Source organism: Emys orbicularis, chromosome 11, assembly GCF_028017835.1.
Source record: "Emys orbicularis isolate rEmyOrb1 chromosome 11, rEmyOrb1.hap1, whole genome shotgun sequence".
Taxonomy (NCBI): Eukaryota; Metazoa; Chordata; order Testudines; family Emydidae; genus Emys; species Emys orbicularis.
Window position 1 is genome coordinate 41,959,474 of NC_088693.1, and position 144,179 is coordinate 42,103,652.

Consider the following 144,179-nt stretch of genomic DNA (forward strand, 5'->3'; position numbering starts at 1 on the left):
CTTCATGGAAGGTGATCTTGTAGCCTGCAACAACATCGATGGTGTGATGGCAGCCCTCAACATCGTTCACGATCCAGATGAGTGGAGACTGTTTATTGATTCATCGAAGACGAGTCTTAAAGCTGTTTTACTGCATAATGGCAATGTTTTGCCATCAATTCCAGTTGGTCATGCAGTCCATATGAAGGAAACCTATGACAACATGAAACAACTTTTGAGGTGCATAAACTATGACCAACATCAGTGGCAGCTTTGTGGCGATTTGAAGGTTGTTGCTCTCTTGCTTGGTCTGCAGACTGGATACACAAAGTACTGCTGTTTTCTCTGCGAATGGGATAGTCGTGCAAGAGATTCCCACTACATCAAGAAAGATTGGCCACTCCGACAGTCATTGGAGCCTGGGAGGAAAAGTGTTCAGCATCCACCACTTGTTGAATCAAGGAAGATTTTGTTACCACCCTTACACATCAAGCTGGGTCTGATGAAGAACTTTGTCAAGGCCATTGACAAAACACAAGCAGCTTTCAAGTACCTCCGTGGAAAATTTCCAAGGTTAAGTGAAGCTAAGATAAAGGAAGGTGTCTTTGTTGGTCCTCAGATTCGTGAACTTCTTCGAGATGATGCATTTGACCATGCACTGCATGGCAAGGAAAAGACGGCATGGAAAGCCTTCCAGTTAGTGGCAAATTTTATCGGAAACAACAAGGCAAACAACTACAGGTTGTTGGTGGAAAACCTCCTCAAGGCATACAAAAGCCTTGGTTGCAACATGTCACTAAAGATACATTTTTTGCACTCTCATCTAGATTTTTTTCCACCGAACTGCGGAGCAGTGAGCGACGAGCACGGCAAGCGATTTCACCAGGACATTGCAACAATGGAGAAACGCTATCAGGGCAAATGGAGCCCATCAGTGCTTGCAGACTATTGCTGGACAGTGACAAGAGATGCTCCATTTAATGAATACAAGAGACAAGCCAAGAAGCGCTGAGTAGACACTGAATAGGACTAAACTATGTACAGAATAGTTTTTTGCCTTTTGTTTCATAATAAATTTTATTTATATAACCCTTTTGCTGATTTTTAAAGTGTTACATAAACAGGACAGGTGAAATATTATCATGTAAAGCAACCATAAACACATGAAAAGACCTAGGTTTACAATTTACGATTAAAACTCTACTATCTACACAATATACATAGACATAAAATGTAAAAACTTAAATATCTTAGAAACAGTAGCCAATCAGTTGTTTTAATTGTCATATTTGAATTCAGCACATCAAAATACATAATAAATAGCACATTTTATCTCTGAAGCAGACGACTTCTCAAAAATTGTAGACCAGTGTAATCTGTCCTTGTCCAGCCTCATTTTAAATAACCCTTCTGGGCACTTTAAACACGGCTCGATCTCTCATGTCATTTATCGGTAGGCACACTTGTGATGCTCATGACCCATAGAATGTGAGCATTTCACAAGATAAAAGGTGCATCACTTGATCCCTTTTATTTCTTAATCACTCAAGAGATTTTATCCACCACATTGTTCATGACCAGTGTGACGGTTTATGCCCCTAGGATCAAGGCAGCGTGGCCTAGTGGCCAGAGTCTATAGAGCCACCCTTAGGTGTAGGGCAGCATGACCTAGCGGCCAGAGTCTATAGAGCCGCCCTTAGGTGTAGGGCAGCGTGGTCTAGAGGCCAGAGTCGATAGCGTTGCCCTTAGGTGCAGGACAGTGTGGCCTAACAGCCAGAGTCTATAGGGCTGGGGCGCCCACCAAGGAGTGTGGCGGCCCTGATACGGGGGGCCCAGGCCCTCCCTGCTCCATCAGGCCCCAACCCAGGGCGTAGCAACTTGCCACTGACTCAGCAGGAGGGTCCTACCGAAACAAGCTGAAGTTTCCCGGGTGGGAGGTACCACTCCATCACCCTCCCTGGGTCACTTCCTACCAGAGTCCGCGTTGGGGTCTCCTATGAGACTTCGGATTCTCCGTGGTCAGCCGGGCCGGTTGTCTCCTGTGGCTCCTCCAGTCACCGGAGTTCAAGCGGGCCCAGGGAAGCTCTGATTCCCGGCGCCGTCAGAGACTGTGGCTGGCCCTCTGCAGGAGCTTCCCAGACAGGTCCTTCCCCTGCGGCCTCCAGCCCAGAATGAACTGTGCTTCCTCCCTTTATACTGCTAGACCATCTGGAGCATGCCCAGTCCCGCCGGGGAGGCGGGACTTCTGCTATCAATAATATGGGCTTAACCCTGTTTGGGCTAGTGCGGGGTAAGCAGATCCAGTCACAAACAGCAAGAACACGAGTACAAGTATGAATCATATTTGCAAATATCTTCATGCTAGAAGAGCTCTCATGGCCAATTAGAATCATTTTCTTTTATTCGCACAAGAGAGCTGATGAGCCATTGTGAAAAGTACACAAATTCATAAAAAAATCAAGGGAAATTTGCAATCTTTGAAATAGACAGAATATAAAAGCGTATTACTTTCAAAGTACAATCATTGCTTCCTTTAAATGAAGCTTAGGTCATCCAATCAGAGAACTGAAACCATACCAGGGGCACTGGGTGACTGGTAACATGCAGTAAATAGTAGATCATGAATAGCAAATATGTATACTGATCAGTTCATGAAAGTTTACGCTAACTTTTTGTTGAACAGTAGAACAATCAGCTAACAAATTCCTAAAACTCACCAACTGTTGGGAGGTAATTAACACACAAAAGTAATGAATTAATCAGATCTATTATTTTCAACAAATAATTCAGGCAGATCTCTATTTTTCAGCCAACAAACATTGTGACAGACTTTCAATCCTCTTTCACTGTGGCCATAGCATAGTAACTGAGAGCTCTCTTCCAGTAGTCAACAACCTACATGTTCTCTTTGACCTGAGTGCAGCCTCTCTGCTGGCGGCCCCTCCCCATCTGGAAAAGCCATCCTGTATCCCTTCCACTTAATACACTCCACAGTCTATCAAATCTCCCACCTTCCCCAGGAAGGCCTGGGGAAATGGACAGGCCCTTGCAGCATTCAAACTAGGCAACTGTGACTTGAGCATCTCAGATCATCATGACTGCCATTGTATGGGCATAAGGAGAGAGGTATTTTCTAGGGTAACCAACATCCAAATAATTAAGGTTTTAAAGGCCAAAAGCAACACAATAAATTGCAATGGGAAACAAAGAGGAAGCCAAGCAAATCATGGAGCAGAAGGTTAACACTGCTTAACACGCAGGCAGCCATGTTCTGCTCCAGCTGAACTTTCCAAGTGGTCTTCAGGTGCAGCTCCCATCAAGCACATTATAGTAATTACATTACATTACAATGTGGTGACAAAGACACGGAGGGAGGAAGGTACATGTCAGAGCACTACCCTACTTGGCAAGTGAAAATGGGGACAAAGGGGGGAGGGATAGCTCAGTGGTTTGAGCATTGGCCTGCTAAACCCAGGATTGTGAGTTCAATCCTTGAGGGGGCCACTTGGGGATCTGGGGCAAAATCAGTACTTGGTCCTGCTAGTGAAGGCAGGGGGCTGGACTCAATGACCTTTCAAGGTCGCTTCCAGCTCTAGGAGATAGGATATCTCCATTAATTTAATTTAATTTAAATTTAAATTTAATTTATTTAAATTAAAAAAAAATTAATTTAAATTTTTAATTTAAAGCTTGGTCACCACTCCTATCTATCCCTATCCCTAGAAGCTACATATCTTTCTTAACCTTCAACACACTTGAGATAAATGAAGGGGGAGGGTAGCTCCCTTTTATGGACACCCAGCCAGCCAGTAACTATAAAATCCCTCTTAGTAGCTGTTCTCTAATTGTTCTACCTGTAAAGTGTTAAAAAGTCTCACTGCTATGCATAGGTAAAAGGAAGTGAATGGGCACTTGGCCGAAAGAGCCAGTGGGAAGGTTAGAACTTTTTAAAATTAAAAAACAACTCCCCTTTTGTTTGTCTGTCTGTTGTTGTTCTCCCAGGGAGAGGTGGACAAGGCAGAGCTATGCTGTAAGAAGATGGGCCAGGTATGAAAAAATCATCAGTATCATACCTAGAAACTACTCATGTAAAACCTCAGATATGTAAGAAGATCAGGAAATGTCTAGGAAGACAGGATTAGGTTTATCCCTTTTATTTCTTTATGGCTTGTGGATTCCTCTCTGCTAACCCCAGGTGCTTTTGTTTTGCTTGTAACCAATAGCTTGACCTCAAGAAAGCTATTCTGTGTGCTTAATCCTTGTAGTTCCTCTTTTAAAATCTAGCAATAGCCTGAGTTCCCAGGTGTAGTTGCTTTCTCTTTTTTTTTATTAATAAAATTTACCTTTTTAAAGAACAGAATTGGATTTTTGTGTCTTCAGAGGTTTGTGCACATGTTGTTTAATTAGCTGGTAGCAACAGCTGATTTCCTCTCACCCCTCCCCCCCTGCTTTCTCAGCTCTTCCCCGGGGTGTGTGTGTGTGTCTGTGTGTGTGTGTGTGTGAGAGAGAGAGAGAGAGAGGGGGGGGGGGGCTTGAGGGTACCCACAGGAAGGAATTCCCAAATGCGTCTTCCTGGGCTCTCAAAGGGGTTCTGCACTTGGGTGGTGGCAGCATCTACCAATATAAGGTCAGAGAAAAGCTGTAAACTTGGGAGTTTAATACAAGCCTGGAGTGGCCAGTATTAATTTTTAGAATCCTTGCGGGCCCCCATCTTCTGCACTCGAAGTGCCAGAGTGGGGAATTAGCCTTGACAACATTAGATGCCCTTGCCACCATAGTCTGCTGTCCCAGTTCCCTGTACCCCATCTAAGCAATCATTAGATAATACAATCTTAAAAGTGGAGAGAGGGAACATTATAACTAAATCTCCCTAAACATACACACCTTCCAGATGGCATTGGAAAGGATCTAGCAGACTTGGTGGATTTCCCCCTAAACCGATATAGCTGTTTATTTCTAATTTTTGCATGCTGTGTAGCACACAATGAACTACACACTGGCATACATAGCCCCAGACTGAATGTGTGATATACTGATAGTGCATTAGAAGAAATGCACTAATGAGATTACTGCATATTTGAATGTGTAAATCCACAATTAAACATCTCTCTACAAGGGAAAGTTATACTGGAATAAGCTAAGGTGTGAATTTCAACTGGTATAACTGTGTGTATGGACACTTTTATTCCAGTTTAAGAGGCCCTTTTTCAGTTTAGTTTGTGTTGCTTTTGAAGTCGTTTAAGCTAAACCAATAAAAGCCACTTTTTATTCCGGAATAAGATCATCAACACAGGGAATTATACCAGTATAACTGTATTGGTTTAATTATACCAGTATAACTGGTAAAACTTTCCCCTGTCAACAAACCCTTAGTCTTCTTCTCCTTTTTGCATCATTTAAAACAAGCCCAACCTTTTTTGTACTCTAATATAATGTATGTGAGAGAGAGATAATGCATTTCACTCACAGTACAATCAACAGGGTTCTTTAAATAGTCAGAAAGAAACAACATGAAAGGTGAATGCAAAAAAAGTGCATAAATAAAAGTTGTTTGAGATTTACATGAACAAATTCAAAGTTCTGTGTCTCACAACAACTATATTGCAGCCACACTGCACATATTTTGTTCATTTATCTACATTTTCACTCACATCCCTGCATTAACAATTGCCAGCAATGAAGAAGAACTTTACTTGTTTTCCATTCCTCAAAGGAATCATTTGTATTTATTACCATCTATTGGGCTGATTCTTAATTTTATTGTGATTTTTTTATTCCCCATTTTGTGCTTTTTAAAGGGGTGAAGTCAATGGAGATATGACAAGTTACACCAGCTAAGGATCTGCAGGAGTCTTCAACTGGTGCAAGATATTATTAAAAACTAGACACAACAGAATGAACTGAGGACAGAGTAGAAGTCCTCACGTTACATTTCTTCACTCTTGTTAGTCTAAATGGCACTGGTCCATCCAAAAAACTCATGATAGAGGAACTTGACCTTTTCTATGTACTATCAAGTCTATTTATTTTGTAATTTACATTGTTATTTAAAAAAAGAACAGCAGCATCACATCTAGTACATAAAATACATACATGAAATAAAACAAGAAGAGAAGGGAAAAATCAACTTGTAGATGACTAAGAAGTGCTTTTTTGTTATTGTTAACTTCAGTATTTGTTTTGGTTATTTGTAATTAATTATACAGTCAGATTATGACTGTGATGGAACTACCTGTATAACTTCTCACCAATGTAAGTAAAAGGTTCATAATGTAGCTCTATTTTCTACACAGTGTAAAAGTTGTTTGATTTTATTAATGTTTATGAATAACTGTGACACTTGTCTAGTACTGTTTGTCTAGTACATCTGCCATCTCTTTCTCTACTAGGTAAATTACACTGATATAATTTAATATATACAATAATATTAGCATATAAACATCAAATTGCTATTTGGTCCCTATATCCTGCATTGGCAAAGGAGTGGACTTCAGCCCGAAACCTGCAACTGCACCAAGTAAGACCCCTGCGCCCACACTGAGGCCCCCTGAAGTCAGTGGGACTCTGCATAGGCACAGGGGTCCACCACAAGGCCTCAGCGGCAATATCAGGACCTACTGTTTGTTCCATTTTCAACTGTTTTGGTTTACAATCTTGGGCATCCTAAAAGATTGAAACAGGAAATATAAATTCAAATGACAACACTGTAGCTAAATAGAATACCAGCTAGACTTCAGCTGAAGAGAACTGTTCAGTACACATGCTGCATTTGGTCTTCAGGGGGTACAATATACTACAATAATTATAATCAGAAAGAGTGGAGAATCAAGTCTGATACTTATAAGACTTTGCACTAACCTCAGAGTCATAAATCGAAACAAATTATTTACACAAGGAGTAAAAAAAACCATTAGAAACACACTTCACATAAATGGTAATTATGTAAAATTACTTACTGGAAAGCACTTCTGAATTAAGAGGCATCCATGAGTTGTTTATGAGAGCAATGAAATTGGTTCCAATTAATATTATGTTAATATTAATCATATTAATTTTTGATTCCTTTGTATTGCTGGTTTTAGCATAATTAGGTAAATGGACTTTGTGCCGCCCAATACCTTTTTAAATTGCAAAATAAGTAACATGCACAATAAAGCTTAATAATCTTATTTAAGAGAAACCACATGTTCAACAGTTAAAATTGTAGTCTTTACATTTTGTTTTCCAACACATTGTCTAATGTTATAAAAAGACTCAAAGCCAACACTCGTAACCTCTAGATACTGTGTTCTTTCTTGAATTTGTATTATTAAATATAATTATAGAAACACATCTAATTGTTATGGGCAATTAAGCACTATACAGAGCTATTCCCAGAAGAACAGGGGTTGTCTCATTAGCTAATTTATCATTTTGCTGTACAATTCCTCTTGCCATTAGAGCACTTTTTAAAGCAGCATAACTTTTATTTATATTACCATTCAAATATACTTTCAGTGCAATGTCCATGGCATTGAGCTATCTCAGTAGCTAGTCTTGTGCACAGCACAGTAGTAATAGCTGTTGGGCTATAAAGAACTAACTGGGGGGAGGGTATTTTTCTTTTGCAAAACCATCAATTTTATAGTAATAATAAGGTGATGTGTAACTAGAGGGCTCATGCCTGAGAATATCTGTAGCCTAATACTGCAGTGCCCAATAACTGTAGCTAGCTATTACTTTACAAGCCTGAAATTAACAGAAGGAGCACACGCCCATAGGCTCTGCCTTGGGAAACAATGGGAGAGACCAGCCTTATCTTGCTAGCCATCATCCCTGTATAAGGAACGTCAGACAGCCCAGAATTATTGTATAGCCACAGACATACCCCCACCCACTCTGCTTTCTCCTGGGAGCAGGATGAGCCAGTCGGAGCCCTACGTGTAAAGACGGGTTTTACTTACCAAACAAGGTTAGGGCCATTGTAAAGGTGCGGCAAGTCGCAGGATCACGTCAAGGCTGGTCAGACAGCACGGAATGGGCATTGGCCCAGCAGCTCTCCCACCAGCTGGGCGCAGAGGGGCAGGCAGAAAACCCTGCAATAAAAGTTAGACACAGTGTTGTCAGAAGCCCAGCAGGGAAAGCCACTTGCGGCTGCGATGCGCACAGGGGACAGTGGGGAGTTACAACCCAAGGGGGGCTGCTGAGCTAGTTCTCCCTGGCTCAGAAGCCAGGAGTGCGGCGCAGAGAAAGGGGCAGCGAGCAGCAGCAGCAGCTGTTGCCTCAGTGATGAATGCATGGCTATGATAGACAGTGCCAGCCCGTACTCACTCTCCGCCCTCCCACCCACTCACACTGCAGCCTTCAGGCTCCGGGAGCCATCTTGCTTCACCACATGACCGGCTTCTCCTTCTCCTGCCTCCCAGACCAGTCTGCGGATGACTGCGTGAGTTCCCATAGCAACAGGGAATTCATGTGCCACCCCATCCCCAGCCTCCAAGCAGGCCCTGCTAGCCTGAGCTCAGGGACAGAGGGCACACAGCACCGACCCAGTTGCGGCTGGGCTGGGGAGGGGGGCAGGCAGGCACTGATTGATTTGGGGGGCAGGAAACAAACCTGGAAAATCTCCCCTCTCCCAGACTCTGCCCTTTGGCTCTGAGCATGCAGCAGCTGCAGGCAGGGAATACATCTCTCGCCTCCCCCAGCTGTGCATCGCACAGCTCCCTGTGGCTCCAAAGCTTGTCTCTCTCGCCAACAGAAGTTGGTCCAATAAAAGGGGTTACCTCACCCACCTTTTCTCTCTCAGCTTTGCAGTGTCAAACAGAGCTAGGGCGACTAAACTGCCAGTGTGAAAACGGGACAACTGAGGCACCAGCAGGGACAGGGAGCAGCAGAGGATGGTTACGGTGTTAGGCAGGTGTGCACAGGGTGTGAGCAGCTGCGAGAGAAGAGGAAGACTCAGGCTAGGGGCCTGGGAAGAGCAGGGTGGCGACAAGTCCCAGGTCTGGTTCAGGGTGGTTTTTAAGGTGCATATATACTCAGCCAGCCTGTTTCAGTTTTACTGGCTCAAGTGGACAGAGGCTGCAGGTTTCTAGAAACACTGGGAGAAAACACCTGTTTGGGTAATATTGAAAGGCACACTAGATGAGGTCTCAAAACCTGGGATATTCCTAGCTCTCTGGGATATTGCAGCCCTGATATAATGCAATTTACCTCAGCCCCTTTCGCTCCACAAAATTTTTGCAACAAAATCTGTGAGGAAGGAAAACAATTCGATAATAGCCATATTCCATTTTAACTTGGTTTTATTTTAATTTTAAGAATAAAGGAGAAAAAAATGCCATGTGGAATGACAGTGAGTTTGCCTCCCATGAAGTATTGGCACAAAAGTGATCAAGTGTAAATAAAGTGACCTAGGGTCCAGCTAGGGAGACTGGTAAGAGAATACAGGGTGTAGGACTATGGGGGTTTGCAGAGAACATGCTGCTCTGGTCATTTTGGATTGCTGTTCTGGTAATCCATCCTGAATATCAACCCAATTGTTTATAATTATAATAGGTTACACCTTTGCAAAAGCACTGAAGGCAATGGGGGCTGCAGAGGCACCACTGAAGACAATGAAATTGCACAGGTGTCACTGTGTACCTAATGTAGCCTGCAAGACCTTTATTTGTAGCAATATGTAAGATGAAAAGAACCCAAGCTTGACTCTCAGAGTTTCCAGGAGAAACCCTTCACTTTTACCTATGAATTGAGCACATTTGATACAGATGTCACTGAAACTATAAATAGAGGCCCACAATGCCACTTTTCAGCCTAGAACTGCACTTTAAGTGTTGTAAAGCTCAAAGAAGGCGTATAGGCAATGTGATGGTCTGACGGGTTCAGTCACAGAGACTCCCCTTGATACTGTCACTCGATGAGCTGGGATACCACTGAGAACAACCCTCCTGCCAGAACAAGCACCCCTCCACTCCTGTCTTGCTGAGTTAGACACTCCAGTCAGCTCCAGCACAGACCCAGAGGTTGGGCCACGCCTCTCTGCAGTTCACTGAAACAGATTCATTCAGCCCAGGGGCTTCTCGGTTAACAGGGACTTTTCCAGCGCCCAGTGTTTAGTCTTTCTGGGAGCCTGAACCCCAAATAAATCCGTTTTACTCTGTATTAAGCTTATACAGGGTAAATTCATAAATTGTCCACCCTCTGTAACACTGATAGAGAGATATATATAGCTGTTTGCTCCCCCAGGTATTAATCACTTACTCTGGATTTATTGATAAACAGAAGTGATTTTATTAAGTATAAAAAGTAGGATTGAAGTGGTTTCAAGTAATAACAGACAGAACAAAGTAAGTCACCAAGCACAATAAAGCAAACACACAGAAGTCTAAGCCTAATACATTAAGAAACTGATTACAGGTAATATCTCACCCTCAGAGATTTTCCAAATAAGCTTCTTTCACAGACTAGACTCCTTCCTAGTCAGGGCCCAATCCTTTCCCCGGTACAATCCTTGTTAGTTCCAGCAGACATCTCAGGTGGTAAGCAGGGGTTTTCTCATTACTGGCAGCCTCCTTTGTCCTGCTCCATCCCCTTTTATAGCTTTGGCACAAGGCAGGAATCTTTTGTCTCCCTGCGTCCCCACCCTTCCTTCTAAATGGAAAAGTACCAGATTTAAGATGGATTTCATCGTCAGGTGACATGGTCTAGTCTCCATTCCCCATGGGCTGGCCCACACGTATGCAGGAAAGCTTTCAAGTAAATAAGGCCATTTACAACTGGTTGTTTCTGGAGCACCCTTAATGGCCTCCACTTCATATGTTTACATCAGTGATACAAGTTTATATCTTATTCTCCTAACTCCAGATATAGAAGTAATACATGCAAACAAATATGATGAACACACTTAGTAGATTACAAGCGTTCTAATGACATTATATAAGGGGTATTTAGCGTAAAGCATATTCCAGTTATGTCATATTCATAAGCATATTTCCATAAAGCATATGGACTGCATCATCACAGATTTTTTTTTTCCTGTTTATCAACTAGAGCTGTCCAGAGAACAATTCTGTTTTGAAAAAACTTTCAAAATTTGGGTTTGTTACAAAAACAGAACTGTGGCTGAAGGATTTTTTGGGGGTCAAGGGCTCTCTGCGGTGGAACAGGAAAGAAAGAAAGATTGCAAAGTGTGGTGGCTAGGGCACTATCTTGTGATGTGTATCCCTGTTCTGCCTGATTCAGAGCAGAGTTTTTTCATTCCAAATCACTATAAATTAAATGGAGCAGGGACTTGAATCTGTGTCTACAACTAATCCCACTGCAATGAATGGAGCCAACTTTTGTGCATAAAGACTGTTCACATGGCCAAAGGTTGCAGGATTAGGCCCAATAGGTGTATAAAAGTAGTGCAATCTTTCAGCAAAGCAGTTACAAACTTAGGACCGCAGCATTCACTTCCTCCATCAAAATTTGAATTTTTTTACCCAGTGAATTCACTTGCTTGCACATAACAGTTCATATTATTTAGCTAACTTCTGCTCCTTAAAATATCCCACACACATGCAACTTTGCAGTCATTTTTCAAACCAGTGCCCCTACTCCAACACGCTAATGAGTAGAGCTGTGCAGAGGACGGAAGTTCCATTTTATGAAAGATTTTGAGATTTCAAAATCTGGTTTTGTTCAGAATAGGAACAAAAACTGAAATTTTTGAAGGAAAATTGAAAAAAAATATTTGTTGCGGATCAAAACATTTTGTTTAGACAAAAATGAAACACTTCAATTTTGACTTATTTTGTATTATATTATACAATACAAATTTTTAAAAATTGAAATGAAAAGTCCTTTCAAAACAAAAAAGTCAAAACATTTTATTCCAAAACTATTGAAATGGGATGTTTTGACATTATCGGAACTTTTTCTTCCCTATTTTTTTCTGAAATGAAAATCTAGTAAAACGGACCCAATTTTGCAAAGCATTTTTATATCAATGGAATATGGTTCCATCATAGCTTCTCTGACCAGCTCTGCTAGTGAGAAATGATACTTTCTTTGGAGAAGAAAAAAGGGATAGCGAAATAGAAAACTAAGATTTGTGAAAACAATGTAGAACACAAAACTGCCTTTTCCACTCTGCTTAAAGAATGCGTAAATTTTCTCCCCTCTCCCCTCCCCCCCCCCCTTTTTTTTTTTTAAGGTGTTGGATCTTTAAACTGTTTTTCTTATATTTCCTGGAATTAAATAGCCAGCTTTTACTCCAATTTCCTTGAATTAAATAACCAACTTTTACTTTTCTGCTATATGAAAGTGTTTCCTGTTATTTAATGAACTTCTTGTTTACACCAGCAATATGCTTCCTATTCAGAGAAAGTAACACTTTTGTTATAAGTATTATCAATGCTAGAATTGTTAGGATCAGTGAGATTAATCTGATCACTTCTTTTCACTCAGTCTGATGTTATCTCTACTGCTATTACTATTACAGCTTAAGTCTAAGGAAGTGTATCAGTCATTTCACAATTACTTATTATGGTGATGTCTTTGCCAACAAGTATTCTAAGACTGACCTGAGTTTTCAAATCAATATGACATGCTTAAACAATAACTCAGATGACTTATTGGTGCAGACCATTATTCTGGCTCCTATCCTAGCAGCCTGCAGAAAACAAAGAAACCACAACAGCCCCTGGAAAAATTTGCTCAGTGTAGGGCTAACATTCACAGCCTGGTGCTGCCCATCTCCCCTGCTTCCCCTGGCAGAGTGACTTGCTGAGGATGCAAGGGGGAGTGGCCATAGTCGTGCCAGCCTTAAGTCAGTGCTTTGCCCAGAGGCTGCTCTAATTTACCCAAAGGGCACAGCAGCCCCTGGAGCAGGCAAAAGGTGTGAAGGTGATGTAAATCTATCTCAACCCCCTGTCCTCTTGGGGGAGGTGCAGCTCAGAAAGACTAACCCAAAGTTAACAAAACAAGCATTGTTCCTTCCCCCACACCCAGTGGTTTGAATGAAACTGAAATTAACATGGCTCTTTGTTTAACAATAACATTATCTTAAAATTACATAACACCTTATCATGCCAACACATCTTAGTACACCAACAATAACAATGATTTAAGCACAACTCGGTGAAGTATACTCCCAGCTAACTCCTAAAAAGTACTGAGCAACCGCAATTCCCACTGGACACAGTGGGAACCTAAGATCCTCAGCAGCAATCGGGATCAGGCCCTTTTGGGCGCAGACCAGGTTGTAAATTTGCTTTTTACAACAGAGAACACTAAACCTGGGGCCCAATCTAAGGCAGTGGGAATTTTGATTTAAATTGATTCAAATTTGGACCCCCATCCCCTTTTTAAAGTTTTACAAAATGATTTGCTTTATTATACATTTATTTCTTATAAAAAAACAAAACCGGGTGCTAAATATTTATAATCTTGAGAATTTTATTCCACTGGTAACAATTTGAAGAAAAGGAACATTGAGTCTAAAACATACCTTGAAATATTTGATTGTGACTAATATTTAACACTTTATTTGCTACTGAGAGCAACTAGTAGGGGTTAATAATTAATATACTCTGTGTGTGGGGGGGGTCAATCTGCTTTGGAAGGGGAATGGATTAGCAGTAGTTCTCAAACTTTTTTTTTCCCCGCAGACCACTTGAAAATTACTGAGGGTCTCGGCGGACCACTTAGTGACCTTTCCAAATGTTGTTTGTACCGTTAGCTAACTATTGCAAAGCGCTTTGGATAAAAGCACTCTATACAAAAAATCCTTAATAATAATTAACTTTTTTTGTTCTACAAACAAAAGCACACAACTCATATTTTAATGTCAGTAGTCTTACCTTTCTAATGTGATGGATGTGCCCTCTCTCCCCCATCACGGCAGCCCCCGAGCTGGGGCTGGGAAGGAGGGGGGGTCTTTCCCCCTCTCACCCACCACAGCAGCCCCCAAGCTGAGACTGGGAAGCAGGGCTGTCTCTCCCCGGCAGCCGCAGCCTTGGAGCTGGGGAAAGTCGCCTCTTTCTCTGGCTGCCACAGCCCTGCACGTCCCAAATTCCCCCTCCCCCTCTTCTCACCCCACTGCCCCCTCCCAACTACCCCCTATTCCCCCCAAGGCCACCACCTCACCTTACATGTGCATCTTCTCCAGGGTCTAGGCACCTAATTAGTGGAGCCACGCCTGCACAAGTAAATAACACCATTGAAACCAATAGGTTGGCAAAATCAGACACTTACCTTCCAGTTACTGTAAATCTCATTTGTTTCTGATACACTGCAGATAATTCACACAGCTTCTTTGTCTTCCTCTTATCCCATCAACTGCAGTCAGATTGTCATACAACCATCTGCTATCTTCGTCTATCTGAGGCAACCCAATCCAATTTTGGCTCAATCTATAGTTGCTTCCTTGACTATGCTGCTCGGGATCTCTTTCCTACCACCCTCTCCTGCTATTCTGTCTTACCAGGTCCCCTTCATTCATTCATTCATGTGTCCAAACCAGTGAAGTCGTGTTTCCTGGATTTTGTCTGCCATATCCCGGACGTTGACTTCCATCCAGGAATCTGTCTTTGTGCAGCTCCTCTTAGGGCGCAAAGTCATCTCATCACAAACACCTGTAGGCATTGAATGTCTCTATCACCCATGCTTCTACACCATACAGCATTGAGGGGTGCACCGGCATTCTACACATTAGTGCTTTTAGTCTGAGTGGCATATAATTGTCATAAACAACCCCTGAGATGTTAAGCCACACTCTTCCAGCACTCACCAGTTTGGACTGTATCTCTCTGTGACAAAGTTCCTCCTCTGCCTTGGTGGGTCCTGCACTTTCTGGCAGATTTGCTCACCTCAGAGGTTCACGACAGCCCTCAGTTTGGCTGCTTTTGCTAGAGGCTCAAACCTGCCATTCACTCAGCTAACCTCATCACTGGCCAGCATGGGGGAAATGGAGAACAAGCTCCGCGGTCTCTGTTGTCCCACCTAGTGGGTCAGAGGCAGGCCAGATCCCTTCCTAAATTAGATCTTCGCCTCTAGTGTGTCTCACAGACCAGGTCAACTCCTCCTGTGTCAGATAGGGAGAAACGGGGCCCGCCCTCTACACCAGGTTCCAGCCCAGGGCCCTGTGGATTGCAACTGTCTACAACATCTCCTGTATCAGCTGCGTGACAGCTACAACTCCCTGGGCTACTTCCCCATGGCCTCCCTCCAGCACCTTCTTTATCGATACCGCAGGCCCTTCCTCTTGAAGCCTGATAACACTTGTACTCCTCAGTCCTCCAGCAGCATGCCTTCTCACTCCCTGCTCCTTGCGTGCCCAGGGCCGGTGCTACCATTAAGGCAAACTAGGCGGTTGCCTAGGGCGCCAAGATTTGGGGGCACCAAAAAGCAGTGCCCCCAATTTGTTTTTTACAGTGTTCCTGGGCTGGGCTGCCGGTGGCACGCTGACACGTGCGGCTCAGACTCCCTCTCCCAGCGCAGCGGCCGCTCCACTTCTCCCACCTCCCAGGCTTGCGGCGACAATCAGCTGGGAGGGGAGGAGAATTAGAATGGGGGCAGCGTGCTCAGGGAGGAGGTGGAGCAGAGGTGAGCTGGGGTGGGGAGCTGCCACATGGCTCCCCGGGGGAGGGGGAGAACTGCCGCGGGGGGAGGCGCCTCAGGGCGGGGGGGGAGTGCCTCAGGGCGGAAGGGGTGTGTGTGTGTGTGCGCGCGTGTGTGCAAAAGGTGGAAGTTTCGCCTAGGGCGCAAAACTTCCTTGCACCAGCCCTGAGCGCGCCCCACACTAACTGATGGGAGGTCTTTTTAAAACCAGGTATCCTGATTAGCCTGCCTGCCATAATTGATTCTAGTAAGTTCTTAATTGGCTCCAGGTGTCTTAATTAGCTTGCCTGTCTTAATTGGTTCTAGCAGGTTCCTGATTGCTCTAGGGCAGCCCCTCTTCTGGTCACTCAGGGAACAGAAAACTATTCATCCAGTGGCCAGTATATTTGCCTTCTACCAGACTCCTTCACTCAACTGGTCTGGGTCTGTCACACTCACATTCAAGCTCACCATTTTCTGTAACCCAACTGCTAAGGTACTTGAACTGGTTAGCCTGGTTTAGTACTACTCCATTAACATTTATGTCCAATTTCCCTGTGGCACCTCTACTGGTCCACAGGACCTCAGTCTTAATCATGCTCATTTTACATAAGAAAATAAGAATGGCCATACTGGGTCAGACCAATGGGCCATCTGGCTCAGTATCCTGTCTTCCAACAGTGGCCAATGGCAGATGCTTCAGAGGGAACAAACAGAACAGGGCAATTATTGCATGATCCATTCCCTGTCGTCCAGTCCCAGCATCTGGCAGTCAGAGGCTTAGGTACACCCAGAGCATGGGGTTGCATCCCTGACCATCTTGGCTAATAAGTTAATTGAGGATAGGTCAATCAATGGCTATCTAATTTTTTTCATCCCATGCCACCTTAGCTGGGCATACCACTGGTTTACTATTTCTTCTAAGTCTTCTTTTGAGGATGCCTTTATTGTGATGTCATTTGCATATAGCCGCTTCTCACCTTTTGCTATTGGGATCTTCCTGCTAACATAGTCCATCAATATGACAAACAGCAGGGGACTTAAAGCTGACCGCAATGCAGTCTGACTTTCACTTCAAAGGGGCTTGTTATTCCAAAACATTCAGATCACTGTATTCACCAGAGTTATTAAATCCTCAGACACTCCATGTATTGTCAGCACTGGTGTGAACATCCTTTTGTCCAATACCTTACAATACTCCTTCCCTTTGCATCTAGTTTACGTAATGCTATAAATCCTTTTGCCAGCCAGCTATGGGTCATTTTCAAGCTCAGTATACAAACTCTCTTTGGCCTTCTTCACTGCCCACTTGGCAGCTTGCTTTGCTTCTCTGTATTTGTTTTTGTTTACGCTCAATGGATTCATCTCTTTTTATTTACGCACCATTTTCTTGTTTTCATTCACTACTTGCACTTTGTCAGTCCACCTCCCTTTCCTTTGGTTTTCTCTTTCTGCATCATTCACAAACCTAGCTTGTAAATGTAATATTGTTTGAAGAAAACAAACAGATAAATTAAAGCTGTCCAGTATTAATGGAAAATAGTATAAATAAGGACATTGTGAAATGTTACCTGATGAATAGGTTTGGCATCTTACCATAGATACAGCTCCTATATGACAAGATCTCTTAACAGCTGGAAAACAGCTCTGTAGATACCTTGTCATGTGTAGAATTTAATTTAGCTTCCAATGTGTAATCTCTGAGAGTCTACTGCAGCAGGGAGGGGGAACAAACAACAACAAAGGCTGCATCATCAAATATGTTCAGGGTTCACGTTATCTGTAATGGAACATTCATTTGCTGGAAAACAATTTGGCAGTTTTCATACCACTTGTTCAGTGCATTATCTTTGAGATTATATAGCACAATTGAATTTATTTAAAAATCATAAATAAAAGTTAGATGATTATGCCAATCATGCTTTCTATTTAAATAAATGTTTACATAAATTATATTTTAGTGATTTCAGTGTAACATCAGGCCCATTGTCCTACAGATTTATGAATGTACGTAACATTTTGACCAATCTTTCAATGACTGGGACAGCAGACCTCCTGCCAGAATCAGTGTTCGATTTGTATGGATTTTGTACTCATCGCAATAATCATCAATTACATGCAGTAGCATCATAAGTTTACAAGGCACTTTACAAACAGAGTGGCAGAGATGTTCCCCACCTCAGAGAGCATGCTTGGACCTGGACTGTAAGCAGAATTTTCATGACAAACATTGCCAGTGTTTTACCGAGATCTGTGCCAATTTGTAGTTTTCTACAGTAATCAAATCTATTTTAGCTACCAGGCTTTCCAACTGGTTTTTGCAAGGGGTGGACTAGCAAACTATGACTGGGCAGAACAAAGTTTGACTAAAATAACAGCTTAATGAAGAGAGTAAATTTTCAATTAATGCAATATATGCATAATATATTGTCCCCATTCCTCATGTTCTAAGTCATAACTATCAGTCTCACTGAAAGCACATACAACATAACATCTGATCAATATGAATTGCAAAATTTCACATGATGAGCTGAAGCAGTTCAAGATGCAATCAGTGGCATGTGGGTCTACCAGCCCAGATTTTGGGCTGTATCATAGAAAATAAAAAAAAATATGTTTATGGATCAGCACAACAGATTCACTTAAGTCACCAACCCATATACTATCCTTTAGGGCTAGATTTTTGCACTTTTAACTACCCTTGGTGGAATTCTCTTCCTGAAGTAAACAAAGTCAGACTCAATCTTCACTTTTAAACCTAAATTAAAGCTGTTTACTTAATGTTTGTAACTTTTTGCTGTATTTGTTTGTTTTAATTTTATTAACCACTATTGCTTTTGAATTGCACCATGTCAAGTTAACCAATTGGGGGGGGGGAAAAAGCTCCCTTTTGGTTACACTTTTGAAGAAAGTTCTTCCTTCCTTAGTAGTTTGTCATTTATGCTTACTAGGAAACTTATATTGTCTCCTATCCATGGTGGGATTCCATGGAGTCCATTGAGAATTGAATCATGAATTTCTATTACAGAGGAAAGGCAATATTATGACCCCCAATTCGGGGGAATAATATATGAACTCAGTGGAGACTCCCATGGATTGAAGGAGACACATGGGCCTGAATTTCTTCCATAGCCCCCTTTTTTGTCCCCACACAAAAGAGTTAAAACCACCTCAGAATGTTCCAAAACCACTTTCGGCCATCTTTCAACTGTCCCATCACAAATATGGAGAATGTATCTGGAGATCTACACTTTTGAGGACGGCAGAACAATGACCAACTGAAACTGGAGTACCCATAATAATTCCCTCATTGTGTGCATGCAACTGCTGTTGCCATGTGTGGAAGCTACATCCATGGATTCAAGGCAGGATGTAGCCCTTTGCATGGAGGCTGCTATCTCATCACACAGATTCAGAGGTCAGCTATGATGACAGAAAGGAGACTTAAGGGGGAGAACAAGGAGACAGGAAGTACGCTCGCTTATACAGTCTTTGCTTAACAACATATTTAAGCAGTTTTATTTGGGTCTCCTCTTTAAATGTAAGGGCCTGATCCTAGAAACCCTTACTTATACCAATAAAGCTTATTGGAGATGGTTAAAATGTTTCAAACTCAACGCAGTGCACAAAGGAGAGCGGGGAAAGGGGATGTTTGAAAAATGGCCTCCCCCACAAAATGAATTGTTCCACATTTTTTGACTTTTTAATCAACATTTTTTATTGCAAACATTCTCAAAATGGTTATCAGAAATTTTCATTTACTGGAAACTGGGCTTTCTGGTGTACAAAAACTTACTGATAAAAATTTTAGGGGGAAAATGTGGAAATGGGCTCATCTAGAACCCTGTGAAATGGAAACTTCACAAATTTTCACAATTTTTTTTTCTAGTTTTCACCCAACTCTAATCCTTATACATGGGAAGCCCCATCCATTCGATAGGAGTGCTCATGAGAACGAAAACAATTACCCTAAAAGTTTATAAAATGGCCCGTAAGATTTCAGAAATAATATGTTAGACCTAGTTACTTGACACACATGGTTTAATCTGAGATCCTATAATTTACTGAAACAAGTTCCCTTCAATCACGCCAGTTACAAAGGAAAAGTATTGTTCTTTTCCCTGCTTCTCTTGCTCCCGTTGTTTAAGGATGGAAGCTGGAAAAGGATAACCACCCGACAGAATGAAACTGGGTGCTAGACTTAAAAATTCTCAAGCCATTCACTTTCATTATAATCATTAACATGCAGCTAGATAGTCATAGGAGACCTAAGAATCAAGTGAGAAAAGTATCAACTGGAAAGCAGTCACCACCATGACATGGTGGCAGCCCTACAGAGTGCTATAGGCTTGATCCTGCAAAGTGATAATCACCCTCAATAATCACTGATATCAATCTGAGTTGAGGGTGCTCAGCTCCTCATTGGTTTGAGTCCTGAATCAGCAACATTTTCTAAGTGTTACTTTCTCACAGAAACGGGTTCCAGGCTTTACCCAATGCAAGCGACATCAAAATGGGCTCTTCACAGCAAATGATAGGAGGATATGCAATATAGTATGATTAAGGAGTATGTTACTAGATTAATTATAGCTGCAGAACAGGGGTTTTATTTGTGACTGGGCTGTGCACTTAACAACATGGACTACCACGAGCATGTCAGACCTGTCGTCGGCTCACTAAACTGGTTTCCCATAGAATACGGAGTCAAGTTCAAGGTCTGGATGTCCTGATCTTCAAAGCACTCCATGACCTGGGCCCCACATACCTAAAAAGATCTCCTAAAACTCCAGGATGAGGACTGTAGTCGACAGCTGTGCTCCTCAGGCACAATGGAACATACATTGTAAGTAGCCAAGTGTGCACATGCCTGAGCAATATACAGATGTTGGCAGTTGTATGCCAACATAACTTGCATCTACCAATGCTTGTAGTGTAGACATGACCTAAGTGGGTCTAAAAACAGATGTCATTAAATTGATGGAAGCTGGGTTTTGTGTCTAGACAAGACTTTAGAAAGTGATCATTTTTCCATGTGTTGCAATTCATGTCTGTAAATTATCTTATTAACAAACCATTTAAATAAGTTTCCTTTGTCTTTAATTAGTGCCTTTCATAGGAACGTTTCTCAGTAAAAGAAAACATGAGTTGCTGTAAAATGTGGTAGAATATCTGAAATATATACAACTTCATGAAACTTAGTACAGAGAAATGTTCTAAATATTTTTCATTTACCACTAGATGGCATTTTTTCCATGGAAATCAATGGTAGAAATCCTTGGTTTGGATTTACATGTAATAATAGGGAGCAGGAAATAATGGGAAATGAAAATACTTAGCTGATTCAGTTAGTAATTTAGTCTTGATTTTCTTTTGCAGGTAAGAGGCCATTAATGAAAGCACAATTGAACTAGCAAATTTATGAGGTCTTCCATTCCATTCCATTCCATTCTGTTTCTCTTTGGATTGTGAGCTCTCTCATGGGAAAGCATATTCATTTTTCAGAGTAGCAGCCATGTTAGTCTGTATCCGCAAAAAGAACAGGAGTACTTGTGGCACCTTAGAGACTAACAAATTTATTTGAGCATAAGCTTTCGTGGGCTACAGCCCACTTCATCGGATGCATAGAATGGAACATACGGCAAGAAAATATTTATATATACAGAGAACATGAAAAGGTGGAAGTAGCCATACCAACCGTAAGAGGCCAATCAATTGAGATGAGCTATCATCAGCAGGAGAAAAAAAACGTTTGAAGTGATAACCCCGATATATGTGGACAAAGTTGGCAACGGGCTTTGTTGCAAGGATAGGTTCCTGGGTTAGTGTTTATGTTGTATGGTGTACAGTTGCTGGTGAGTATTTGCTTCAGGTTGGGGGACTGTCTGTAAGCGAGGACTGGTCTGTCTCCCAAGATCTGTGAGAGTGAGGGATCATCTTTCAGGATAGATTGTAGATCTTTGATGATGACTTCTGGGTACTCTTCTGGCTCTGTCAATCTCAAAAACAGATTGACAGAGCCAGAAGAGTACCCAGAAGTCACCTACTACAGGACAGGCCCAACAAAGAAAATAACAGAACGCCACTAGCCGTCACCTTCAGCCCCCAACTAAAACCTCTCCAGCACATCATCAAAGATCTACAACCTATCCTGAAAGATGATCCCTCACTCTTATTTCCACCTTTTCATGTTCTCTGTATGTATAAATATCGTCTTGCTGTATGTTCCATTCTATGCATCCGATGAAGTGGGCTGTAGCCCACGAAAGCTTATGCTCAAATAAATTTGTTAGTCACAAGTACTCCTCATCTTCATTTTATGTCATGTACAGTGCTGAGCACATTGTCAGTGCTTAATAATGCACTGCTGGGGGGAAGCTCCTTATTTTTAAATGAAAGACAATTCTAAGCCCTTTTCTGGCTACTGAATAAACCCAGAATATTTGGCAAACATACACTGCTCCAGAGATTATGTTACATTTCCTGATGTTACCTTAATGTCAGTTAAACATTCAATGCAAAGAGCAGCATAGAAGAGGCATTTCTATCCAGCAGCAAAGGAGTTAAATGTTCTGCTTGTAATTTATTATACCTTATATTGGAGCATTTTAAATTGTAACTCTCACTGATTTGTGAAATGGTGACACGAAAATTATTCACATGCAGAGCCAGATTTTGAACAGAAGTGGAGCTGGAGGGTGCCCACGGTGATAAGGCATTCGTGGTGGCACCTTCAGTTACACTTATTGGCTTGAAAAGGCCCCACTCATATACTTAAAACAAAGTGATGCCTGAGAGGGGTAAGAAGGGTCACATGCCCCTCCCCAGATGCCTGGGGGGGCACTTTCAGCAGGGAACCGCAGCGGCAAAAGGAGCAGAACGTGGGGCCGGACAGCCCCACGCTGGCAGCTCCTCCGACACGGCTCTACCGCCCCCAGCCCTTCCATGCACCTGCGTCTCTGGGGTCTGTACAGCCCTGACAGAGGATGGGGCTGGGGACAGTAGAGCCGCACGGGAAGAGCGGCCAGCGTGTGGCCGCCCGGCGGCCCCACGTTCTGTTCCTTTCGCCACTGCAGTTCCCAGGAGAATCCTGAGGTTCAGAACTCTCAGGACTCTCCTAGGAACCGCAGCAGTGAAAGAAGCAGAACGTGGGGCCACTGCTCCCAGGAGTTAGCACCCCACACCGGCAGCTCCTCCGGCGCAGCTGTACTGGTACCGCCCCCAGCTCTGTCCTCCGGCGGGGCTGTACAGACCCCCACCCCAGACAGGAGACGCAGCTGTGTGGAAGGGCTGGGGGCGGTACAGCCGCACCTCCCTTTGTGTCCCTCCCATGAGTCGCCCTCCCCGCCCCACTAGCTCCACACCACTGCATGCAACTCCCAAATCTTTACATGGTGCTGTAAGTTCTAATAGATCCCCACGTTGGGGGCAGGGAGTATTACAGGTCTCCTTTGCACACCTCAAAATCATGTGCATTTCAACCACCTTGCCAGCAGGAAGCTTGCCCTTGCCTGGAAACTCCAAATGGCCAGTAACCGATGCTTCAGTGCCTCTTAATATAATCAAATATTAATCAAAACAAGAATTTCCCCAACTCTGAGGGGAACTGGGAGAAGGAGGAGTGAACTATAAGGAGAAGGAGAATTACATGCAGGTAGTTTTAGTCACTGAAGAGTCACTAAAAGCCTCCAGGGATATGTCTGCACACAATTTTATAGCAATGTGGATAAATTAAATTGTTAAATAAGAACCAGCCACAGCAAAATTCACCAAGTAATCAGAGCATCAATACACCATCCAAGGAAACAGTAACAAGAAAGTGTGTAATAAGCAATCACTTACTACAGACAAGTGTCCATTAACACATTTGCTACCACTGCCCTTTGTAAATAGGATTGCATGGCAGGAGAGACGGGGCTTCCACACTATTGCTCAGATGTGCACTAGCATGTTTGCAAGGAGGATCAGGGCCTGTGCTACTTGTTCCCCAAAATACTACAAACTACGGGCTTGTCTACGTTGGAAAGCTTTGCTAATACAAGTTTTTCTTCTATAATTACACAGGTACAACTATACTGAAACAGTGCATCCACACCACTTTGTTTAAGCTACTTAAGTCATCGTGTCCACATGTGCTTTTTTGAAATAGCCACACAGCATTCTGGGCAGATGGCCCATGGTGCAATGTTCCACTGATAGACTCAATGCATTCTGGGATTTTTCTTGCAGCACATTTGAGATACCTACTGGAATTCCAGAACTTGATGACAAACTCCCATGATTCCTTTCCTGGTATCCCATAATTTGTCTGGTTTTAGGAGGCCAGCACCATTTTCAAACTGCTGTCACGTAGCATGGAGGAAGCACGGCTGAGCACTGATATCCTGAAAGTCGTTAATACAAACAGGGTGCTCTAGATGTACTGGGAATAATGAAAATGGGTGGCTTTGGATGAGCAGATAGCCAAACACCAGCATACCACTGAGCAGATACTGCAAAAGGACGAAGAAACTAGCTAGTGACCCTTAACAGAGACACTCATGCAGACATAAAGCAATGCATAAAAACGTCCATACTGGGTCAGACCAAAGGTCCATCTAGCCCAGTATTCTGTCTTCCAATAAGTGGCCACTGCCAGGTGCCCCAGAGGGAATGAACAGAGCAGGTAATCATCACGTGATCCACCTTTTGTTGCCCATTCCCACCTTCTGGTAAACAGGCTAAGGACACCATCAATACCTATCCTGGCTAGTAGCCATTGATGAACCTATCCTCCATGAACTTATCTAGTTCTTTTTTGAACCCTGTTATGGTCTAGGCCTTCACAACATCCTCTAGCAAGGAGTTCCACACATTGACAGTGTGTTCTGTGGAAAAAATACTTCCTTTTGTTTGTTTTAAACCTGCTGCCTATTAATTTCATTTAGTTCTTGTGTTATGAGGAGGAGTAAATAACACTTCCTTATTTACTTTCTCTACACCAGTCATGATTTTATAGACCTCTATCATATCCCCCCTTTGTCGCCTCTTTTCCAAGCTGAAAAGTCCCAGTCTTATTAATCTCCCCTCATATGGAAGCCATTCCATTCTAATCATTTTTGTTGCCCTTTTCTGAACCTTTTCCAATTCCAATACATCTTTTTTGAGATGAGGTGACCACATCTGCATGCAGTGTTCAAGATGTGGGCGTTCCATGGCTTTATATAGAGGTAATATGGTATTTTCTGTCTTATATCTATCCCTTTCTTAATGATTCCCAACATTGTTAGCTTTTTTGATTGCCTCTGCACATTGAGTGGATGTTTTCAGATAACTATCCGCAATGACTCCAAGATCTCTTTCCTGAGTGGTAACAGCTAATTTAGACCCCATCATTTTTTATGTATAGTTGGGATTGTATTTTTCACTGTGCATTACATTGCATTTATCAACATTGAATTTCAACTGCTATTTTGTTGCCCAGTTACATAGTTTTGTGAGATCCTTTTGTAGCTCTTCGCAGTCTGCCTGGGACTTAACTATCTTGAGTAGTTTTGTATCATCTGCAAATTTTGCCACCTCACTGTTTACCCCTTTTTCCAGATCATTTATGAATATATTGAATAGGACTGGTCCCAGTACAGATCCCTGGGGGACACCACTATTTACCTCTCCCCATTCTGAAAACGGACAGTTTATTCCTACACTTTGTTTCCAATCTTTTAACCAGTTACCAATCCATGAGAGGACCTTCCCTCTTATCCCCTGACAGCTTACTTTGTTTAAGAGCCTTTGATGAGGGACCTTGTCAAAGGCTTTCTGAAAATCTAAGTACACTATATCCACTGGATCCCCCTTGTCCACATGCTTTTTGACCCCCGCCCCCCCCAAGAATTCTAGTAGATTGGTGAGGCATGATTTCCCTTTCCAAATCCATGTTGACTTTTCCCCAATGCAGTATAGTATAGCAGCAGGAAGACTGCCTGAAGCGTTACAGTTAGTAAAACTAGTGAAAAATCTTGTCTCACATTATGGTTTAAGATTTTTTTTTTCCTTTTCAGTTTAGCTTAACCCTGTACCCAATTGACATGATGATTGCCCTGTTGTGTTCATTCTCTTTGAAGCATCTAACATTGGCCACTGTCAGAAGACAGGATACTTGGCTAGATGGACCATTGGTCTGACCCATGATGGTTGTTCTTATGTTCTTTACTCAGAGCCAAATTACAGCAGCAGGTAAAGATAACAGTGTATCTTGCTGCTGCTCAGGGCAGAAACAAGGAAGGGGGTCACAATTTATAGCAACTTGCTGCAAAAAATGGCTGGCCAGTCAGCTAGAAGGGGGAAGCAATGGGAAAGCATCCACTGCATAAAACATGTTTCCCTCTCAGTGCACTGTAATCTATGCTGCAGTATGCAGGATAGGACAAAACTACATGGGTGCAGCCAGGGTGACACCACAGCAATAGAACTAGCAGCTGTGATGATTGGCCTGGGGGAATGGTAACAGTTTTGCAGACCCATGGATGCTTCTTGCTTACTGTTTATGCTGTATCCAAGCACTTTACAGAAGAAATTAAAAAAACAAGGTCCCTGTCTAATGGCCAGAGATCTAAAATGTTTGGATTCATTGTTAGGAATATTATAAGGAAATATTTTATATACTCACACATACGTGACAGTCATAGAAGTTGTAAATCTGCCTGTTTAAAATTCATTACATGCGCAACAAAATGATCAACAGAATTAACAAATGTTTCTATCATACAATGACAGATATACAGCATCTGTTCTTAATTTACCCGGATTATCTAGGTTTTCAGCAAAAATCATTAGTCCTTTAATACAATTCTGCTGAAAGGCTTTCTTTGTCTGAATGCAGAAGACAAAGCTATTACAAGAAAATTAAAATATTAGTCTCTTTTCTTATGAAATCATAAACATGTAGAATATAAAGTTTATATTTCATAAATATAAGATTTATACTGGTATTTTACAGAGTAGGAAATGTAGAAGAACTAAAGCCCGGTCTACACTACAGAGTTAGGTCAATGCAAGGCAGTTTATGTCCACCTAACTCCATAAGTGTCTACACTAAAATGTTGTTCCCGCCAATGTAACTTGCTCGCTACGCCGACTTAATAACTCTACCTCTGCAAGAGGTGTAGCATTTAGGTCAATGTAGTTAGGGCAACATACGTCCACTTTAGTGGCCTCCAATAGGTGTCCCACAATGCCCCATCATGACTGCTCTGGTCACTGTTTTGAACTCCACTGCCTGGCAGCCAGGTACATAGGTACATGCCCCTCCCCTTTTAAAGCTCTGTGAATTTTTGAAATTTCATTTCCTGTTTGCTCAGTGTGGAGAGCTCACCTAGCAACTCTCGAGCAAGTCTAGCAACTGCCCACGCCAGCTCCACGATGCAGACATGCTCCTGCCTGAAGTACACAGAAGGTGGTGGATCTCCTGGGTCTGAGAGGAGAAGAGGCTATGCAGGCATAACTCCAATCCAGCTATAGAAACACTGACATCTATGAGCAGGTCGCTCGTGGCATGGAAGAGAAGGGCTACAAGAGGGACACGCAGCAGTGCCACTTGAAAGTCAAGGAGCTGCGGCAAGCACACCAGAAGGCAACAGAAGCTAACAGTCACTCTGGTATGGAGCCGCAGACATGTTGCTCTTATAAAGAGCTGCATGCCATCCTTGGCGGAGACACCATGACCACCACCAACAGTCGCATGGATGCTTTGGGGGAGCTGGAGTCACAGGCCCCCCAAGTGAACAACGAGGAGGTGGTGTTGAATGAGGAAGAGGAGGAGGAGGAGTATGCGGGACAGGCAACTGGGGGATCCAGTGGCGAAGCGAGCCAGGATCTGTTCTGGACTCCAGAGCAGTTGAACCAGTTCCTACTCTCCAGCATGGGCAAGCCTGATGCAGGGGAAGGAACCTCTGGTAGGTGTGCAGGTTACTTTGATATTGCAGGGCACATCTGTTCATTTACTCTTTTTTAATCATTTCGTCTTTTTAATCGTGACGAGGTAGTAAAATAACCAAGCGAGGTAGAGTCGCTATCTGCGTCTCATTCCCATGTACAGTTAGGCAAAGGGGGCCCTGCAGAACAGTTTGTTTATGTGCACCAGTATGTCCCATGAATCCTCCATAGAGATCTCAAGAAAAGTTTCATGAAGGTCGTCTACAATCTTCTCCTGAAGGTTTCTGGGGAAGACTGCCTTAGGACACTTTCCCACATCACTGAGCAATTACTTCAGCAAGCACTATTGCAGCATACAAGCTAGCAGCATATGGACCCGGTCTGCAGCCGTATGAATGTAAGAGCTGGTACCTTTCAGCCTGTTATCCTCAGAAGTGAGATATCACCTAAAATCACCACTGCCTGTGGAAAATGGTGCCAGTATTTAGTTCAATGGCTCTATCCACATGTACTTATGCCCATGAGCTATCTCCCTCCCCCCCCCCCCCGTTATTGTCCCAACTTACCACCTCCCCCCGGGTCATATTCACCTGCTGTGCTCACTCAAGGAATCCCAAGGAGAAGTGAGAATGTACTGCTTGCAACTTGTGTGGATCAAGGAGAGTGAGTTCAGTATACCAAGTTTCCATTTATCCTGTGAAGACACTCACAATACTACCTCTGTTCATTGTATCTTTTGCAGCTGAAAATGTGGCCTTGAGGGTCTCTCCATCCACACCAGCAGAGCAGCTCAGCCAAATGAGGAGTAGAAGGAAGAAAATGGGGAATGACATGTTCCAAGAGACCCTGCAAGCTTCTGGCTCTTCGGATACTAAACACAGGGCTTGGAGGATCACCATCTCGGATGGAATGGACAGATCGGAGAGGAGAAAAGCTCAGGACAAGGAGCGAAACAGGCAGCAGGACATGCTAGTGCTTCTCAAGAGGCAAACAAATGCTGGAGACTCTTGTTGACCTTCAGGTTCAACAGACCCATGCTCAACTCCCTCTGCTGCCCATAGAGAACTGTTCCTCTCTACGCTCCCCCTCCCATTCCACGTGGTGTCCAGGACTGCTGCACTATCCCTACCAATTTACCCTGGAGAACAGTACAGATAATCACAGCTGCACATACAGTAATCATGTCTCTCACAGATCAGTGTATGTGTTGGTGAAATGAAAATGACTGTTCTTTCCCTTTCAAGTTTCTTTTCCTTGTATTTGTAACATTTCATTCAGTTATAAATATGTCTGTTTGCATGGGTTTGGAATAGAAGTCTAGTTAGGGAAACTTATTTCTTTATTAGTTCACAGCATATGCTGGCTGGGTCTCATCATTCAGAGATAATAGCAATAGGTGCTTGTGCAATTTTATGTTAACACACACACACACACCATTCATTACAAGGTTCACATCAGGGTTCAAAAAACCCCACACCAAACCAAAAAAAGGCCAGGCAGAGCACAGGATGGCAATACACATTATTGTGGCTATTAAAATGGTCTTTCAAAGCCTCCCTGAGCCATTTAGCTCCCTACTGAGCTCTTCTTATAGCCTTGGTATCTATCTGCTCAAAATCAGCAGACAGCTATTCCACCTCTGCCCTCCACCCCAGAAGAAACTTTCTCCCAGTTGTTTCACAGATATTATGAAGCACATAGCAGACAGCTATAACCATTGGAATATTTTTTTCACTTAAGTCTAATCTCATGAGTAGACCGCAGCAGTGGCTTTTCAAATGGCCAAAGGCACATTCAACTGTCATTCTGCACCGGCTCAGCCTGTAATTGAAATGCTCCTTGCTGCTGTTGAGGTGCCCAGTGTACGGCTTCATGAGCCATAGGAGTAAGGGGTAGGCTGGGTCTCTCGGGATCACTATTGGCATTTTAACATCCCCAATGATGATCCTCTGGTCTGGAAGAAAGTCCCTGCTTACAGCTTTCTGAACAGGCCTGTGTTCTTAACCATGCATGACGTGTGCATCTTTTTGTTGGTAAAATGTCTCCAGTGACCCACCAGCACTTGCAATACCATAGAAAAGCAGCCCTTTCTTTTGATGTACTCTGTGGCAAGGTGGACTAGTGCCAAAACGGGGATATGTGTGCCACCTATCACCCCCCCTGCAGTTTAGTAACCCCATTGCTGCAAAACTATCCGCTATGTCCCGCACATTGCCCAGAGTCACAGTCCTTCGTAGCAGAACGTGATTAATGGCCCTGCACACTTCCATCAGAGCAACCCCCACAGTGAATTTCCCAGCTCTAAATTGATTCCCAATCGACAGTAGCAATCTGGCATTGCAAGCTTCCACACGGTGATCACCACTGGCAGTGCAGCTCTCATGTTGGTGTCGCTGCACCGGAAGGCTGGGGCGAGCTCCGCATACACTTCCAGGAATGTGGCCTTCCATATCTGAAAGTTCTGCTCGCCATCCCAAGGCTGCATAATAATGTGATTCCACCAGTCAGTGCTTGTTTCTCTGGCCCAGAACCAGTTCTCCACCATTTGCAGCTTCTCTGTGAAAGCCAACAACCATGAATTGTTTCTTTCTATGTCCAACAGCAAGGTAGCCTCCAAGGAATCATCATGTTCCCCGCGGCTCCTCTGGCGGTTCTGCAAATACTGCAGGATCAGGTGCGTTGTACTTGCAGCGCTCGTCACAATAGTGCATGGATCCTGCACAGCTCTGCTTCTCACAGAGATGGCGGATGCATGGGTTTGCAGGGCTTTTGAAAAGAGGCACAAAGCATTATAGGATGCAGATAAAATTATGGGATGGAGAAAACTGCATCATGGAATGTTTAAACCATGCTCCCAGTCACCCCTGCATGACTCATTTGTCCCTATGAGGCACTGCAAGCCCTTCCCAAAACACCCTGCACTAGATGGTGATGAGTTGCACTGTGGGATAGCCACCCACGGGGCACTGCTCTCTCCATCAATACAAGCGCTGGTAGTGAGGACGCACGCCGCGGACACAAGCAGTGTAGTGTGGACATGGAAAAGCGATTTAATTACTGAGGGAGCGGTATGTTGCATAACTTAGATTGACTTAATTTTGTAGTGTTGACTTGCCCTAACATGCATTTAAAATTCCTTAAGCATATCCTTCACAATACAAAATATGTATCCATGGCTATTTTATAACACTTACCTGAAGTGTGATCAAACAATTTTATAACTTTTGATTATAAATACTATATACACTGAAGAAATTTATTATTATTGTCCCTAGGATACATTTGACTGTCTAATATGGTATCAGTAATAACTACATCTACCTTAAGTCTTTTTCTGCTGTTTAAATTTCCTCTCTCTCTCTCTCTCTATATATATATTATTTAGCTGTAATTTTTCATTTTATTTTAAATATCATGGAAGCCAAAAATAAGCTGCTTTTTGAAACAATTCAATTTTCAATTGATCAGACCAGTTTATCTAGGGTAGTATTTTGTCTCCAGCAGTGACCTAATACTAGTAATTCAGAAAGAGTCAGACAGAAATGTCTCTTATACTCCTAGCCAATATAGCTGCTGGAAACAGGTGGAAGAATTCCTTCCTTGACTATTGACAGACCAGTTTATTCTGTAAAATTTAAGATTTAAATGCTGTCATTCAAATTTGTTCAACAAGATTTAGGGCTCCATTTCCTGACAACGTACGTGCATATAAGGGAAAATTTACCTGCAATTCTGCTCCCCTGAAGATCTCTTTCTGACAGGATTCCCCCTCTTGGAGCTCATCTTCCAGGGTGAGACTGACAGAACTCCCAAAGCTGTAAAAACATTGACCCTAAAGGACAACAGTGGCCAGGCTGAACGTCACCCACATTTTTAGGTCACCACTTGCCACCCCCTACAGATTATAAATACCATTGCGCCTCTCCCCCTGCAGCCACTTTCCTCCTGTTCGCAATTGGTGAAGGCATTCAGGGAATCATGACTTTCTTTCATTGCTTCATGCTTTTCTGTATCCTTTATATTTATTACCCCATTTTCAGTCAGCCTGTATGTTGTCTAAATTACTGGCACTTTGTTTAGGCATGCTATAACAATGACTGCTCTTCATACTCATTTCACTGCATTTTTCCGATTAAATCTTCATTCTGAGATAAAAATTAACTATGTCGCTTTATTGAGTAACTGAAGAATGTATAGACCTCTCCTTCCCCTCCCCCACCCCCTCCCCCAAAAAAGTTAACAGAAAAGAATTATGTGCAGGTACAGCAAATAAAATATGGAATGCCATTACAAAAATGGCAAAAGATGATGGGGAGATGTTTTACAGCAAATGAAATAAATTAAAAACTATCAAGTCGTTAATATATAAACTGTAATTCTATTAAGTGATCGACCTATACCAGCCGTACACTTGGGAGATTAAAAAGCCTCCCTTAAAGGCAGTCATGCTTTATTTTTTATAACTTGGAGGCAGGGCCCTGTGTGGTGCTCACAAGCCAAATTCAGTTGCAAGGGCTCCTGATTTCTGCATCACTGCTAAATTTCATGCCACACCGAAAATTCTGTAATAGTGTGATGTATTTGCAAAGTCATTCCAGAACATATTTTAATTAAATCTAAAAATGCAGTATGTAATCCATATGTGACAAGTTTGTTCTAGGGAGATATAAAACTTATACTTCCATAAACTTTTTGGTTTGCATTGTGATGCGGAGTATCTTGCAGCATATATAGGCTTCAAAAAGCTGACACGTCAAATCAGACTCCAGGTATACAGGCTGCAGAAAAAGCTCCATTTGACTGCTCATTGCTGTAACTAACCAGAGACAGTTATTTCAGTGAAGTGAAGACAGCCTCTGACTGGCAATTTTTTGGGGGCAAATAGTAAATTTGCCAATAAATTGGGTAGAAACTATTCACAAACTCAGATCAAATTCAGCAAACAGCTTAACAGATTTATAGACTCCAAGGCTAGAAGGGACCATTGTGATCATCTAGTCCCCTGCGTAATACAGCCCAAAGAATTTCCCCAATGTAATTCCGACAGTATATCTTTTAGAATATATCCCATCTTGATTCAAAAATGCTAGTGATAGTGAATTCACCATGACCCTTGGTAAACTGTTCCAATGGTTAATTATTCTCAGTTAAAAATTTACACCTTATTTCCAGTCTGAATTTTTCTAGCTTCAACTTCCAGCCATTGGATTGTGTTATACCTTTCTCTGCTAGATTTAAGAGACCATTATTAAATATTGGTTCCCCATGTAAGTACTTATAGACTGTACTCAAGTACTTCATCTTCTCTCTGTTAAACTGAATAGATTGAACTCTCTGATTCTATCACTGTAAGGCAGGTTTTCTAATCCTTTAATCATTCTTGTGGCTCTTCTCTGAACCCTCTCCAATTGATCCACACACTTCTGGAATTGTGGACACAAAACTGGACACAGTATTTCAGCAGCAGTTGCACCAGTGCAAAATACAGAGATAAAATTACCTCTCCACTCCTAGAGATTAACATTTATGCATCCAGGGACCGCATTAGCTCCTTTGGCCACAGCATTGCACTGGAAGGGAATGTTCAGCTCATTATTGATTACAACCCCCAAATCTTTTTCAGACTAACTGCTTCTCAGGATAGTCTCCTATCCTGTAAGTATGGCCTATGTTCTTTGTTCCTAGAAGTATAATTTATAGTTAGCCATATATCCAGCGATCCAGATCTCTCTGTGTATCAGTGACCTGTCCTCTTCATTATTTACCACTCCTAAATGCAAACTTTATCAATGACGACTTTATGTTTTCTTTCAGACCATTGATAATGTTAAATAGCATAGAACCACAAACTGATCCCTGTGGGACCTCACTGGAAACAACCATTTGATAATTCTCCATTTACAATTACATTTCAAAACCTATCAGTTAGCCAACTTTTAATCTATTTAACGTGTGCCATGTTAATTTTATATTATTCTCATCAATGCCTTACAGAAATCTAAGTATATTACATCAACACTATTCCCTTATCAGCCAAACTTGTAATCTCATTAAAAAAAATATATCAAGTTAGTTTGACACAAACCCATGTTTATTGGCATTAATTATATTACCCTTCTTTAATTCTTTATCAATCAAGTCTTGTATCAGCTGCTCCATCATCTTGCATGGGATTGATGTCAGGCTGACAGGCCTATAATTACCAGGGTTCATCCTGCTCACCCTTTTTAAATATTGGCACATGAACTTTCTTCCTGTCTTCTAGAGCTTCCTTGGGGTACCAAGACTTACTGAAAATCAACAGCTGAAAAAGAAACGGAAAATAATTTTTAAAATATCTAAACTCTTTCAGCCATTTTAACACTAAATGTTAAAACTGTGTTTGAACCATTTTGAAATGAAACTTATTTTAAAATCCATTTTGTAAAGAAATTTAGCTAATTATGAAACGATTTTTGGGTTGAATGTAATGTTTTCAAGTTTTTTGTTCCTGCAAGAAAAAACAAATAAATCCAGTTTCAGTTCAAACCAAACTGTTTTGTTCCCTCCCCACAGTTTGGCCCCAGAACCAAAAAAAAAAAAAAATCAATTATTTACTTATGTCTGACCCTACACTCAATATCTGAACAATGGTGGTGACGTGATTTGTCACATAAAAGTGATGGTATTGTTTCTCTTTCCTGAGGTGGTGAACGTAATTCATATAATCAGGAAGGGAGTTTGATGAAGCAAAAGGGTATCTGAATGTCTCCAGGAGAAAAGCAAGAATAGAAAAATGTTACATTTCTCTTTCTTTATCATGAAGGCCTCGTTTGAAGCAATTTTCCTATATTAAACTTCTGTAAGAATGAATGACTACGTGAAGAATTTCAATTGAATTTTCTCATCACATTTAAACAAAATAATTGCGTGTGCAAATGTAGCTGCAAAGGATGCATGCAGTCAGGTTCCTGTCTGTCTTGTTTTACTGCCTCTGTATCAGAGCTCTGTGGAGAGATTTTGGGAATCATATCTCTATACTTTAAGGGGTGACCCATACAGAATGCACCACTTTCAGGGTGAGCATGTAAACTTGTAATATGCTTTCCACAAACATTTATGAGAATAAAAGTTAACCAACCCAAATGTTCTGAAAAAGCAAACAAAAGGGGAACATTTTATTTTTAAATTTGATTGAATGCTCATAATTTTTGTAGTATTTGCCCACCTCTATTTTCTACATAGATACTGTGTTTATTAAGGGATTATAAGAGTTAGTTGTAGATTTATTTTACTTTTGTAACTTTACAGATTATTAGCTGAGACACACACAAAAAGAAAAATAAAAAAACATTAAACTCTGCTCTGCAACTCACTGCCAACAGAAATCAGGTTGAATCACATCAGTGACCTACGTGCCATCTTGGACTCCTTTTTGATGCCCATCTTCTGCTCCTGGAACTAATGATGTAAGAATAATTCCTCTAAACAAAGTGGTTTGAATCCAAGGGTAGAGGAATGGAATTTGACTCCTTCTCTAGAAGACAGGGATATTCTTCTACATTTATCTAATGTTACATTGACATTCTGGTAATGAGTTCCACATAAATGCTAACAACCACTGGAGAAAAAAACCCGTACAGAAAGAAGTCTGAGTACACCACTACCTTTTTAGAACAGTTGTAATTTCATTAAAATAGGAACATAATTTAAAGATTATTCTCTGATGATTTACTCATGCAAACTGCACATAAAGAAAACAGTACAGTTTGTGAAACATGTTCAAATGTAAAGACTCGAAATGATAAGTACAGAAGTAGTGCGACATATGTCTCAAAACGGAATTCATGGTTGTACAACTAATAACTGTTTTCTCTATTTGATGAACACAGACATGTTTATTATGGTTCTTTTCCCAACCCCATTCGTTAAATGCTTACATGTCTCCTCACACTTATGTAGACTTATTTTACAGGCACAACAGTTTTATTTAAAAAATTCACTTGCATAAATAAGATAAAAAATGCCTAGTGTTTAGGAGAGAGAATGAAAATGTAACCAATGAGGTTTTACCTAGTTCACCAAAATTACAATGAAAAGTAGTAACTGTATAGCTTTCCTGCATAATTCACATTTTGTGCCTTTGAGATAAATTCCTTTCTCACAAGACTTATGGTATATTTTACCATTGTGGAATTTTTCAGTAACTAACTTTTCCCCCCATGAAACTGGTAAAAGTATTTAAACATATGGGTTTATCAACTCAAAAATTACTTCCTTGTTTTTAAAATACAAAATATTTAGAATTCCTATTATTTTCACACTTACAGCACTGAAATGATATACACACAATTCAGATATGTCTTTGTCCAGCTTTGATTATAGTATGGTTGTATATTATACAAATTATGTTCTTCCTCTGTATTACCAATTACATTTCATAGATTTAAAAATGAATCTCATAAGGAATTTGATAGCACTGAGATTTAAAACAGTGTAGCATGGAGAAGGAAGAGAAAATGAACTACACAACCCATTATAAATGCATTAAATCTTTGTTATATACATAATGGAATCCTGTCTGACTGCCAAAATTTGCTACTCTTTAGCTATTGTACAAAGTTTTCTGACCTGAAAGCACACATCAATTTTTTTCCCCAACATAATCTATTGTAAAATATTGTACTGTATTTTGAACATGAGTACAGAATCCAAATAGGTAATGGCACATTTAAAAAACTCAATATCCTACAGATGATTGGATAATGAGAAAAAGTGTACCTACAATCATTTCATCAGAAACAAACGTACATCATGGAATGTTAGTTATCCAAGTTCGCACAGTAAATAACATTTTTAAACTGCAATCTATCAGCCAGCATCACATTGAAGGCATCTTTAAACATTCAAGCAAAGATTGCTGGCATAAACTACTGAACCATTCTCACACACACATACGCGCACATACACACCACATTATAATTACATTGTTTCCAAGATATGGTAGATACTGATTTTTCCACAAGAAAGGTATCAAAATTTTGCTACTAAAAGATGACAGTGCTTACACAAGAATTAAGTACAAGTTAGCTTGCAAATACAAGACAATGACAAAGAAGAAGGAAAAAAGTGTTGTTTAACAAAGGTTTTTTAGGCTTTTCTGGCATCCATACTTGTGTATGAGTAAACTCCTTAGTCTGTGATTCAAAAATCCACAAAGTATCAAGCTAGCTATGAAAATTATTCCATATTTGATAACCCTGTATTGTACGATATCTTTTTACTGTTTTGTACTAGCCTACCCACAAAGGGTATTTGCAGACCATTGTTTTGACAGCAGAAATAAAGCTCCCCTTTTAAAATTAAAGTGTTGAAAAAATTGGCATCAGTTTTTAAAGAAAATCTAGTTAGTAATGACCCTCATCTAGTTTAGGTATGTGCATAAAAGTACTGTATGTCCCTACACCATACTGGCCCTGTTAAACAATTTAAAAAACAACCAACCAACCAAAACAGTTAATAAGCCAAACAAAATGCTACACATGATATAAAGCAAACATTTTCTCCCAATGTTCTCTCTCTCATAATGTGCAAAACAATAAAAAGGCAAAAAGACTAAAAGCAAATGTACTGTTACTGTCTTTTTCTCTTGCCTAGTGCTTTATGACCTTGCTAACAATTACAAAGTCAATAGGGACTATGCAGAACTTTGGTATAAAATGTCACATAATATTACTATCACAGTCTTAGGGATGCACATTAATAATTCACCCCAATGTTGATTGAAATAATACCAAATTAAAAGTGAAATAAACCACATTGTACTTTACACACACTTTACACATTGAGCACAGAAAATAACTAGTAAATCAACTTTAAAAAAAAAATCCATCTTCTGCAAGGAGACTAGAAACTGCTGTTCAGTCTCCTCTTCATCTGCCCATCTGACAATCTTTAAAGCCAAATTTAAATTTGAATTTTAAAAATGAATAATTTTAAGCTACATATCTTTTTAGATGGAGACTGGTCTTGATTTCCCTTTAAAGTCACAAATGTATATCTAAGAAACTGTTGCAATGCAAGTTTTTAATCAACTTCCTGAAGGCTGTGACTGGGAAGGTGGAGCCATAACAATCTGTGAAAGCACTGGCTCTGTACTCTGGTCCGCCATCTGGGTGAGAACTGACGTGGCTACGGCTTCTGCCTTGGAGGTTGAACTTACTCCATTGGAAGTGCTGACAGAACTATGCTGAATAGCTTCTGTATGTGGACTATTTGGCACTGAAATGTCTTCAGAACTGTCATCTTTATCTGCAGCTAAAGAAAAAAAATTCACTTGCTGTTTTTTTCTAAAATATGCATAAAAAATTTTCAGATAACAATAAGAGTCCTATAAATAACCACAATTAATAGCACATATAAAAAGACATTTGTCAAACATTTATTTTTAGTATAATTGCTTTATATATAAAGATGAACAGGTAACTTGTTTGTATTTTTCTATAAACAAAAACCAGGATAGAATGTTAGAATATTTATGGACACAGGTACATTTTCAAATGATTATTCCCATCTATTTAAAACCACAGTTAATTTTGGTTGATTTTCCATCTAGTGCAGCGACTGATGACTACAACACCTGAGTCTAATGATGCACGCACATGAGAATAACAATAGTCTATAGTCTAAATGCCACCAGCTGTTCTATAGTTATGTAAATTAGATTCAGATTTTTTAAAAACCACAAGATACTGCATTTGACTAGTAATTCAGCAAGAGATCATTCTCAGTTTGATAATTAATAATGTTTATGAAAATCACTCTCTGTAATACAGTAAATTACTATTGCTCAGTTGGACAATAAAGTTTTCAATATGCAAAATCTTCATTCTTTCAACAGGGTGAAATTCAATTAGTTTTGTTTAGCACTTAAATATCTGCCAATAAGAGTTAATTAATGCATGACATAAAAGTCTTTAAAAATCAGAAGACATCCAAGAACTTCTTCTGTTTGACTTGCTCTGAATCAATGAAGTACTCAAATGAATTACCCATAATTTTTTATGATCACAAAACCCAAGTATTGAAAAAACAAAACTTCTTGCTGTGCAAATTTAGTGTGTGTGTGGTTTTTTTTTTTTTTTTTTTTTTTTTTTTTTTTTTAATACAGAGGCACGATTTAACAGGAATTATTCTTTCAATAAATGCATCAGTTATATTTTACAACACAGACCTTTCATTTAAAGCAGAGAAAGTTCATATATATAAGGCATTTTAGGAGAAAAGGAAGCCAATATGAGAAGTGAAATCCACTTAATAGATTATCTGATAAACATATATATTTAGATGAGAACATTGTTTAGACATGAAACTTTTATTTTTACAGGTGATAATTGGTAAATTAATTAGTATTTTAATTAAATCTCTTCTTCTCTATTTTTGATTAGTCAGATAGTTGAACAGACATTATCAAGTGATAATAAATTGTGGAAGTCAAATTTTTACCTGTAAGTGGTATCTTTCAGATAAAATAATCTCCGTTCACAACTGGTTTTTGCTCATATAAAAATGGAAGGTGTGAATGATAAATTTAACTGCAAGATTTTTTGGTACCATCCTAAGCTTCCTAGAATGTTGCTTGAGTCTCCCATGGCAACTCCCAAAGCATTTACTTTTGCACTTAACTAAAATGGAGATAGTTACCTGGCTAGAAGTTAAGGAGGAAAAGAGCTCCATTCTAAAATGGTGCAATCAAAATAAAGATTTTTACTGAATAGGGTATGCATAGAAAAACTGAATCCAAAACTAAAAAGGATGACAAAGACACAAACAAAGTGTCCAAGGAAGGATACACCAAAGTTTATAATAATAACTAAGAATGAACACTGAGCACGGACAACAAAAATACCTTGAAGGTAAATTATTGTGGGCTGAGGTTTTTTCAGTGCAGGAATACCAGTTTCAAGAATGAAAATTCACTGATGAGCAAGTCAATTCCACAACATAATGAGATCTTTATTGCAGTCCTTTATCCATACTAAGAAGGGATTATTTTCAGAGACAGAAAGTAACCCTTTACATAGTATTGTTTGAATAGAAGCAAAGTCATACAAACATGCAAGTAAGCAGCCTTGCAAATGTATTCCAAAGAAATGTTAACTAGTATAACAGCATAAGAATGGCCATACTGGGCTCACCAATGGTCTATCTAGCCCAGTAGCTTGTCTCTGACATCAGCCAGTGCCAAATGCTTCAGAGGGAATGAACCGAACAGGGCAATTTTGAGTGACCCATCTCTGTCATCCAGTCCCAGCTTCTGGGAGGTGGAGGTTTAGGGACACTCAGAGAATGGGCCTGGCTTATAGCCATTGATGGACCAATCCTCAATGAATTTAGCTAATTTTTAACCTGGTTATACTTTTGGCCTTCACAACATCGCCTGGTAATGAGTTTCAGAGATTGACTGTACATTGTGTGCAGAAGTACTTCCTTTTGTTTGTTTTAAACCTGTTGCCTATATGACCCATAGTTCTTGTGTTATGTGCATAGCTAAATAATACTTCCCTATTCACTTTCTCCATATCACTCATGATTTTTTAGACCTCTGTCATATCCCCCGGTAGTCGTCTCTTTTCTAGGATGAGCAGCCCTAGTCTTCTTAATTTTTTCTTGCATGGAAGCTGTACCATACCCCTAATAATTTTTGTTGTCCTTCTCTGCATCTTTTCAAATTCTAATACATCTTTTTGAGATGGGCTGAATGGAACTGCATGCAGTAATTCAAGGTGTGGGCATACCATGGATTTTTAAAGTGGCATTATAATATTTTCTGTTTTATCATCACTTTCTTAATGGTTCCTAACATTGTTAGTTTTGGGGGTTTTTTGTTTGTTTTTATTGCCACTGTACAGATGTTTTCAGGAAACTATCCACGATGACTCCTAGATAGCTTTCTTGAGTAATTAAAGCTTGTGTAGACCCCATCAATTTGAATGTACAGTTGCGATTATTTTTTCCAAAGTGCATTACTTTGAATTTAATCTGCCATTTTCTCGCCCAGTCACCCAGTTTAGTGAGATCCTTCTAACTCTTCATAGTCAGCTTTGGAGTTGTATTATTATTTGTATTATTTGCAAATTTTGCCACCTCATGTTCACCCCTTTTTCCAGATCATTTATGAAAATGTTGAACAGCACAGGTCCCAGTACAGATCCAGGGGGGACACCACTATTAACCTTTCTCCATCGAGAAAGCTGACTGTTCATTTCTAACCCTTTCCCCCTATCTTTTAACCAGTTACTGACCCATGATAGGGCCTACCCGGGACCCCACCCCCTATCCAATCCCCCCTGTTCCCCATCCCCTGCCCCACCCCCGAACCTCTGCCCCATCCAACCGCCTCCTGATCCCTGTCCCCTGACTACCCCCCAGGACCCCTTTCCCCATATCCAAGGCCCCGGCCCCCTTAGCATGCTGCTCAGAGCAGCATGTCTGGAGCCGCGCCTCCCAGCTGGAGCCACACACACTGCCACGCTGCCCTGCATGAGCGTGCAGCCCTGCCGCCCAGAGCGCTGCCTGTGCGGCGGTGTGGCTGCGGGGGAGGGGGGACAGCAGGGGCGGGTCTGGGGGCTAGCTGCCCGGCCAGGAGCTCAGGGGCCGGGGAGGACGTAGTTTGCCCACCTCTGCACTAGTCAGTCATCCAAATGGGAAAAAATTGCAAACACTTTCTTCCAAAGGTATGGTATGACTAGAGCTGGTTGAAGTTTATTGACCAAAACTGGAGATTTGGGTCAATCAAAACATTTAGGGAATGTGTGAATTTTGCTATATTGTTTTAGTTGAAAAATTCCATTAAAAAAAACCAAACAAACACAACCCTGAAAAAAATAAAGCAACATTTTCATATTTTCTAAATGAAAATTGTGATTTTTCTATTTGAAATGACTTTGTTTTAGATTTCCTTCAATTTTATTTTAAAAAGATAAAGCTAAAAAGTGAAATGAAATGTTTGGGTCAAATGAAACATTTCACTCTTTCCAATTTTTTCCCTCCCAAATTTTTCATTTGCTGATTTTTTTTTTCTGAAAATGCCAGCAAACCGAAAAAGTCAGTTATTCATACAGTTGTGACAGCTTGTATAAGGTTGGTGCAAATGCACAGAACGGACAGATACTTCAGACAATACTGAAGATGAAGTCTCCAGAGATAAAACCAGTTACTGCTGGTGCATGGGGACTATGGGAATGTTTAGGTCAACATCTAGGCAAGTCTACAGTAGCCAGAAAATTCTCTAGAGTGGTGGCTAAATCACTGAAGGGGTTGACTTATCCTGAACAATTTGTAGGCAATGGATTGACATAATTATTATAATGGCTAGACCCCAATTGTTTCTTTACAATTAACTAGAGCAGGAATCAAATTTTTTTGATTCAATCGTAAATGGATTATAGCCCCTATTTTTATTAAGCTTTACTCAAATGCAATCATCTAGTGTTCGGGAAGCTTCCTGAATCTTTGCAAACAAACAGAAGTAATATCCTCACACCTACAACTCTCCAACTACCCTCTGCCCCTTCACGACTATTCATCCTCCCTCATTTCTCCCCATCCTCCACACTAAGAGGAGACTATATAGGCTTATATAAGAGAGACTATATAGGCTTTGCAGCAGCGTATTCCTGAAACTGCGTCTCAGATGGGACTATGGGTAGAAAACGTAGGGTTTAGGTTTCTCTTGTAGATTACACATACAATTTTAAAATTTTGTTTAAGTCCTTAAGGGCTTGTTCAAGAAATTTCCCAAACAATTGACCAGTAGCATATCTGCTTGGGAAGGACATAAATTTATACTTGGCTGACAACTTTTGCACTGCACCAAAGTTTCCTCCAAACAGCCTCATGAAATGTAATCACTTCTCTTTTTGTCTTTTCTGGTTTCTCAATCACCACCACCTCTCGGAAGCAGGTGAAAGGTACTTAAAGTAACTGAAAATGCTAGCAAGAAAGAGGGACCTTAGTACTTGTGCTTTTCACTCTATGTGAAGCAGAAGTTGTTCAAAAGATCTTTTAAAGATACCTAAATAAGTGTCAAAAAATTCTGCAATGCCATTGTTTGCTTGTGCCTGTTGAAGTGCGTTTTAAGTGAAACTCCATTAAATTGTGTATCGAATTGTTAAAGCCATGTCCGCAGGGTATAAATTAACTGTGTCTCAGCAGCACATGATACCTTGCACTGCAGGAGCATTCTAATTCTGCCTCTTTGTCTCTTCTATACCACACATGATAAGAAACTATTTAACACTTTTTAAAAAGTAACATGGTCATGCTGCTGATGTAGATAGGGCATAACTTTTTAAATTTGTTTTTTAAAGATTTGAAGTTATTTTCTATTCACGCCACAACCACAAACATTAACTAAAACCATTTTAATTGATTCTGGCTATGATTCATCATATAGTCTTGCACAAGTCACTTTATCTATGTGTGTGTTGCACCAATATCTGTAAAATTAAGATATTATTTAATTCAGAGCTATTGTGAAGTGCTTTGGACATAACACTTATACACAGTGAGACAAGAGTTCAATGTTTATGCGCATTCTTTATCCACTTACATACCTAGCTCATCCCCATGCCATATTACTCATTACACTAATCCTGTAGATCATTATTTTGTGTGGCACTGTGCCAAAGGCTTTACAAAAATATTAAGTGAACTATGTCTGCACATTCCCTTCTGAACATCTTTTGATACTTCTTTTAAAATGTAGTTCCTTTTTTCAAATGATAGATATTTTAGCAACTTTACATTCTCTGTTCTGGTCAGTAGTGAGTTAGTTTTACTTTGACTTTTATAATGAAGACAAACCTAAGAACTTCAAGATCTGCAGCGATTTATAAATAATATAGCATTTTTTCAACAATATTACTAAACATTTAGTTTTTAGTATTTTAATGAAAAAAATCCTTAATTTGTAATTATCTGCCAGTCTATTTAAAAAATGCATACATTTAATAATTGTTCATGCAAATCTAGAGAAACACATGTATCTTCAAGCTATCAAAATTCAAGAAACCTAGCTTGTTTAGGAAAACCATGCATGCATAATGGTATCCCCTAGCAGCTTCTATATGAAATTATGTTGTTCTGTCAGATGGGAGCCATAATGGCCTCATCCCTGCAGCAATCATTGTTAATATAAATCCCGAACATATTTCTATATGGTTCCAATTTACTCCAAGATGCTATTTTCCATCCTGTCAAAATGACTGGAGATCAAAGGACTAAGATTTATAAGCTCAAAACTGACAAAATCAGTGTTCTAAATATATATGGCAACAGAGAGTTGCTAAAATCTCCTGAATCTTTTAAATTAAAAAATATTGCCCATTCTGATGAAACTGCTTACAATGACTACAAGTAAAGATGGTGGCCATTAAGTTTTATCGCAAGCACCTGAGGAACTGTTTGCATGCAATACAAAATGTTCCTTTATTCTCCCGAATTACTGACACTGGCAAATTAAAATGAAGTGGCTACATATGGCAGAAACAATCTTCACATTTACAAATATCCTGAAATATCACTAAATCATAAAAACGAAAGCTGTGGGTTATATATTATGAATGTTGCCTAATGCATTCCCAGCTCAGTTATTTGTTACGAATTTGTGTACAATGGACAAAATTGGCCATTTATTCTACAGCAGCAGCTGGTTCTAGCTCTGTGCATCATATCCAAAAAAAGAAGTTAGAAGTAAGAAATGGACAATTAACCTTTAAAATGCCTAAAAAGTGAAAAATTAAGTGAACAAATTTCATTTCCTTAAAATTTAACAGTTTTACTGATTTCAGTTTAACTTGAGAATTATAAGTCCTTCACTATTAGAATCCTATTTTAAAAATTCAAACATTTTAAATTCTTAAAATAACTGTTTGTCATAAGTCAAAACAATCTCAGGGACAGCATACAGTAAGAGCCAGGAACCTGCATCTGATTATTTTAATGGGTTGACTGATCCTGGATGTGCTAGTAAATAAGGACAGCTGTTACCCTCCCCTCCATGGAAATCTCATTATGAAATGGAAGAAACAAGGACCTTTCATCTTATTTAAGATAATGCATTACAGAGATTGTTCACCATATACTGTCAATACTTTAATTGTATATACTAGAAGCAGGTATTGCAGCTTACAGTCCTTTAGTAGTAATTATGGGTATACACTTAGTTTGGGTTGGTTTTTCTATAATGTCTTTAAACTTCAGATAATCTACAACATTTTTTAAACTGAAAGCATTTAGAAAAATAGCTTCAAACTATCATACATTCATTCCTGTCTTGCAATAAGCTTGCAGAATTTTATATATTTATTGTTAAATATTATAACTGCACTTCTCATTTTTAATGGTTGCTCAGTTCACTTTGGCTGTATTTCACTGATGCAGCCTAAGGCTATAGGTAATGGAACATTACTCACTCTGATAGCCAGATTTCTTCTGCATGGCAGTTACAGGGCAATCTTTATGAGCCAGAAGAAGCTGTTTCAGCTGTGCCACTTCATTTCTCAGCAGGGTGACTTCATTCTAAAGGAGAAGAAAGTTATGCACTTTACCAGGCTCAGACTAAATGCATTTTAGAGGTAAGTATTAACAGTCTTAAATTTTACAAGATCTTTGGATGTTCATTTAGGGGTAAACAAAACACAGTACACATTTCCATGACTTTAGAACACTTTAATATTAAACTATAGATATAACTTGTAAAAAGATTTTTTTAATATAATAAATGCCAATACATTTATTGTATTACATTTTGTAGTTGGTAGACTGCAGGTTCTACACATAGTCCAATTCACACGATCAGACTGTTGTAAGTCTCTTCTGGATGATTTTGTAGGTTATCTTTCAAGCAAGTAAACCTAATTTTAACCACCCACATTATAACATACGTTATAACCCCAAATACGCTCAGTGAGTGTGGAATGGATTTTTTTATAAACACATTTAGACTCTATAAAAGAGAACCTCCCTACAAAATGTAACAGGAATGATAATAAGACAGTGATCTATCAATTTTCAGATTTTATTTTTCATAGCCATTAACAGGAAACAATCAGTATGCAAGAATCAAGTAATGGGAATGAGAACAAAACCACTGTAGGAGAGAAGAATTAATAATGATACACTTAGATGCAGTGTAACCCAGTACAGCACTAGACTGGGACTCAGAATAACTGGATTCTATTCCTGGCACTGTTACTAGCCTGCTGGGTGACCTTGGGCAAGTCATTTCACCTCTTCATGCCTACATTTCCCTATCTGTAAAAAAGGGATAATGACACTGGCCCTTCTTTGTAAAGCACCTTGAACTCTACTGATGAAGAGCCTGATAAGAGCTGGTATTATTATATTAGACAAGAATCAAAATTAAGAACAGCATGATATTTTAGATGTAACCATTTTTATTTAAAAATAGTTACAAACTGTCTTAAGCAACATTAAGTTGTCTACAAAACATTAAGTTACCTGTCAATATTTACTGCTCCCATATCTTTTCAAAATGTATCTTCAATGCAAGTTTTGATGGGTTAATTTTTGCATCAAACAAAAATCCTTCATACAAATATGCATATTAAAGGGGAGTATGTTCTCACAGTAGCTTACGAAACTTGACATTGATAAACTGAACAATTTTGTGCTATGCGTTACTATATTCAGTAAAAGAGGGGAATAAAGGAAAGAACAGAAAAAATTAGGTCTGAAAGAGGTCCTTGAAAATAAAACTATGTCAAATATGGTATATATTAGCTTGAAGGTTAGAAATAAAACACTATGGGTTTGAAAAAATTGAAAAGAACAAAAGCTAAAGAAATAAAATTTATTTGAGAACAGACTTTGATAGTTTACTTTACCTTGCACTAAACAAATGTAATACTAAAAATGAACATTATTATTAAAAACGTGATTTTATTTCAAAAGATAATGTTTTCCTTTAAAACCCCCAAGCTCCTACATTCTCATACTTGCAATCCTCCTCTTAGCAACTTAACAGATATTTCTTTTCTATTTGGTCCCCAAACCTTGCTTGAACAGATACACTGAAAGTAAACATAGCTAGGCAGAGAATGATCATTCTGTTTCACAGAGGATTTCAAGATTTCTAAATTGTGTTTTGTTCCGATTTGTGAAAATCCCCCCAAATTTCCAATATGTAGGGAAATGGAATTACTATTTTCTGCCCAGATCTATAAGTCCTGACTCCTAGGCAGTCTACATGGCAGGTTGCCCTGGAACCCGGGGCCCTGGAAGCCCCGGTGCTCAGACTCAGGTTCTCCGCCAGCCAGCCAGGCTGCTTAGCAAGCGAGTTGGTAGGAATAAGGCAAGTTTTGTTCAGAGTTCCATCAGAAACCTACCTAGTTTTCAGTGGAATTTCATCAAAATCGACATTGTCCTGTGGAATGCTCCAATTTCAATACAGGTTGTCAGAAATTCAGACAAAAAATGTTCATGACATTTTTCTTGACTAGCTCTAGTAAATAGGTTTTTGTCTACTGAATTGGCACAAAAGATACCTGAATAGTTCTGAGAATAGGGTACACCTCTACCCCAATATAACGCTGTCCTTGGGAGCCAAAAAATCTTACCGCGTTATAGGTGAAACCGCGTTATATCGAACTTGCTTTGATCCGCCAGAGTGCGCAGCCCCGCCCCCCTGGAGCGCTGCTTTACCGCGTTATATCCAAATTAGTGTTATATCGGGTCGCGTTATATCGAGGTAGAGGTGTATGTGAATTTAATGTTGCTGCAGAAGGAGCAGAGAGAGCTCTAGACTGTAAACTTACTTTCACTCCTCAGGGTACATCCTATGTAAATAGTAGGGTTTGTTTGTTTTTAAACTTATCTTTATATCTTAATAGTTTGGTCTCCTTTTAGGAGAGGGACATTTTGACTCCAGAGAATATTCTCAACAAGATGTAGCAATTTTAAAGGGGTGTTGACTTTTCAGCCTACATTAGATTGAGTCCTTTTGCTTTTTCCTGTCCGTGTGTCTAATTTTTGTGAAAATTAAATCTGAACAATTCCATACATTAATGGCAGACAGAAGATGAGGTAGGTAATTATCAGCATAACTCCAGAATGTTTTTAAAAGATAATGGTTGAAAAAGTATTTTATAGCCCAATCCCACATAGTTTTTAAACATTTTTATTTTTTCTAATAAAAATATGGAAAGTAACTCAAATTCTTTATACTTAAGCAGACTTGAAAGTGAAAGATGAAATATCAGATTCTTACATATAAAATGTAAAAAGCTGTGGAGGTATCTAACTCAAACTAGCATCATCATTAACAAGTGAGATGACGCAAAACAGCACCAGCTAACAATGGCATATACTATATATTTATCAGTGTTTAGTGCTAACAGATACCACGCATTTGAAGTTAGTCTTACATGATTTTGATGAAAGTATGAAATTAATCATTCTTAAGTGTACCATAGTGTATACGTAAGTACTTACACTGTATACAGCATGAGGAATAATGACACACAAAAGTTCAAGTACGGGTAGTCATCTGGATACTAATATTAGAAACCAGTTTTGGAAGGTAATGAAATCAGAATTGAGTGTAATAAGGCTAGACCCAACCTCTATATTCCCTGGCATATTTTTGCTCTGTACATGACAGTTTGAGATTTCTTCCCCTAAGTGTTCATATATAGTATTCTTTACAGAAAACAGGAAAATGGAAGGAAAACAAAGGAGGAAAACTTAAACTGATGTAATAAAAAATGAAAATTTAGATTCATGGCTCTGGGCTAGTGAGCTGTCACATTACTAATGTATTCAGATACCATGACAAGTACTTGGTTAGATGAAAATAAATATGAAATACATCTTGAGCAAAGTAATAGTGAGGAAATACAAATTTTCTAAATTCAGAGATTTCAAAATATACTATCAGAAAGAAAATTTGTGGAGAAAAACATGAGTCTCTATTAGATTCCTCATAGCTTGTTTCAACATATCTGTATTCCCCCAGCCAAAAAATACTCTCTTTCTGCCTCCAATCCTCATGAGATTCTGTGTGAGAACTTCTCTGGCCTGTTGTGTGTTGGAGCCAAAGGTAACAGGTCCAGACTACATGTATTTGTATATAATCTATGGAATGGATTAAGCATTTTTGTTGCACAAGGGATTGGGGGGGGTTGTGTGGATAGGAAGCACCTGTGATGTGTCTGTCTAAGTCACCATAAAGAGGGAGCCATTCAGAAGAGATTACATTATAGGGAAAGTGGATGGATTATCCTAAAGGAAACCCTATACAAAAAATGGGCAAGTGAGCGCAGCAAGCTCTTCACAGGCGCCCCCCCCCCGCAGGAGCAGCAGCATCTGCAGGACCGTGGGCCGCCTCCCACCCCCAAGGAGCAGCAGCCTCCTCTGGAGCACAAACCCCCAACACCTAAGGCTTAGTTAGGAGTATTTTTAGTAAAAGTTATTGACAGATCACTGGCAGTGACTTTTTAGTTATTGCCAGTGACCTGTCCGAGACTTTTACTAAAAATACCCGTGACTAAATCATAGCCTTACCTATAGTAAAAAAGACAACAGGGTATGTTTTATTGTTACAGGAATACAGTATTCTTCAATATTTCTGTAAGGCACAGAGGCAATACTTAAAATTATATATAATGTTTGAGATCTTTTACCAAGGAAACATATTGGCTGAGAAAGCAGTCCAGAAAAGCAAATAGAATACAGGTTTTAAAAGATTGTACGTGTGGGTCAACTGATGTAGAAGAGCTTGTAGTAAAGAGGAGACTTTGCCCGTCTAACTGAAAATACTGAATGTTATTGAGGTGATGCAATTAATAGACATTTGCACTACATATATAATAAAATAGAATAGTATCATTTAAAACCAAGAAAATGAAGGGTAACAATGGGAATTATACATAACCATTTAACTTAAGAAGCAGATAGAATACTGGACTGTACCAAGAAAGGTTAAAGCAGATCTTATTTGAATAGAAATGTGTTTATCGGAAGCGAACAGAGACCATGCAGTAAAATATATATCATGTAGAAATTACGTCAGAAAGAATATCCTCATCTTCCTATTTCTATATGTATTGTTTAGTGTCTTCATTCTAAAAACCCTGTTAAATTTACATAACACACACTGTATGATACTTAAATTTAGGACATCTACTTATTAACGTTGGTGAAAGACAATTGTTTTTGTTCAATAGCTCAACCACAACTTTCAGTCTTTATGAAATCAGTCGATTTTTAGAAATACTGTAGCTTAATGATGTCAACAGTAAAATTCAGCTGAGCAGGGCATTTAGGTATTAAACAAAATATGAACTATTAAACCCTAGCATGCAGTCTGTAAAACTATGCTAAGGCAAAGCTCCAAACTTATTACATTTACTATTAAATAGAACATAAGTAATCATGGGTCATTACTGCCCACTATGCTGATCAGCTGTGCCAGGCTGTCAAGTGAAGAACTATTATGGAAATGCAGGATTGATTAATGTTTTCACATAAAGTACAGTTTAATTATTTCTTTGACATTCAATTTTCTTTACAAGTCATTCTGTTCTTCACAGTTAACGGTTTTGGTATTGGCAGACGGAAAGAAATTTCTTTCCTCTGAATTCACTATTACTGGGTTAACTCTTGACAATCTGGAAGCCAAAAGCTTCCTTGTATTTTTTTTTTTTTTTAAATGAAGAAAATCTCTTTGTGTAGCTATGGGTTTAATAATGCTAACAGATAAAAGTTAGAGAACTCATGGACATGCTGACTGCAAAATAGCTCGATTGAATCAGGCATTGTCCCTAGACTGCTGAGTGATGGTGTAATGATCAAAGAACGTAAGCACTAACAACCAAGTTGCTGCTTTGCAAATGTCCTGAATAGGGAACTGTGCTAGGAATGCTGCTGATGACGCTTGCACTCTCATGGAGTAGGCAGTCAGGATAGCTAGTGGCAGAATACCCGCCTGCTTGTAACACGTGCGAATACACGAAGTGATCCATGACCAAACGTGCCTCCTTGAAGTCGCTGGCACAAACAATCCCAGGGACGTAAGGGTCGCCCTGGAGTCCTTCAGTCCATGAAGCTTCACACCACTCTGCCCCGAAAAGAGTGAAGCTTCCTTGAAGGGGAGATCCTGGAGGGTTTGCTGAACTCCTACGCATGGCCACTACAGAAGCCATGGACCTGGCCGCTGAAACTGCTGCATCCAGGGCAGCTTGCACGGAAACCATCGCTATGGATTTCTCCTTATCCATGAGCGAGAACTCGAGCCTCACCTCTTGTGATACCAAGTCTTTGAACTTCAACATGGAGTCCCATATGTTCAACAAGTCATATCAGCTGAGCAGCACCTGCTGGTTAGCAATCTTGAGCTGCAGACACCTGGTAGAGTAGACCTTTCTACTGAATAAGTCCAGCTTTTCTGAGTCCTTTGCTTTAGGTACCACACCTTGCAGACCCCGCCTTTCCCTTTCATTGGCAGCAGAAAACACTTGGGATTCCGGGGAGGGGTGGGGAGGGATGAATATACAGAAACTCATAATCCTGGGCAGGAACAAAGTATTTCCTCTTGGCTCTCTTTGAGGTGTGGGGAAGGGAAGTGGGGATTTGCCAGAAGGTTTTCATAGGGTCTATGATGGCCTCATTGAGAGGCAGGGCTACTTTTGATGGGCTCGTCATGGCCAGAATGTCGCCCAGACTATGGGAGGACTCTCTTACTTCCACCTGCATGCCCAAATTTTGGGACACCCTCTTCAGCAACTCCTGGTGGGCCTTATACTCATCTATGGGAGGTAACACACCTGCTCCTGACACAGCCCCATCAGCGCCTGAGGGTGCTTCTCTTCCCTTTCTGTGCCGACTGGATCCCATGGAGTTGGTTCCTTGAACTTGGTAGCAGGCTGGGTACTGGAGTCTGTTGCCTGATGGGGAGGCGGAGCCCTTCTCTTAGGGGCCACCGAACAGGAGTGCCTCGAGTGGGGCCCTGAGATTGGTAGAAACCCCCACAGGCTCCAAAAGGGCCATTGTGTCAGGATAGGCGCTTCAGTGACCACTAGGCCAAGCACTTAATGGCACTCCTGTGCCCCAATCCAGGGAAGGGTAGGGATGACTGGAGGAGTGGCGGGGTCGACTCCTTGGATGAGAGGAGTATGACCCAACCTCCAACTCCAAAGACGAGGAGTCTCCATCTGGTGAGCACAGAGGAGCAGTTCCCACCAGTGACAGAGATCGGTGCTGAGGCAGGGAAGGCTGCGTTGGGGTCAGGATAGTCGGTTTTAACTTGGACGGTACCACGGGGGCCGGTACCGGATGGTAACTGGGGCCACATGCTCTCTCCTGCCTACCGGCACCAATACCACCAATGCCTGTAGTGCCAGTGACACCAGTACTGACAGCAATAGCAGATCCCTGGCAGCAGCAAACACCTCCAGCGTGGACAGCGCCACAATAGCGCTGGTACCACACAGTCCCTTGGGTGCTGATGGTTCATCCAGAACCAGATGCAATGGTGCTGACTGCTGCAATGCTGAGGCAGAGGAGTGGCTTGACTCCGTTCTGCTCCGCTCCCCATGCCTGGCTTTCTTTGTTGTTGGGGAACGTCTCCTCACAGCCGGCTGCTTTTTATGCCTCTTCTTTGGCACCAAGGATGGCAAACAGTGCTGGGACTCTCACAAGGTTGGAGGAGCACTCCTCACGGACGCCGAGGTGCTCTGAGCTGAGTCCAACTGGCTTGGCTGGGAAGAAGGTCTCAGCGTTGCCTCCATAAGTAGGAACTTGAACCTGGCCTCCTAGTCCTTCTTCATATGGCATTTAACGTCCCTGCAAAACTGACAGCAATCCCTGATGTGAGCTTCACCCCAACACTTCAAGCAACTGGAGTGCAGCTTGCTCAGGGGCAAAGCTTTGTTCCAGGAAGCACAGGGCTCGAAGCCCGGTGACCGAGACATGCCTTGGCACTGAGCACAGACAAAACTCTGCTAACGGAAAGAGAAAAACAAACTATTTATTTATAACTATTAATTATACACAACTATCAGAAAAATAAAGACCTCCGAGAAAGCTTGCCGTAGCAAAGAAAACAGTTTCAGAGACCATTACAGGTGGTAAGAAGGAATTGAGGGGTCAACTGGGCCCTTTATACTGACGCTATGACTGTGCAGCACCAGAAAGCACCTGAGCCTCCCAGACAGGTACCACTGAGGGAAAAATTTCCAGTGACTGATCGAGGCACGCACATACCTACAGTGGAATGGACATGTGCAAGCGCTCGAAGAAGAAACTGAATTTTGGCCAGTAATTATAGCATACATTCTAATTTCTTCAGTAATCTTCAAAAAGTTTCATTTAGTATGTCTGATAATTGGTGGGATATGCACAACTTATTTGCACAACTCCTTTCAACGTTAATACAATCACGGTTGCAGCCAATAGATGGCACCGAAGAAGCTTATGTATTTTTAAAATCTATCAATATTACCATTTATAAGCCCACACCCATCTATTTTTAGGTTAATTAACTTTGGTGCTGTACATGTTCCTCGCATCATTGTATTATAATACTCTGAAGTCAGAACTGTTACTCCACTACTATTAGAAAAACGTTTACTGAGCAGTGATAGAGTTTGGGGAGACACTATGTATTGTATTTGAAAGTAATTCCACCAATACTGAGGTATAATGCATCTTTTCTTGAATTTGGGTGACAGCTTTGTGTCCTTTACCCAGATTTAAGTCTCACTTGCATAATGGGACAGGATCCTTGGACATGCTGAAGAGACCTGCAGACGAGGAGCTAAGGTGTTCAACATGTTGCAGCACTATGCTCAACATGCCTGCCCACTCCTCAGGACAAAGAATAAAGAATGGATGTTTGAAAATTTATTCTTTCCTGCTCTTTGTTATTCTTCCTCTCATTTTGCATTCAACTGTTTTTAGGACAAAATGGAAGGACAGTATGGCATAAGTAATTTATGTCATATACACCTTACTATATATTGCTTCTAAGTTTCATTTAAAAATGGGGATGTCAAGAGATTTAGAACCAGATCCTCTGTTGATGTAAGTCATGGAAGCTCCACTGACTTCAGTCAACCCACACTGATTTATACCAGCGAGGATCTGACAACCCAAAGTTTTTTGTATATTCATATTTTGGTTCCTAAATATTAATGTTATTGTGTTTCTTTGCTTTATTCTCTATCCTATTATATTTCTGATAATCTTCAATAAAAATTAAAGATAGCTTTTTTTTTTTTTTAATTTACCGTAGTATCTTACAAGGAGACATTGTCTGTTGTGTTAATTCTTATATACGTCTAGGTGGGTGTTGTTTTTGTTTGTTTGTTTGTTTAAATTCCTATTAAAAAGAGGCCTAGCTGGCTCAAGTTGACTGATACAGACTTTAGGCCCAGACTGGTAGCAAAATACCAATACCACCAGTTGCCTGCTTTATTGTCTAAATGAAATGAATTGGACATTTCAGTTCACTGGACTTGGGTGGGGGTCAACATCACAACTTGGCATTAATTGGCACATTCTTGGCAGTCTCAGCAAAGGCACCAAAGGCTGACTAGGAATAGATACTGGACAACCCTCATATACTATATGGTCCCACAAAAATAGGGTTGAGGCACACTGGTAGGGCAGTGTGGTGAAATTTGCACTGCCACTGCCTGTGCGGTACCTGTTCTGTGGACAAATAGAGGCCTTCAGTTTCCAGTGCTGTCAATCTGGCACCTTTCACGAGCACTACATTCACTTTAAAGAAAAAAAACTACGGTTAAAAAATACAAAGGAAATTAAAACAAAAATTTGAATTTAAGTAACTCAGGCAGTGACACAAATTGATATAAACAAGGCATTTCTAAATTAAGGCTAACATTTTGCCAATGAGACTTGACTTCAACATCGACTTGCTCTTGTTGGTTTGTGTCACAACCCTAAATTACTTAAAATGGAACAAAGGCCAAGTAGGTGAGATCCCAGATTTCACATATCTTTGAAGCTGCATAGTCTCATTCTCATTATGCCTATGATACGGGCATTTTAATACTGATTATGTCTGTTCTGAATTCAACTGGATTTTAGAAAGCTATTCATATTATAGCTCCCATACCAAGTTTGTGCTCCATGACCCCAGGATTGCTAACTGAAAATTCAGGTAACTCTTTACTTCTTGCTTGTAATCAAAAAAAGAAAATACCTGTAATTGACCATTTAATGAGCTCAAGTCTTCTGCTTTCTTCTCCAATGACTGCACCCACACTTTTCTTTTTTGTCGACATCTTGAAGCAGCAGCACGGTTTCGCTCTAGAAACTTTCTTCTTTTCTCATCAGGGTCTTCATTTGCTGCTCTTCTTCGACGACCTCCTGTATTTTGGGTTTGTGGTGTGGGCTGAGCTGGGGAAGCCTGAAGGAAACAGGAACATCATAGTTCAGTGTAATGCAACATGTAACTCAAATGTAAGGGTTTGACTTACATGTATAAATGTACACACATTTATATAGGAAAACATCAATGATATTTCTGTTCTAATATTTAAAATATAATTTTTGACTAAAGGAAACATTAAACAAACATCTTAATTCTATGAATGCTGTCTAGTGGTTTTCGTTGTGGTTTTGCTCACTAGTGAACTACATTTAATATTCTGTCGGTATTTTAATCATGATCCACTGGTTTCCAGATTTGTAATCTTGCTGCAAAAATTCACTCCATTCTGATACTTGGCATACAAGTAAACCTGAAAGAAATAACTTTTTAGAATTTTTTTCAAACATTCTTTTACCCATTTTAAAGTTACAGGAAGACAAAATATTTACAGGTTTTAACTTTTAAAAAACGCTTTAACTAAAAATGACTTTATAAAATGCAATTTATCAGGCAATAACTTCATATAGTTTCTGTTTCTGGTGTTTTCCAAACACCTATCATCCTAAAACTTAGCTATACTTTGGTTGTTGTTATGTAATATTTGCCCAATATATAACAACTGCTCGTCACAAGGATCTGGACAAAGCATTGGTATTTACTAATCCCTAGAAGAGTAATTTCTTACCTGTTACTTCTGGCTTTTCCAAGTACCTCTATGCCAGCCCAGACATGGATAGGATCAAAGTAGTTAGAAATGAAAATATCCTATTAGATCATACAGTCCACCCTCTACATGGGCAGAATATAGTCCTCAATAAAAGGACTGTTGCGTTACAGCTATACAACCTTGGATCTTCAAGTCTTATCAGCTGATAAAGAGGATAAAACTGTACCTTGAATTAACTCTCCTCATAAAGGGACCTGGCTGACTCTGCATGCTTAATACTTGTTATACAATAAGTAATAAAATAAAATAAATAATAAACTATTAAATAAAAACAGAAATCAAAGTACCAATCCTAACTTCCACAGCTCATAATATGAAATCTAGACTGGTATAAAGGGACTTTGAGAAGTTAAATTAACAGTTAAGAATTGACCATTTGCAAATATTTCTTACTGATTAGATACTGAGAACTTTCACACTAGTTCTCATTAACCAGATTATACACAGAGTATGTATACCTAGAAGAAAAATTGGGACCGACTTTAAATAAACAAATAAATAAATCTACCTTCTCAGGGCAGCATCTGCAGAGATTGTCACATCAAGATTAACAACATAAAAAGTACAGAAGAACACTGAGGTGACGACATTACACAGTCTCAATCCAAGAATAGACACTGCTCTTGTGGATGGACTCAGTAAGAAGAGCCTCTATATCCTCGGCAGCATACACTTGCTTAACCTAGCCTCAAAACCAGGAGACAAGATTTTTTAAAAGGGACGCCTGATGTTCGGTGTTTGAATGGCCTGATTTTCAAATATGCTGAGCACCCAGCTCCTCCCATTGCCTTTAATGGATGCTCAGCACTTTTGAAAATCAGACTACATCTTTAGGTACCTAAATATCATAGAATCATAGAATATCAGGGTTGGAAGGGACCTCAGGAGGTCATCTAGTCCAACCCCCTGCTCAAAGCAGGACCAATCCCCAACTAAATCATCCCAGCCAGGGCTTTGTCAAGCCTGACCTTAAAAACCTCTAAAGAAGGAGATTCCACCACCTCCCTAGGTAACCCATTCCAGTGCTTCACCACCCTCCTAGTGAAAAAGTTTTTCCTAATATCCAACCTAAACCTCCCCCACTGCAACTTGAAACCATTACTCCTTGTTCTGTCATCTGCTACCACTGAGAACAGTATAGATCCATCCTCTTTGGAATCCCCTTTCAGGTAGCTGAAAGCAGCTATCAAATCCCCCCCTCATTCTTCTCTTCTGGAGACTAAACAATCCCAGTTCCCTCAGCCTTTCCTCATAAGTCATGTGCTCCAGCCCCCTAATCATTTTTGTTGCCCTCCACTGGACTCTTTCCAATTTTTCCACATCCTTCTTGTAGTGTGGGGCCCAAAACTGGACACAGTACTCCAGATGAGGCCTCACCAATGTTGAATAGAGGGGAATGATCATGTCCCTCGATCTGCTGACAATGCCCCTACTTATACAGCCCAAAATGCCGTTAGCCTTCTTGGCAACAAGGGCACACTGTTGACTCATATCCAGCTTTGGGCACCCTGCTTGATACTATGAACATATACATCCATTTTTGAAGTCTTGGCCAAACTTTAAACGCTGTTTTGCCTTTTTTGGTACTTCACAAAAGAACAAACAGGGGATCTGCTTTTCTAATTTTCAAAGTTCTCTTCAGATATGAAATGCAAAGCTTGTTATATAGTATGTATGAAAGTATGTTCCTTACTCAGTTTCACCAGGCCTGACAGAACAAGGGGAGAACAACTTCCTGACCAAACACACAGACAAATTATTTTAAACTGTCTCCTTTTGCACCAAACAATTGTGACCAAAAATTGTAACATTCAGATCTTACTGCTTGATTGCATTGACAGTATTTACACCTCCTATTAAGGAGCCTGCTACTGGTTATAGGTACAAAGAAAGAGAAGGTTAAGAATCCTTTAAAATTTTGACCCTTCGTTACTATCTTGTTCTGATGAAAAAACTGGTAAGGCTAGAGGGAGCTTCATCCTCAATTTTCTGGACAAGCAGATGGCCATTATTAATACAACATTATGGTCAGAAATCTTCCTAAAGCACTCCACAGAAGCTCTTTTCAAATCCCTGAGAAGATTTTCATGATAAAGTTGAAATCCCATGCAACTACGACAAAGTCTTTGCTTTTGTTTTTCAGCTGCCCTAAAAACTGAACATCACCTCACCTCACCTCTAAAAGGAAAACCCCAGAGGAATTGCCTTGATTCTTAAGGCCCTACCAATTGCTTTATAAATCCTGAAGGGAGTCGATCTTCAGGTCTTTATTTTGAACATCCTTAAAAAGACTAGCATGTGATGTTACTGTTCAAGAGATTCACTACCATGTGAGAGGGTTCCAGCCTGGTACTACAGATCCAACGTAGTATCCCCAGGTAACAGAGAAGAGACACGCTATACATCTTTTCTATGAAGGTCTAACTCTAAAAACTAGAGCTTGTCAATACAGGAGCAATGATATTTGAGGATAGGTATTTCATACCAGCTTTTTCACTGGCAGAAATTCTACAGCTGGGAAAACAGACAGGAGAGAGATTCAGGTCATCTGATTTTGAGGACACTGGCTAGGGGAAAGAAAGAACTCCTTAACAGACACAGTGACCAATTGCTGACAACCTCGGTCTATAAAATGTCATTTTCCTAGTGTACATTAACCTACAAAAGGAAGTTACCATCTGAAATACACTCAATATAGCGATGCTTCCTTCATGTTTGTCTCTTTCTCCCCCACAAAAGGAGTGTGTGGTTCTGTTTTCACTGTGCTACTTAGTAAGCCTGGATTTTCTTGAGAAAGAGCTTTCCAGACAGGCTTCTCTGACCAGATGAAATTAGGTCAACAGCACACCTCTGAGGTAAAAACTGTAGCTTCTGAACCCTTCTCCTAGAATCAAGAGGACCAGACCTCTCCCCAACTCCCAATTGCACACCTATTCCCCTTCTCCAACCTGGCTCATTGTTCCCACCCATTTTCATCCTATTCCTAGTCATCATCTAGAATAGCTCTCCCAACATCACCATTTTCACAACACCCAAGAGAGCACAGTAAACTAACTAAATTATGCAGCTGAGTCCCTCATTTTTATACCAGTCAATAACGGCTCTTTCAAGCAAATGGTACCTTAAGCAGGAACCTGAAATGATTGGGAAAATATTTTAAAAGGTGCTTATGATCTTTAATATTAAACTAATACAATACCATGGTAACACTTGTTTTGTTGATATTTTCCAGATGTATCTTAACTTGCTGCACAATTTTTAGTTTACCCCAGAATTCAATGCCAGTATGCTACAGAAATCAGGAGGCCTTAGCTTTCTTACCAAGTAGGTAAGACAACCTCCATTTTTTCCAATATTGGTTCATAACACACCTCAATCTTATTCTCAATATATAAAATAAATGAATGCGGATCAGAGATTTTTGCGTAACAGTAAAAAGAGTTAGAAGTACATCTTGGCTTTGTTGTCATACCGGTGTTTCTGTAGTTGATGTAGCAGGCTGTTGTAATGACTGTGGTCGGGCTTCCTCTGACTGAGTCCTAATCAATCCACTAGCATGCCCCTTGGCAGTATCTCCATTTGTGACCTGAGGATGCTGCTGGGTCAAGGCAGCTTTCAATCTCTGAAAGTAGAGTAAGAAAATATTCTGTCACATTTTTCATAATGGAAGATACTGTGATAACTTACATTAAATAATAGCTATTTATATAGCAGTAGCACCCATATACTGCTAGCTACTTTCCAAACATACACAATGAGCTCACACTTTAAGATAAGAAACACACAAAGGGTGCAGGAGGATGAAACATCAAAAAAAAATTGTTTTAACAGTCTAATTGGCCTTCTACTAGTTGAAAATTGCTTGAAATCATCACTGTAGAAGTGAGTATTGAAGAGGATGATGATGAAGTTAAAAGGGTAACTGTGTTATGAACAAGTTTAGGAAGGGAATTCCTTCTACACAGCATAGCATGGAAGAAAATGCACAGAACAGTGTCGGAGAAGTGAACTAATACCATTGATGGAGTGGAGTGGACAGTGTACTGTACAATGCGATAGAGAGACAAGAGTGGATAAATACACAGACAGTAAACCCAGACACAGGAAATTTCTTTCAAAACCGAAGTAAAAAACTTCTGGTGGGTTTATAGTTTGTTTTAAATCATATTCTTTGTTCTAAGATGATATCTTGATAATGCATTAAATAATTGACATCTTTTAACTCAGATGTGGAAATTAACTAATGTTTACATAGTGCACGGCTAAATATTTTCAACAATGGTTTACAAAAGCTTTTATGAGCTGATTTATTAAGCAACACAATTACAAAAAACAGTAATTACAAACTGTATCTGTATACAATATATTTCAAGAGCCACATTATATATTAACCATGTGCTATATTCTAAAGCAGATCTTATTGACTGTACTAGTCTATTTGATAATTAAGTTTACAACCGCTTGAAAATAAAAGTTATGCTTTCACTATAAATGTGAATTAGAATTACAGCAAATTTTCAACAAAAGGTAATGTATTCTGTTTACAAGAAGCTTATATGCCTGTGGTATAATGACATAAGAACGGCCATACCGGGTCAGACCAAAGGTCCATCTAGCCCAGTATCCTGTCTTCTGACAGTGGTCAATACCAGGTGCCCGCAAGGGAATGAACATAACAGGTAGTCAGTCATCAAGTGATCCATTCCCTGTTGCTCATTCCCAGCTTCTAGAAAATAGATGCTAGGGACACCATCCCTGCCCATGCTGGCTAATAGCCATTGATGGACGTAACTTCCATGAATTTATCTAGTTCTTTTTTGAACCATGTTATAGTCTTGGCCTTCACAACCTCCTCTGGCAAAGAGTTCCACAGGTTGTGTGAAAAAATACTTCCTTTTATTTGTTTTAAACCTGCTGCCTATTAATTTCATTTGGTGACCCCTAGTTCTTGTGTTATGAGGAGGAGTAAATAACACTTCCTTATTTACTTTCTTCACACCAGTCATGATTTTATAGACCTCAATCATATCCCCCCTTAGTCGTCTCTTTTCCAAGCTGAAAAGTCCCAGTCTTATTAATCTCTCCTCATATGGAAGCCGTTCCATACCCCTAATCATTTTTGTTGCCCTTTTCTGAACCTTTTCCAATTCCAATACATCTTTTTTTGAGATAGGGCGACCACATCTGCGCGTACCATGGATTTATATAGAGGCAATAGGATATTTTCTGTCTTATTATCTATCTCTTTCTTAATAAAAGACAGACTTAGGTATCCTCAATGGCTATATTAATAGGTTTGTTTTTATTTTCAAATTTTGCACTCTCACAGTAAGAGTTTATTCAGTGTTATTAAACAAATTTCCCTGCAAGATAAACTGTGTATGAGGATGCATCTTTCCAGTGAGCAGTACTGTACTTAAAACCATCAACTTCATTAAAAACTACATTAGTATACTTCTACAACAAATTAAAGATTTTTAATTACATGACAGTCTAAAATACATAAAAATGCACAAGTCTCTCGAATAATCTTTATTATTGCAGATTGCTACCTTCTGCACAAACATAAAAGAAAAAACATCAATATTTATTATCCTCTTTTGAATGCCACCAGGCTTACAGTGTAAATTCACCTCTCTTGTGTACCATAGACAAAAGTGCACAAGAAAGGTCATTAATTCAATAAAGGCAAAAAGCGGATATATTGATGAGTAAGGCAGAAGCATTCCCTGCTCCTCACCCTGAGAAGCCCCTGAAGATACCAGGAAGAATAGTGGAAAATAGGCCTGCCACCTTTCTCTGAATACAAGACTCCCCACTACCCACAGGAGGATGACCACAGCTTATTCCCGACAGGGCTTTACCTAAGGGAAGCTGTGGGGACAGATGGGGACTCATATGGATGCCTCCACAGGTTTGGAGAAGCATCCGAACCTGTAGATGCTCAGCTAAAATCCAAATCTTACAAGGTGCTGAATTGAGATATTTGTGTTTAAATAGCCTAAAATTCACATTCAGCCCTACAACACCTGGAGACTACTTGGAGTATGATAAGATATTACAAGCATAACTGGTAGCAATGTCCATTGTTAAGGTTACTTAGCACCTTCCATTATAGGTTCCTGCTTTCAGTTGCTTATAAATTTTGTCTAACTTTAATCATTTGGACTGGAATTTTCCATGCTCTCTTTCTTCATCTCAGACTGAAGTTTTTTGGAAAGTTTTATCAAGAGGTTCTGCTAAATCTGAGACTGAAGAGTGACAAACTATTTTTTCCGATAATAAATTTATCTTTCCAGGAATTTCTTTGAAGAGCTCTAGCACCTTATGCATTGGAGCATAAACTTGAAATTTAGCAAAGGGCATAGTCCTGATATCAAAGAGGTGCCTTTTGCTGTTTTCATAAAAGTCCATCCAGATCTACACATGCTCAGCAGAGGTTGTTGGAGGCTTATTGCTAAAAAGTCTCCAAATACTCCATTCTGAACTGATATGTCCCAGAGCAACAGAACTCACTATATACCAACTGCACTAAGCATGCCCTCAGAACTGACAGTCTGCTACACAGTAGGCACAGAGCTAGATATATGAAGACAGGAGGCAATGGAAGGCATCCAAACTCTTGGCCTGTGAGAAGGTGTACTGGGGGCTGGAAGTCAAGAGGAGATGAAGTTCCAGTCTCAGCTCTTCAGCTGACCAGTGTTAATTCTGTGAACTTCCAAGCCATTATTGTTAAGCAAGGACTCATACCTTCCCCTACTTTAGGAGGCAGGAAAGGATCTTAATCCATTTTACAATTAAAGTAACAGCTTGAACAAAGCCACTTCTGTCAGAGTTGAGAACAGAACCCAAACCTCTAAAATAGCAAGTCACATAAGTTGCTTTTCACAACAAATTACACCAAATCTATGTGCTTAGCTGTGGTGCTTGGCTAGTTACACTCACCTTCAGAGCTAGGAATAGAATCCAGAACTCCTAACTCCCAACATTCCTCTGCTGTTCTGCAAATAGTTGTGCAAGCCACTGACACTGTATCTGTAGTATCTTCAGTGACTGGTCGACATAGACAATATCAGCTTACTATCACAATTAGTTATTGCTTTAATTCAAGTGTATTCTTACATAAAATGTCAGGGGCACCTAGAGTATTGTATTGGCACTCTTATTACAGTGTGCATAAATCTTAACTAAGTGGTCGAAGTCTAGGCTATCCCTCTTGAAGTCTTGGGTTCCTGGTGATAACCCATGCAGTGGATCAATATGGGTTCACCTGACAGAATTTTTTTCCAGTTGTTTTTTTAAAGAAGCTATGACACTTCTCACCAGAATGTTAAGAGTTCAAAAGTCACTCACTCATAATTTAAGAAATTATGGAGAAAGTGGAGAAAGTGAATAAGGAAAAGTTATTTACTTGTTCCCATAATATAAGAACTAGGGGCCACCAAATGAAATTAATAGGCAGCAGGTTTAAAACAAATAAAAGAACAGGAGTACTTGTGGCACCTTAGAGACTAACAAATTTATTCGAGCATAAGCTTTCGTGGGCTACAGCCCACTTCTTCGGTGCATCCGAAGAAGTGGGCTGTAGCCCACGAAAGCTTATGCTCGAATAAATTTGTTAGTCTCTAAGGTGCCACAAGTACTCCTGTTCTTTATGCGGATACAGACTAACACGGCTGCTACTCTGAAACAAATAAAAGGAAGTTCTTCTTCACACAGCGCACAGTCAACTTGTGGAACTCCTTGCCTGAGGAGGTTGTGAAGGCTAGGACTATAACAGGATTTAAAAGAGAACTGGATAAATTCATGGAGGTTAAGTCCATTAATGGCTATTAGCCAGGATGGGTAAGGAATGGTGTCCTTAGCCTCTGTTTGTCAGAGGGTAGAGATGGATGGCAGGAGAGAGATCACTTGATCATTACCTGTTAGGTACACTCCCTCTGGGGCGCCTGGCATTGGCCATGGTCGGTAGACAGGATACTGGGCTGGATGGACCTTTGGTCTGACCCAATACAGCCATTCTTATATTCTTAAGAAATACAACCTTAATGCACCCCCCTTGTGCATGTTTTATTAGAGTTGTCCAGGAATTTTGGAAGCAGGCTTTTGCTGGAAAATGCCAAATCATCTAATCTGAAATGTTTTGCAGAAACATATGTTCTATGAACTTCTGACAACCACATGCTGGGTTCCCTTGGAGCTGTAACTTCTGGCTCTAGCTGCGGTTCAGCTCCTGATTCAGGACTTCCAGCTTCCCTGCTGTGGAGCTGGGAGCCTTGCAACTTGGGCTCAAATTTTCCAAAATGAAACATTTAGATTATTCTGGAACAAGTTTTGAGGAAATTTTCCCTTTTGCGGGACATTTCAGATTCGAATTTTCCCTCCAGAATTTTGGAATTTTCCACAAAACAGAAATTCTGACTTTTGACTAGTTCTGTGTGTTATGATTACAGAGAGCAGGAAGGATGCTCTCTTGTGTTTATGGTACTAGACGAAGACTCCAGTGAGTTCAAGTTTGCCCCTGGCTCTGTTAGGACCTTATGTAAGGCTAGCCAAGCTCATAATGAATACATATAAGAGGATCAAATTAAGGTTGCATGGGGAACCTTTATCATAGCATTTCCTAACTTTTGAGTGCTTCACTTTGCAAAATTAACATTATTTTAATTTTGGTTTTTTGTACATAATAGTTAAAAAGTGGTGCCAATGAAGCTTTGCACATTTTTTTTTTTTTTTTTTTTACACTGCACATTTTCCCAGCTTTGCCTGACCACTCTGGCAGGGACACAGGAGGTTGCTGGAACAATTTGCCTGAGGAAGAAAGGGAGTAACTTGCCCCAACCTCCTACGAAACTAAAAAGTCAATTCTAATACCAAACACAGAGGAAAACTGCAGTCCTGTGCCGGCAATTTTTACTTAATTCTATATTTTGCAAAATTCTAAACTCTCATTAAAATAAGTTAATTTTCCTACTACTGTAAACACAGCTTTGCAAAAAAACTCCAAGCCCTGCCACCAACTGTCTCCGGTCAAACAAGAGCAAGAGCAAAGGTTCATCCTTTGTTCACTCAATTCTCCTTACTAAAATGTAATGTCCAATTAGAACCATTCCCCCCCTCATTCTGAAAGTACAGCTGGAGTACTAGTAGTTTAATGGTAAAGTTTCCAAAACTGTCAGGGCAATGGACTGGATAATCTAACAAGTCTTTTCTATTTCTAGAGCTGGGCAAATATTTAATAGTTATATGACAAATTTCAGCTCATTTTCCCTTCACAAATTTTCTGCAAAGACTGATTTTTCTCAAATGAATTATTTTCAATTATCAGCTGAATAACTTCAAATATTTCTTTAACTACAGCTTGTTGATAAGCAGTTCATTGCAAGTACTAAATAGTTACAATTGGAACTCTATTAATTAGATACAAGTTAGATGTTATGTTTCTATTCCAGTTTTTAAATCAGGTTTCTGATGCGAATGCTAACCATTACAAAATAAAAATTAATTCTGTGCAAATATGCTGTAATATTTGGTTAAAGTTGGTAGGTTCAATGAACCTGCTAGCACAGCCATTTGCTAGAACAGTAACAAAGAAAATGCAAAGGGGTGAGAAGATAGGCAAAGTAAAGTCTTTTTAAAATATTAATATTTGCAGGAAAACTTTTTGCAGTATACACCCAGCTCCATTTTTTAAAAACTCCTAACTGCCATGATTCTATTGAACTGAACACAAAAATCTCTCATACTAAGTTTGCAAAGTTAAAATCAAAGGAAATTCAAATGTAAGGTTCCAATAGCAACGTTAACTCTGCCAGAGTGCACATGCATATTGTCTACTGAAATTTTCCCAATTAAATGTGTAACATAATATTACAGTCTATGCTGTGAAATGTATACCATCAGACAAACACGACTTGCAAATGGCCACACTAATATTGTTTTGGAAACTTGATTTTTGTATATAATGCTAAGTTTACACAGTTAAAAATACATTTTTTGCATTTAAAAGTAAATAAATCGCATTTGAAAATTTGTTATATAGTTGAAACAAAATAGATATTTACCACAGAAATAGGAATACAAAACAATTCCCTGTTTTAGGCACAGCAGAGATTGAGAGATGTATATAAGAAACCCAAATACCAGATAAGTATTCCAATACTTGCATGTGGCATATGGGTCGACGTATTTCAACTGAATAGTGGGGTAGTCACCCAAAATATTATGAATTTTAGTTTTAAAAATCTGATACATTTCTACATATATTAAAGATTTATTCTTTATATAGTTATAGTATTATATGTGAAGAAATAATAATGGCTAATCATAATCTAGATGCTTATTCAAGTGAGGTTAAATTATCACAAAATAAAAATCTGATTTTAAAATAGTTTAACATTTAAATCTTTACTAGTGAAATTTTAATGTGCATGTGTACCCTTGAAAACAAATCCTTTTCACATCTGTCAAAATTTGGTAGGAATAGATCACTCCATCAACAGCTCACAGAAACTAGATAATATTCTCTAGAAACAATTTATGAAAAAGTCAGATCCATATTTCATATCTGCCACAAAAGCTCATCAGAGTAATAACCCTCCTTCTCCTGGGTGTTATCCTACCATCTGCTGCTCTATTACTTATCTTTATTTTGCAACTAATTAACAGCATAATCTTCTAAATTCAGCAAGTTAATTATCATTATTGTGGTCTTTGCAGCATCATCAGTCCTCATGAAGTCTTGTCTCTCCACCCCCAGAGAACGTATGAAAATGAACTAGGTTGGGAGAGGGTCTGTTTCTTTAGAGTAGGCTCATTAGGTGTTTGCTGATTAGCTCGGCATGCAGAGAGGCAGGTCAGAAGAATTCTGCTGAACACAAGGTCCCATGCCGGGCTCAACCAAGCTAATATAGGTTTCTGAACATTTGCCAAGCTGCCCTCGGTCAACTCTCAGTAGAAACCCCCTGCAGAAAGCCTACTGGCTACCCACTGTGTTCAAGGTATTTCTCAGTTTGTCACAAAAGGCTTTGTATGAAGGGTTCTCCAGAGTAGAACTTTGTTTAAACAAAGATTTTTAATTTACTTTCTTAGGAAACTTCATGATTCACTCAGAATGTTTTCCCCAACGTTTTTTGTCTGCATCCTCAAACTGCATGTTAATGACAAACATGCTACAGAGCTTGAAGGAAACCATCCTTTTTTTTTATATACACTGATATCTGGAATTTCAGATTTTCCTCTCAAACAGATCAAAGACCCAATTCTGAAATAACTTAGCCCTCCCTTACAATACAGTATAATATATTTTTCCACATCGCCTACTGTACCTGCATGTGTTCTGGGCACCTCAAAAACACCACCCAAAAAAAAAAAAAAAATCAACCTGCATGTGTGGTTTTACTTTTGTGTGTGATCTTAAGAGAGTTCTGTATAACAATGGACACTGAGCCTGTGTGTGTGAAAACCCACAATTTGTGCATATGGCACACTTCATACATGATCTGTAAAGCTGATCTTCATACAAGACTCCTAGAATCAGCTGCACATGAGCTCCCAATGTGATGCTGTGACAAAAAGAATGAATATGATGCTGGGATGCATAAACAGGAATCTCAAGCAGGATAGAGAGTTTATTTTACCTCTATATTTGGCACTTGTGCAATCACTGATGAAATACTGTGTCCAGTTCTGGTACCCACAATTCAAGAAGGATGCAGATAAGTTGGAGAGGGTTCAGAGAAGAGCCACAAGGAAAATTAAAGGATGAGCAAACATGCCTTCTAGTGACAGAATTAAGGAGTTCAATCTATTTAGCTTAACAGATGGAATGTGAAGGGGTGACTTGATTACAGTGTGTAAGTATCTACATTGGAACAAATATTTAATAATGGATTCTTCAATATAGCAAAGAAAGGTATAACATGAACCAGTGGCTGGACCACTGGAAGTTGAACCATTGGAATAATTTACCAAGGGTCATGGTGGATTCACCATCATCGACAATTTTTAAATCAAGATGGGATGTTTTTCTAAAACATATGCTCCAGGAATTACATTAGGGAAGTTCTATGGGCTGTGTTACACAGGAGATCAGACTAGATTATCACAGTGGTCCCTTCTGGCCTTGGAATCTATGAATCATCATTCCTATTAAAAGCAAACAAACAATAAAAAATATTTTCAAAGGAATAAGAGCAACTGACACCTCGTGCTTGACAACACTAGCATAGAGTAATTCAAGCTAACACTGTGTACGTGAACATCCAACTCAAAAGAACTACATTAGAATGACTGTTTCACCTACCTAAATTTAATATTGTATGCAGGGGCTTAAATGCAATACATCTTACTGTCTAACTTCATATCATTATGCTTCAGCATTTAAGCATACACTCAATTGTTCCTTATACAGTATATTTTTAACACAGTCTTACTGGAGAGTGCATCGCAACAAAACGACCAAAGCTAGATAACCATTTTCCTATTTTCTCTCTCTCCAGGAATTTTTAATCCCTGTTCTTTTTTCTTCTATATATATTTTTTCTGGTTTATTTTCATTCTTTATCTTATTTTCTTGCTCCTGTGTTTTCTCTTTCTCCCCACCCAGGGCAATTGTGTTCACAGTGTACTGTCCCCCTACAGGCTGCTTACAGCCTATAAGGTGACAGGCAGTGATAGCGCAGATTAGAGGAGAGAAAACAGCAGCAAAGGAGACTGAACAGGGCTCTGGCAGTAATAGCCTTACAGCTCCCTTCACATGAGAAGCCAAGACTGTGCCACCCTGAAGGAGTCTGACATTCCCAGGTTGGGGATTCCATCAAAACAACAGCCATACCAAATAAAAAACAAAACAAAAATCCAACTATTTAAATTATGTATTTACAAAGTTAATATGCAGTTGTGCTTGCACATTTGTTTTGTCAAATTTATACTGGTATGAAATTTGATTGCACAGGGGAAAAACATCAGAAGAAAACTATCCTGTAAGGTTAAACTTTTTTCCAGAATGTTAGCACCAGACATCTCAATGATACATCTTCAAAGACCAGATACACATTCTTTCAAGTCAAATCAAAAGAAGGCTGTAACTAAGAAAATATTTACAGATGTGCAATCCAGGCACTGAAGGGAGACTCAAACACATGTGTGGAAGTGGAATACAGCTCAACCAACCAAATGACAGGCAAACCTGAATATTAAATTGGGCAACTTCAGGCTGGTAAGACTTTGAAATGTCACTAGAGAGCAGATTTAGAAACTGAACTGAGACTTCAGGAGCTACTCATAGTTAAAAGGTAAAAAATGGGCAGAAGGACATTCTTTAGATGAATGCATGACTGAAGGCTATATTTGGCATGTGAGACAGATTAGGTACCCTATCTCCAACAACTGTGGGATTTTTGTCTTCTAGGAAAGCCAAGATGAAATTTTAACCATGACTTATATCTATTATCGAAGAGCATCTTTGCTGACACATTATTTTTAACAACTGAAGTTTAAAACAAAATTTCCATTTATTTCAGTAAAGCTCACTCTTATGATTACCACAACAAATGGTGCTATATATGATTTTGAGCGTGAAGCTTTGCTACATACAAGCATAAGGAAATAAATAGTTATTTATCAAAATATGCAGTGGTTCTATGCTCTGGCTCACTCTAAAAAAATATGCTAAACTAGAGTCAAATGATAATAAATTATGCGTCCAACACCCATCTAAGCTTCTATTTCCCCCCTGTACAGATGGGAAAACAGAGTAAGGGTGGGATTTTCAGAAGCACCTGAGAGAGTTAGGTGCCTAACACACATTGAAAGTTGACTCCAACTCCAACTTAGCCACGTCGTCCTTCCCCATGAAGAATATTAGGAAAGTCAAGGGAGCTTGTAACAAATGGATGTAATTTCTGTTAACCACAGAAATGTAGAGCTGGAAGGGACCTCAGGAGGTCATCTAGTCAAAAATGTGTGTTAGAAATTAGGAATAATTGGTGGACAAAATAAGGAGATTGGCTATTCTGCCCATCACTCCCTTTCGGAGTCCTCAAAGAGACTTGTGGAGGGAAAAAGCTGGCTAATGTGACAATGGCTGACTCTTACTGTCTCCTGGCACTGCAGGATCTACTGTACCATCATTGGACCTTTGTCAACCTGATTCCAAGATGTCCTGACCAGACCTGGGCAAGAGAGGGACTTAGATGACATTGCCACCTCTACCAACTCCAGCTGAATCCCAAATACCACCTGGAATTTGAGACTATCACACCACCCACCACTCCCTTTCCTATCTCTTGTCTTTTGCCTTCTGTTTAAAGAGAATCTGGCTTAGCTGGCCAAGACTGTATATTCTACAACACTGCTGTAAGCCTGTAACCGAAAAGAGGCAGCTAAAAGCAATGCCCTAAACAGCCCAACGCTGCTACAAGTTTGCCATACCTTAGAGCGACTAATAAAACAGTTTGCTGTTCCTTTGTTTTTCCAGCAGTGAGGCTGCAAGTGAAAGTCAACACTAGAGACAGAAGCTGCATTTTCCATCTGCTGTTCTTTTCTTTCCCCTTCTGTGTGTGTGTTTTGTTTTGTCTTTTAAGAAATGGGATTGGACTTTCACAGCAATGAGAACTCTAGCCCTTCTCAACTAACTTCTCTTTTCCCCAAAAGGACAGTTATTACCATCTTTAATACCATCTAATAGACTGTCAAGTAAGTGGGGTTTCCTTCTAAAAACTCTCTCTCCAGCTAAAGGGAAAAGAACAAGGGATGTTAAAATAAAAGCCTTCCCCAATACTTTACATTTCAAATGCTTTACCAGTTTTTCCTTCCTTCTCTCTCTCTGTATCTTTAATAAAAGGTGAAAAAGATTTTTTAAGGGTGTGTTTGCCATGGCACTAAGTAGGCTGTGGTATCTGTATACTAGACCCCAAACCTTCTTTAACACTCTTTAATGTTGGATACTGTCATATTAACATCGTTGACTCTTTGGGCCCATTTATTCCATCTAAATACATACAAAAGACACCACTAGATACATCTTCCCAGTTTGACAGCGAACCATTGATAACTACTCTGAGTATGGTCTTTCAACTGGTTGTGCACTCACCTTATAGCAATTTCACGTAGGCCACATCCCTAGTTTGCTTATGAGAATGTCATATGCAACTGTGTCAAAAATCTTACTAAAAATCACAATATCTCACAGCTACTGCTTCTCCCCATCCACTAGGCCAGTAACCCCATCAAAGAAGGAAATTATGTTGGTCTAGGATGATTTGTTCTTGGCAAATCCATGTTGGCTATTCCTATCACCCTATTATCCACTAAGGGCTTTACAAACTGATTAATAATTTGTTCCAGTATTTTTCCAGGTATCAAAGTTGGGCTGACTGGTCTACAATTTCCCAGACCCTCTTTGTTCCCTTTTTTAAAGGTATGTACTATGCTCGCCCTTCTCTAGTCCTCTGGGACCTCACCCATCTTCCATGAGTTCTCAAAGATGACTGCTAATGGTTCTGAGATTGCTTCAGTTAGGCCTCATCTACACTACTGCAGCAAGTCTATTTAAGTTATGCTACTCCAGCTACGTGAATAATGTAGCTGGGGTTGACATAGCTTAGGTCGACTTACTGCGATGTGTACACCGCACCGCATCGATGGGAGATGCACTCCTGTCGACTTACCTTAATCTTCTCATTCCAGTGGAGTACTGGAGTCGACCGGAGAGTGCTATGTGGTCGATTTAGCGGGTCTTCATTAGACCCGCTAAATCAACCTCCGTTGCATCGATCACAGCAACGTTGATCCCTAGTAAGTATAGACATGACCTTAGTTTCTTAAGTACCCTAGGGTGAATTTCATCAGGCCCTGCAGACCTGAAAACATACAGCTTACCTAAATATTTTTTAAACTGTTCTTTCCCTATTCTGGCTTGTGACCCTTCCCATTTCTTGTAAATATTAATTGTGTTGAGTATCTGGTCACAATTCACCTTTTTAGGTAAAACTGAAGCAAAATGGGCATTAAATGTTTCAGAATTTCTTGATGTTACCATCTGTCCCCCTCACTAAATAGTGGATTTACACTTTCCTTCATCATTCTCTTGCTCTTAATGTATTTATAAAACCTCTTTTTATTGCCTTTTATGTCTCTTGCTAGGTGCCACTCATTTTGTGCCTTTGCCTCATTTTGTCCCTACATGCTTATGCTATTCTTTTGTACTCATCCTTAGCAATCTGTCCACGTTTCCACTTTTTGTAGGATTCCTTTTAGTTCTGGATAATTAAAGAACTCCTGATGCAACCGTATTGGCCGCTCACTAATCTTTCCTTCACATCAGGGTAGTTTGCTGTTGTGTCTTAAATGTTACAATGTTCATTATGCTCCCTGGTCTACTGAGGATGGCAGAAGTTGTTTCTCTGGTCGGAATGATGGTGCTAGTTTTGCCCAGGGGCAAAAAGTTAGGTCATCCCTGCAGGAACCTATGAACATGGTTGCCTCCTCTTGGGCAAGTTGTCATGTGTCTTGTCAAAGAAGAGGTTAGGGCCTCAACCACCACATCAATCACTTCATCCTGAATTTCTGGAATAGTCAGAATGTCTCAACTGAGAGTACCTTACAATAATATTTTTTTCTATTTAACTTACAGTAAAAGATGCAAGATACTGTATTAGAGATTAGAAATTTCAGTTTTTGCATTATAGAAGAAAAAAGTTTAACCAATGACAGCTAGAGGCAAACAATAGATAACAGCCCTCCAAGACATTTACCAACTTTCAAGGCATCATCCCTAATTCAACAGCCTATTTATTGTCACACTGAATGTCATGTATTCAGCAGACTGTTTTGACGTTAGGTAGCCAGTTGTTTTAGCAAGTTGGGCAACCAGTTGTCTTAGCAATTACATATAGTATGTATTTATGTTACATTCCCCTAGTGTAATATGAGAAAAATCCACAGCAATGAAATACGTCTACACATGACTAAGCTGTCGCTTACAATATCAATAAGGAAATTCCAAATGAATTCAAAAATTCTGCTTCCTTGTCTTCTAGCTAGTAACCATAGTGATATACTAAGAGAAATATGTAATAAGCCTAGAAATAGCATTTAACCAATATTAATAGTATCTAGCTAATCCTGCTTATTAAGTTTTATTGACAACTGGAGCATAGCATTTTTTAAAAAGGTATTTTCATCAACTTTGTTTATCAAGGAAATATTAATCAAATATAATTAAATATTCTAAGCCCTCTGTTGGTTTAACAGAGACCACCACCAATGATAAAAGTAAATTTAATTACTCTGACATTTGCAGAATTTCAAATGTATTGCAGGTTACATTGCAGCAGTTTCATGTTTAACATATTTTTACATGCAAGAAATATACCAGAAAGACACAGAATTTGGTGTTGCAAATAAAGATTTAAATTCTGAAAATCAAATGGGAATTTTAAAAATTGGTAACCCATGTTGCCTGTTCATAATACTTTACATCGTTCTTAGCTATTAGCCTATGTAATTTTTTGTTGGAGAAATTTTTCTGTGAATATTAGGTTTCTTCTTTACACTTTAAAAAAATTATTTCTATTATTTTTGTGAATATACACTATATAGAGCGCAACTAATATATACAATTCTGATATATTCTGCCCATTCCTTATTCATAGAGACAAGAAAGAAAAGAAGAAATATGGTGAGTATGCTTTTACCATCCCATTTAAAGAAGATAAGCAAACACTGAAGTGCAAATATTAGCTACATTCTAATGAGACAACTAATGAAACTTAAATTTTAAGTCTCACAATCTTTGTTTTTCTTTATGCTATTTTTGTGCCTTCTCTGTAAGTGATTGCTTTTTCCTGTGTGAAATCAAAAGCTTTTACCACTTGTATTTTTTCATAAATAAAGCTTCATAAAGCATATTACTGCATGATTTATTCTTACTCTTAAGAATCTAATGTCTTGCCCAACTAAACAAAAATAATTTGGACCTCTAGTTTTGAAGTTCTAATAGATTCCACATAGTGAAATTCTGTGAATAGGAGTCTTTTGATCCTGTGGAATACGTCAGGTGAGGAAATAGAATTCTTGTTCTTATCTGATCCCCATTTTTTATATTAATCTTTTCCCAGAATTAAGAAAAATACATTTTCTCAGAAGGCAGTTACAATTTTTTTTTCCTGACTCTGAAAATGAAGGACTCCTTTTTCAATTCCTCTGAAGGATGAGTGGGGACTGAGGAGAAAAAGCCCTTAGTACTGTCCTCCCATCTCTTGCAGCACTTCAAAAGCCAACTCACCAAAGGGAGCAGAGATGGGAGAGTAGTTCTGACTGTAGCAGGCAGCTCTACTCAGAGTTCACTGGTGGCCAACGCACTCCTGAGAGTGGTTGTATCATTTTGGGAAAAGGGTTTCTATGTGTCCAGCAGCCTCACCTCACACAGACAGATATTTGATGTTGAAAGGGTCCTTGCCCATCTCTGGGGGTACCCCTGCACCCTTCCTCACTACTGAATACACTAGGGTTTGGAGTGGAGGCCAAAAAGAAAGTTCACTGACTGAGGGCCTGCCCAGCCTTCTCCCCACATTAATAAAGGATTTTAAGGGCTTCATCCCTCTATGCGGTCCATCATCCCCTCCTGCCAGCTATATATACAGTCTCAAAGTGGCTTCTGCAGCTATAGCAACTGGGCTGCCTGCTCCTGCTGCTGCCATGAAAGTGCCCTAGCAGGGTGCTATTGCCCCTAAATCTCCCTACTGCTTCACATTTAAAAATAATATTTTTATCTACTTACTGCTCCTGATTCTCCTCTTAATTTTTTAAATACAAGTAAATGAGTGTCAGGGATAATGCAATACTATTCTAAGTTAAATGCACGTAATCTACAAGACAGATTCAGTTTGTGGAGCTCTTCTACGGATGCACACGGGGGGACATTTATTTAATTTTTCTTTCATATATTTCCCATTCCATTTTACAAGAACAGATGGAAGTTAGATAAAAAAGCATTGAAGCAACTAGCTAACAAATTGGAGAAGATACACATTTTTATTGGAAGTGATTAATTAAAGTTTAAAACTATAATTATTATGATCCTGCTAATGTACATTTATATAACTGATTCTTTTCTTTACCCTTTTTGGTTATCATACCAATGTCTCTTTAGTGACACTGGTCACTAAACCCTATCAGGTTACATGCCTGGAAGAAGAGACCATAAGCAGCTGGGAATATTAAGACGTGTGTTGTTAGGTAAAGCCTGGTTTTTATTCCTATAGTCTTTTCTGCTAAGAAGCTTCACACCATCTTGGTATGGGCTTACCTCTGTAGTTCTTCAATTTTGCTTCTATTAGCAGGCAAGGTTCACTGCTGAAGTGATATTAAGCTTGTGTCTCCTCCCTCTCCTAAAGCCACATATACGCCTACCCTTCACCATGAGGAGCGAGACTGAGCTTACAGTTAAAAAACTGGTCTTCTTCAGAGTACATTTCACTGGCGCTGCTAAATTCATAAATGTGTTTTAGTCCTGGTGCTAACAATCATACAAGAATCTGAAATTACCATAAAACCAAAACACATTGATAGCTCTCATTTTCTAGCATTGAGATTCCAGCACAGAGCTTGCCTTCTGTAAGATCAAGGTCCGTAGAAAATAAAATTTATACTGCACGGTAACAATTACTAAGTCAAACAACTACATCTGTAGTAAGACCTAATTATTTATGACATAACATTTTTTCAGATTAACCTTCTTGAAGATCAATGGAATTCTAACTTACCAATTTTGCCTCTGACTGCACTGGCTGTGGGGAGGAGGGCCCTGGGATTCCTGGGATACTAGGCACCATGGTGACAGGTCTAACAAGCTGACCAGGAAAGTCGTAAAAATGAAAAACAATCTTTGAGTATTCTAGCATAATACAAATTATATGATTGCATTGCCCACTAGAATCAAAACAGCTACTAGAATCAAAACAGCTACCAAAATCTGTAAAACGAAGTTCTAAGGCTTAAGGTATATCAATAGCTTTTTACCCTTTCAGAGTAATTAAAGTATTTCTAACCATTTAAGTAATATTTGGAATGATAAAGATATACTATTCTAATGAGTATTCAGAGCACAAATTACAATAGTTGCCAAAAATATGTATCACACCATAGTAAATCAAGTCCAAAAATCTTTTTTTAAATGTCAGTGTTTGAAATTAAAAAAAAAGCAGCATTTATGCAAGTCTGCATTATTTTATAATTAAGAATGTATAATAGGTCATGTGTAAACTTACTGGAACTGCAGCAGGGACATGAACATTAGAATTTGTGATTGAGGCAGGAATAGCAACAGGCATAGTTTGTCCATTAGGAAGATGTAACAGCAGAGGGAAAGGACCTGGTACTGGTCTAAGAAAAACAAAGAGGAGGAAATATTTTAAAAGGACACAAATACACAGCAGAATTGAAAGATATTTACGTTTCTTATTACAAAGTTTGATACATTATTAATTTGGTGTAACCCTGTCCAAACTTAATGCAGCTTAAACTATTTGCCATTTTAACAATATATCAATAATATCCACGTTCTGTACATTTAACAGTAATTCTGTTTGACATAACTGTGTCACAGTTATAATGTAAACTCACTGTACTGTTGGAGAATATGGAGCTGGAGGCCGCATTGTTTATTAAATTGCAGAAAAAAAAGTGATCAAAAGTACTTTGTAAACTAGACAAAATCTTTTTAGAAATCTGTAATAAAATATTTTACTATCACATAACTTACACTATTGGCCTGTTGGAGGATGGAGCCTGGGTAATGACAGTGCTAGAAGTTGGTGAAGGTATTGCCTGCTGAATAATAACACTTGAGTCAGAACTTGTTAGCAATACATTAGGAACCTGCAGTGATGCTGGACGAACTATTGTTGATGTAGGCTGTGCAGTCTGCTGAAGTGACACTTCCTATGGGAAAAATGAAAATTAACCATTGAAATTACAGACCATCAATAAAGATTATGCAGTGAACATAGATTACAGAGAAAAAAAAATTAGCAATCTTTGTAACATTTAACCAACTTACAGACTGCTGGAGTGGAATGAATTATGCTGTTTTAAAAAACTGAATAAGTTCACCAAAAATATAGGCTCAATAATTAAGGCTGTGACAAACAAAATCAAGAAATGTATCTGTTCATCACAATTTTAGGACAAATTCAAGACCAGTTTGCTGAGCTATGAGACATACTGCTCCAATATGCTGTCAGGGTTTATATTAGTAAGTCCAATAGATACAGGGGAAAGGAATTGACAATCAGAATTATGCTACCGGTTGCATCAGTTCTTGGTAAACAGAGCTTTTCAGTATGCCCTGACATACAGCAAAGAGAAATATAAATGAATATTTCTTTTAGGTTTATATAACAGCTGAAACAAAAGGGCCATTGGAATCAGTAAGAACCAAAAAACTATGTACATTTGTTACTCCTTTTAAAAAGTAATTTCTCTTATTTAACTAGGACCCTATCTTGTGAAAAATACTCACAGGATTCTACAGTTCTTTCAGTCTTTCAAGATGCTTAGAAATACCCTCACCTACATCTTGACTGAATCTTAAAGAAAGATTTGAGCACAGAAGATAGATCACTGTGCTTGTAAACCAGGCAAGTAACAGAACTGCCTGAGGATGTGACTGTCATAATCCTGAGAATGGCAATCAATTAGGATTCAACGAAAATATTAAACAAGCATTTAGCATGTCTATACATACCTTCCATCTGAAGATCCCAAAGCACGTCACAGAAGTTAATGAAACAAGGCATTACCTTTAACATGGGACCCTGTATACTGTGCTATAAACTTTACCTACTGTACACGGCAACTAGCCCCCAACCAAAATTAATGAGAGAGCACTGCATGATGCAGCAAACTGGAAATTATATGGTAATGCTTGTTATTACTAAACTCAATAACCTTTAATTGTACTGAAATAGAATATAAATACTCCATAAAATGAAAACACATAATAAATGCATTCTCTGGACAGGGCAGCTGAGCAGTTAACCAAACCAGGACAGGGCTAAGATGAAAACCCGTTAGCTGCAACTCAAATCAAGATCAGATAAAAGTGATATTTGTGGGTTGGAGAAAGAGATTATCTCCACCGATCGAGGAAGCATGCCCACTGTTTGTTCCTTATTAGATCCTCTATTGCTCTTGGAGGTACGTGCAGGTAGCAGCAGCAGAGCACTTTATCTGGACTTGGCTTTTATCTTTCCTTTTGGATGCAGGCCTTTCCAGTTACTTATGCCTTTGTCAGATTTGATTGCTGCTGTACTCAGGACTACACTTTAAAACTATGAAAAAAAACCTTCAATTAGTACAGATTTCAGCTGTCCACTTATTAAATGGTATTTCACTTAGGGAACATATTACACCTGTGCCCTATAGGCTGCACTGGCTTCCATTTGATTTCTGAATGAAGCTTATGTTGTAGATTTGGACTGATAATGCCCTGAATAGTTAGGGACCTAGCTGCCTAAAGACTGCTTCTCTTTCTATGGTGCCTTTTGAATTCAGAAGTGGTCAAACTGGGAGCATTTCTAGTTTAAATAGGAGTGGATTGGCAGCAGGGCTTTTTCAATAAAGAGACATTTAGCTTTGAAACTTGCTCCTCACCAAAGAGCCAAACACAACCTACATTTGTTGCATGGCTCATCAGTTCTCCCAGATTTTGAACAAAGGCGTGAAGCATTTCATTGTGGGAAACCAGGGGAGGACTGCAGCGGAAGAAATCTGCTGTGTAGATCTCCTAAAGGGTAACCTTGCGCAGATTAAGTTTAGGAGCTGTGCAGAAGGAGAATGTGGCTGCCATGAAGAGCTCATAAGTGCTGCAAGAGTGGAGCTGTGATCCTGAGCAGTTTACAAGCACCAGATGGCAGCAAATTCCTCCTGTAAGTCTTCTTTACCCAAGATAATGCAACTGCTTCAGCTGCTTTGCCCATTCGGCTGCAAGAAAAAGGTCTGGTGGCTCAGGTCACACTCTCATCCTTGATGCACTGAATCATGAAAGATATCCCTTCTCCCTGCCTCCCACTCTGTCCTTTTAATACCAGAAGTATAATAGCCAGCAAAGAAACACATTTGTTTCCCCTTTGGGAAAGAGGGGGACTAAAAAGCAAGCAGAACCTAAGAAGGCAGGCAAAATGTCAGGCTGATAGCAGGAAAATGGATATTTTGTGAATTTATATGGTATCCTGGCAAAACAAACAAAAAAAGGTAAACTATGTGGTCATCTGTACAGTCACAATCACATTATCTAGGCCAGGATTAGGGTTGTGGTGCTGGGACGGTGCTGGTGCAGGTGATCAGTCCCCCTCATTTGTCAAGGCATTTATCAACAACAACAACACAAAAACCTGTGACTTTTACTAACTTTACCAATATCGCACCATGATTTTTTGATAAAAAAAGATGTGACAAATCTGCAGCCCTATTTATGATGTATAAAGATGCTCTTTTTTTAAAAAGTTGTTTTTCTTATGAACAGAACAGGAAAGTCACGGACTAAATGAAGAAAAGTGAGTGAAGTGATCTGTATAAGAGAATACCTATCAAACTGAAAAGTAAGATCTACAAGATGGTAATTGGACCAGCACTTTTGTATGATTCTGAGAGCTGGACCCTGAGGAAGAGCCAGGAGCAGTTCTTGAATACAGTGGAAATTAGTGTTAAGATGAATGCTTGGAGTTATAAGGTTGGAATGGAGAAGGACTCAAAGAGCCGAACCCATGTAGATGAGACTAAGACAAGAAGAAGAAATATCAGGAAAAATCTGTTCTCTCCTAAATTTGTTGGAGGACCAGTGGGAAGAATAAAGAATGTTTATTTTAAGCAAAATTTACCTGAAGGGTTGAAGGTTTTGAATCTTTTACAATATGACTGCCATCACTGTACAATCAACAATTAGGTCACCAAAGTAGTTCTAGTAAATATATACTAAACTAAATACATTGCTGTGAATGTTCTTTATAAAAATGTTTTGAATCCAGAAAAATAAGTTCCTGACCTTTTCATCACTGGTAGTGGACTCTGGATGAGGTAAAGGACTATCCTGATGAGTTGTCTCCACAACTGAAGGCTCTTCAGTTTTATTTCTTATGATTGGTGTTGCAAGAGGAGATAGATCTAGAGGCATCTAAAAGAGTAAACATGCAAATAAACCTGTTAGCCACTCAAATTATAATATGTAAAAACAAAATAAGCAGCTGGGGAAAGTATCAGCCCTATGGAGTAGAGGCTCTGTTCTCAAGGAGCACAGGCCATCTAAAGCAGAGCCAGCTCATTAAGCTACCCCTCATTCCCACTTCTACATGACCTTCAGTCCCTTGGGCAGATGTCTGGTTCCTCTCCTTTCAAGTCCTCAGGCCAGCCAAAGTACAGGCCAATTCATGTAAGTTCTGTAGGAGAAGTGTTCCTTTCCTGAAAACCTTAGGAAGTTAACAGCTGGGAATGGAGCCTAAGGTATTCTGCTTCACAAGATAGCCATATTCTCCAGAAAGCCCCTTGTCCCTGCCTTGTATTATCTTCAGTCCTTTGGGCTTCTGCATGGCCTGCTCTCTTCTATACTCTGAATGCTACAGCTGGACATACTGATTCTAACAACTTGAGAATGAGGTCAATTATGTGACCATTTATGTGACCATGTAATCACACTGTATTGGGCTCCTTGTCTGTAACTGATTACATTTTCAATTCAATCATAAGTAGCTTGTAATGGAGAACTCTCAAAATCACAAATACCACTTTACCACATAACATACTAAAATTTTAAATTATATTGCTAAGAATAAAGTTTAAACTTTGAAAGCACTTTAAGTCTCAAAATATATGGAAGCCTAAGGAGGAAATCTCAACCTAGGGCAAAACTTAAAAAAACAAACAAACCCAAAAAACACACAAGACTCATTTTTCTTTCCCAGTAATTTTCTGTCTTCTTTAGTGTGATTGCAGATTTGTTCTGAATAACTGCCCTCCATCACAACCTAACTTCTACTTTATTTTGAACTCACATCATGAAGTTACATTGCAATGCTTATTAAATTTTATTGTTACCAAGCAAATGATTAGAATCACAAGTGTGACATCAAAACCTTAAGTTCCAAAAGCTACAAGGGACAAAACGTTATCAAACAAATATATTGAATAATTATTGAAAGAGATAAAATTGTTTAAAAAGAGAATGGGAAAAATATATTTAATTGCTCAAATGGCTTCACATTGTTAAAATCTGACAGAACAACTTTTAAAGGCATGAGGACTACATCTGGAATTCCTTTAAGAAAAATATCTTTTAACCAGTATCACTGATACTGGTTAAAGAAAGTCCAGAGTATTTAGCCACTGACTCATATTGCAAACTAGCCCATCTGTCAAAATACCTTAGAGGAAAATAATTCTCTCGAGAAAGAGTATAATGAAAGGTAAAAATCTATCTGGTTCTTTTAAGAGACAACCAAACTTCATTAAAGAGAGAATATTGTTTAGGAGTGCCCCTTCTCCCTATACTCTTCCAGAACATGGAAGTTAAAAGCCAGAAACTAAAACCTCTGAAAACCAGAAAATGCAGTTAGATAACTTCTCCCACATGATACTCCCTATTAACCCCATTCTCCTTTGATCACTGCCCTTAGGAGTCACTCAGGGAGATCACAGTACAATATCCCTCCCTAAGACATGAATGTCAGCTGGGAGGATGAAGAGCAGTGTTGAAGAAACTGCAAAGAAGTTTTAAAAATTCTTTGATCCTTGTAGCTTCCTGAGATGACAGTGAGCGCTCTGGAAACCTCCTGCAAGTACTCACAGGCTCAATAGTGCTACATATAATGGTGCAAGAAATCTATTAGCGGGAGTCATCATTTGGAGCTGTGTTGGGCTCACAGAAAATGGCAGGTGACAGATTTTTTTAGGGCTCGGTAAGGTTCTATTATATTCCTAATGCCTCTGCTATCTCCACAGAGACAAAAAACTAAAGATGTGATCCTGCATACCTTTGTACATTTGAATAACTATATTTATATGAGTAAAGTTTTTCACATTGACAAGTGCTTGCAGGTTTGGGCCCTAAGCATTTATAAATGGGAAGGAATTAAAATGAAAGACATCACATCTAAATGTATTTAAATAAAGTTCACTAGGAATGGATTCAATTCAAATTTACGCAAAAATTCAATTTGTACAATAAAGAACAAGTGTGGTGGTTTTGGTTGTTAACATTTGTCTTTCACGTGGGATTTGTCTGTCAAAGAGATTTAAATGTCAGTTTAACTGAAGTTAAAATAGTAAAATCTGTTCTCAAACCATACTTCACATTTAGTTGCTGAATTTGATTACCACTGTTTAACTCATTATTTTAACAACTGAATATTAGTAATGTGTACATTGTTAAAGTGTTGTCTAATCTGTATACCTGCAAAACAATTGAAGTATAAGAGTTATTCCTTCCGCCTGATTTTTATTTATATATTTTTTCTCTTTGTAAGAACTGGGTTCTTTTTAGAACCATTTACTCATTTAGGGCCTCATAAAAAGCCCACTGGAATCAATGGAAAGGTGCCCATTCACTTTAATAAACTGTGGATCGGGCCTTTAAATAATTAAAAGACAACAGTAAAGCCAATTAAAGCCACATTGTATAAAACGAAACAAACAGGTGTGTTAGTCTTTGCAGGATTGGGGCCTAAATTTGTATTTTCTCCATACAACATATACCTACACTTCTATGTTGATGACTGATGCATTTCAAAGTTGAAAAACAAAATAATGAGAACATTGATTTTTTTAAAGCATACATCCCAGTATAACACGGTTCCTCTGCTTTATCAAAACAAACAAATCTCTCAGTACACTAAATACTTCCAGACCAAAACAAAAATATTGTATACAGTAACTTCTAAGCCCAATATTGCCAACATACTTTTTTAATGTCATCTTCTGAAGCCTTTTTGAATTCATTTTCAAAAGGACTTGCTAATTCATTGAACAAACCCACTTCTTCACAGTTCTTCAAGAATCTAGTTGGTGTTGGTGTCTGATCTGAAATGAAATGAAATTAAACATTTTTTTCCAAAATACCATTTAGTAAGAACATGTTCTTACGATCTTCAAAATAAAAATATGAAAATACCACCAATGCCCAAGTTTTAATTACTTTGGTTATTTATCCTAAAGTTAACACTAAAGCAAACCACCACCTTGTTAAAATAAAGTTTGTGCTACAGTTTAAGGGCTCTTCTTTAATATTATTTAAAAACAAATTTAAGATGCAACTTTTCCCTTTAATTATAAAGACTTGCAGCCCATTCTACCTAAAACCACTATTGCTAAGGTTACAAATTCATTTGTTTTAAATCATTTTTCAATTAAAGCAGGCATATAACTCTTCAAAACTTTCTGGCAATTTAATTCAAAATACTTTATATATTTTTACTGTGTGTGTAAAAATAATATTTTGGGCATTTTGGAATATTTCTGTGCTAGCTTTTCTTAAAATTGTTTATTAAACAACTTAGCTGTCAGTTATTTCATAATGTGGGTTTTGCTTCCACCTATTTTGGAGAGAGTAGTTAGATCTGAAAATATTTAAATGATTAAAAATAGACACATCAGATACATGGGCCAATTTTCTTGGATTTTTAACGTTATTTTAATAATACACTATAAACAAACAATATGGACGAATGCTAGTTCCCACTTTGATGAGGGCACACTTTGCTATGCCCTGGTACAAATTAATAGGTGTAAAACCCAACAATACACACCAGTGGGTCAGCAGAGATTGCTATCAGAGGGAAGCCTTTGATTAGACTTCTCTTCTGTTGAGTGGAGTTTTCTCTTACCTTGTCACTTTCCACTTTCATATACACACTTATAAGTAGCAGGCTACAATGGAGGCGTGAATGGTTACATACATAAAGAAAATCAGATAAAAATATGGTATTTACATTAATAACTGTTAACTTTTGGAAGGTGGCATTCACTTGTAGTTTTGGTAATTAGGAAGACTCTCTCATTCAAAACCCCAGGGATAAGATTGGAAAGGGAGATATGGCATGTGGCCAAAAAGTTTCCTAGGCCTCCAAGGCACGCTTCTTTTCCTCTTTCATTCAGGCCAGCCAGAAGTGGTACTGTTGCTCCACCTGCTGGAGAGACACAACTGAGGTTTGTAGACCAGTCCCTCATGGTATAGATACAGGGGAAGATGTAATCAAAAGTCTGAGTTCTGTCTCCATCTGTTGGCTGAAGGAACAACTCTTAAGTGCCTGGATTAGCAGAGAGGATCATTTTAAGAAAGAAGCTTTATTTTCAAACAGCAATGAGAGTTGCTGTTGTGTGAGGGCCCCCCACAATTCAAACCCAAGGGAAAGTGGCATTGAAGGACTGGTGGACCTGTTTTGTATTTCTTCTTTTATTGTGAACAACAATAGGGACTACTGCTTTTGTTATTCATATGCTGTGTCATTTATAAGTTACATGCAAAGTGTGGTGAAGATAGTATCCCAAACTTTTTTGATTTAAAAGATGTTTGCATAGTAAAACTAAAATCACAGTACTTCCATTGACTATTGTGTGAATGACTTCTGTACTCATTTAAAATTTATATTTTGGATAGTATGGAAACTCCCATTTATTTCACTTAGAATTTATGCACTGTCAGGTGAAAGTAAGCTGTTATACTGTACAGTATGTATTATAAATATAGGAGATAACATTACACAAGGTTTCACTAATTTCAAGGGGAGTTCATGTATGATAGTGGGGAAAGATCATGGAAGTACTGTAGCACGCTTGGGAAGGCAGATAAAGAACTCTCCTATTGTTTCACTGCCACTCACCTGACTGCCTGAGAGATCTCCCCCGCAAACTGCACACACTGCAGAGAGCATTTATGGTATTTAAAAGTCTGCCAGTTTTTTTAACTGTAGAATTCCATTTGTCTGCCTCTCCTAATAAATTAGCAACTTGGAATAACGGAAGGTTGGAAAGAGGGGCTAGTGCATTTGTACAATTAAATTAGACTGCTCCACCACTGGAAAATGTTTTGACTATATCTTGGGGATAGTATATGCACTATCCCCAAGAAGTTCAAGAGGAGCTTACTTAGCAATATTTACAGTCTAATGCTCCATTCATGATTGGTCTGTGTCTATAAGAGGCATAGACTTAATAAATGTAGAGAGGAATTTTTTTTTTTTTTAAGAAATAAAACAATAATAAGAAAAATAAGATTCTGACTGACCAAGAACGGCAAAGGGATTCAGGGGTTAAAGTTTGATTTCAGATATTGCAAATAAGTAGTTTTGACTTAGACAAAATTAAAAGACTTGTCTTCTTTATAACAACCTATTTATTTTAAAATATTTACAATACTATTGATTGATTTTCTTGAGACGACTGAAGTCTGTAAAATGTGTAGTATTTTTAGGAAAAAAACTATTTCAACATACGTGTAAACTATAAGGGCAACCAAGACCTTGGGGAAGCGTTTAAGTGTCAGATGAAGTTAGACATAAAAGGTTATACAGTATGTGCTTTTTTATATATGAATGCTTACATAGGTTAGTCAACTACTGCAATATTGACAATCCTGTATTTATTATATACCACGTGAAGAGAGGTGATTTAGATAGAAATGTAATGGATAATGAATACATGTTGCAAACCTTCACCATACAGGAATTCTTTGGTATTTTCTTTCACCAGTCTACAGAAGTTATATCATGTACAAAACCCCACAAAATTTGTGCACATTCCAGGAGAAAGATGGATAACTTAATAAAAGTATATACTAACCAGCCACAATGACACTGTCATTACGAGCTGGACCAAATTTCAGTGTCATCTCATGTTTATGTTTATGGACAGCCAAATGATCCTCGTTGGTAAAACGCTGTGGCAAAAAGTTTTAAAGTACAGTTAAAACTTTGAATTTGACTGAAGTGAATGTAATTATATGGAAAGTCATTTTCACAGCATGTAAAACCATCGTTATCACTAAAATATCAGTTGATTTTTTTTAAAACAGATACACATCTGTTCTTGTTAATGCTGGATATAATATTCTACCATCAAGTGGTCAGAAAAAGTTAACTAAAAATATATACACACTACTGCTAAAGAATATCCGCAATAATTAAGTAACAACACTATGAGTCAGTAAAAGTGAAGATACTGTGAAGAACCCTACAGTCATCAAAAAGTCAAGATACACTTTTGACACAAAAGGAGTATTATAAACATTTATTGTCTTTGAGCACAGTAACCTCTGTGGTTTTGCAATTACAGAAGAGTTGGTTTTCTGCCATAGCTAAGGTTGAAATATGGTTAAGGTTGAACATGGCTTTTTGTTTAAGGGTTGACCACTGTGAATGCTCTAAAATCCACATGCCTACTTGGATTGTCTTTGCTGTGCCACATGCTCCTGTAGAGTAGGGTTAATAATCCATAAAGGGGTCATTTGAGCAAGGTGAGTCCCCCCAAGATACAGTCCCTCAGCTTTTTACAAAATCTTATTTTTTTGCACACACCTGGAGCTCAGATTATGGCTCCAACAGTCCCAAAACTGATCTCATTCATTCAACATTTAATTTAGCTAGCACATGACACCCACTCAATACAATACTGAAAAAGTTATTGACAGAGTTTAGATCTCCAGAATAGCTTTTGCCAAAATTGATGAGCCAAAGAGATGGAAATGCACGTGTGCAGCAAGGGTGCGAGGCAGGCTGCTGTCACAATAACTAGATGGCTTCAGGAAACATGTTGTGTTCATTGTACTCATCCATTTTGAGTTCTATCCCTACCCTTGGCAGCTTTCAGAGAAGGTGCGTTGTACACATCCTTGCTCTTTGCCTGCATTCTGCAGGGCTGCTTTTGGAAGTTTTACCAAGACCAATGTTTCTGGTTTAAGAGCAATATTTTAAATTGCTCTAAAATCCACATGCAGATTCTGATTTTACTTTAGAAGTATTGTCCAGGAAATTACCATTAATTAAATAGACAGAAGATGAGAGACCACTAGACAGAGTAACTAAATTACAAGTCAGTCTTTGTCTGTTTCCTGACCAATGTAACTGAGTGTGATCAAAAGGATAGCAAGTCAATGTGTCATTGGTCAAGAGGTACCTACTACACAACTCACTCTCAGGAGCTTTTCACAATTTTTTCAAATTCTTATTACTTTGTTGAGACACAGCTGGGGAATGTGTGTGTGTGTGGGAGGCGTCAGAGCAGTGAAGGAATAGGGGGGGAGGGGTTAGAGCAGTGCAGGAATTGTGAGGTTGGGATGGGGGCTTTTCAGCTTAGGGCTGTATTCTGGCACAGCTACTGAGGGACCAAACACGCCAAGGATAATTCAAATACTGGTTTTCCCCACATTCTCCCCTCCCCTAGCCCTGCCCGGGTCAGGTAGTGGCAGCAGAAAGGTGGGGATGGGGGAAGATGCCTCCCATTCACAGCCCCACAGCTGGGGGCTAGAAGGTGAGCTCAAGGAGCCGGGGGCTCCTGCCTCTCAGAGGGGGTCTTGGCCCCTGTCCTTCCCACTCTGTATGTAAGCCAGGATCTGGGGGGTTCCTGCCCTTCACAGGGAAGTCTGAGTCCTTGCCTCACCATGTGTGAGACAAGATCTGGATCCTCTGCTGAAGATGGATGTCTAGAGCCTCTTCCCCATACACTAGGGCGAGATTTGGGGTAGGGACTTTTTCTCCACCCACCTGCCTCTTCCTGGTTTCAGCCGATACATGGAATCCTCATAGCCCCATCACCTTCCTACCTACCTATAGCCCCTCCAAGATCACCAGGGGCATGGAGTGCCAAGGAGAAGGGTGCAGCTGGTAAATGTGTGGAAAGGGCTCAAAGCAGCAGGCATATGGAGGGAATGTTGGAGGAGACAGAGCAGTGTCAGAGCAGTAATAGGAGAGTCTGAGCAGCTTGGAGGAATATGGGGGTTGGAGCAGTGAGGGGGGGTTGGAATAGTGCAGGAAAGAGTGGAGTGAAAGGGGGTTAGAGGTGTGCAGCAGGTGATACTGGAGTGGCTTCAGCTTTTCCCCTCCCCGCCCCCAACCATCAATATTAACATAAATTATAGGTACTTACATGGCCCCTATCACTGTAGTATCCGAGTGCCTCAATCTTTAACGTATTTACATTCACAACACCTCTGTGAAGTAAGGAAGTGCTATCATTCCCATTTTACAGTTAGGAAACCGAGACTCAGAGACACTAAGTGACTTGACAAAGATCACACAGGAAGTCTATGGCGAAGCAGGGAATTGAAACTACATCTCCCAAATCCCCAGTCCTAACCACTGGATCATCCTTCCTCTGATGACCTCACCCCGCCCTTCAAAAAAATGCCCCCCTCTCCCGACTCTACGTTAGTCCTTGCACCGTTGCTGCATCTCTTCCCCAGTTTCTCAAACTGCAGGTCCCATGCTAATGCCTGCTTCTCCGTGGACAGGAGGGCTGAGGAGAGAGAACCAAGCTGTGCCAGGCAGGCAGAGAGATGGGGAGATGATGTAGTGGCACTGAAGACACTAACATGCGGCCAGTGTATTCTGTGGCTGGGGTAATCATTGCCAAGGAGACAGAGGCAATGGAGGTGGAGAGCTGGGCTGTGGTACATAAGCACACTGAGAAATTATTATTATTTTTTTTTTAAACTCAAAAGGAAATTAATTTTGCCAAAACTTCATTAAGGCAGAGTTAATGTTACCCAGTCACGCTTTGTGCCCTTCCAAAATGTGGAGAATGGCTAAACTTAAACCTCTGAAAACCTGGAAATACAAAGTTAAGGTACATGCGACCCCTGCAATGCAACCTTAACTCTGCTCTTTTAGAGCAATTCCCCAGCATACCAATTACATACATTCACACCATAGATGCTACAGAACACTTGGGAACAGTATACGAGCACAGTAGGATAAAGTCTAGTACCTTCTCTTTTCCAAGGCAAACCTTGGGTTTACGTCAGGTATAGGAAACTACCTACCTCCCCTTGGTCTACACTCAAACACTGAGTTTACTCCACACAAACCACCCCAGATTTGCAAAAATGTTACCACACTTTCATCCTTGTCCTGAGGATTTGTTCTGAGACATTACCTTCACTTATCCCTCACAAAGCCCCGGACACCACTGTCATGTATGCCATTACACCGCTGATAATCTTCATGACAAGGTAACTGGCACAACTCTACTGACAATCTACAAAATTCAATGCTGAAATGAAGCATACTTGATCCCTCAAGGTACACCTGCACCGCTCTTTATATCACAGTCACAGCTCTACCAAGTTGTTCCAATTAATCCCTCCATCATTCAAAACAAGTACACCTAACACAGTGAATATAGCTGGAGTCCATGCAGATAAATGTCAGAAGTCAAATCTGTGGAACTTAACACAAATAATAGGACATGCTTAGTCCTTTCTCAGATCTACTTACTGTAGATTCAGAGATTTTAAGGCCAGAAAGGACCATTAGAACATAGATTCTGACTTCCAGTACGAGACAGGCCAGAGAATTTCATCCAGTTACTGCTGCATTGAGTCTAATGCCTTGTATTTGACTAAACCATATTCCAGGCTTGATTTGAAGACATCAAAAGATGGAGAATCCTCCACTTTCATTGACAGTTTATTAACCTTTGCACTACCCTACTTCCAGCTCCAGTGAAAGTACAGTTAAGGTTGTATTGTTGGGATGGAATATATCCTTATCCCTGCACTCTGGGTTTTCAGATGTTTAAGTTAGCCACACTCCACATTCTGAAAGGGCACAAGACAAGTAAAGGCAAACAACTCCGGGCTAATGAAGTTTTGAGCATTTAGTTTATTTTTTTCAGTTAATATGGATTTTTTAAATCATTGCACTTTCAAAAATTAAATTCTTGAAGAGCTGCTATCAACTTGAGTGCTAGTCAGTTTTTTTTTTTTTAAATTAGCTAAAAGTACTTTCAGGTATTATTGTCTACCTGCCCCTGAGCCCCACTCTACATGTTACTTCTTTAAAAAAATGTAAAATAGCCTAACAAACCAAAGTGGGAACTGATCAACTTTACAGGGAAAATTGTTAAACAATATAACTATTTTGTCAAATGCACAAAACATATTTTCTTCTACTCCCTTTCAATGACATCAATCCTCAATGATTCTTGTAACAAGTAAAATATTCAGAAAGAAATTACATTTTTAAATTGATGATGTCCCTTAAATCTATTTTTATTTAAGCTTGGTGAATATTTCAGTGCTCATGAAAATGAGGGACCTGTGGCACTGCTAAAGCAAGGCATAGTGCAGGTTGGTTTTCCCTTTATTGTAATGCAGTAACGACCACATATTTTACCTGCTCACTGTGCATACATGCAGCAACAGCATTTACCATGATGACAAAAAGCCACAATTCTCATTGATTTCTACTACTTTATACTTAAAAACAAATGTTTGCCATTTTTTAATATAATTCACATCACATAAGTTACTTCTGAAACCTGCCACACAATCGAGTTTTCTCAGTCTCTAACTCCATGGTATAGAGCCCGAAAAGCTAAGCAGAAATTACTTGAAAGAACAATGTTTCAGATTAGGATTACTCTTGATTTCTTTTAAATATAAGCTACTAGAGCCTCCCTGGGATAGTGCTTGGGGTGTGCTATAGACCGCCGGGATCCAATTTGGATATGGATAGAGACCTCTTTAATGTTTTTAATGAAATAAATACTAATGGGAATTGTGTGATCATGGGAGACTTTAACTTCCCAGATATAGACTGGAGGACAAGTGCTAGTAGTAATAATAGGGCTCAGATTTTCCTGGATGCGATAGCTGATGGATTCCTTCACCAAGTAGTTGCTGAACCAACAAGAGGGGATGCCATTTTAGATTTGGTTTTGGTGAGTAGTGAGGACCTCATAGAAGAAATGGTTGTAGGGGACAATCTTGGTTCGAGCGATCATGAGCTAATTCAGTTCAAACTAAATGGAAGGATAAACAAAAATAGATCTGTGACTAGGGTTTTTGAATTCAAAAGGGCTAACTTTAAAAAATTAAGGAAATTAGTTAGGGAAGTGGATTGGACTGAAGAACTTGTAGATCTAAAGGCGGAGGAGGCCTGGATTTACTTCAAGTCAAGGTTGCAGAAACTATCAGAAGCCTGCATCGCAAGAAAGGGGAAAAAATTCATAGGCAGGAGTTGTAGACGAAGCTGGAAGAGCAAGCATCTCAGAGAGGTGATTAAGAAAAAGCAGAAAGCCTACGAGGAGCGGAAGATGGGAGGGATCAGCAAGGAAAGCTACCTTATTAAGGTCAGAACATGTAGGGATAAAGTGAGAACGGCCAAAAGCCATGTAGAGTTGGGACCTTGCAAAGGGAATTAAAACCAATAGTAAAAGGTTCTATAGCCATATAAAGAAGAAGAAAAAAAAAGAAGAAGTGGGACCACTAAACACTGAGGATAGAGTGGAGGTTAAGGATAATTTAGGCATGGCCCAATATCTAAACAAATACTTTGCCTCAGTCTTTAATGAAGCTAATGAGGAGCTTACGGATAATGGTAGGATGACAAATGGGAATGAGGATATGGAGGTACATATTACCACATCCGAGGGAGAAGCCAAACTCAACCAACTTAATGGGACTAAATCGGGGGGCCCAGATCATCTTCATCCAAGAATATTAAAGGAACTGGCACATTAAATTGCAAGCCCATTAACAAGAATTTTTAATGAATCTGTAAACTCAGGGGTTGTACCGTATGACTGGAGAATTGCTAACATAGTTCCTATTTTTAAGAAAGGGAAAAAAAGTGATCCGGGTAACTACAGGCCTGTTAGTTTGACATCTGTAGTATGCAAGGTCTTTGAAAAATTTTTGAAGGAGAAAGTAGTTAAGGACATTGAGGCCAACGGTAATTGGGACAAAATACAACATGGTTTTACAAAAGGTAGATCGTGCCAAACCAACCTGATCTCCTTCTTTGAGAAGGTAACAGATTTTTTAGACAAAGGAAACGCAGTAGATCTAATTTACCTCGATTACAGTAAGGCATTTGATACGGTTCCACGTGGGGAATTGTTAACTAAATTGGAAAAGATGGGAATCAATATGAAAATTGAAAGGTGGATAAGGAACTGGTTAAAGGGGAGACTATAACGGGTCATATTGGAAGGAGGTTACTAGTGGAGTTCCTCAGGGATCGGTTTTGGGACCAATCTTATTTAATCTTTTTATTACTGACCTTGGCACAAAAAGTGGGAATGTGCTAATAAAGTTTGCGGATGACACAAAGCTGGGAGGTATTGCCAATACAGAGAAGGACCGGGATATCCTACAGGAAGATCTGGATGACCTTGTAAACTGGAGTAATAGTAATAGGATGAAATTTAATAGTGAAAAGTGCAAGGTGCATTTAGGGATTAATAAAAAGATTTTTTTGTTATAAACTGGGGACACATCACTTGGAAGTAACAGAGGAGGAGAAGGACCTCGAAGTATTGGTTGATCACAGGAGCCACCAACGTGATATGGCTGTGAAAAAAGCTAATGCGGTCTTGGGATGCATCAGGCGAGGTATTTCCAGTAGAGATAAGGAGGTGTTAGTACCGTTATACAAGGCACTGGTGAGACCTCATCTGGAATACTGTGTGCAGTTCTGGTCTTCCATGTTTAAGAAAAGACGGTTACTCACCGTTGTAACTGTTGTTCTTCGAGATGTGTTGCTCATATCCATTCCAGTCAGGTGTGCGCGCGCCGCGTGCACGATCGTCGGAAAACTTTTACCCTAGCAACACCCAGTGGGTCGGCTGTGGAGCCCCCTGGAGTGGCGCCCTCATGGCGCTGGATATATACCGCAGCCGACCCAGCGCCCCCTCAGTTCCTTCTTGCCGGCTACTCCGACAGAGGGGAAGGGGGGCGGGTTTGGAATGGATATGAGCAACACATCTCGAAGAACAACAGTTACAACGGTGAGTAACCGTCTTTTCTTCTTCGAGTGCTTGCTCATATCCATTCCAGTCAGGTGACTCCCAAGCCCCACCTAGGTGGCGGTGTCGGAGTGAGACATTGCTGTGTGCAGAACCGCTGACCCGAAAGCAGCATCGTCTCTGGATTGTTGCACCAGCGCATAGTGAGCAGTGAACGTGTGTACCGAAGACCACACTGCAGCTCTACAAATGTCCTGGATCGGGACTTGAGCCAGGAAGGCAGTCGAGGAGGCCTGGGCCCTCGTGGAGTGGGCGGTGAGGCGTGGCGTCGGGACACCGGCCAGGTCATAGCAAGCACGAATGCAGGACGTGATCCAAGAGGACAGGCACTGTGAAGAGACCGGTGAGCCTTTCATCCGGTCGGCCACCGCGACGAAGAGCTGCGTCGACTTCCTAAATGGCTTTGTCCGGTCAATGTAGAAAGCCAGGGCCCTGCGAACGTCCAAAGAATGCAAACGTTGGTCTTGACGAGTAGCGTGAGGCTTTGGATGGAAGACTGGGAGAAAGATATCCTGGTTTACGTGGAAGGGTGAAACCACCTTCGGAAGAAAGGCAGGGTGGGGGCGAAGCTGCACCTTGTCCTTGTGGAACACCGTGTATGGGGGCTCGGACGTCAGCGCTCTGAGTTCAGAAACACGCCGTGCTGAGGTGATGGCTACGAGGAAGGCCGTCTTCCAGGATAAGTACAGGAGCGAACAGGTTGCTAATGGTTCAAACGGGGGCCCTGTGAGCCTGGAGAGAACGAGGTTGAGGTCCCACGTTGGAACCGGCTGGCGTATTTGTGGGTACAGCTGGTCTAAGCCCTTGAGGAATCTAACGACCATCGGGTTAGAGAAGACCGAGGACGGGAGTTCTCCTGGGTGGAATGCCGAAATAGCGGCGAGGTGAACCCTGATTGAAGATATCGCCAAGCCCTGCTGTCTTAGGGACAGGAGATATTCCAGTATGAGAGGGATAGGTGCCTGCAAGGGGGACGTAGCTCGTTGCTCACACCAACAGGAGAACCGCTTCCACTTGGCTAAGTAAGTGGACCGTGTAGAGGGCTTTCTACTTCCCAGCAGGATCTGCTGGACGGACTGCGAACATTGCCGCTCTGTCTGGTTCAGCCATGGAGCATCCACGCTGTGAGGTGGAGCGATTGTAGGTCGGGGTGACACAGACGGCCGTGGTCCTGGGAGATGAGATCCGGACTCAAGGGGAGCGTGATCGGCGCTTGAACCGACAGCTCCAACAGTGTGGTGTACCAGTGCTGCCTCGGCCAAGCGGGAGCAACTAGAATTACTCGTGCATGGTCGGTGCGGATCTTGAGCAGTACCCTGTGGACAAGCGGAAATGGGGGAAAGGCGTAGAACAGGTGGCCCTTCCACGTTAGAAGGAAGGCGTCCGACAGAGAGCCTGGAGCTCGGCCGTAAAGGGAGCAGAATGCGTGGCACTTCCTGTTGGCCCGGGATGCGAACAGGTCGACCTGGGGAAATCCCCACCTCCGGAAGACGGAATAGATGATGTCTGGGCGAATCGACCACTCGTGCGTCTGGAAGGACCTGCTGAGACGGTCCGCCAGCGTATTCTGGACTCCAGGCAGGAATGATGCGGTGAGATGGATCGAGTGGGCGATGCAGAAGTCCCATAGGCGAATGGCCTCTTGGCATAGGAGCGATGAGTGGGCTCCGCCTTGCTTGTTGATGTAAAACATGGCCGTGGTGTTGTCGGTGAGGACTAGCATGCAACGGCCCTGTAGGAAGTTGAGGAATGCCTGGCAGGCTAGGCGCACCGCCATCAGTTCCCGGACGTTGATGTGTAGGGCTAGTTCGGATGCGGACCACAGGCCCTGGGTATGACGCTCCCCGAGGTGAGCGCCCCATCCTAGAGATGAAGCGTCCGTGACTAGGTGGAGGGAGGGTTGTGGGGCGTGAAAAGGCACTCCTGCACAGACCACCGCGCGATCCAACCACCAGGTGAGAGAGGTCAAGACCGAGGACGGGACCGTGACCAGCATGTTCAGGTCGTCCCGGTGAGGACGGTACACTGATGACACCCAAGCCTGTAGTGGGCGAAGCCGTAGTCTGGCGTGCCTGGTTACGTAGGTGCACGAGGCCATGTGACCCAACAGGGCAAGGCATGTCCTTATGATGGTGAACGGAGATGCCCGCAGACCGTGAATGACGCGTGCGATAGTCTGAAACCGGCCTTCTGGCAGAATGGCTCATGCACTTCTGGAGTCCAGGATCGCTCCAATGAACTCTATTCTCTGTGTTGGCACCAGAGTGGACTTCTCTCTGTTGAGTAGAATGCCCAGCTCGTGGAAAGTCTGTGTCACTATGTGGACGTGAGCTTGAACTTGGTCTCTGGTGCGGCCACGCACCAGCCAGTCGTCCAAATACGGGAACAGCTGTACCCCTTGTCGGCGAAGGTATGCCGCGACGACTGCCAGACACTTTGTGAAAACTCTGGGAGCCGAGGACAAGCCGAAGGGAAGGACTGCGAATTGGTAGTGCACCTTGTTTACCACAAACCGCAGGAAGCGCCTGTGAGGCGGATAAATTGCTATATGGAAATAAGCGTCCTTCATGTCGAGGGCGGCGAACCAGTCTCCAGGATCCAGTGAAGGAATAATGGTCCCCAATGATACCATGCGGAACTTCAACTTTACTATGAATTTGTTGAGTCCACGCAAGTCTAAGATGGGCCGTAGACCCCCTTTCGACTTGGGGATCAGGAAGTAGCGGGAATAAAACCCCCTGCCCCTTAACTCTGGCGGAACCTCCTCTATGGCTCCCATAGAGAGGAGCCCGAAAACCTCCTGTGTAAGGAGTTGCTCGTGAGAAGGGTCCCTGAAGAGGGACGGGGAGGGGGAGTGGGGGGGGGGGGGCGAGGAAAACTGGAGGGCGTATCCCCTCTCCACCGTGCGAAGGACCCAACGGTCCGATGTTATAAGGGACCAAGCACGGTGGAAACGGGAGAGGCGATCCCGGAAGGGGGGAGTTGAATCCTGGGTGCTGGTTCTGGTGCCGTCCTCGACCGCACCTTCAAAAGGCTTGCCTAGGCCCTGAAGGTGGCCTAGGCTGGCCCTGGTTCTGACCGGGTTGAGGGCCGGTCGACCGTCGCCTACTGCCTCGACCCCGCCTCCTGGCAAAGTCCTGTCTCGGGCGAGGCGGGGGAGGGTAGAACCTCTGAGGCTGGGGCCTGAAGGGTCTGCGCTGCGGCCCTGGGACATGCATCCCCAGGGAGCGCATCATTGTTCGAGAGTCCTTAAGGTTTTGGAGCCTCGAGTCCGTCTTTTCCGAAAACAGCCCCTGACCCTCAAAGGGCAAGTCCTGGAGGGTCTGCTGCAGTTCAGGTGGCAAGCCTGACACCTGGAGCCAGGAGGTTCGCCTCATAGCTATACCCGACGCCAGGGTCCTAGCGGCCGAGTCGGCTATATCCAGGGAGGTCTGTAGGGAGGTGCGTGCCACCCGCTTACCCTCCTCTACCAAAGTCCCAAACTCTTCCCTAGATTCCTGGGGAACCAGTTCCTTAAACTTCTCCATTGAGGACCAGGTGTTAAAATTGTATCGGCTTAAGAGCGCCTGTTGGTTGGCCACCCTAAGCTGAAGCCCCCCCGCCGAATAGACCTTGCGCCCGAACAAATCGAAGCGCTTAGCGTCCTTCGATTTTGGCGCTGCCGCCTGCTGGCCATGGCGCTCCCGTGCATTCACTGATGAGACCACCAGTGAGCACGGTTGGGGATGAGTGTACAAGTACTCGTGGTCCTTGGAGGGTACAAAGTACTTCCTCTCCACGCCCCTGGCCGTGGGCGGGATAGAGGCCGGGGTTTGCCAGATTGAGGTGGCATTAGTTTGTATGGAGCGAATCAGCGGTAACGCCACTCTGGATGGGGCGTCCGCTGAAAGGATGTTCACGATCGGGTCGTGAACCTCCACGATCTCCTCCATCTGGAGGTCCATATTGCGCGCCACCCGGCGCAACAGGTCCTGATGGGCCCGAAGGTCTATAGGGGGCGGGCCCATGGCGGATGTCCCCGCTACCGCCTCATCAGGGGAGGAGGAGGAGGATACCCCCAGTGGCAAGGGGTCCAATGGCAAATCCTGCTCCAGGTGCTCCTGGAGCTGGGCCTCGCTCGCCCCAGGGTCCATGGCCTGCGCCGGCGTGGGCACTGGAGCCTCCATGCCCTCTGGGCTCGGAGCGGGCCGAGCGGGAGGCAGACGGTGGGGCCCCTTGGGCTTGGTGGTAGGCCCATGGGGTCCAAAAGGACCAGTGAGCAGGTCCCTGCGTAGGGTCCTCTGCCATGTCCTGCGAGGGGCCGAAGTCCGCCGAAGCCGCCTGCCCCTGTGGAGGGTAGGCCGATCTAGAGGCCCCCTCAGAGGAGTGGGATGCAGATCTCGACGGCCATGGCGGTGCCGAGCGCGATGCATCCGTCCCCGGCTGGTGCGGTGCCGGTCGGTGCCGGCCGTAGGGCGATCTGTCCCAGCGTGCCGGAGATTGGTGTCGGGATCGGGATCGGTGCCGGTAGCCGCGCCGGTGCCGCGATCCGGATCTGGAGCGAGACGACGATCGCGACGACACCCGGTGCCGGGAGCGGTCCCTCGATCGGCGCTCATACTGGTACCGGGAGGTGCGCCTCGAGTCCGATCGGCGCCGGCGGTCGCGACGGTGCCGAGATGTAGAGCGGCGTCGCGAAGAGGATCTCGACCGCGAGTACGACCGGCGCCGAGGTGATAGTCAGCGCCGGGACTCCGAGCGGCGTCGGGACCTGCTCCGAGACCTGGAGCGGTGCCGAGAGTCTACTGGAGACGGTGGGCGCACCAATGTAGGCTTGCCTCTCGACTGCACAATGCGCGGAGCCACCGGTGCCGGGAGCTGCGACGGTGCCGGCTCCGTGAGGGCGATCAGGTCCCTCGCGGTCGTAAATGTCTCCGGAGTTGAGGGGAGACAAGGTTCCACCACCAGCCTAGGTGGTGAAACAGTCCGCACCGGACTCAACGACCTCGGTGCCGGAGTCGACGGTGTGGCCGCCTGCTTTTGGCGGTCCAAAGGCGGACGCGGCTCTACCCCCGGCACCGGGGGAGCCGGCGTCTTCAGGGCAGCAATGTCCTGTGCCTTGCGGGCCTTCTTATGGCCCGGAGATAGAGATCGGCGCCGAGTCCCCTGGGGTGGGCGCGGTGCCGAAGTCTGCCGGTGCCGAGAGGACTTGTCCGCGGCGCCGGTCGGGGCCGCTGGGGCGCTGCGCACCGACGCGCTCGGTGCCGGGGCTGGGCGCGCCGAGGGAGGATCCGGGCTGAGCGCCGCCTCCATTAGGAGCTGCCGAAGCCGAAAGTCCCGCTCCTTCCTTGTTCGAGGCTTGAAGGCCTTGCAGATTGGGCACTTATCTGCTTGATGGGCTTCTCCGAGGCACTTCAAGCAGGAGGCGTGCGGGTCGCTTGTTGGCATCGGCTTCGCGCAGGACGCGCACGGCTTAAAGCCAGGAGCCTTGGGCATGAGCCCGGTATGCTCCGGGGGGAAAAGGGGGAAGAACAACCCCCTTAACCCCCGCTAACAATTTACAACAACTACAAAACTAAATAAACAACTATCTAAAGAACTTTAACTACTATACACAACTATCTACAGAAATGAGAGCTAGAAGCTAGGGAGTGTGGAGACCAGCTATGCTGTGCTCCACAGTTCCAACGACCGTCAGGGGCGGTAAGAAGGAACTGAGGGGGCGCTGGTATATATCCAGCGCCCCCTCAGCTGCGGTATATATCCAGCGCCATGAGGGCGCCACTCCAGGGGGCTCCACAGCCGACCCACCGGGTGTTGCTAGGGTAAAAGTTTTGCGACAATCGTGCACGCGGCGCGCGCACACCTGACTGGAATGGATATGAGCAAGCACTCGAAGAAGAAGGATGAATTCAAACTGGAACAGGTACAGAGAAGGGCTACTAGGATGATCCGAGGAATGGAAAACCTGTCTTATGAAAGGAGACTCAAAGAGCTTGGCTTGTTTAGCTTAACCAAAAGAAGGCTGAGGGGAGATATGACTGCTCTCTATAAATATATCAGAGGGATAAATACCAGGGAGGGAGAGGAATTATTTAAGCTCAGTACCAATGTGGACACAAGAACAAATGGATATAAACTGGCCATCAGGAAGTTTAGACTTGAAATTAGACAAAGGTTTCTAACCATCAGAGGAGTGAAGTTCTGGAATAGCCTTCCAAGGGGAGCAGTGGAGACAAAAAGACATATCTGGCTTCAAGACTAAGCTTGATAAGTTTATGGAAGGGATGGTATGATGAGATAGCCTAATTTTGGCAATTAATTGTTCTTTGACTATTAGCGGTAAATATGCCCAATGGCCTGTGATAGGACACTAGATAGGGTGGGTGTCTGGCAGGTGAGTCTTGCCCACATGCTCAGGGTTTAGCTGATCGCCATATTTGGGGTCAGGAAGGAATTTTCCTCCAGGGCAGATTGGCAGAGGCCCTGGGGGTTTTTCGCCTTCCTCTGCAGCGTGTGGCACGGGTCACTTGCTGGAGGATTCTCTGCACCTTGAAGTCTTTAAACCACAAGTTGAGGACTTCAATAGCTCAGACATAGTTCAGGGGTTTGTTACAGGAGTGGGTGGGTGAGATTCTGTGGCCTGTGTTGTGCAGGAGGTCAGACTAGAAGATCATAATGGTCCCTTCTGACCTTAAAGTCTATGAGTCTATAAGCCATAACATTCTTTCAAAAATAAAAGTATGCTGAACTCTTGAATGTAATACTTAAAAAAAAAATCAAAGAACATTCACCTCCTTGAATCTTTCAATTATAAACATTACAATCAGAAATTAAATACACAATTCAATGTTAAAATGATGATCAGAGTCTCACTTAAACTGACAAGAAATCAAATTCAGAGTCAATGTTACCACTCAGGACTTAGACACTGCCAGACAAATGGTACTGAATAAGACTAAGAACAAATCCTAGAGTTGTATTAAAATAAATCTTGTTGCTTCTGTAAAGCAACATTGTGCAAAAAACAAAAAACCCACACAAACCAAACCCCACTATCTGCAAGAACGCAATGACTTTTCCTTACAGAATAAGTATAAATTGAGCAGTCATTAGTACATAGGAAGAAACACAGAAGACAAGCCTAAAGGAAAATGGCTTATTAGCTTCAATAGTATTTAATACACTGGAAAATTATACTCATCTACATGTGGAAAACCCCGACAGCTATGGGCAGCTACATTTTCTGACCATAGATTACATACCTACATAATCATCATAAGAATAGGTAACAATTAAAAGGTCTTCAGTCTGCTCAGGGGGACCTAACCACAGGCTGCCCAGATGTGAGGTGTAATATTAACTTTCACTCTATTATGAGAGTTGTGTCCATCTAACTATCAAGCCCTAGTTGTTCCTTAAAGTTAGTGTGCGCTTCATTATGTGGTATAGGCTACCACTCCCACTACAAACTGACCCAGGTTGAGAGATTCACATCCTGGCACCTCCCCCTGAAGTCTACATATGTCTTCCTCACTACACCCTGCAGGAAGGACCACTTGCAAGTTCGCAGTGGATACTGACAAAATTGTGAGCAGATAAAATAAAAGTGAATATCTGATCACTGTTTGCATCAAGAAAACCTCAAGTATTACCTAAAACCACAGAAGCTGGACCATACCAGTACGGAAGGAAAGAAAAACAAGATTAATAACCTAGAACAAGATATAGTACCCCTTTTCCAATCCTGATGTGAGTTGAGAAGGCGTGAAGGCCTCACATTATGAGAGCATAAGAATGGCCATACTGGGTCAGAACAATGGTCCACTTAGCCCAGCATCCTGTCCTCTGACAGTGGACGGTGCCAGATGCTTCAGAGGGGATGAACAGAACAGGGCAATTATCAAGAGGTTCATCTTCTGTCATCCATTCCCAGCTTCTGGCAGTCAGAGCCTTAGGGACACCCACAGCATGGGTTTGCATCCCTGACCATCTTGGCTAATAGTCATTGATGAATCCATCCATCATGAACTTGTCTAATTCTCTTTTGAACCCACTTATCCTTTTGGCCTTCACATCCGCAGGCAATGACTTCCACAGGTTGATTGGGCATTGTGTGAAGATGACTTACTTCTTTATGTTTGTTTTAAACCTGCTGCCTACTAATTTCATTGGGTGATCCCCAGTTCTCGTGTTATGTGAAGGGATAAATAACACTTCCTTATTCGCTTTCTCCACCATATCCCCCTTAGTTATCTCTTTTCTAAGCTGAACAGTCACAGTCTTTTTAATCTTTCCTCATATGGAAGCTGTTCCATACACCTGATCATTTTTGTTGCCCTTCTCTGCACTTTTTCCAATGCTAATACAGCTTTTTTCAGATGGGGTGACCAAAACTACACACAGTATTCAAGGTGTGGGCGTACCATGGATTTAGATAGGGACATTATGATATTTTCTGTCTTATATCTATCACTTTCCTAATGGTTTCCTAACTGTCTGTCTTATATCTATCACTTTCCTAACATTCTGTTCGTTTTTTGACTGCCACTGCACACTGAGCAGATGTTTTCAGAGATCTATCCTCGGATAATTACAAGATCTTTCTCGAGTGGTAATAGCTAATTTTGAACTCATCATTATATATGTGTAGGTGGGATGATGTTTTACAATATACTTTACTTTGCATTTATCAAGATTGAATTTCATTTGCTCTTTCCTGGCCCAATCACACGGTTTTGAGAGACCCCTTTGTAAGTCCAAAGCAGGCTGCTTTGGACTTAACTATCTTGAGTAATTTTTGTATTGTCTGCAAATTTTGCAACCTCACTGTTTACCCCTTTTTCCAGATCATTTATGAGTTATATTGAACAGCACTGGTTCCAGCACTTAGCCTTGCGGGACCTCACTATTTACCTCTCTCCACTGTGAAAACTGACCATTTATTCTTACCTTTGTTTCCTATCTTTTTACCAGTTACTCATCCTGGAGAGGACCTTCCCTCTTGTCCCATGACTGTTTACTTCGCTTAAGAGCCTTTGGTGAGGGACCTTGTCAAAGGCTTTCTGAAAGTCCAAGTACACTATATTGAGCAGATTACTCTTGTCCACATGTTTGGTGACACCCTCAAAGAATTCTAATAGGGTTAGTGAGATGTAATTTCCCTTTTACAAAAGCCGTGTTGACCCTTCCCCAAAATATTGTGTTCATTATGTGTCTGATAATTCTGTTCTTTACTATAGTTTCAACCAGTTTGCCTGGTACTGAAGCTAGGCTTACTGTCCGTAATTGCAAGTATTGCCTCTGGGCCTTTTTTAAAAAGTTACGCTTCAGCTCAAAATGGGAGGGAAATTTGGAAATGCACAAGACCAGAATGGGATTTCAGTTCCCTGTACAGCCCGTTTGTAAGGGATTTTCTCTGAAGCTGGCCAATCAATGGGAAGGCCTCCTTCCTGAAGCATGGTAGAACCAGTAGGCTAGTACTGGATTATAATAATGCATTGGGGAAAATGGGATGTTTACTGAAACTTAAAGTATGCCCCCAGGCTTCACTATACAAGCGCCCTGCTATCATTTAACCTCTACAGATTTCATGAATACTGGATCTGTATTACACTTTGTATTGCACTTGTTTTTCTGCTAATTCCTTCTAGAGAGTTAAGAATGTGATCACTATTATGCAAATTAATGCATTATTTGTTTCCATTTAGAAAATTACAAATGCAGAATTAAAACAAAGTGTTTTTTCTGACAGAGATATGACAATTGTGGGGTTTTTCTTTTGTTTTTATTTTTTAAAGAATCTATCCTGTGGATAGCATTTTTGAAATTTTTTAAAAATTACTGAAAATTCTTGCTGTCACCTGCTTTACAAAATAATTACAGCATGCAGTTACTTTCCAACATCTGCCATTAAGAAATATTTCTACTCTTCAATCTAACATAAAATACATTTACCTGTGTTTGTCTACTTGACCAACATTAATAGATTCAAAGCATCCTATTACCTGGCCACATCCAGGGGCAGTGCATAAAAAGGGTTTGTCATCACTCATATTCCACAGGTCTTTGTATTACCTAGGTTGAAATGATAAAAACAGGAAAAACAAAAACAAAAAAGACATCTCAAAATATTTAAAAGTAATTGCAACAAGTTACCAATACATCAACCTCCAAAGCCCAGGCTGGAAGAATTACTAAAGATTTTAGTATTCCACTAGCAAGAACCACCCTGCCTCTCTTCTGATTGCAGTGAGCTAAATATTTGATCATACAGTTGCACAGATACAAAATGGGAAATGACTGCTTAGGAAGGAGTACTGTAGAAAGGGATCTTGGGGTCATAGTGGATCACAAACTAAATATGAGTCAACAGCATATAACATCCAAAGAGACAAGCACACAGCACCAGTAAGCCAAGGAAAACAACTCATTCCCTGAATTTCTCATGATCAACCTTTAAAGCCAAGTTGGTGTATTAGGGATGCCTATGCACATTCTCCACAGCAGAGATTATTTTTATAAATATTATTTTTTAAAAAGGCTACATTTCAATACCACTTCAGAAATACTACAATAAAATAAATAATAATAATGATAATATTTACCTAAAGACTTTATATATGTATAAGAAGTCAGCAGAAGATCAAAATGTTACTTTACTTAGCAATGCTCTAAACAGACAGAGACACACACACACACGTCTATACCTGGCAGATTCACATGTAAGCCAAATTTCATAAGGTGAGCAGTTTAATCACATTCTCCTTTTCATGGCAATGAACTGTAATTAAAGAAAACAATTATTGTGCATGCTAAACAAACAAAATGCAGTTATTCCCTTGTAATGTGTCTGGATAAGTTATATAATACCATTCATTACCGTGGATCAGGTTCAGATTGCACTGAATTCTTGCTATTTATGCATATATAGTATTTGAGTTTCTCTCTCCATAAATACAGTCTTCCTTCTCAGAACTACTATTTTTCAATTTAATACACAGTTTCATGCAAGCATGAGTCACGCAGTTATACTGACCTAACTCCTGGTATAGACAGCACTATGTTGATGGGAGGGCTTCTCCCTTCGACGTAGCTTCCCCCTCTTGGGGAAATGGAGTACCTATGTCAACAGGAGACGCTCTCCTGTCAGCGTAGGTAGCTTCTTCACTGAGTGCTATAGATGCTACAGTTCTGTAAGTTTAGACAAGCCCCCAGTTTCCTTAAGAGCCTTTGGTGAGGGACCTGGTCAAAGGCTCTCTGATATTCCAAGCATACCATATCCACAGGATCACCCTTATCCACATGCTTGTTGACTCCTGAAAAGAATTCTGATAGATTGGCAAGGCATGACTTCCTTTTGCAAAAGCTGTAGTAACTCTTCTCCAACAAATCATGTTTATCTGTATCTGACAATTCTATTATTTACTATAGTTTCTACCAATTTGCCCAGTACTAAAGTTAGGCTTACCAGCCTGTAATTGCCAGGATCTCCTCTAAAGCCCTTTTTAAAAACTGTTGTTAACATTAGCTACCTTCCTCTGGTACAGAGGCCAATTTCAGTGATAGGCTACATACCACAGTTAATAGTTCTGCAATTTCCTATTTAAGTTCCTTCAGAATTCTTGAATGAATACCATCTGGTCCTGGTGACCTATTATTGTTTAATTTATCAATTTATTCTAAAATCTCTTCTATTGACACATCAATTTGGGACAGTACTTCAGAGCTGTCATCCAAAAAGAACAGCGCTGATGTGGGTATCTTGTACATCCTCTGTACCGAAGACCAATGCAAAGAATTCATTTAGCTTCTTTGCCTTTGCCTTGTCTTACTTGAGTGCTCCTCTAACACATGAGTTTCACTACTGTCTATATTTACATGAAGGCAGTGTATAAAAAGAGAAACCACAATTCTTTAATTAATCTAAAATCTCAAAGAGGTGGGAAAAAATCCAGAACAAAAATACAGGAACACTACTGAGAAGAAAAACAATCAAAATTCAGACTGTTTCTAATGAAATTTCTCTTATCTGGATCCCTGCAAGTATCATGTTACCAAAGAAGAGCGAGATCTACTTATAAAGATAAGTCTGATTTGGTTCATCTGAGACACAGAGACAGATTTTTAAAAAAAACATGTAATGAGGAAGACAGAAGCAAAGAGAGGGATGGTGAAAGAAAATGCAATTGTATTTCTTCAGACCAGCGGATTCAAAAAAACAAAACAAAACAAAAAACATCCATAAACCTCCTTCTCTAGGTAACCAAGAACAGGATAGGTACTGGATAGTATTTGTGGATACAAGAGATCATTACAAGGCCACCCCATTTTAACATTCAGAGATAGACGATAACGAAATGAAGCAACCAAACTGCTTGATGACCTAAGAAATGACACATACCCCCAGCCCGTAAGTTTATTTAACTCCCATAAGAAATAGATTCAGAAGTTTAAGAAAATACCATTGAAAAAAGTATCTTTAGACAGCTCCAATGAATGGTGGTTTCAACTACTGCTTTGCTAGATGAAGTAAGCAATGGCAGCTTTATTAACAGAATGTGCTATGCACAGATCAAATCTGCTTCTCCTTCAACAGTTTGGAAGCTGAAGGTCATGAGACCTTTGGAAATGCCTAAATTTTCACTGGATGTATATTCTCTCTAATACATCACTAACCTTTAGACATGAGACAGCTCAACTGTTCTCAGATAGATCCATTAAACTGGCCTTCAACACTGATGTATGTCATTGATATCCACTGCTGAGAGACTTGTTCCAAAAGGGTAGAGATCCCACTCCCCTTTACTAAATTTGTCTCATAACCACTGGATAGATCTTTTGGCTACTACACACATAATAAAGGAGAGCTAGTGATACTAGCCATAAGCACTTAACTGCAGAAGCAGCAAAGATATAGTGCAAGAGGTTCCAAGGTGTTGATTCTATTACATACACGTTCAACAGTAAAGGACTTTGACTACCTCAGATCAGGAGCAAAGAGGAGATTATTCCAAGAAGAGACACTTAAGAATCTCTGACTTTGGCTGCTGAGGGACAGGTTGACATATCAGAGTGTGAATGCCAAGACAAACCACGGACTGAAATTGTTCTGCTATTCCCTTCAAAGAGTTCATGACCTGTCCCAGGTTTCCGAAGGCATTCAGTATTTGTTGAACTGTTAAGCAGGCTGTTGATATGTACTATCATCATCATTTTTGTAAAGATTTACAGGAACACAGGCAAGTGCCATGGCACAAAAATGAATTTGTCTAAACTCCAGGCTACACTATAGATAGCATTGTTAAGAGGATATTGGAATATGTAGTCATCTTGAATTTTTCAATGGATGCTTGAAAGTCTTCCCAGAGAGAACGTCATCCCAGTTCTGCTGTACTCCATTCCGAATTTTTTTTTCTTGGTTCAGTTTCAAATCTAAACATGGGCTAGTCTCAGTTAGGCCTTGACATTAATTAACTAAACGTTGCTGGATCTCTCTCCAAGGGGCACTGGTGGACAACTCCTATATTGGAGATGGTTGAAGCAGCTTTGTAGCCTTTAGGATTTCCAAAAGTCTGAAGACAATCATGATAAAGAATTAGAAAGGGCACAACTGCCTCTATCTGTCTACCATGACAGTATACCTTGTTGCTGATCTTCAAAGGGGCAAGCTAACTCCATACCAGACGAAATAGTACAGTATCAGAGTGCCTCTAGCAGATCTAGCTTGTTCCAAATACAGTAGAACCTGAGAGTTACGGACACCTCAGGAATGGAGGTTTACAAAAATTTCAGAGTTACGGACACTCTTAAAGCGCAGTTTGGGCTCCAGAACCAGCAGCTGAGTTTGCAAGCTTGTCCCCATCCCTACAGGGGTTTGTGTGGGTGTGTACAGCATGTCCCCCTCCCAGCCACGGAGGGAGGGTAAAAACAGTACATCCCCCTACTGGTGGGGGAGGGGTGGAGGAGTGAAAGAGATGCAGACCCCAGCCTATTCTCCCTTTTAGTACAGGATTAGGACAATATAAAATAGCATATAGAGTGATTATCTGATTTAAATCTATTGGGTTGAGAGGGAAATGATCCTTTATTTTTTATATTTAATTTTTGATCAAAAGTCAATCCCTTTGAAACAAGTTGAACTGAAATCAAAAACCGATTCAGAAAAGTTTTTATGAGTGAACTAGAACTGACCCCAGACTGAAAACCTCTGACTCATATTGACCCCAAATGGGAATCAAACCCAAAAACCAGTTCAAAGTAACAGGTTCAATCATCAGGTGGTAGGGAGTGTCTTCTCAGGATGCGCCAACCTTACAGAGAGAGAAGCACAGACTGCACTTCCCAAGACGCAACCGGAAATGAGAGGAGAAGGAGGAGGGGGGATAAAAGTATTCTGGGATTGGTAGTTCTCGATTAATTATGCCCAGGTAGAGGACTCCCCATGGAAGAGAACACCTCCCTCCCCTCACCATCTCCTCCTGCTTGCTGGTGAGTGCTAGAGGCCAATAACTCAAGACTTCAGACATGGTGGGTGAGGCAGGAGGAGTGTGGAACACAGGACCTTTGTTTTGACTTGAGAATGTAAGGCTCCACTGTTCTTCCAGGCTGTTCCTGGCTTTGTTTCCCTGGCACTGAAGTTCCTTCCTGCTGCCACTCCAATAGTCACCCTGCACAGGTTCAGTTATTGTGTTATGCTATGGGAGACTACTTGAAGGAGGGACGGAGGGACTCTGAGGGGCCTGAAAGGAGGAAGGAAGTGAAGGGAGTTCTAGCTGAAAGGGGAGAGGTGCTGTATCAGTTCTTTTCTGACTAATAAAAACCCCATTATCACCTCACCTCCCTGGCTGGGCCTAGAACTTCTCCCCTCTGTCCACTACGTCAAGGAGGTTTGTTTGTTTTTTTCATAACAGAATTATTTCATATTGCTTGATTGTAATGTTTGCAGTTCCCTGGTGGTGAATTTTTTGTTTAATAGGCCTGCTGCTTTCCTTTGCTACCTTTTTTTTTTGCATTACTGATTTCAAAAATTACTTCATAACTTCATCTTTCTTTTTTAATCTTACAAGAATGTTGGAATGTTTTGAGTTGCATTAAGTCTTTGAGGTGATTGGCTTAAACACACAGAGCCAACTAAATACAGTACATTGCTCTGGCCATACTGCTGGCCCAATTGCTAATCACTCCCAGCCCCAACTGAGGCTGCTCCTACCTAGTCCATCAGGTATGTCCTTGATAACATGGGATATTGGTATTATGTAACTTGTGATTTATCCTAATCCAACAACGCAGATCATAGTTTGAAAATGTGATTCATTTCTGCATACAAAATATTTTGAATGAAATTCCATTGAGAAAGTTCCTGAAGAATACAATAATAAATATTCCTTTTCTAAGAGTTACAATGCAAGCATAAGAGTGTGTGACAATCTGCAGGAAATGTATCTGAACCAGTTCAAACAGGTTCAAAGTTTTCTAAGTTAGTGTCTGAACCAGAGAGTTAGGAAACATTGCTAAACCCGAACTGAACCAAAATTTAAATGGTTCGACTCTCTGCTTTGAAAGGAAAAGAAATAAGTTTTATTGAAGTGAACTATTCACTGGACAAAAGTCAAAGCTAATCTGGCCTCTGTTAACATTATTTTATTGCAGGACACAGCATAAGGTAGTTTTATGAGTGACAGACATCTGAAAAATTGTATTTTGACAAGTTTTGCAATCTTTAGGCTTAAAGATAAGAAGCTTCTGAAAAAAACCACCATTTGCACATGTGCCATAGAAGCTTGCTAGAGCTTGGCAGCTAAATTCTCCAAATAGTCCATCTGTACTAAGCAAACTCCACCCCTACACAGCTCCTGTTTTTAACTACACTGAACATGCTCTAGCCCAGGGGGCTGAGTAGGCCATTCCCTGCAATTGCTTTTCCCAGCTGCCAGGGGCCAGAACACAAGAGACAGATTGTCCCTCTTGCAATCTCAATGGTCCCCTGCTGTTGCCCAGCACAGGCACCATGGAGAAGGAGAAAGCAACAAGACTCAAATGCAAGAGTCAGAAATAAGAGTATGATGTAAAGAAAACCACAAGAACATATACCCATCCTGATCCTGGAATAGAATGCAGGATTATTGAATCTCAACATTCCTCTGCTAGTCAGGAAAAATCTTTGAAACCCACTCAAAGTGTGTCTCAATCCCACCTAGTGGCTGCTCCACAAAGAGAATCACAGCATACTACTATGATTGCTACCAGTTACTTTTTGTTAGCTCTAGTGGTAGTGGTCTCTGATGTGGAGGTAAAGTTTCCAATCCTTCAGACCACCCATCTGGCTCAACAATTAAATGTCTGTGTTTTCAATTTGCCTTTAAAAAAAAAAAATACTTGCAAATCAAGCCCCTAATGTTAAGTTAGACACCAAACAATGAGGAACAAACAAGTAATGACCACCTGTGGAAAATCTGGCTTATGAGAGTTGCTGCACATCACATAGGAATCCTGTGGCAGTAGCAGAGATAGAATCCAATCCCAGAGTAGCATTCAGCTGCCTTAACCACAAATTCATTCTCTCTCTTCCTGCAGTTCCCTGCTTCATTCACTACACTCTTTCCAACTTATGCAACAAATGAGGTAGGGATCCTACAAACAATAGCCTCATTCACGCCACAACCTTGGTTCATCTCCAGAGCACCAGTCATCCTGTACTTTGAATAAGGCTGAGGGTCTGTGGGGAAAAAAAATGTGATCATACAGTTAAAGACTGTATTATAATCTTCTTAGCATATGCTCAAAATGCTTCAGGATTCATCATCGAATTTGGTCCACTGGTGGTATTATAATGAATATGCACAAGGGGGCTGAATTAAGGTTGCACAACCAATCTTAGTTCTGGCATTTCCTAAACTTCCGAGTGTTTGATAGTGCAACCTTAAAGTTCTCTGAATGTAATTTTTAAAAATGTAATTGAACATTTATATAATAATAGTGCCCAAAGGCCTCTACTAGGATTTTGTCCCCTAATGCTAGCAGCACAAAAACACATAGTAATGCTCCCTGCTCCAAGGAGTTCATAATCTAAGATTACAAGTGGGATATGATGGGTAAAGGGAGAGGGATACAGAAATCAAATATACACAATTTTGATGTACATACTATACAATAAAAAATCTGCAAATATATGTAAGTGCCAATGATTCTCACCTGCCATTCAACTGAGTCATAATTAATAACTGATTTAAGTGTCAGGGCAGAATTGGGACTTGATGAGAAATCTGTGGCCTTATGGGATCAGCTCAAAGAATAGGTTCCACATGTAAGAGGCAGCATGGAAGGAGGTGCGGAGGCATATATCCATATATAAGAAGGTGACAAATGGCTAAACAAGACTAGCATAGTTAACAGAACAGAGAAGCTGTGTTTAATGTGATGAGAGACAAGCGAAAGCACATAGCTAGGGCAGAATTCTGAAGGTTCTGGAAGGTGAGGACAAGAAGCTTGACTTTGATGCAGTGAAACAGGAGGAGGATAATGGACCCAGGAAGATGATCTTAGAAGCTGCATTTTGTATCCTTTGAAATCATATGCCTCTTTCAGCCATGTTATCCTAAGGCATTTGGCTTATGTAGTTCTACCTGTCTGTCTACTGGTATGTCGTATTGCCTCATCCCTGGCCTTCATGTGTATGCTTTGATGTTAGTCCTACATGGGGAGAGATGTATGGAAGCAACATAGGTGGCCTTCAGATACCAAAATAATCTGTTTAAGATACAGCAAATGGAAACGGGAAAAAGGAAGTTGTTTCCTTGATAGGTACTTGTGAGACAGCCCTGCGATCCTTGTATTATTTATACACATGATAGAAGTAAACTAAAGAACCAAGTCCATGTTAGGCAGCCAGAGCAGGTGACCTTGATCAATACCACTTGCATAATGATTTCCCAAAAATTAGACTGGCTCTTGGTTAGATATTGATTGGGCTTGTAAGAAAAAGATTTCCACACTTGTCTTCCTGTTTCTCTGACCATAGCCACATATTTAAATAGGTGTACAGTAAAGTATTGTAACTAAGAAAATAAGAGTTTAAAAGTAGTATTTACCCATCTGTCAATTACTGTACCCATATAGAATGCCTCCCTACAGAATTCAACATAATTTAGCATGAGACTCAAGCCCTATCCACAATGGCAGTTCAGAATAACATGGCTTGTCTGATCGGTATGGAAAGGCATAATAGTGTAAGCATTTAAAAACCATTTCTCTAGATTTTTTCACTTTTGAATCTAGAATTTTTTTTTTTATAGCTTATACAGAATCCACACTGGCCAAGCAAACTGTTTTAAACTTGTTTCTCTGACAGGTTTTCATTACCAATATAGGTGACACTTTAAACACAGACTGAAGGGCAACAGTGCATCTCACCTACAAGAAATGCTGAAATGATTAATGATTTACAACATACAGAACTTATAGCAATGATTGTTGATCTAGTGTGTGTCTTCTTGGGCCTTTTAACTACAGGGCAAATTTCACTGTATCAAATGAACAAGCTCCATACACCTGTCCTGCAAGCAAAAGGCTAAAAATCTTGATGAATTGTTTATAAAGTAAGTTATTTTGACATAACTAGGGTTCCTAGGCACTACGGTAATACAAATAATAAATAATATAATGACATTCTATGTGAATGCAAAGCATAATCATCAAGCCCAAAGCATCTCACTTAAAACTTCTTAAAAAGAAAAGAATGCAAATGGAAGTGGAGTGGACGTTAGCTAGAGTACTTGCTATACTGTATTTGAAGTTTTAACATTTTAGATTTTTAATTATTTTGTTTTTTGCAGATTACATCAAAATCCATTCATCTCTCTTGTTCTCTTCTTTTCCACCACTAAGGGTGGATGAGTGGTAGCCCATAACTGAGAATGATGATACACTGAAAATGTAAAAGCAAACACTATTTTTAAATGCAGAAACTGAACATTTCTTTGAGCTATTAGGCTACCTAAACAGTAGTGAAACATACTATATGCACTGATGACTGCTCGTAGCCCACTTGGTCTGTACTGCTGTTATTAATTCATGACTTTGTTTATATACACAGAAAAATTACCCTAGATTCTTTTAATAAAAAATGTTTAATGCAGACCTCTTGGATTTGAAGGGGCATTAAACTGTATCCTTAAATGTTTATTGTACTACAATTAAAATAAATACTGGACAGGTAAGCCAGAGCAGGCAAGGAAGAATGGTCACTTAAAAATAAAAAAAGGCATGTTTGATTTATTTAATTCTTGATTTTTCTTTTCGTACAATGTCTTTTTCAGATAAGAATACAAATGTAATAAAAGATCTGTTTAGGTGATTGACAATAAAATAAGCAGTGGTGCAGACTATAAGAATAAAAAACTGAACACAGGAAAGTATGTTTATTTAAAATATTTACTTTAAGTGTAGGTATTAATTTTCCAACCTTAACATGGGGAAATGTTAGCTTGAATGGGGTAAAGGGGCAAAAGAGGAAGAGGAGAAGGGTTCACTTTTTTTTGTTTACTGGATTAAAATTATCTAAAGTTAAAAGCAGTATCTTCTTCTAGAGCCAAAAAGAAACAATGCAACTCAAAATAGGTAACAGAGTTCTAAATGCTAGCTCAGTTGCTACACTTTTATACTTTCTGGGTGAGACTTTAAAAAGCATTCCAATTTAGCCTAATCTTAGTTCCCACTGAAGTTAATGGGAATTATACCATTATTTCTAGGGGAGGAGAGCTGGGATGATTTTGAGCATTTTTGAAAGTCACACCTTTCACTTAAGTATAGAAGTTGGTAGATGGAAAGTCTCCCAAATTAAACTACTTAATAAATAATGAAAAATAAAACAAATTAAAATTTTTAGTTTAAAAAAAAAAAAAAAAGAAGTCACAGCTGCACTGACCTGGAGGGGCTGGAACAGCTTCTCTCAGATTCCTAGAACACAAGCCGAAAGCTGAAACAAAATGAAATATATTTACTGCTTCACATTTACAGGAAAATCCACCCTCCACAAAGAAGTGAGTAAATGCCTCATTTTAATAGACCTATTGTATACCACCACCATAGGATCTGAAACAAAAGTGAAAAGGAAGGGTTCAGGTGTTTAAAACACAAATGAGATTTTCCCTACTATAAGTCAACCTTCTGAGACAACGTATTTGAAAGTCTGGACCAAAGGGTTTTCATTTGATGTTCAAACTTACTAGGCAGAGAAATTATTACTGGCTTCCAAGAATTGTTCTACCACCCAGCTATACTCTTTCCAAGCCAGCTCCTGTGCATTCCTTAGCACAGGATGTGCTCCAGTGTACTGCCACGAGGCTTTCGTATAGGGTGGAGGGATGCTTAAATGACAATTTCTGTGGTGTGTCAGAGTCCCTGCACAAGTGGATCTTCTGAGCAATGTTCTGTCCCTGCAAAGGAGAGTGGGGTCTTGGTCACTGAAGCCTGTAGGACTGCAAATGAGCAGGGTGGGCTCCATTTTGAAGCACCACTTGTCATAAAAAAGACAGTGCTAAAGGGAGTGAGGCCCTCAGAATGTAGTTCAGGAGAATTTGCAGTACACACTGTCTCATTTGAGATGGGAGTGGAACCAGGAGGAGCCTAAGCTCCTAACACTGACTAACCAGACAGGAGCTGTGCAGAGGGTGGAGGACTCACTACCTAAAGGCAAGGAGAGCCAGAGCCTCCTATTTTGCTGCTGCCACTATTTGCCTTGCTGTAAGAGGCCATTCTGTTTGCCCCGGGAAGAAGACTTAAAGTTGGGCTTGCTCCAGTGGATCTTGAGGAAGAGCAAGAGGGGATGTAACAAGTGCAGCATCATGAAGAGATCTAAGCACAAACAGCCACAGCATTTTCTACCCATCTGAATGGCTAACTGCTCCGTGAGGTTCCAAGAAGAAAGCAGCGGAGAGACCATGCAGAAGGAGTGCAACTGGACAGAAAGAAAAAAAAAGTTTGAAGCTGGTGATTGGTCACATTTGCCTACCAAATCGAAAAAGCAGAAGGAAACCCATTTGTCCAGATTGTCAAATGACCTGATGCAGAAAGATCCAGTAAACAGCCCAACAGAATCAGCAGACCTAATTATGGAATGGGGTGTGTGCAGAGGAACAAGGAGAGTATGACTTTGGTGAGACAGAGACAGAGCTGGAATAAAGGCGAAATTTCTGAGTGAAAGGCAAATGGAAGGGTAAACACTGCAGGCAATATGCAAGGGATAATTTTTTATTTGTTGGGGTTTTTTGATAGGATTATGAAAAAGTCAAATTACTAATACTGATACAAATATAGGGAAGGATCAAATAAGCAAGCAAATGTGAGTTTGGGTGACAGGATATAAAAATAAGTTTAAATACATTCATATTCTCTTCTAAAGTGCATTTTATGTCCTTAAAAACATTACCGTTCTAAACATTTCTGTTTCTACTGTTACTGAAGCTGCTACAACATCTTATGATAGACTACATAATTAGCTGAATCTGGAAACAAAGGTTACTTACAGTTTGGCAAAAATAAAATTTTAGTTTCTCAGACATTTCCAGTATAATATTATTTTCTAAGTTAATTATGATATCTTCTGAATTCACCTGTCTGGGTTCTTAAATCTCAAAATTTCTCACGGAAATTCAATTAATCAAAAATGAAAACTCTTATCTTCTGTCACTACAATAATGCTAGGTCATTTTTACTGTTTCAACTTTATTAATAAAGCCAGAAAACTGGTTCACTTCTACATTGTTTCACACTATCATATAGCTATTAATTTGATACAAATAATCATTTTTGAGTTTTTGTCATGAAGAACTGTTTCACTGGTAAGATTTCTGTTATACAAAACAGTAGACTTTAGAAGTGTCTTTACCAAAATAATAGAATTGACCACTTTGAGCACTCTTTTGTGAAACTTGTCTGCATTTACCTACAGACAGAGGTGTTCTATACTTCTTGGACTCAGTCAAAGCCAAAACTTCCTAACTGTAAGAACAATGGGACAATGGAACAGACTGCATAGGGAGGTCATGGAAGCTCCTTCACTGGAGGTTTTCAAAAGGAGGCTGGATAGCCATCTGTCTTGGGTGGTTTAGACATACCAAATCTTGCATCTTGGCAGGGGTTAAACTAGATGACCCTTCCAGTCCCTTCTACCCTATGGTTCTTTGATTCTACATCTAAAATTTATGTTGACCAAGCTACATTGCAGCAAGATGTGATTAAGCACTGGCATAAACACCACTATTCTTCCATCCACCTAGCTACTGTCTGTTGATGGGGTGGATTTACTACAGCAATGGAAAAACCCCTTCTGTCGCTGTAGCAAGTGTCTATGGGCTGGTCTGCAATGGAAAGCTACATCAGCTTAGCTATGTCTCTCAGGGGTGTGAAAAATCCACATCCCTGAGAGTTGCATGTAAGCAGTGCTAGGTCGATGGAAGAATTCTTCGATCAACTTAGTTACCACCCTTAGTTACCCTCCCACAGTGATGCGAGAATCCCTCCAGATGCTGCAATAAGTGCTACAGCAATGCAGCTGTGCCACTGTAGAATTTTAAATGTAGACTTAGCCTACACTACAGTGGCATAGCTGCAGCTGTGCCCTAAGTCACTGAGTATGAATCTTGCCCCTACTCAAGTCAATGGCAAAACTCTCATTGACATTGATAGGGCCAGGATTTCATAGGTATCATAGGTACTTCTTGTAACACCAGTAAAGCTATTTCAGATAGAAGTGTGATTGGTAGGTTATCAGTGTCCCATTAACACCAGGAGAATCTACATTTGGTGTTATAAAAAGTTGTTTTTATTTATTATATGTACTGCAGTAACATCCTACAACTCCAAGAAGGAGCAGGGACCCTTTGTGCTAGGTGGACATGTGTGTAGGAAAGCAGTTCCTGCTCATAACAGCATACAGTCTAATTTAAGACAAGATGTAACAAGTGAGAGTAACAAGCAACAAGGTATGGTTGAAGAGAGGACAGGGCTAACAGTAATAAGATCATGCAGTTAAATAAGCTAGTGAATGCATGCCACTTGATGACTTCAGTAAGTATTACTATATAATACTGAACCATACTATGCTTGTTACTGTGAAAGTCTTCATTGGGTTCTTTTTAAGTGAGAAATTGATAAACATTTTTTAAAACTGGAGGCACGCCAGGTTGAGATCAGATAAAATTTCAGAAAAGCAACGTGTGTCAGCTAAGAGTTAAAGATTGGCACATAGCTTTTATTTTTGGTCTTAAATATCTACAGACAAGAAGCTTAAACAAAGAAAAAAATACCAAAGAAACTAGAATGGATAAAAATGGAAGAAGACCATGACATAATAGGCACATCGGAAACACGGCTGACTGTCAAAAGTTAAGGGAATACAGTATTATCTGGGTATATCCTATACAAAACTAAACAGATTAGGTTATACAGGTGTGGGAGCAGCAGTGAACCCAAAAGATTTAATGCAATCAAATAAGACAAAATTTCTGAGTAGAAAGGATATATGGCAGAATCTGTATGGCTACAAAAATTCCTAGCAAGAAGAATACAGATATACCAACAAAATTAGGCTTACTAACCTCCAAATCAGGATAAAGATATTGAATGTGCAATGAAGATCAAAATATTAATGTACAACTTTAACTACCCAAATATAAAATGATAATAAACAAGTAAGTTGCCCACCCAACCCTCCAAAAAATGCATTTTTATTATTATTCATTTAAATTTCTGTCAATAACCTTTAATGTAACAAGGAACCCCAGTAAAGTTTAGTGTATTTTTTTTTTTTTTTTTTTTAACGTCACACATTGCAATGAGGCCCTTTGAATCTGTAATATGCTATATAAATGCTAAGTGTTATTTTCACAATGGTGTTTTAGTAGATGTTATAATTACCAGATCAGAGCAGTGTTCTACCTAATCCAACATCCTCACTCTAGCCCCAGTTCTGCAAACATTTGTTTTAAACCAATGGGGCTATTACTAGTAGTAAAGTTAAACATATGCATAAGTGTTTGCCGTATTGGGGCCTCTGATAATAGCCACTACCAATACTTCAGAGAAAGGTTCAAGAAATCCTGCATTTGACAGTTATGGAATAACCTGCCCATAGGAGATTTTTTTCCTCACCCCATTTGCTAGTGGCTGTCTTATACTCTAAGGCAGTAGTTTTCACCATTTTTTTTCATTTGCAGACCCCTAAAAACTTTCAAATGGAGGTGCAGATCCCTTTGGAAATTTTAGACATGGTCTGCGCCCCCCCAGGGGACCACGGGCTTGAAAACCACTGCTCTAAAGCATGATAATTTATATCTAATGTAAGTGAGGATATTCTCAGTAGTCACATAAGAGGCTATTTTTGTTGGTTTTAGTTCTACTAAACTCTTGCACTCAAAGACAGCTTGGGGCAATAGAGGGAATGAAATCCAAATTCACTGACTTGGATATAAGGGAGATTTTAACAAAGATTTTGCTAAAGGGGGTGGAGGGTGGAAGGGAGAAAACAAAACGCCCAGATTTCATTTATTTGGAGAAGCGGACAGCCTAGAATTTACTAGTTAAAGGGGGGGACCCCAAAACCCATTAATTGTGGGGTCAAAGAAAGAGATCAAAATGTATTTATTTTTGGAAAGAACAAACAATTTAGTTGGGGGACGGATGGAGGGGGGAGAAGAAAAGGCAACCAGAATACATGTGAGATAGGAGTATCCCAACTGATTTTATTTGCAAGACCAGAATTATTTTATAAGTGGGGGGAAATCAAGAGGTTGCAATGTAAATTAAATAGGTGGCGGGAGGTGGCAGCACATGAAGTCCCTACCTCCAATTAGCAAACTTAATCCTGAGGCAAGAGAGGATCGCATCAGGGAAGATTTTCAAGCCCTAGAATATAACCATCATGCTTTGAATGTCTGGACACCAGTGCTGCCTCACATAAAACGTCTTCTTGGTGGGCCACAAGTAGGTCAGAGGTTTTAGCTATTGAAAGGACCCTAGAGAAAAAACACACAATTGGCAACAGAGTGTCCAGCTCCCACTCACCACAGTCACAATGGTGATGGGCCCAAGCAGACCACCACAACCCAGGCCAGGCCGGAAACAGATACAGGCCACGCAGCCCCCTCTAGGCAGGACAGCTCTGCCCTCCCCTCTTGGCAGCTGCTGAGGGGCACCTGGGGTCTTCCGTCTCCCTCCGCCCTCCCAAGGGCAGACACAGGCGAAGAGAGGCTGGCTCGGCCCCCTCAGCAGCAGGGGGAGGGGCAGGCCTCGCTGCACCCCTCAGCCCCCCCGCCCCCAGGGACGGGGTGGGAACCTGCTGTACCTGTCAGGGCAGCCCGCTTCCGGGAAAGGAGCCTCGCCCTGCTCTGGAGCCTCTCCCTGGGGCAGGCGCGGGGACTAGCCTACCTCGGGGGCGGGTAACGGTCTACTCCGCGCTGGCTCCGGCCCGAACCCCGCGGCTCTACGGGCAGCGGGGGCCACAGGCCAGGGTGGGGGCGGGGGTCTCTGTGGAGAGCGGCGACGCCATGTTAATGCCTCCCGGGCACCCCCACCTAGCCCAGGCCGCGCCGCCCCCTTCACCCGCCCGCTACGGCGCCACCGCGCACCAACCCCACTACAACGCCACGGAGGCGCTGCCGGGCTCTCCTCGCCCCGCTCTGTTTACAAACTCACCCCGGGCAGACGGGTCGAACCGCACATTAAAGGCCAGGTCCCCAACAGGCTTCCGTCCCTTCTCGCGATAACTCACTGACATTCCCCCCAAGGCCGAGGCAAAGGGGTCACGTGATCCACGGGGGTGCTGCTGGCGGAGGCACAGAGCAGGGCGCTGATTGGCTTGGAAGATGGGGCCCTGGCGTGTCTGTGTGGCCGGAAGTGATAAGTAACAAGTTACCGGCAATGGAAGGGGGAGGATGCTGGTAGGTGGTGTAAGCTAAGCAGAGCCCGCGAAGTCAAGCGGGTGGAAAGGGGACCTTCAGCGCCGTCACTAGTTTAGTTAACGATTGTCGGTACTGAAAATAATGGGGGGGAATGGTTGAAGAAAGTGCACTTTAGATGAAATTTAAAACTGACATCCTGACTCTTTTGTGGTAATTTAATTTACATCGTCTTTGGGGCAGGGACCATCATTTTGTTCTGTGTGCAACGCCTAGCAGCACAATGGGGTCCAGGTCCATGACGGGCTCTTAGGGGCTATGGTAATACAAATTAATGATAATTAAAGATCCAAGTATACATCTGCAAAAGTAGCTTGAGTGTCACAACCACACTGCATCCTCAGTAATTCTACTTTGTCTTGCTAAATTTCCCCTTAATTTTCAATTAAATGTAGCATTCTTCACTTACTCTCGAGAACCATGTTGCTGGGCTGTACACAGTGGCTGGTGAAGTGACATCTTTGTAAACTCAAAAACTTTGTCTCTCTCACCAACAGAAGTTGGTCCAGTAAAAAATATTACCTCACTCACTTTGTCTCTCTCTAATATCCTGGGCCTAACACAACACTGCAAACAACCTTTGTACTTTGTAAAGTACTTTGAGATCATGTGGGATAAAGGTTAGAATATATATGTAGGAGCTTTATAAAAATATAAAATAATTCTTGATTGCACATGGGGCTTGAAAGGCTTAAGAGTAGGGGACAATGGGGATTTTATACTTTCCAATTAATAGGTGCTGGGGGTGCTGCCATATCCACTGGCTGGAATTGGTTTCTATCATATACAGGGTTTACAGTTTGGTTCAATGGCTCTCAGAACCCTCACTATACAAATTATTCCAGCACACCTGTTCCAACTATACCACTCTCACCTTTTCTCACATAGCACCAATTTCTGAGGTGCTACATTTTAAAATGTACCAGCTACTGGCTGCTAGCACCACGTGGCTTGCAGCACTGGTTGCCTAAATGTGATCAGAGAACTGTGGGCTACAAGGCTAGTCATGCAGTTCCCTACCTTTCCTTAGTCTCAAATTGGCCCAGAAACCTTTGGGGGGGACTGGAGGCAAGAACAGACAAAACAGAGCAGCAAGGACAAGATGAGGAGCAAGAACTGCCAGTGCTAAACCCCAATATATCCCACTCCACCATATGCTATATAGCCATTATAGTGGCCTAGATCTGGCTGGGGAGAAAGCAGAGCAATCTCTGAGTAAAAGCAATGAAGGTCTCTGTTAACTGCCTCTGTGTCAGATACCAAATGAGAGCGAGAGAAAGGTTATAGCTAGGACTAGAACAATCGGCATAGCAGGTTTTCTGAGTTCATGGTGTTCAGAGTGCCACCAGATTTTCTCCTGTTATGATCCATACCAGAAGAGCAGGTGATGCAGTTTTCAGTAAAGTCAGTACAGTGAAGACTCTATCACTATCTATAGTATTGTCCCACCAGACTGGCATTTCATTTTGTGCCTGTCTGTTTCCGCAACCTATGTAAGAGTTTTCAGGTATTCAAGCTCCTAGAGGGATGAACATTATCAAAGCCCGTTGGATAAACCCTTGCTGTCCAATCACAGTTGAGATGGTGTGGCCCTTGCTGTCTGCTCTTCAGAATATTTGAGCTAATGATTCTGAATATAATCAGTTTTTAAATCATCACTTATGACTGCATTTTTTGTGTTCAGGGTAAAGTCAAGTCTTTTGGTGCTTCTGGGGCCAGTCAAGTTGGGTCCCACCAGCTAGGATCCTTAAGTGGGCACATAGGGCTGTGATTCTCTCTGGTTTTTCAGGAGACATTAAATGGATCAGGGAGCCAAGACTGTGCCACAGAAGTGTGCAAATGGGAAAATCCGTACAGTAAATATCCTTCATTCATCCAGGTCGCCTAATCACCCTTTTTCTCTATGAGGATGGTTGTTTCTTGGCTATCAGTTTGTTGCCATTTTTAAAAAAGTTATTGCTTTCATTGGCCTTGGTTTTGGAGTGCTTTAGCAGTTGTTTGTTGACAAGGTATTTATGTTTTTTGCATCCAGCTGATGCCAACAGTGTATTTCCTTGTGACTGGGCTGGGCCTTTCTCATAGGTGTCATTCATTTAGGCAAGACTGGTCTGTTGCAAAGGAACAGAGTAGGTCTTCTTACGATGAAGGCTATTCAGAGTGGATAAGAGATCCAAAGTCAGAAATTATCTCGTATTGAGAGCTGATTTGAGTAATTCAGGATTACTTGGCAGGTGGTCGATTGAAATTATAGTGTATAATCCTGCCCAGATGTTATCCTAAGCTCCTGTACAGAGGCAGGAGTGAGGCCATGTTATGTGGTGAGCATTTGGATGAGGAGATGTACTTTAACATTGAGCAGAGAGGTAGGCATACCCCTGGACAAATCAGATTTGAGAATTTTAGTCTGTACCAAATCCCAATGTTATCTGGAAGAGTAACTTGTATCCAATTTGGTTCTGAGCCTGTTGTGGCTGGAGAGCAAAAGGGTTGCATTGTTCAACTTTTACTGATGGATAGAAAGAAGGGCATGCTTTTGGTTATATTAATATTCTTATTGCAGGTTTTTGAATAAACTAATAAAAGTTGCAGTCATTTGTTAAACCAGCAAACAATGTGCAGAGCCTTTATTTCCAATGTCGCATGGTTGTTACAATTAGTTATGACACACTCAAGAAGCAGAATGATTACTGAATGACTAAATAAAACGAATGTATAGATTATATCCTAACATATGACAATGATGTAAAAAAAAAATACACTTCAAAACTGGTAGGGATCTACAGTACCAAATTAAGAAAATTCAGACAAGGCTTTACATTCCTTCATGTGCAGGCCTAATCCTCATATTAATCTTAACTATTCAAAGGCAAGGAGATGTCCTGAATTATAACTAGAAGAACTTGAATTTTAATTTATATTTTCCATGCTTTCTTGACTGGCTGTGTAAATGATTACAGCTAAGCGTTAGTCATTAAATGTATGATGTGATCACTCAGCATTGCTCCAAGTTTTTTCACTTGTTGGCCAAAAGGTAGTGGTCATGCTCCACATTGTAACCTGGGCTTTGTCGTCTCTAGAGAATTAACTTGTTGTGAACCACAAGTTTTCTTATTAACACACTCCATAGTCAGACACCAACACCCTCCGGCTCAAGGTTGGAGGGCCAAGAATAACAGTTCCAAACCCCATGCCACCCGAGAGCTGCCCATTTTATGAGGCACTGGATGGTGTTCTAAGCATCGTCCCATGCGCAGTTCTCAATTCAGCCTAAGCTCATCTGTGAAGTCAGGATGGGTGCAAGCTTGCAACGTGGATGTCTGTAAAGACACAGAAGCCACCCCCTTGGTTGTGAACAGCCAGCCCAGAGAAGACCTCGGTCCCAAATCACAGGATCTCTTTGGTAAACCAAACTCCAGTGAGCACAGTAGAGTAGAGGAGCCTTTCATGGAAGAACCAATGGAGGATATAGCATCTCAGCCCGGTAATGTGGGCACAACCATTATTGTTATTGTGAAGTCAGAGTTCCACTATACCTGTGCTCTATACCTGTGCAAGGCAGGCCTCCCTTTGCCTCCCCCGTAGCTCACAAATCCCCTCTGGCCATTTTGAAGTTCAGCTACTACAAGACACAAAAAGATTTCCCTTGCACAATCAGAAGGTCTCCAGTCCGAGCCCTGGAATATCTGCTCTCCCCTTCCAGACTGGGATCTCTAACAGGACCACATCACCTAACACCACAGCAGCTTAGACTATGCTTGAAATAATCACCAATGCTGCTGCTTCATCAGGACTGATCTCCCTACCCACCTCTCAAGAAAAGTCTCCCCTATTACAGTGAAAATTTTGCTTAATGGGAAGGTTGTGGTACTCACCATTTTTTTTCTAGGAATGTGCTTTAACCAAGGTTGGAATCTGGCAGAAGCTAGCAATCACAGCAAGGCAGTGAATGGAATGGCATGAGATAAAAGTTACAGTTTCTTTTACCAAATTACACAGGAAGGATGTAAAACTACGTTGGGACTCAGACTTTTTGTTTGTTAGGAGCTTTCAAGAGAGGCTCGGATATAGTGAGGGAGGAGAGGACACCTAAGAGACTGCTCTCTGTGAGCTAACAGCTATACAGCCTAAGAGCCCAACAACAGAAGAGCTGGTACTCTCCAGGCAGTAAGACCAGCATCACAAAATGGAGTTCAGCAACAGCAGGAGGGCCAAGGGAGGGCTGCAAAGTGGAAAAAAAGGAGAACCTAGTGTCAGAGGAGATGTGAACTCTGGCTGAAAAGATGGTGACACTGTGTCTTTGCCATGATAGGGAGATGAGGGAGCAAGACATGGCATTTCAAAGGGACGTCTGAGAGACTTTTAGGGATTATGAGCCAGTCAATTCCAAGCTCTACTGCCCAACCCACTGTCCAATCCCATCACTTCACTTCCATCGCACCATGTCTTCCAGCATATGTACAAGTCTAGGTGTGGGAGAGCAAGTCAATGAGCCATAGCACTACACACCATCAGCTGCTGTGTTCTGCCCCTATTCCTATGCAGGGGAACAAACTGGTATCTTGATGTACAGTTCCATTAGATGTAACAGTGCACAACAATATTTTCAGTTTATTTTGCTCTTTGCTGCTTGAATATTTTGCACTGATATATTCTTGCTTACACCTGTTAATGTTCTGCACATCTTTTCAACTTTGTAATGCTGGCTGGACTGCCCAAAACACGTTTTGCCTGGGGAAGACAGGGCTGGTGAGCGCTTTACACAGCTCCATGAATGTAGTTTCCTCATACAAAAGCTCTGGACCTGACCCTGCTGGTCATCCTGTGTTTCACAATGTAGTCCCACCACTCTGTGCTTGTGACCCTGATCCAGAAGCAGAAGTCTGCCTAGGGTGCCTGGGGATGTCTGCCATGAAAGACAGCATTTTCTGGGTCCATGCCGCCATATCTGCATAGTGCTGGCCTTTTTGGCTTGTGCTTGTATCAGCAAGCCCCTGCCTTCCCCAGGCAAAACACCACCTCCATCCTATTTTTGTGGCAGCTTCTGCAAAGCCACACCAAAGAATTGTTTCAATAAAAAACAGCAGCAGACAAGCAGATTATCTCCTTGCAGCACAAGGAGGTAACAGAACACCAGCTTGCGTCCTGGCAATTTTGTGGGCCTAGACCATTTCTGCCAACAATCTCCATAGGGGTCAGACATGTTGCCACATACTCTATGTCCTATGAAAGTGAACCCTAGGGTATGTACTCAGAAATCTTTGCATTTCAGGATTGAATACAGCACCAGTACTGACGCCGTGTGTGACTGCATATGTGGGGTACTCAACTGCTGTTCTGCAGTGTGGTCATGCTGTACTGACTTGTAATGTCCAACTCGAAATTAGACTGCAGTGAAGACAAAGTCTGTGTCTCACAGCCAATGCTGACACTGTAGCCTCATGCTACCAGAAAATGCTTTTTTCCCTCCAATGTTACTGTACAAAAAACCCACAAGCAATATGGAAAATGGACTAGACAGTGGAAAACCAGTGAAAATGACTATACACAAAATGCTGTTAAATACATAAACAAATTGATTATAAAAATATAGTTCTCTTCTAATCTTTAATTTATTAAATTCTTAGGTAATACTTGAACATACTAGCAATTACAATTTCAAAAAGTGTGATTTTTAAGTTGACAATGTCCCTTTAAATAAAATACAAAACATTAGCTAAAACATTTTGCATTCTTATTAGAAAACTCCAGCAGCTACAGTACAAAAAGCATCTTTGTAGTTGATCCAAGACAGTAAGGCAAGCTTTATAAATGAAGCAGGAAAATGTTATGTAATTTAAACATTGCTGATTGCTAAACAGAGGTGCTGAATAATATCAGAATTATAGCTCCTTAAAATGCAACCACAAGATTTACACATTTATTACATTTAATAAAAGCTACTTGCAATGCAAAGTATGCATACAACAAAATGTTAGTGTTATCACCAGAACAAAGTTTCTGGACACCTGAATCCAATTAACATTAGTGAGGGTCACACAGTTAACAGGGCAATGAAATTTCCTCAGGCTATGATTCCTAAAATGCAAAGGGGAAAACAATAGGATCCTCATTTACAAGTCTGTTCTTTGAACCAGAATATTTATGCCCTTAAACAATGCAGAAAAAACTTAGTGCTATAAATTTAAACGGTTTCCTTTAGTTATGTAAACATTTATTTTAATTATACCTAAAGCAACAGCTCAATTCAATGCAAAAAATCACATCTATATTTCACATTTAATAGTCTTATTGCAGTGTCTAAAGCTTGTTGATTATTAAATGGCAGTAAGCACTCCATAATGGGTCAGACATTGTCAACTCAAATCATATTTCCAAAATTTAAGTATAGTAGATATAAACGTCGCACCTAAAATTCCTCTGAGGTTAAAGAATAAAATGTTTGATTTTTCCCCCCCCAGTCAGTCAATTATCTGACCTCTCAGCCCTCATCCTCAAAGGAAATCTGCTTACCACCTTCAAAATACAAACCTGGGAGCTTAAACTCACAACTTTGTTAGACTAAAAATCATGGACTCAGTAAACACATTGTTTTAATGAGCCATAAATTCAATCTATAATCCACTGACCCTCCTTTTTTGTCCTATTACTGCAGCAGTGTTAACTCCCCACTTTCCCTTGAAAGGTCTATTACAACATGTGTTAACTACATATGCTAAACAATCTGTTCCACCTTGTATGTAGCTGTGACACTATGAGTACTTTTCCCAGACCTGAAGAAGAGCTCTGAGTAAGCTCAAACACTTGTCTTTCACCAGCAGACGTTGGGCCAATAAAAGATATTACTTCCCCCATCTTGTCTCGCTCATCAGTTATATAATCAGTTTCTCTGTTTGGTTGACAGCACATTTTCAGAGCTTTGCAAGAGTATTTATCAGTAAATTGAAATTGAAGAGGCTACAAACAGACACATACATAGATAAAAGAGTAGGTGATGCAGGAGGAGGAGTGTCTGCAAGTATCTTTCGTAATGTTGCATATGGGTCCACCAAAAAGACCCTTATAAATATTAACAGCAAAGCCAGGACTGTTTTTTTTCCTGTGTGTAAAGTGCCTAGCACAACGAGGTCCTAATCTATGACCGGAGCTACTAGCTACTGCAATACAAATAATAACGAAGAAAACCCCTTGTTAAAAACAACCTCTTAAGGCCATATTTTTTTCAAGAGTACTCTATTAAAAAAAAAAATCAGCTTAAAAATAAATATATCAGCTTGACCAGTGTCCCTTTAAATTTGCACTCAAGTTGACATTATAACCTGAATTTTGCACCCTCTCCCCCTATAAATCAAACACAATGAAATATTGGTCTCAAGCTGGTAGATTATCTTTATGGGAAAGGTTGGATTTATTTGAGATCAGTTAGGTACATGATTTGACATCCCAAAAAATCTCAACAATTCTTCTAATGGGCAAGTCTGTGGTTTTGTTATGGGTTTGTACAATCCCTAACATATTGGGTTCCTAGCCACAATGCCTCCCCCCGCCCACCCGACATTATCACAATACAAATGGCAAATAACAGATTATGGTTCATTGAGCGCCTCTGTTTAATATCTAAGGAATAAGCAGAACAATGGGATTTATTTTAAAGTTGCCACACTAGATTTTTCAGAAACTACATTTTGGCTTGTTGGCAGCTTCAGACAGTAGCTAGCTCCTATTTCCCACCAGAGGGTTATGTCATAGAGCTCTCAGTAACCTGCAGAAATGTTTTAGCCTCCCTCTACCACCATCCCCATACCATATAAGACTTGGGAGAAGCCACCACACAGACACTTTTTCTCATCACCATAAGGGGGTGGGAAGGTTGGTGTTGACTCCTAATGCTTGTATGGTATCCCCTACCCAAGCCCCTTCCAGCTTGCAGAAGGTAGGTGACTGATTAGGCCTACTTACATTAACCTCTTAAGTGGTGTGTAGGTAAGGCTCCTTTAATGTGTACTTGAAACAGTTAATTACACTCAACACTAAGATGCCTGCAGGCTTAACAAAGGTTTTAGGATAGGATATTGAAGGAGAACATGCACATACAAAAACAGATACATGTTAAGGTGGCAGCTTTTTGGTCTAGTATCTATTAACAGTGGGGGAAAAAAATTTACTTCAATACTGAAATTACAAATGTTCAATTTGTCTTTTATATTAGGGATATGTTTAAACAATAGTCTTTCTGAATGTCAAAGAATTCTCTACTGCCTGCTTGATGTTTAAATGTTTTTCAGTAGCAAGACAGATGACTAAATAGGGAGAATGATGGAACGTACTTAGTTGGAAGTAAACTTAAGGTTACAAAACTCCAAGAAATTATATTTTAAATTACTTGCTATAGGTAGAAGTTTCAGGGACTGAGTTTAAGATGAACATTAGTGATGTTTTTCTTGCTGGGGGGTTAGAATGAGCAGTTGTGATCATCTAAGCCTTTAGCAGATTGTTGCTACCTAATACAACTTCTGTGAGAGGTAAAGGGTCTTATGCATTTATTTAATATTGCTGCCCTGGGGAAGGGTGACTGGAATTTTCAATTTTCTTTTAGAGCTAGTCATAACTTTTACAAGTGTGCTAGTAAGGCAGCTAGGACTGAATTATTGTAATGTTTGTGTTACAGAAAATGTGGCGTTGTGTACATAATTGTCTAAAAGACAGCCACAAGATTTGGTGTACAGCTTATTTAACATTGCTATGCCTACTTTACAAAAAATATATATATCTCCAGCTTCTTTGAGATTTTCTGTACTTTCCATGCAAATTACTTCTATGTCACAGCAGGTGGCCCTTTTAAGTAATCAAAGTTAGCTAGCCAGTATATGCATTAAGTTAGCACCAGACTTCAACCACACTCCCTGATCTCCACCAAGAATGTGTGGTTTGAGAAAGTGATCTCTTAAGCTGATCCAGACACATGTACACTGTAGTTTAGACAAGCAAAAGTGCATATGGTCATCGGTCCCATTAATATTGTTTGGGAAAGCAGAATCACTATAGAACAGCACCCTGGTATTTTAAAGATTTCCTGCACCTAGTCAACTCTAAATATCAGTTTACCAACTAATTGGGTCAAAGAGTCTGAGACACTGGTCAAGACTGATCAAGATTTGTATACAGGAGAGTGGACTGCAGAACCACTTTTGAGCAATGAGGTTTGAAACAGGCCAAGCTTCTGGATCTACGGGACTCTTAAAAGACAGTGACTTTCCTAAAGTAGCAGCATTACCACAGTTTGTGGAACATTTAGATCGGGGTAGTCTATTTTTTTATCAAGGTCCAAATTTCTTGGTCAAGGTACAGTCAAAGTCCAGACACCAGAGAAAATAAGTAAATAAAGAGATTTCAGGGTCTGTTCAAATCTGGACTTGCAGATGTTTCTGATCTGCCTATTGACTACCCCGATTTCGATCCTTAGATGAAAGGTGCTATGGAACACATCAAGTTCAGCACTATTGGAATAGAACATGGGAACAGGAAACAAGATGGTTTTAATAGAAGAGAAAGGTCTAAAAGTTTAATTGTGGTTCTGAACGTTATTTCAAAAGCCATTAGTATTTCATATACCTAAGGTCACTAATAGCCTTACACAGGCTATTTTAGGGGTCTTTAACCAGAAAGATGACAAATGCATCAAACTACAAATTAAAATTGACATATGCAGTGACTACGTAGAGAAAGCCTTTAATGTACATTTCAAACTTAATGGCGTTCTGTTTGAAGTTATGGTTTCAAGGTCCTATACTCCATGTGAATTCACTGGGATCAGGAGAAATTTGTGGTGACTGCAGGTCAGTATAAGCCCCGTTTACAGTTTATTTTCACATTAACTAACATCCTTCCCCCGCAAAAAAAGTCATACCCAAGAGACAGTGTTCAAATTAATAAACGAAGGCCACAGCCAGACCGTTAAAGTTATTATCTTTAATGAAATGACTTTGGAAATAATGTTTGTTTCCATGACACCAACATTTTGGGAGCCTCAGTAAAATACATACAATTACATTTGTAGTTTACTAATGCTAACATTACGAGCAACAGATTTCTTCACATTGCAAACAGGATCAAGAAAGCAACCATCAGACAAAAGAGACCCATAGCTTCAGACAGGGCGAATCCCAGGATAGCATATGAAAACAGCTGCTGCTTCAGAGAGGGATTTCTAAAAAGAGAACGTGCAGGTATAAGATTGTTTTATATACATACAAATTAAGAGTTTATGCTAATGTAGTTTGATGCATCTGACAGATCCAGTTAAGGATTTTAAATTACTTTCATGCTACAGATTCCCTGCTATAGCAGGGAAAACACAGTAAACCCACACAAATGTTAACAGCGTTCACCATACAATCGTGACTTCTGAGTAAGTTAAGACTAGATTTAAATTGTGTACATTGCATATTAATAAATCCATGTTTGGGTATGACATTTTACACATGCACAAGATTACAAACATGAAGGCCCTGTCTATACAAGTGCAAAACCAAAAGAGCCTTTGTAGACAGACATATCAACATGGAGAGAGTTCATATGCAGTAGGTTACCTACCAGCCTAAGATTTCTCTGGTTAATTCCACTGGTGTGCAATGCACACTACTGAGTATTCCTAGGGACCTGAGTTTGTTATACATCCAGAATTATTCTGAATGCCCTTGTAATATTTAGGCAGCTTACAGATAATCTATACTACTTAACAATTTCTGCCTTAGATGGTTTGTCAGCCCCCTTAGTGTTACAAAACTGCAACTGAGTATCCTTGAGGAAGTGTGGAAGGAAGAGAATAGAAGGTAATTATGGATTAGTACCTTGCAACATTGGCCTCCCTACCCTCTTTCGCCCCCCCCCAAAAAAAACCCCCCCAAGAACAGCACAAATGTCAGTTTGAAACAATCATTTTTTTTGTCGTTTCAAGAGATAAAGTAAACTAGTTTGGTTAGAAGCATATTTTTGTTTCCTGAATGGGAAATAAAACCAGGCTTTTAGTGCCAAGTTAACACTTAGTAAGAGAGTTCATAAATGGAAACAAGTTAAGGTGTTTAAATATTTTTGTTTGAGGAGGGGGGAGAAGAGAAAGCAGGAACTCTACAGCTAGTTAAGTCATTTCATGCCTGTGCCAGTTGCTGTCTCCTCAGTAGTAAGATTTGAGATACAACTGTATGGGAATTAAACAAATAGGGGAAACAAAATTATGAACACAGGGAACTAAGATCTCTCCCTCTTTAAAGGAGTTTCCCCTTCTCAAGCTCCAACAGTGGAATCACTTGTCTGATATTAGTTGGTTGCCATGGAAGTAGTTTCTGCAGTGACTTTATGAAGCTGCATTTGGCACATTAAATAAAAGATTGATTACAGGGCTGTAGCAAGAATCTTACTTCTTAAGAACAATCCTGATAATTGGATTAAAAGAGGCACAGGATCTCAAGTTAAATATTAACATCCACCATCCAGTTTGTCCCTCTATTCATGTAGGATTGTCCCCTACAAAATGTTTTCAAGTTATATTCAGTCTAGGATAGGTTTTGGAGTCTCAGAGTCGAAGCTAATACTGAAGAACTAAACATGAAACACTGATTTAGCTGTAGTTGGTTTGCCCTAAGAAGTCACGTAAGATTTGCATATACTGAAATCTGTAATCTTAGAAATTCAGCACTTGTGCCTGGTGTGCCATTACCTAATATTCCAAGAGGTTACCATGTTAGAACAGAGGTGGGCAAACTACAGCCCACATCCAGCCCGCGGGACCATCCTGTCCAGCCCCCGAGCTCCTGGCCCGGGAGGCTAGCCCCCAGTCCCTCCCCTGCTGTCCCCCCTCCCATGAAGCCTCAGCTCACTGCGCTGCTGGCGAGGCTGTGAGCTCCTGGGGCAGTGCAGCTGAAGAGCCCGGCCTGACCTGGTGCTCTGTGCTGCGTGGTGGTGGCGGCAGTGGCATAGCCCGGCTCTAGCCGGGCGGCGCAGCTGTAGCGCCGCCAGCCACCGGTGCTCCAGGCAGCGCGGTAAGGGGGCAGGGAGCAGAGGGGGTTGGACAGAGGGCAGGGGAGTTTGGTGGTCAGGGGGCAGGGGTGTGGATAGGGGTTGGGGGTGGTCGAGGGGGGAATAGGGGTAGTCCCGACCACCCCAACCCCTATTCACAGGCAGGGGTAGTCAGGAAGGGGGGGGGGTTGGATGGGGCGGCAGGGGGCAGTCAGGGGACAGGGAGAAGGGGTGGTTGGATGGGGCTGGGGTCCGGGGGGGGCCATCAGGAATGAGAGGAGGGGTTGGATGGGGCAGCAGGTGTCCAGGGGCGGTTAAGGGACAGGGAGCGGGGGGGTAGGGGTGTGTAGATGGGGCAGGGGTCCCAGAGGGCCTGTCAGGGAACGGAGGGGTTGGATGGGGCAGGGGTCCGGGGGGGGGGTGTGAAAATAGGAGGTGGGGGCCAGACCATGACCCCCTCCCCTAACCCGCCCTCCATACAATTTACAAAACCCGATGCGGCTCTCAGGCCAAAAAGTTTGCCCGCCCCTGTGTTAGAAGAATTATTCTAGGGGCTTTATTTCAATTCTACACACTGACTGTTTTAGTGGAAGTTTATCAAGACTTTGCTACCAATATACATCTCCAAGTTTATCATTAAATAGGTTTGCATGCAACTTAAGTGATATCATTTAAAAAAAAAAAAAAAAAAAAAGGATTACCTGGCATAACCAATGATTAGACTACCAAAGACGGTTCCGATACCAGCACCAGAACCAGCCACTCCTACTGTGGCAGCGCCAGCACCAATAAATTTGGCAGCAGTGTCAATGTCCCTGCTGATAGCACTGGTCTGGAACTCTCTAAGTGCTACTTGGGAGACAGCATTCTGGGCTCCATTAAGTGTTGAGCTGCCCTGAGAAACAAACATGAAAAGCATTTAAATACAGACTCAAACCGATCTTTTATAGCTATTTTGAAGTTTTGAGTTATTCTGTAGTTCTTCTATTACAAATACAGTAAACCAGGGTGGTTATAGAGTTTACTAGAGCCTGCGACTAGAAGTTCAGACTTCTGTATGTTACTTGCCGAACATAATGGACTGTAGCTTTGATGGGAGAAAATGTATTAGATGACCCTTTACCGATCTGTCATACAGTCAATATTTTAGTTAGTAAAGTACATTTGAAAAATGGGATGAGAACACTTGGGCTCACCAGAAAGTTTAGGAAGCTACAGAGTTTAGTTTATAAGATACCTCTCCAGTCCTGACCTCTGGCCTAGACAACACTGATGCGGAAATTGGTCTGTACAAGACTCTTGATCCTGCACGGATCTGTAAGAGAAAAAGTGACATATTTGACCACAAACATATTTCTATATAACTGCACTGACTTTTAATAGTGATTTTTTGTAAGATCAAGGACTTCACTCCTCACTAAGTCTTTCATCCTAAGATCAAGGCAGTGGACATTGACAATTGACACATTGACATACCTAGCAATATCAATGCAAGACAAGAAGAAAGCTTACATTTATCTGATTCCCTAACTCACAGCCCCCTTTTCTAGGATGGGTTCTTTTATGTCAAGTACTCAGGTTCATGCTAATCCATTATTTGGAGCCATTGCTAAACAGCACTGTAATATTGAGAGCAAATAATGTTAAGTGTGATATATCTAATAGCAATACAAAGGGTGAGATAACCCCACATTTTAGAAATTGAAATGAAAGCAAGATACTGAACATTTGTAACCCGATACTCCTCAAGTTGCTAGCCATTTGTTTATATCATTAAAACAAGAGCTTCTGACTTGCTCATTTGTGAGTATCATGCTAAAGCCAAACAGTGAAATACAGAAGGCTGCAAGAATAATTCAGATCTCATTTTGAAAAGGTAACTACCCTCATGTTTTAGAGCTAAGAAAAATAAAGTAAAAACTTGAATTTTGCAGCGGTAATAAAAATCCACTACGATGCATTTAAAACCCCTTAGCTACTCTGTAAGAAGGAACTGGTAAGTTTTGAGAGACAACACCCAGAATTAAATCTAGCAAGCGAGGAATGAATGAACCCGCTCTCCAGTGCGGCCTGCTGGTGTCCTTGGGCTCCTAGCGCTCTAAGGTCAGGCTGACTCGTACCCGGCCCGTGTCCGCGGCATTACGGAGAGGGCGCCGGCTGTGCCGAGGGATCCCCGGCAGGGGCGGGGAGTCTCGCTCCCGCACAGCGGAAGCGGCAAGCTGGAGTTTGACCTCCAGCAAGGGGATGAGCGGGCGCTAGGCCTCACGAGCAGCGCCTAGCTCTCGGGGCGGGGGGACCGCCTCTCCCCGCTACTCACAGCGGGGCCCCAGGCTGCAGAGAAGGGGCTGGGGGAGCCAGGCCCCGGCAGCAGAAGCAGCTCTCTCGTTGCACCGTGATTCCCCTCCCCGACAGGGCACTGGGGAAGCCCTCTGGGGTGGGACCGGCCTGCAGCCCGCGGAGGAGCTGCTGCGCCCCCCGCTGCAGCCTCACAGCCGCCCCCTACCTCCCGGAGCTCGGACTTGAAGCCAGCAGCCTGGAGGGGGTCGCGCGGGGATCCGGGGCCGCCCCGAGCCGCAGCCGGCGGCACTCACCAGGGCCGGGGAGGAGGCGAGCTTCACGCAGGCGAACATGGCAGAGGGCTGCGGGCTGGCGCTGTGTCCCCGGGGCCTCCTCGGCGCTGGAATCCGCCTCTCTGCGGAGAGAGCAAGAGCGGTTAGGGCCGGGGCGCCGCGGGGTAGATGGGGGCAGATGGGGCGGCGGTCCCCGGCTCCCCCCCCCACTTACCGGCTGCAGCGGCAGAGGTCGAGCGGACTGAATGGGGTGGGATGCGCAGGCGCGGCGGGGGCGAGGAGCGCCCGGATGTAGGGGGGGCGGGGGAAGGAAACGCTGCAGCCCAAGGTCACTTTGTAGCAACTTTATTGGTCCCGCCGCAGGGGGCGGGACAGAGCCGCACCGAGCGCAGCCTTGGTGAGCCGGCCCCGGCTCCGCCCTCCCGCGGCGTAGCGTCCGCCGCGCGCGCCTTGCCCCGAGTCCCGCTTTCTCCCCGCGCTCACCTGCCTAGCGTAGCGCTAGGGCCGCTCGGCACCGAAATCCCTCGGAGGAGCCTGAGGGCCAAGGAAGCATGGCCAGGCGCCAAAGCCTCAGTGGGAGCTGGGCCCTGCCCAGAAGAGCCTACTGCTGCCCTGCCTGGGCTCCTGGGCGCTAGGCCCCTGGTCCTTCGTTTGAGAAATCATTTCCAGTGACACCACCTTTGTCTCCGGTGCTTTCACAAGTCACAGACGTGCTGCCCCTTTTACTGGTCCAAAAGTTTCGGATCAGTTTTTGTGCTCACTTACTTTCATAGTGAAAATGCTCCCAAGGACCCACAACCATTATTCTTATAGGACAGCTCCCCGCAGTGTTTTATCCCATAGCCCCTAATTACAGTGCTTGGTGGTCTTTGCATGATTGTTGTTGAAGTGCAGGACAAGAGTATGTTGACTTGATGCTGGATATAAGGAATTACATCTCAAATAAACGGCATCCCTAAAATCGTGGAGAAGTTTTACCCTTAGTAAAAACACTAATGCAAAATAGAACTAAGACTTCCAAGAAAAAATTGAAGTTGCCTGTTAGTACTTAACTATGATAATCTAGGAACAAATAATGCAGGTCCATGCCAACCGAATGAGGGATTGGAAAGCAATGATACTGAAAAGGATCTAGGGATCATATTAGACAAGTAGCTCAGCATAAGCTCCCAATGCAATGTTGTGATCGAAAGGGCTAATGTGATCCTGGGATGGGATATATAAACAGGAGTAGGAGTAGGGAGGTGATTTTACCTCTGTTCACCACCTTAGTGAAACCTATACCAGTATCTGCATACAGTGCTGGTGTCTGCATTTTAAAAAATATACTGAAAAAATTAGGATGTAGAAAAGAACCACACAAATGATCCAAGGACTGCAAAAAATACAGTGAAAAACTTAAAGAGCTCGAACTGTTTAGCTTATGGAAAAGATTGAGAGGTGACTTGACTACAACGTAAAAGTATCATTCTGGGGAGAAAATAGCAGGTACTAAAAGGCTCTTTAATCTAGTGGAGAAAGGCAAAGCAAGACGCAAAGGCTGGAAGTTAAAGCCTGACAAATTTAAATTAGAAATAAGGCACCATTTTAAACAATGAAAGTGATTAACCATTGGAACAAACCACCAAGGGAAGTGGTGGTTTCCCCACCTCTTGTCTTCAAATCCCTAAGGCGGGCTGCTTTACTGGAAGATATACATTAGTCAGACACAAGTTATTGAGCTCAGACAGGGAGAACTAGGTGAAATACAATGGCCTATGTTATACAAGAGGTCAGACTAGATCTAATGGCTCCTTCTGACCTTAAAATCTATTAAGCTACAAATTAATTATTTTGTAATTGACATTGGTATACCCATCAGTGTACAAGACACAGAAGAAGGATCACTTCCCCAATCATCTTGCATTATAAAAGGTTAAGTACCACAAATCAGACATAAAACACACCAGGAGACTTAGAGGAAAATTCTGTTTTAAAGCTTTTGTTTGCTTTTCTGAATAGTTAAGTGGTGACATTTTTACTAATGTAGCTTAGCAATGTGGAAGAAAAGAGTTATAGCATTGGTAGCAGTGAGGCCTTGATCCTGCAGTGAGCTCTGCATGAGCGAACCCCTGCCTGTGTGCAGAGTCCCACTGAAATCAATCGGACCCCCTGCAGGCGCAACGGGGGCTGTCCCTGTGGAGCTCATTACAAGATTTGAACCTAATGCAGCAGGACTTTGGGCCTGAACTGGCAAAACCCTACTTAGGTGACTAGTCAATGGCAGTACTCACTTAAGGAGGAGTTTTCAGGGTCAAGCTCTTAGTAAGTAAAATTCCTTTTGAGACAAATTTAGTTACATCAAGAATATGTTTATAAAGCTGTAGATATTAGCAGGGCCGGCTCCAGGGTTTTGGCCGCCCCAAGCAGCCAAAACAAAACAAAACAAAAAAAAGCCGCGATCGCGATCTGCGGCGGCAATTCGGCGGGAGGTCCTTCGCTCCCAGGCGGAGTGAGGGATAAATGTAAAGTAATGCACATTGGAAAAAATAACCCCAACTATACATACAACATGATGGGGGCTAATTTAGCTACAACGAGTCAGGAAAAAGATCTTGGCATCATCGTGGATAGTTCTCTAAAGATGTCCACGCAGTGTGCAGAGGCGGTCAAAAAAGCAAACAGGATGTTAGGAATCATTAAAAAGGGGATAGAGAATAAGACTGAGAATATATTATTGCCCTTATATAAATCCATGGTTCGCCCACATCTCGAATACTGTGTACAGATGTGGTCTCCTCACCTCAAAAAAGATATTCTAGCACTAGAAAAGGTTCAGAAAAGAGCAACTAAAATGATTAAGGGTTTAGAGAGGGTCCCATATGAGGAAAGATTAAAGAGGCTGGGACTCTTCAGTTTGGAAAAGAGAAGACTAAGGGGGGACATGATAGAGGTATATAAAATCATGAGTGATGTTGAGAAAGTGGATAAGGAAAAGTTATTTACTTATTCCCATAATACAAGAACTAGGGGTCACCAAAAGAAATTAATAGGCAGCAGGTTTAAAACAAATAAAAGGAAGTTCTTCTTCACGCAGCGCACAGTCAACTTGTGGAACTCCTTACCTGAGGAGGTTGTGAAGGCTAGGACTATAACAATGTTTAAAAGGGGACTGGATAAATTCATGGTGGCTAAGTCCATAAATGGCTATTAGCCAGGATGGGTAAGAATGGTGTCCCTAGCCTCTGTTCGTCAGAGGATGGAGATGGATGGCAGGAGAGAGATCACTTGATCATTGCCTGTTAGGTTCACTCCCTCTGGGGCACCTGGCATTGGCCACTGTCGGTAGACAGATACTGGGCTAGATGGACCTTTGGTCTGACCCAGTACGGCCTTTCTTATGTTCTTATGAATTGCCGCTGAATACCTGGACATGCCGCCCCTCTCCGGAGCGGCCGCCCCAAGCACCTGCTTGACAAGCTGGTGCCTGGAGCTGGCCCTGGATATTAGGTATCCCTCTTCAGTGTCACAGTGATTTCCATTTCTAGTACTTTAATAGCTTTATGAGGTTTTTTAGCTTAGTTTTTTGGGGGATAACAGTTTTCAGATTGACATATCAATGTTCTTTACTAATGCTGCCAAATAGGAAAAACATACCTTTTCAGAACATTTCAAATTTTGCATAAGCCAATAAGAAAAGTAATTAATCCCTAATGCACATTTTATCCTGTGTAATCCAAATTATGAAATGTTTTGGAAAATGCTTAAATATTTTCTTTGCTACTAACGATTCCCACCACTGATGTACATACAGAAAGAGAAAGGGAGTGAGAGAGAGTGCATGTTATGCTCAGTGATGGACTTTTTATTCTCAGGTCTTCAATGAAGGCACCAGATTGAGAATTAGGGCTTGTCTACATGTGGGGGGTATATGAAGCTTTTTCCTGCATGTCTGGTAAAGCACTGTACGCAAGCTGCACCACTAGTATGCACTTGGAATGCCTGTTCCACTTTTCACTTTGCATTGTGCATACACATGGCAACGGCTTGTGAACTGAGGTATTATGTTCTTGGAGGATATCCTATTGTCCTTTGCTTCATAGCGTGCATTTTGGGATTCTTTTCACTGTGAATTGTGGGAAGCCAGGTGACTTCAAATTTTTGAAAAATCCCACGTCTCCACCCCCTGTTTAGTTTCTGGGTGAGTTAGCACCATTTTTGAATTGCTGTTGACCAGCTTGGACCCAACAATGGTCTGCTCCACTATAGTGGTAGCCATGCATACACAGAGGCTGGTTGGGGTGTATTTCAACACTCAGAGCTGGACAAATTCAGCTTTGGAGACCACCCACTGCATGTATAATGTAGCAGCAGTAGCAGCTTCTCCAGCAGCAGTAGGAGATTCAGTGATGGGGGGAAGGAAGAAGTTAGTACTAGAGAAGCTGTTCCTGGATCAGCTACACACAAAGCAGAGCCATTTCTGGGCTTGGGAGACCAGCATGGATTGGTGGAAAAGGACTGTTCTGTGGACCTGGGATGACCAGCAGTGGCAAGAGAATTTCAGGATGGGAAGGGCTATCTGTGACACACTGTACCTCAAAATGACACCCTGTACCCCCAGATTCACCACTGTTACATGATTGTATGTTTTGTACAAAGTATGCCTTTTGAGGTATCATTTGAGAAGTCACAATCTGTTGAACATTACAATGCTGCTGAATTGTATGGATTACCATTGTATGTGAAGTTATGAAGTTTGCTATATGTTCGTTACTGAAATTTGTTGTGAGTCTGGGAGATGCCCACAGCAGGCCTTTTGGTGTCAACGAAGGAGCAACTACCAACCCTAAGACAGATTTACATTAGGACTAGCCAGCCATGTGTTGATGGTCCATTAATGAAAATTCACTCTCCCAGTGGCTCCTCTTGAATAGGGTTACCATTTTTTTAAAATAACAAAAAGAGGACACTCCAAGGGGCCCCGCCCCTGCCCCAACTCCGCCCCTTTCCCAAAGTCCCCGCCCCAACTCCACCCCCTCCCCTGAACGCTCCGCCCCCCGCTCCTCCCCCTTTCCTGCTTCCCGCGAATCAAATGTTCGTGGGAAGCCTGAAACAGGGAGGCAGGCAGCAGGTAAGCTGGGGCGGGGGGGCGCGAGGAGGCGCAGCCCAGTCCTGCCCCCTGGCCGAGCAGCTCGGGCCCGGCTCGGCTCGGGCCCTGGGGCGGCAGCCCCAGTTCCAGCCGAGCGCACCAGCCCCGGCCCGCCCCCGCCCCGGCGGTTCCAGCTCGGCTCGGGCCCCGGGGCACTGGCCCCGGCCGAGCGGCTCCGGCCCCAGCAGCTCCGGCCCAGCTCAGCTCGGGCCCTGGGGCGCCGGCCCCAGTTCCGGTGGAGCGCGCCAGCCCCGGCCCCGGCGGTTCCAGCTCGGCTCGGGCCCCGGGGCACCAGCCCCGGCCGAGCGGCTCCGGCCCCGGCGGCTCTGGCCCGGCTCGGGCCCTGGGGCGCCAGCCCCGGTTCCGGCGGAGCGCACCGGCCCCGGCCCTGGCGGCTCCAGCTCGGCTCGGGCCCCGGGGCACGGGCACCGGCCCCAGCCGAGTGGCTCCGGCCCCGGGGCACCAGCCGAGTGGCTCCGGCCCCGGCGACTCCAGCTCAGATCTGGCACTGGCCCGTCCGGCCCCGGCGCTGGCCGGCGGCCGAGCACTGCCGGCCCCAGCGGCTCCGGCTCCGGCCCCAGCGCGGATCCAAGCCCCATGACCCCTCCCTATTTTCCCAGACATGTCCGGCTTTTTGGAATTTCCCCCCGGACGGAGATTTGACGACCAAAAAGCCGGACATGTCCGGGAAAATCCGGACGTATGGTAACCCTACTCTTGAAGCACATAGACAATGGAGGCCCAGTGTCTCAGCAGGGCACATAGAACATGTGACCCCTGACTCCATGTTTGAGACAGTATCTTTCCATGCACATGGATTGGGGAGGTATAAATAGGAGACTGTGACATCAGCCCCAGGTCTCTCTCCTCCCCCACCTACCCTAAAGGCAACAAGAACACTGGAAAGACAAAAACTTTGAACTGGGGAGATTGGTTCCAGGCTGAGAAGGGAATTCAGCCTGTGAATTAAGAACTGTAACCTGCCTGCAACATCCAGTTGGATGAGAAAAGCTGTTTGATTCAAAGCTTGCTTAGTCTGATAAAGTTTAGAATTTAGCCTGTGATTTTACCTTTGTTTCTTATATAACCATCTCTGTCCTTTATGCCTACCACTTATAATAACTTAAAATCTATTTTTCTGTAATTAATAAACTTATTTTAATGTTTTATCCTTACTGGTGAGTTTGTCTAAAGTGCTTGGGGAATCTGCTCAGATCACAAAGGCTAGTGCATGTCCACTATTCTTTGACAAAGTGGCCAACTAATTAATGAGCTTGCATTGTTCAAGAGAAGCTCTTGAGAAGTGTTAGATGGTACATTTCTGGGGGGATTTACTGGTGTTTCCCTGTGTATGGTTCATGCGTGGCTTACAGAGCATTCATGCAATTTAGCTGGGTGTGTCCCTGCATGTTGTTGACTGCTTGTCACTAGCACAGCATTGAGAGACAGCCCAGGCTGGAGAGTTAAGGGGGCACACCAGTCCCACAGTTCCAGGTTGTACCCTGGGGATCTGTCACACTATCTTTTTTGAGATATGGGCTGGACTGACCCTGGAGCTGCATCAGCATCAGCATACCAACATGCACTTTGCCCCATAAATGCGAAGAAGCAGGTTGCCACTGACACTTGGGAGCTGGCCACTCCAAAATGCTTCCATTTCATGGCCAACCAGTTTGGCATGGGGAGACGAACTGTTGAGGCCATTGTCATGCAGTGCATGATGCCATGAAGAAGGTACTATTGCACTGGGTTATAAAGCTGGGTAATGCTCAGGAAATTGATGGCTTTGCAAGCATGGGGTTCCCAAACTGTATTGGGGTAATTGATGGAACCCACGTGCCTATCATTTGCCTCCCACACCAGGGTGCAGAATTTATAAACAGAAAGGTGGATTTGCAATGGTGCTCCAAGAGCTAGTTGACAACTATGGCAAGATTACAAACATAAATGCAGGAAGGTCCAGAAGAGACCTGATGTTATGATCTTTTGTAACTTAGGTGTATTTGCATTAATGGAGAAAGGACTGTTTACTCCCAGGATAACACTATGGACATTAATGGAGTGAGGTTTCTCCAGTTATTCTGGGATACTCAGCTTATCTCCTGCTTCCCTAGTTAAATTAAGCCTTTCATAGGTTGCATGGACAGAAGGAAGGAACTTTTTAAACTATGAGTCAGCTGTTGCAGAATGGTAGTGGTGTGTGCATTTGGCCATTTGATAGGGAAAGGGTGCTGTTTGCAGAATAGGTTGGAGGCAGCAGAGAAAAAGGAGTTCACCATTACAATAGCATGTTGTATTCTGTGAGACCCAGAGCGAAACCCTTAATGATGGGTGGGAGGCAGAAGTGCAGCTAGCAAGGTATCCCATAGAAAATGGAAACACCCAGTAGAATATTGTTAGTGATGCCTATTGTTCTTATTTTGACTCTCATGCCTGAAAATGCGCAGCTGTACATCCAATTGTTAGCCTGTTGGGGTAAGGGGTGTGTGTGTCATCGTGAGCTGTGAGGTATAGTTTATGGATGGTGGAAGTGGGACCTTGCCTATTTTTTTTAAATTCCATAAATTATTTTTCCTTTATTTAAAGGGATTTCTGGCTTCTATTCAGTGAAGAGTTAAAATGGATGAATTTTAAACTGTTTTTATTATGAGACAACAAAGAGTAATGTAACAAATAAATAATAAAGTTTTAATTGAACCTATATCAAAACAATTGTTTCTTGAAAATACATTTAACAAACCAAGTTACTAACCCCCAACTGGGGAAAAACCATTAAACAACAACAGTGCAGCCAAAACTGAAAGTTCAGGGCAGAACAATTAAGTCAGAGGATGGTTAAAGTCAGAGGTGAGTATAGGTCTTTGCTCCTCCTTTTATTGTCTGTAGGGCTACTGGGTTGGAATAGCATGCCTCAAACTTGTCAGGTGTTGGAGGGCTCAAAAGTGCTGGGCTCTCTACTGTAAATATTCTCTGTGCCCAGAGGTTAACTGTGTGAGGAGAATGTCTGTGCAAGTACAGTGGGGAGGAGTTGCTGGTGGTCCCACTAGCTTGTATTGTCAAGGAGCTGAAGAACATGGCGGAGTCCAGGTGCACAGGTCTACAGTGCCTGCTGTCCGAACAGGAGCATGTCGTATATTTTGGCTTAACGTAGCCTCCATGAGCTACTTCTGAATCTCCGTGCCCTTTTCCATGTACTCTTTGGCTATGGCAATGTTTTTCCTGGCGACTCCCATGCTGTCCTCAGTCACTGCCACAATCTTTTATGAGAGTTCTTTTTCTTCTCTCTCTGGGTCCTCAAATAGTGCTCCACCTCTGTGACGTTGCACTCCATATGATTTTATGAAAATATGCTAATAAGTGTGAATATAATGTAACTGGAATATGCTTCATGCAAAAGGTCTCTCGTAAGGTATCATTACAAAGCTTATAATCTACTGAGTGTGTTCATCCTATTTGTATGAATGTATCATTCTTGTATCTGAAACTAGAAATATGAAATATAACTCTGAGGTCCTATTGTAATTATGCAACGTGTGGGCCATTAATGGTGGTTTGGAATCTTGATGGCTCCCATTAACCAGGACAATTGAATGTAGATGGCTCTGTTTACTTGCAAGCCTTCCTGTGAGTCAGGCCAGGAAGAATGAAGGTTTGGGGTCTCACAAGACACGAGACCATGTCACCTGGTACTGGAATCCATTTTAAACCTGGTGCTTTTCCATTTAGAAGGATGGGTGGGAACCCAGAGAGATAAAAGATTTCCACCTTGTGCCAAAGCTATATAAGGGGGTGAAACAGAACAAAGGGGGCTGCAGTCATGAGAAATCCCCTAGCTACCACCTGAGCTGGAACAAGGACTGAACCAGGGGAAAGGATTGGGCCCAGACTAGAAAGGAGTGTAGTCTGTGAAAGAAGCTTATTGGAACATCTCTGAGGGTGAGATTTACCTGCATTTAGTTTCCTATTGTATTAGGCTTAGACTTGCGTGTTTTTGTTTTATTTTGCTTGGTAATTTACTTTGTTCTGTCTGTTATTACTTGGAACCACTTAAATACTACTTTTTATATTTAATAAAATCACTTTTTATTTGTTAATTAACCCAGAGCAAGTAATTAATTCCCAGGGGAGCAAACAGCTGTGCAAATCTCTCTATCAGTGTGATAGAGGGCAGACAATTTATGAGTTTACCCTGTATAAGCTTTATACAGAGTAAAACAGATTTATTTGGAGTTTGGATCCCACCGGAGACTGGGTGTCTGGGTGCTAGAGACAGAAGCACGTCTTAAACTGTTTTAAGTTAAGTCTGCAGTTTTTGGGGGACATGGTTCGGACTCTGGGTCTGTGTTGGAGCAGACTGGCATGTCTGGCTCAACAAGGCAGGGTTCTGAAGTCCCAAGCTGCCAGGGAAAACGGACTCACAAGTAGTCTTAACACATCATGTGGCAGTCCCAAGGGGGTCTGTGACCCAACCCATCAAAACCTCTCACCCAATTTTGGATTTTTTTTAAGGGACTCTGTGATGAGTTCTGAAAACATCTCATCCCGAGTCTTCCTTTTTGTCGTCCCCCCCCCACGCCGCATCAAGTTGGCCAGGCCCTCTGCCACTGATAAAGGCCCTGCCCTTGATTGTCTGGCCATTGCAGGTGCTGTGGCTATGGGGTGTGTGCAAAAAAACCCAAATAGGGAGGTTATTGTTCATTTTCTAGATAGACCGTAAGAGTATTTCTTTAATAAGTACTTGTGACTTTAACTCCCTGAGATTCTTCCTGGTCTTTGGGGCACCTCAGACATGGTAGATGGGGAGTGCGGGGGGAAGGTACTGGGTGCATTGGGATTTTTGGGTGTATAAGTATATGCTATCTTGCCTTGCCACTGTGCTGGAGGAGGGAAATTATGTTCCCTGTATAGTCCAGCTTTGCAATTTTCTTTTTGCATTGTTGTTGGAGGGGCTATCTGGATAGTAATCCCCTCTACATCTCCTTTAGGCTGTCCTGACTGGATGATGTGATATCGAGGCAAGTGATTAGGAGGCAGAGAATGGCCTTATTCAAAAAGGCAAGGGCAAAACAGTGAGATATGCTATGAAGTTATTCACCAAGATGGTCTCCCCAGACATGCTCCAGGAGTGGAAGGGACTTGCAGCTTGCAGGCTATACTGGGGGAAAGGACCACATGGTTATCCCCTATAATGTGAGAACCAAAACTGAGCAATTTCTCAGTCTTAAGTTCTGCTTTATCTCCCCTGCAGACATGGAAAAAGTGCAGGGAAATATTGATAGGGTCCTACAATGATTGTATGGTAGAATGCATGTTGCAGTATCTCAGTGGGGAGTAGTACTTTTTTTTACCTGTATTGGGCATAAAATATGTATTTATACCTTATGTAAACTATGAATCCTAACCAGACTTCTTTTCTCAATAAACCATTCATTTTTGAGCAAATAAATGTTTTCATTATTTGAATCTGCCACAGGAGAGGGTGGTGTAGAGGCTGTAGCAGTGCTATGCTGTTGGCTGCCATTTTGGAGCAGTGAATGGTGCTGGTGGGGAATGGGTTCACTGGGCAGGACAACTGAGGAAAGCGGAAAAGAAAGGAAAATGAGTAGATGGGTATGTGCTCTCTGTGCTGTGGTCCTAAGAATGGCCAATGGTCAGGGCTGTAGCATGTAATGGAGGCCAGGCAGAACGGCTGCTATCTTGGGAACATGGATAGGAGTGGAAAGTATGTGCAGAGGGAGGCAAAGGTTGGAGACATAGAAAAGCTTCTAGCTCACGTTCATGTAAAATGGCTGCAGCCATGGCTCACCTGGCACAGAAGCTAGTGTAGTTAACGCAATAATAAATAATAAATTGTAAAGATAGGTACTTACCTGCTGAAGTTCCCTTCAGAGGATCTTTTTCTTTGGTCCTGGCGTGGGGTAATTACTGGAATTGGAAT

The 144,179-nt window shown here is 41.3% G+C and overlaps 2 protein-coding genes across 5 annotated transcripts; both read right to left on the minus strand.

Moving 5' to 3' along the window:
- Positions 1-33,572: 33,572 nt before the first annotated feature.
- On the minus strand, positions 33,573-118,369 carry ATF2 (activating transcription factor 2). Of its 4 annotated transcripts, XM_065413078.1 has the most exons (16): positions 118,269-118,369; positions 117,418-117,589; positions 112,501-112,551; positions 103,286-103,359; positions 102,584-102,653; positions 85,413-85,509; positions 82,537-82,655; positions 79,630-79,758; positions 76,348-76,526; positions 75,854-75,968; positions 75,350-75,436; positions 59,053-59,202; positions 54,683-54,889; positions 44,910-45,015; positions 37,655-37,749; positions 33,573-33,757 (listed from the first exon to the last, which is right to left on the minus strand). In XM_065413078.1, exons 5-16 carry the CDS (start codon positions 102,629-102,631, stop codon positions 33,653-33,655), a joined length of 1,437 nt encoding a protein of 478 aa, XP_065269150.1. In that variant the 5' UTR covers positions 102,632-102,653; positions 103,286-103,359; positions 112,501-112,551; positions 117,418-117,589; positions 118,269-118,369; the 3' UTR covers positions 33,573-33,652. The 4 variants fall into 4 exon arrangements, with proteins under 4 accessions (XP_065269150.1, XP_065269149.1, XP_065269151.1 ...); XM_065413077.1 differs by lacking the exon at positions 33,573-33,757 and having other exon boundaries at positions 37,301-37,749; XM_065413079.1 differs by lacking the exons at positions 33,573-33,757; positions 75,350-75,436 and having other exon boundaries at positions 37,301-37,749.
- A 10,109-nt stretch (positions 118,370-128,478) lies between these two features.
- ATP5MC3 (ATP synthase membrane subunit c locus 3) lies at positions 128,479-133,396 on the minus strand. Its single transcript, XM_065413453.1, has 5 exons — positions 133,328-133,396; positions 133,135-133,235; positions 131,781-131,858; positions 131,245-131,438; positions 128,479-128,735 (listed from the first exon to the last, which is right to left on the minus strand). Exons 2-5 carry the CDS (start codon positions 133,171-133,173, stop codon positions 128,621-128,623), a joined length of 426 nt encoding a protein of 141 aa, XP_065269525.1. The 5' UTR covers positions 133,174-133,235; positions 133,328-133,396; the 3' UTR covers positions 128,479-128,620.
- Between the last annotated feature and the right edge of the window lie 10,783 nt (positions 133,397-144,179).

What these genes read in the sequence shown, in the direction of transcription:
- ATF2 (XM_065413077.1), bottom strand. Translation starts at nt 102,631, where the DNA reads ATGAGTGATGACAAACCCTTTTTATGCACTGCCCCTGGATGTGGCCAG. An exon ending in CTGCCCCTGGATGTGGCCAG is followed by an intron (nt 85,510 to 102,583) that starts GTAATAGGATGC and finishes TTTTTGCCACAG; the next exon opens with CGTTTTACCAACGAGGATCA. An exon ending in ATGTCCCTGCTGCAGTTCCA is followed by an intron (nt 75,437 to 75,853) that starts GTAAGTTTACAC and finishes TTTCCTGGTCAG; the next exon opens with CTTGTTAGACCTGTCACCAT.
- ATP5MC3 (XM_065413453.1), bottom strand. Translation starts at nt 133,173, where the DNA reads ATGTTCGCCTGCGTGAAGCTCGCCTCCTCCCCGGCCCTG. An exon ending in TCGCCTCCTCCCCGGCCCTG is followed by an intron (nt 131,859 to 133,134) that starts GTGAGTGCCGCC and finishes TTTCTCTTACAG; the next exon opens with ATCCGTGCAGGATCAAGAGT. An exon ending in CAGAGGTCAGGACTGGAGAG is followed by an intron (nt 131,439 to 131,780) that starts GTATCTTATAAA and finishes TTTGTTTCTCAG; the next exon opens with GGCAGCTCAACACTTAATGG.